Source organism: Botryllus schlosseri, chromosome 12 (assembly GCF_051294905.1).
Source record: "Botryllus schlosseri isolate E-star chromosome 12, Bs_hap1, whole genome shotgun sequence".
NCBI lineage: Eukaryota > Metazoa > Chordata > Ascidiacea > Stolidobranchia > Styelidae > Botryllus > Botryllus schlosseri.
In genome coordinates, this window is record NC_137247.1 from 8,197,153 (window position 1) to 8,341,331 (window position 144,179).

At 41.6% G+C, this 144,179-nt stretch overlaps 9 protein-coding genes and 4 long non-coding RNA genes across 17 annotated transcripts; 8 read left to right on the forward strand and 5 right to left on the reverse strand.

The window, feature by feature from the left end:
* The first annotated feature begins 1,271 nt into the window (after positions 1-1,271).
* LOC145452471 (uncharacterized) lies at positions 1,272-14,969 on the forward strand. Of its 3 annotated transcripts, none has more exons than XM_080330656.1 (7): positions 1,272-1,485; positions 8,250-8,493; positions 8,561-8,599; positions 9,364-9,446; positions 9,511-9,688; positions 14,436-14,566; positions 14,635-14,969. In XM_080330656.1, exons 1-7 carry the CDS (start codon positions 1,428-1,430, stop codon positions 14,850-14,852), a joined length of 951 nt encoding a protein of 316 aa, XP_080186782.1. In that variant the 5' UTR covers positions 1,272-1,427; the 3' UTR covers positions 14,853-14,969. The 3 variants fall into 3 exon arrangements, with proteins under 3 accessions (XP_080186782.1, XP_080186783.1, XP_080186781.1); XM_080330657.1 differs by lacking the exons at positions 8,250-8,493; positions 8,561-8,599; positions 9,364-9,446; ... (1 more) ...; positions 14,436-14,566; positions 14,635-14,969 and adding exons at positions 1,888-2,134; positions 2,202-2,240; positions 2,787-2,869; ... (1 more) ...; positions 6,409-6,539; positions 6,610-7,271 and having other exon boundaries at positions 1,339-1,485; XM_080330655.1 differs by lacking the exon at positions 1,272-1,485 and adding an exon at positions 7,351-7,635.
* Positions 14,970-26,343: 11,374 nt separating this feature from the next.
* On the reverse strand, positions 26,344-27,989 carry LOC145452364 (uncharacterized). The gene is made up of 3 exons (XR_013919316.1): positions 27,578-27,989; positions 27,058-27,188; positions 26,344-26,549 (listed from the first exon to the last, which is right to left on the reverse strand). It is a non-coding gene; the product is annotated as an uncharacterized LOC145452364 (long non-coding RNA).
* Positions 27,990-34,237: 6,248 nt separating this feature from the next.
* LOC145452476 (uncharacterized) lies at positions 34,238-39,201 on the forward strand. Its single transcript, XM_080330660.1, has 5 exons — positions 34,238-34,324; positions 36,098-36,180; positions 36,242-36,422; positions 38,829-38,959; positions 39,030-39,201. Exons 2-5 carry the CDS (start codon positions 36,102-36,104, stop codon positions 39,164-39,166), a joined length of 528 nt encoding a protein of 175 aa, XP_080186786.1. The 5' UTR covers positions 34,238-34,324; positions 36,098-36,101; the 3' UTR covers positions 39,167-39,201.
* Positions 39,202-39,233: 32 nt separating this feature from the next.
* On the forward strand, positions 39,234-45,086 carry LOC145452473 (uncharacterized). The gene is made up of 7 exons (XM_080330659.1): positions 39,234-40,069; positions 40,664-40,907; positions 40,975-41,013; positions 43,686-43,768; positions 43,833-44,010; positions 44,749-44,879; positions 44,949-45,086. The coding sequence occupies exons 1-7, from the start codon at positions 40,012-40,014 to the stop codon at positions 45,065-45,067; spliced, it is 852 nt and encodes a 283-aa protein (XP_080186785.1). The 5' UTR covers positions 39,234-40,011; the 3' UTR covers positions 45,068-45,086.
* A 399-nt stretch (positions 45,087-45,485) lies between these two features.
* Positions 45,486-46,175, reverse strand: LOC145452477 (uncharacterized). The gene is made up of 2 exons (XR_013919386.1): positions 45,919-46,175; positions 45,486-45,638 (listed from the first exon to the last, which is right to left on the reverse strand). It is a non-coding gene; the product is annotated as an uncharacterized LOC145452477 (long non-coding RNA).
* A 6,566-nt stretch (positions 46,176-52,741) lies between these two features.
* LOC145452794 (uncharacterized) lies at positions 52,742-60,481 on the forward strand. Its single transcript, XM_080330937.1, has 6 exons — positions 52,742-52,981; positions 54,203-54,449; positions 55,659-55,780; positions 57,642-57,816; positions 58,913-59,043; positions 59,392-60,481. The coding sequence occupies exons 1-6, from the start codon at positions 52,915-52,917 to the stop codon at positions 59,649-59,651; spliced, it is 1,002 nt and encodes a 333-aa protein (XP_080187063.1). The 5' UTR covers positions 52,742-52,914; the 3' UTR covers positions 59,652-60,481.
* Positions 60,482-66,456: 5,975 nt separating this feature from the next.
* LOC145452509 (uncharacterized) lies at positions 66,457-69,709 on the forward strand. The gene has a single exon (XM_080330689.1). It carries the CDS (start codon positions 66,792-66,794, stop codon positions 67,719-67,721), a length of 930 nt encoding a protein of 309 aa, XP_080186815.1. The 5' UTR covers positions 66,457-66,791; the 3' UTR covers positions 67,722-69,709.
* A 12,794-nt stretch (positions 69,710-82,503) lies between these two features.
* On the reverse strand, positions 82,504-105,257 carry LOC145452848 (uncharacterized). Its single transcript, XM_080330983.1, has 13 exons — positions 104,369-105,257; positions 104,219-104,306; positions 102,829-102,891; positions 95,672-95,786; positions 94,871-94,952; positions 93,840-94,762; positions 92,239-92,402; positions 91,540-91,687; positions 89,229-89,335; positions 87,058-87,180; positions 86,035-86,443; positions 84,825-85,060; positions 82,504-83,106 (listed from the first exon to the last, which is right to left on the reverse strand). The coding sequence occupies exons 1-13, from the start codon at positions 104,569-104,571 to the stop codon at positions 83,032-83,034; spliced, it is 2,736 nt and encodes a 911-aa protein (XP_080187109.1). The 5' UTR covers positions 104,572-105,257; the 3' UTR covers positions 82,504-83,031.
* Positions 105,258-112,638: 7,381 nt separating this feature from the next.
* Positions 112,639-114,321, forward strand: LOC145452365 (developmentally-regulated GTP-binding protein 2-like). The gene has a single exon (XM_080330569.1). It carries the CDS (start codon positions 112,704-112,706, stop codon positions 113,796-113,798), a length of 1,095 nt encoding a protein of 364 aa, XP_080186695.1. The 5' UTR covers positions 112,639-112,703; the 3' UTR covers positions 113,799-114,321.
* An 18-nt stretch (positions 114,322-114,339) lies between these two features.
* LOC145452367 (ubiquitin-like protein 7) lies at positions 114,340-116,026 on the forward strand. Its single transcript, XM_080330570.1, has one exon. It carries the CDS (start codon positions 114,340-114,342, stop codon positions 115,414-115,416), a length of 1,077 nt encoding a protein of 358 aa, XP_080186696.1. The 3' UTR covers positions 115,417-116,026.
* Positions 116,027-127,919: 11,893 nt separating this feature from the next.
* Positions 127,920-129,784, forward strand: LOC145452655 (uncharacterized). The gene is made up of 2 exons (XR_013919467.1): positions 127,920-128,034; positions 129,341-129,784. It is a non-coding gene; the product is annotated as an uncharacterized LOC145452655 (long non-coding RNA).
* Positions 128,465-131,331, reverse strand: LOC145452654 (uncharacterized). Of its 2 annotated transcripts, none has more exons than XR_013919465.1 (3): positions 130,707-131,331; positions 130,474-130,632; positions 128,465-129,307 (listed from the first exon to the last, which is right to left on the reverse strand). It is a non-coding gene; the product is annotated as an uncharacterized LOC145452654 (long non-coding RNA). The 2 variants fall into 2 exon arrangements; XR_013919466.1 differs by lacking the exon at positions 128,465-129,307 and adding an exon at positions 129,641-129,959.
* A 1,792-nt stretch (positions 131,332-133,123) lies between these two features.
* LOC145452517 (tyrosine-protein phosphatase non-receptor type 20-like) lies at positions 133,124-140,541 on the reverse strand. 2 transcript variants are annotated; one of them, XR_013919410.1, is made up of 6 exons: positions 140,211-140,541; positions 139,292-139,443; positions 134,692-134,827; positions 134,556-134,625; positions 134,035-134,088; positions 133,124-133,308 (listed from the first exon to the last, which is right to left on the reverse strand). XR_013919410.1 is itself a non-coding variant. In XM_080330693.1 (5 exons), the coding sequence occupies exons 2-4, from the start codon at positions 139,384-139,386 to the stop codon at positions 134,590-134,592; spliced, it is 267 nt and encodes an 88-aa protein (XP_080186819.1). In that variant the 5' UTR covers positions 139,387-139,443; positions 140,211-140,539; the 3' UTR covers positions 133,124-133,308; positions 134,556-134,589. The 2 variants fall into 2 exon arrangements, 1 of the variants encoding a protein (XP_080186819.1); XM_080330693.1 differs by lacking the exon at positions 134,035-134,088 and having other exon boundaries at positions 140,211-140,539.
* Between the last annotated feature and the right edge of the window lie 3,638 nt (positions 140,542-144,179).

The following is a 144,179-nucleotide window of genomic DNA, read 5'->3' on the forward strand; positions in this document are numbered from 1 at the left end:
GCTATCTTTGTTGGGAAATATTGTGTATTCAAGTAGGGTTACGGTTTTTTGGAAGTCATTGTGTGATAAATATATTGACAGCGACTTTCTGCACTACGTCGCTACGTCGAACTACATCCGAGTGATATATTGCCGCAGGTATTTTCCATTGGATAACATACATGGGCTTAATAATTGTATAAGAGTGATTCTTAACCTTTACGAACTTGTTTGGCCACTTACGCTAATTCGCAAGCCTTCGCTGAACCTAAAATTTTCACTGTGTCATAAAAACATCTAGCACAACACCACTATACGCTCCTAATACATCACAATAGCTTACTGGTGTACGAAATGACCTGCGCATCAACGTAATGTTAAAGGAACAAAACCATCAAAATAGAATTTCCTCATAAACCGAAAATGGATATTTCTTGCTGATCGGTGTGGCTTCTGCTGTACCCTTTCGAATACCAGTTAAGAAATGGGAGGCTTCACCTTGGAAAGCGTGACGTATTGTTTGCTCGAAGCGCAACAGCGTGATACTAATCGCTCCATTACAAATGAGCTCATAAATATTGGAGATACAATTGGCATTTCAGAAGGGAGGGTTAGCGATTGCGAACCTCAACCTCCCCTCGCTACACCACTGCACACGTCGTACCACCACAACAGTCGCAATTCGAATGCAGATCGGGTTCAATTGCTTGCAACCAGTGATGGCCAAAACAGGCGTGTTATTATCATTCATGAGTTGGGCGTGTGTCATGACCTCCTGAGAATCCTTAGTGTTCCATGGAACAAGGTTAAGGGCCACTGTGATAAAAATATCATTCTCGTCTTAGGTTTAATCTTGGGCCCATGTGTACTGCGCGTACTACTCTGCATAGCTAGCTGCCGATTTAATTCGATCACCAATCTATGGAATCCTACATTCGAGGTACAGACTTCAGCACGCTTCGGTGATCGTGATACAAGTCAGAGCCTTACCCATCTACCCGATTTAAATACGCACCCCATTATCGCGTGTTGCAATCCCCCACATATTCTCCACTGATGGCGATGTCGGGTCGGGCGATTTATATTAACTCCTATGATAATGTATATATCATATCGATTCAGCAAATAAACTCTACACAACTTGAGTGGGTCGGTGCACACCAATTATATCCCTACGTAATTTAGTGAGAAAGCATTTTGTATCCAAAACTGATGTTGCATTAATTCGGGGATAAACGAAATGAGATAGTATTTTCAAGGCAGATCGATATACGATGACACCCTATGGTAGAGACGTCCCCGACTTGTCTGCGATAAATAATTATTTTGAAACTGAATACATTTATCGCTGCAGGGTAGATATTTCCGCCAGATCCGTTTTATATCAGAATAGTTCGTATATAGCGACACCAGTGCGTCAGTACAGTTATTCATGAAGAGCAATACTGATGGGTAAAATACTTTTTCGAACGCTACTGTTTACGTCGGCGATTCTACAATCCCAAGGTAGGTTCGTGCTATGTGGCAATGTGTGGATTAGCAGAATCGACAAGCAGTCATAGCTTACATATATAATATGCTATTCATACACAGATTTACTTTTTTCAAAAATTAATGATCATGCATAAAGGCTTGCCTAGAATGCTTAGCTTCAAGATTATATGCGGGAGAAGCGCCAAAAATTATTATTATAATTATTACAAATCACTAGGTTTATTTTGTCAGAATTACATTTCTTCCATGTTGAGTGCAATTTGCAATGTTATAATTACTCAGAAATATCAGTTGAGCACCGTAATGACTGGCCTGTGGGCTTACGCCAATGCACATTATACATTAATGCACCCGCAATGTTGTCGCAATAGTTTCTGAAATGTAATTGTGATCACTCTACATTGATACATTAAGCATGTCATCCTGAGAAAAACGCAGTAGTTGTTGACGACGATGAAAACCAGGACGTGGTTACGACTCCGGTTGACGCAACACGTGTGAGGAGGTCTTTCCACACCGAAACCCTTTTGAGTCTCAAGGATTTCTTCGTATCGTGCATGCGTTCCTTTCGCCGATTCCGATCGATCGACATCCAGACCATAGTCAAATTTACCATCGACGACACGAACTGGTACGAGCGAAGCGACCTGAACTTTTGCACGTAAGAGGCGGAGCTGATGAGTGATTCAGAAACCGGTTTCAACGTGACATGTGGGTCTATTTCGCAGGTCGGACACCGTCAACTGCTGGCAGAACATATTGTACAGGTGTGTGAATTTTGCGAATGGTTGTGAGGACTGCTCCTGTCTTAAAGTGCTGAAGTATTGCGTCACAGTCACTTTGGGAAATTTTTAAACGCGAATTATTACAAAGTTATAGCGATTTTATTCTGTTGCTCGGGAATGATGGGAACTTGTGCTGTCCTTTTTCAGTGTCTCCTAAAATGTCACTGCACCCTGTCAGGTAAACATGACTCCATCAATATCGTTACACTATATTCGACAATGCAAAATGTAATGTGCGAATTTCGGAAACTGTGCAAGCATACGTAAGAAAAGCTATTGTTTGTTCCTGAGAAAGTCGAAGATAATTCGCTACCGACATTGATATTACGTTACGATATTAGATATAATAATTTCGTTCGATTTCGAACTGAATTATCAATATCCATTAAACAGCATCAGTCCCGCAATTCTGGCCTAATTATATCACAATTCCTCAGTCTGTATTTCCTCATATAGGTGGCATGGAGCTTACCAATTTGTTAGATGTTATACCTTGTTCGCAAATTTGTAGCTTGCATCTATACGCAGATACATGAATCGCAATTCAGAACTCTTCGTTCCGGCGCTGATATGCATGCGAAAGTACGGTGATGTCAGAGGACGCCCTTCGGGTAACAATTATCGCGTAAAACAAACGCCATTATGCAGCATGAATTCTGTACCCTCGCATAGATAAACTGCAACCCCTCGAATACTACAGCCCGCTGACAAGGTTTCGCCGACGCAGGCACTCATCGCCCAGCCTTCCAATCAACGCGGCCGCTGCCGCAAATCAACTTCGAAGAAGTGTACCTGGCTTCCAAGGAGACTTTGCCTCTCTCATTCAATTTTTTCAGCAGGATGCTAAATGCAGGTATGTTGTGGTAGTTGGAACGCGGAGAAATGCTGCCGAAGTAGTTATCAAGTCTTGGCTTTTAGTCGCAATCCATTGGTAATTCTTTGGATCTCTACATGATATCCTCATCAAATACAATTTGTACATAATCCTTCATGAGGTTTTTACGTTACTGTGGATCGTTATGCGGATCCACTTAGGCCATGATCTATAGACGATTTTGTTAAATATGCTCAGATGTACACCAATGGTCATCCGTGGGTTGCAACCAAGTCACAATGTCCCATGTCACAAGTCAATCTTACTTTCCTAGTTTTAACTCGAATCAATTCGAGTAATCTTCACCACGGATCCAAGTCCCGAATCCACGTTGGTGTGCAGAGGATCTAGTCCGGGTCATACATGTTGAGACTCGAGTCCGCGTCCAAGTCATTGTGTTCACCGTTCAGTTTCGAGCTCCTGTCCAAGCTATTATCCGCTACATTCCCATCATAAGTAGGCCTGCTATTTCTAATAAAACATTCTTCCAAGTAAATAAATCTTTCAAGAGAACGACTGCCAAACTTATTTATATGCCACATGATAACCGCCTGGGGCAATATTGCGTCTTCAATCATAGTCTAGTTGCCGAAAGCCGAGAGGGGCATAAAGAGCACAGGAACTGCAGCGTTTACAATGTTGTCGTTGTTGTTTCGATTGTGATGGCCGATATTTCTCAACATTATTCGCGAGCTGTCGGATTTTAGCACGGCCTACCTCAACACTGCAAACGGCGAGAAGGAGCCTTAGATATGCCTTCAACATTTAGATCCGAATTCTTAAGTTTAACTCGGTCGGACTAGAACTGGCAAAGAATCGGCGAGAAGGAGCCTGGGTTAGGGGTGGCCAACCTTCGGCCGTAGAATAGGGTTGCCATACGTCCGGAATTTCCCGGACATGTCCGGAATTTCGCTGTTCAAACTAGTGCCCGGGGGGAATTTCTAAAATATGCCAAATGTCCGGAATTTGACTTGGGCTCATAATTTTTTCGTAAATCAGCATGAAAACAATATTTTTTGGGAATATTTATGTTGATGCATGATAATTTTCTTCGCGCTGAGCGCGATTTACTAGCACGTTTATTGATTTTAATATGGAGACAACCGTCCTCGCAAAAATTGCAATGAAATATAAATAAAAACAACCATCATTTACTGGAATAAGCCTAATTGTAATCGCAATCATAGGAGAACGGTATATTCCTAGAGATCGTTAAGGCCGTTTAAATGCTTTATTCAAAGATAGTGGCGATGTGGGGTGTTTTTAAAGCTCCGTGGTGCGCATCGGCATAAGGCTGATGAACAATCTTATCGGCAGTACATGACTTAACGATGTGCAATTACGCTCCCTGTATTTTCGAACTCATCATCCTCCACCAGCTCTGCCGCTAACTCTGATCATGTGGGTTGAGAGTAATATCTATATAGCAATATATGGAGCAACCAATATTATTGACAGAATTCATTCATAATTTAACGACCAGATGCATATAGAAATCAGAGTCATATAACAAGCACCCCCTGCCCAGAATCTGCATCGATTACCCTATAGTGTCGGCTCAAATCCATTGTTTATTTGGGCGGGAATGGGCTGAAAACATGGGCTTTCGGTTCCGGTTACGCAACACACAGCCACATAATCCTGAACCGGATCGTGACCACCTCTGGTCTACGAGCAAAGCTTTGCTAGTGTGACGTCATAGCTAATTTTTGAAATCCACTAATGGGCGCTAAAGAGTGTCCGGAATTTGGGTTGCAGAAATATGGTAACCCTACCGTAGAAGGGAATTTGTGTGGCCGTGGTCTCGTAATTCAATTACTATGTGTTGGCGGCCGTCGACATACAAATTGAATTTACGAATTGACTCTCGAATTCAGGAGAGATTTTAATTAATCCTAAAATTTTCTTCGCCCTGCGCGCGATACAATATGACTTCATTTTTCGATTTGAATATAGTAACGACCTTTGCAACCTGAGACCCACAGTGATATGTGAACAGCAGAGGAAAATGATGCGACCCATACAGCAATATCAACTTGGAATCATGCTCCTCACGAATGAAATTTTCTGGTACGATTGGGCGATTCCAATGTCTTTCCACTATACCGACATTCCTACAGTCCTGATGGGATGTCAACAAATAACAGCATGCAACCAAGTGACTCATAAGAATTGGCCCACCCGATGGTCCAGCATCATTTATAACTTGCCCTAAATTTTCGAAAGTTCCCTGTCATCAACTTTACCGGTGAATCTGATCACATGGGCTGCGAAAGGATAAATGCTTGATAATAATATATGTAAAATATTAACGACGAAATTCATTCATGAATCTGAAAAAATGTTCGCGCTTAGCGCGTCCATAACGCAGCCCAGATATTATTTACATTACCACTAATGATTTCGGTGCGTATAGTAAGCCGGTATCAATCAATAGATTAATCCGGAGTTCGCCGGAAAAGGACATAGACAATTTAACATGGTTATTTGGCGTCCGCTTGGTTCATTGCGACTATACCCTGGAATGCGGCCGTAGGCTATATGAGTAATCGAAATCCGGCCGTGAATAGAAAAAGGTTGGCAACCCCGGGAATAGATCAACATATACAACAAAACAAAAAGAAAAACTTTTCAATGATAAAATAGCTCATTTCAACACAATCTCATATCTGCTTATAACTCCTTCAATTTCACGATTGAGTGAGCAGAAAAATCTTGTTTTTACCATGCGATAACTAGAAAAATACTTGTGTATTTCAATTGATATAAATTGATATTTCCTTAGGCAGCCTTCACTATGTTATAGCCAAATCTGAAATTTGTTAGAGGATAAGTCGGTTTTCGGTTGATTAGACATGAAAATACAACATAATATAGATTTAAAGTAGTCTCATAGTAGCACGTACCCGGAGTTATGCTAACAAAACTAAGATTTGTCGTGTTTTTTGGCATAAGAAAACCTAATACTATAATTATTTCCCGAGGAGAAATAACAATTATTTTTGTTACATAATGTTCTTGCATAATTCTGGGAATCGATAGTAATATCCCTATTTATATCGATATACCAATCAAGATGTGCAGCGTGACCGTTATCCTTGTGTACCACCATGGATCCATTCCCGAAGTCGCCAAACAATAATACTTCACTTCCATGTCTCTGCACATGGTGATATGTCGTAACGAAGTACAATCTTGAATTCTGTATGCCAAGAGAGTGTACGTATACAGAGTGGAAGTAGTAGATCAAATAATTTCTTAACGAATTTTTCACAGCCCAGAGATTTGCGATTGCAGCGGAATCACCCTCCAGCCTGGGGAGATTTGCGGGGATTATTGGTACACCACACTGGGTGCCATGATCCGAATGAGTTCCCCGCTCCGAGATCCGCTTGTCTACGCATTAAGTAAGACAGTATCCTGATTTTTCTGCAGTCGTTTCAGCAGCTCGAAACCTCTGCAATTGACATCATTCAGATGGTATAATACAAGCCGCGGCGAGGGAGCAGAGGGAGCGGGATGGACGCCAGAGACAACAGCGTCAGCAACAGCTGCTAATGCAGTCTGTTCTCTTCAACTGCATGAATGATGATCTTTTAGGCGGGACCGGATGAGTCGGTCAACTTTAGCATTTCTGTAAATCTACTCAGAATATTACCCGTTTATTACATACTTAGTTATAATAATTGCCACGTGAATGAGCCTCTTTTTCGAACTAACAAAATGTGCACGCAGAAATAAATTTAGTCAGTGAATGTCTGTCTACTTAAAAAACTTAATAAGTTAGTTAACTGCGACAGCAGTGTTATGAACATTTGAGAACATTTGGTTCGATTATAAAGTAGTTGGAGTCGGAGTTTTAACAAACTCCTGCTCCACGACTAATACGACTCCCGATCCACACAGCCCTGCATCTAACACTGCTGTTGTCATTAAATTGATTAGGTTAGTAATTTTGTTATCGACTCTCGAATATGTCGGGTGACATATTTGTCGCGCGTGCTCCACACCACAGACCCCATATCTTCGTCGCTGATAACGATGTCTGTTTGGGCGGTGTAGCGGCAATAATACCGATATATTAACTGATATTATAATTTATATGGTATCGATTCAGAAAATAAACTCTACTCACTTGAGCGGGTCTGTGCACGCCACTTATTTATACGTAATTTAGATAGAAAGCATTTAGTATCCAAAGCCGGTGTTGCATTAATTCGGTGACAAATGAAGTGAGGCAGTATGTTTTCAAGGCAGATCACTGTATGATAACACCTTGCATTGGCAGAGATATCCCAAACATTTGTTCGATTAATAATTATTTTGATACTGAATGTATTTATCGCTGCAGGGTAGAAAACTTTCGTGTGATCCGTGCTCTATCAGAATAGTTTATATATATCAACATCAGTAAGTCGCTGTAGCTATTCATGGAGAGGAACTCGATGGGTAAATTACTTTTTCTGACGCTTCTGCTTACGCAGGCGATTTTACAATCTCAAGGTGGGTTCGTGATACGTAGAAATTATGCATTAGCAGAATTAACAAGCAGTAATAGCTTATATGTTATATGCTATTGCTGTTACATAAGCTTACTTCTTCGAAATTATTGTTCCTATAAAGACTTGCATAGAAAGATCAGCTCAGAGATCAAATACGGTTGAAGCGTCAAAATATATTCTTTGGTGACATATTAAACCACCATATTAAAACGATTGACACGTTATCGCAATGATGCCACTACGGTAAAATTGGGAAACATTCAGGCATAAGGTATACCGTGATCACGTCACGGATTCCTCTTGGAACTATCGGTTAAACTGTACGTTCAGAGCATAATACAAATCAGGAACATATAGTTCCGCCATCACCTCAACATGGACATTTCACAATATTAAATATCAGTTTACATTGTCGGAGTTACACTTCCTATGTGGATTGCAATATACTGCAATCTAGTTACGCAGAAGTAGCTACTACAGTCATCGCATCGATTGAACTATATGAGCTTATGTCAATGCATTTTATACAGTTAAACACCCTCAGTGTTGCCGCAGGAATTACTAAAGTGTAATTATCATATCTCAAATTGACGCCTACATTGACAAATAATTTAGCATGCCATCCTGAGAAAACCGCGGTAGTTGACGACGGGGAGAACCAGGACATGGATCCGATCCCGGGTACCGCAACTCGTATGAAGCGGTCTTTCCACGCCGAAACCCTTCTGAGTCTCAAGGATTACTTCGTGTCCTGTATGCGTTCCTTGCGTCGTTTTCAACCTATCGACATCGAGACCATAGTCAGATTTACCATCGACGAGACAATCTGGTACGAGCGAAGCGACCTGAACTTTTGCACGTAAGGCTCGGGGCTATTGGGTGATTTGGAAACAGGTTTAGCAGTGACATGTTGGTCTATTTCGCAGGTATGATACCGTCAACTGCTGGCAAAACATATTATACAGGTTTGTGAAATTTGAGAAGGGTTGTGAGAATTTTTCCGGTCTTAAAACAAATGCGTATTGCGTGGGTCATCGCCACTTTGCGAAAGTAGAGAATGAAGATAATCATAAAATTCTAGCAATTTGAAACTGTAGCTCGGGAATGATGGGAAGCGGTTGTTTATATTTTTTCATGATCTCATAAAAGGGCACTGGTACGTCACGTAAATATGACATTGGCTTGAAGTTGACACAAGGCCATCCATATCGTTAAGGTATTTTCGGTTGACAGAATTTGATATGCAATGTTGTTCTTTCGAAAATAGTGCAAGCAAGCGTAAGAAAACCTATTGGTTGTTGCTGTTTGTGGTATTCGTGGTATTTTAAACTACAATGGTCATTTATAGCAGGACGATACTCTTTACTTTGATTCCGTAGCTGCCGATACTTAGCACGGCCCATTTCTAGGCTTTAAAGACACCAGCACTTGCGAGGATGAGAAACCGTAATGGGTATACCTGGTAAAATCGATAACAAATATAATTCGCTTTTGACATAGGCCTATATATTGCGTTAAGGTTAAGGTATCATATTGAGCAATATCGTCCGATTTCGAATTGAATTATGAATATCGATGAACAGCATTACTTCATCAATTCATGCCTAATCAAATCACAATTACTTTGACGGCATTTCTTCATATCGGTGACATGTATACGATTTTATGGAGCTTAGCTGTTAGTGGAGTTAGCTTTGCTCGCAAGTTATTGTAGCTTGTCTCTACGCAGATACATGAATCGGAACTCAGAACTCTTCGTTCCAGCGCTGATATGCATGCGAAAATATGGTGATTTCAGAGGGCGCCCTTCAGGTAACTATACTATCTCGTCTAAAGCAATGGTCATATGCAGCCTGTTCTCTGGTCCCTCGTACAGATAAGCTGCAACCTCTCAGATACTACGCACAGCGGAGGTTTCGTCGACGCAGGCAAACATCACCCAGCTTTTCAATCGACGCAGGCGCCGCCGTGAATCAACTTCGAAGAGCCTTACCCGGCTTCCAAGGAGACTTCGCATCTCTCATTCAATTTTTTCAGCAGGATGTTATATGCAGGTATGTAGATGGCAGTTGAAATGTGGAAGCATGTCGGCCGTTTTAGTAGAAATCCATACGTAATTATCTATAGATCTCCACATAATATCATGATACCCTTATAAAAGTTAGATTACTTTAGATCATTTTTCGGATTTGATTTGGCCCAGACCCGTTGACGATTTTGAAAAGCATGCTCAGCTGGACAACGAAATCCACTACGGTGCAAGTCCATCAGACCATGCTTGTAAAACATGCGGCCCGCACTGCATTTCTGAGTAAACCAATAATGATAGCCATTGTTCTTTTGGTATTTCGTCGACTATGGTCATTTACACCAGGCCGATATTCCTTATTATGCTTCCTGATCTGCCGACTTGTAGCACGGCGAGGAAGAACCAAGATAAACTCTCCCTCACTCAAGCAGGAATTATGGAGTCGACCTATATGTCAGACTTGCAAGCCATAGGTGTTGCAGGCTGTGGAGCGAACCACTACACCCTCTCGCCACAATGCTATAGTATGTAGTATCATAAATTCGATTTGTAATAGGAATTACTTCCACGTAAATAATCTCTCTCCATAGCAGCTGTCGACGAATGTACCATATTATAGCCACCTGCGGCAGTAGGGCGAAGTGCACAGGAAGCGCACAGTTTATAAGGTTGTTTGTTGTTGCTGTTCATGTTCAATGTTGTTCCAACTGCTTCGGTCATTTTACCCCAGACCGATATTACTCGTTATGTTGTTTTTAGAATTCATGTTGTTTCGACAACTATCGTCATCTCACACCAGGCCGATATTTTCTCATTGTGATATCTTTTCTGCCTATACCTATAGCACGGTTCACTTCTTCTCTAGACTTTTTCAAAGACACATCCTACGCATGGCAACCAGAAACCTAGATCAACCTCCAAAGGGTAGACAGGAATTCTGGAGTCGTCCTCGGTCTTCATTATGATTCCTGAACTACCGACCTTTATCGCGGTGGTTCACTTTCATTCTTGCCTTTTAGTAAGATACCGCTTTCGATAATCGGATAGCGAGGAGGAACCTAAATAAACCTCCAACACTCAGGCACGAAATCTGGTGTCGACCTCGGTCGGACTAAAGACTAAGGAGCCGTTGTTTTAGTGGTTCATAGGTGCATTCAATCGGCCAAACATTGTATTTTCACCAACCTATACTACATGCAAGAGGTAGGCAAACTGCGGCTCTTTAATGATTACACATGCGTTTCGCCAATTCGCTATAGGGAGGTTTAACTCGATTGTAAATTGATGCATTATATCACGTATTATCGATATGCATATTGTTTTCGTGTTGTTCCTTCCTTATAGTTTACGAAACACTTGTAAAATTTAGGGTAAGGTTGCACTACAGGGTCAGAAGTTTGTGATTTAACTCTCGAATCGAGTTCACATAAACGTTTCACCCGCAACAATGGTACATGGTCAATGGTCATCAATCAATGATAAATGATTGTTTTCAACAATGAACTTGATAATAAATCACGGTAGCGTAGCTTTATTTTCGGAAAATAGAGGTGTTACTACACTTGCTTTTATGCTTCTACAATCACATGTGTGTTCTGCAGACAAAAGAACTGAAAGTATAATTAGAACTCAAAGTATGATACTCGGAATTGAAAGTGAAATACAAATATCACTTCAAAAAAGCGTAAAATATATTTCATGTCTTTGTCCATAAAGCTTCAAAGGTGGTCTGCTAAAACAGGTGTAACGTTCAAGATAGCCGGATTTCCCGGATTAGCAGGACACGTCATGGCCTGATAGATTACAATATGATACGTAGTTGCTAGATTGCAAAACGTTAGTTGCAACCGTTATGGTGGGCCATATTTACTGTGTTGAAATATTTGATACGGGCGACAATGCGGTGTGAGCGGAACCAAGCAATCCGGTACCTAAACTATATTCACTGATACGTTCGTGAAAAGATATTTGTCACTCCATAACTGCTGTGCGCGAAACGCAACAAAATTTCTGGGCTTTACTCGACTTTTATGAATATTAAATGTTGGTACTTCGTGAAAACAGCCCCAAAATTGCTCAGGCTATCTTTCGTAGGGATGGTGTGAACGTGAGGTTCACGTTCGCGTTCTGTGTGTGAACCTCGGAAATTTGGAGGTTCACGTTCACAACAGAACCTTGGTAGGTTCTGCACTGTGAACCTTTTTCAGATATTACAATTTTCACTTCATTATTACATCTTTGGTTCGAATTTATAGCATTTCAACTGCGGACCACTCTATGCACGGCGCTGGCAGCTTAAAAATATCAACACTAAACGACCATGCACCTTGACAATCTCAAAAATTTTACTTGCTTTGTTACAAAAGTTTGCTCGAAATATCCAGCTTTCCGGCTGTGAATATTTAGTGACTCTCTGCTGTGGTATTGACCCGCAATCACACAACATCACGAGCGAAATACACTACATGTAGTCAGCGAATGATGCATATCCAGCCAATCAATGAGATTGACATCGTTTTCTGATGTAACAAATATAGCGGGTGTACTGTATCATTAAAACCAAATCCGTGCGATTGAGGTATTGGCTACAGCTGTATAACTTGTGGGGTAATATCAGTAGCAAGTATAGAAACCTTAATATACATTTTAATAATATATTCATATTAAAGCCCGAATCGCCGTAAACTAAATTTGATTGGCACGTTGGTGCACAGAGCCTTGATGATGTGTTCGGAGGAAAAATTAAACGCGGAGCTAGAATATATCCGCAAAATTCTAATCGATAACGGGTACCCCGAACACATCATCAAGAGTTCTGTTGACAGAAAACTCAGGAATTTCAATCCCAACAAGTCACAAAACACGAACACACGATCTGAGGAAAATGTATATATACATTTACCGTGGCTGGGCCCCATCTCTTCCCGGTTTGAAAAGCAATTGATTTCTGCTGTAAATCGTTGTTACGATAACGTAAAAACTAATGTTGTGTTTACCACCAAACAATTGCTTCCTGCAACGCGCAAAGATGTTCTACCTGCTTCTCAACAAAGCAATATAGTCTATGATTTCAAGTGCCACTGTGATTGTCGGTACGTGGGAAGAACAACTCAGCGCTTGCAGGAACGCATCAAACAACATGTTCCGAGCGTTATTAGATCACGCACACTAGACTCTCGCGAAGACGCAGCCGTAACTGATCTGCGATTACTAGAACGTAATCAGGCCATGGCTATGAATTCTGCCATCGGCAAGCATTTGGCTGAGAATGCAACTTGCGCTAAAAACTATTGCGATGAAAGATTTTCTATATTAGGTAGAGGCCGAACTAATTTCCATCTGTCTGCACTGGAATCGACTTATATTAAAATCCACCGACCGCGCTTGTGTCAGCAGAAGGAATTTTTAGTGAATCTGAAAATTGGCCACTAGCTGCGCTCGCGGTTTGCCTGTATTTCATGTTGTTTGTTTCTATGACGTCATAATTGGTTGTATGCAATGTAGCTAGATGCATGTTTTTGAAATTCTCCATTTGCTGACGATTGCCCTTGAAAAGTGTCAGCTCGAAAAGCTTCGGGTTTTAATATGAATATATTATTAAAATGTATATTAAAGTTCTGTACCCCAAAGAGTCTCTTCAAGTATAGAAACCTGTTTTACACTCTGCTCAATATCAACGTAGCAATAATCAGACGCCGAATGCATTGTCAGGTCTGGCCTAGACTTTTAAGACGTAAGTTTATATTCCCTTGCAAGTCCTCGTCGAAATTGTCGGCAAAGCGTCGGAAGATATTGATTTTATGGGATCATTATATCATTTGATTGCCTCAGTTGATACATTTAGCGACGTTTAAAACGCAAATATGTACTTCAGCATTGTGGCATTATGTGGCCCGAGTCATTGCTAGGTATCGTGCACAATAATATAGGCTATCACTTCATTAAAAGATAGGGCAGTAATTAGCAATATGACGTCACGTGACGTCATGAGGTTCACGCTCGCGTTCGCACAGAACCTTTCAAAAAGGTTCGCGTTCACGCGAACCTGAACCTTTCAGAGGTTCACACCATCCCTAATCTTTCGTATTGGGGGATTAAACTACTTCTACTTGACAAACTGAAAATAGCGCAAATTAAGGAAGCAGATCACAAAATGTTACGAAGTAGAAGTAGAAGTAGATAAAATCAGATCTACTTGAGTAAGTACCAGAAGTCGAGGAAAATTACTTGAGTACTTCCAAGAAGTAGAAGTACATCGTTACTGACCACCTCTGAAGAAAATAGAACTTTTATAAAAAAATAATGGGATGATCAGTTTGCATTCAGTGATAATGGAGGTATAAGCAGTTGTCCTTATCCATCACGGTCAAAGCTGGTAAGTTGAAACGTCAGAAACCAAGCACCATACCTTTGCCACGAGTTGCCTAACAAAGACAGATTCACGGAGCAGCATGATCCCAAAGCTGAAACGTTCCTTAAATGATCATCAGAACTTGAAGGAACTGCTCCGCACTACTTTTCCGTCATATCAGCCTGATTTCAAGTACCTTGCAGCGACCAGGTGGAGACGCACCGTATCAACATACAATATTAAACTTCATTCGATAGCCTACATTTCATTGTGACGGAATAAATTCGTATTTTTGTATTGTGTCTCTTTTAAAACTAAGATTTTAGATATGCGGCTCGCGCATGAAGCAGGTCTTTCCACCCTGCTATATACTCAAGGACGTAGAGATAGTGCAAATACCACATGTCTTCTTTTTAAACAGCCCTGGGATATGCGATTGCCGAGGAATCGTCCTCCAGCCTGGGGAGGTGTGCGGTGAGAATTGGTACACCAAACTTGGTGCCATGATCAGGACGAGTTCCCCGTTGCGACTTCCGCTCGTCTACACCTTGAGTAAGTCAATATTGCGAACAATCAAATTCACTTCAGAAGCTAGAAACCGTTGCCATTTACGCGTTTAGATGGTATCACGCAAGCCGCGGCGATGGAGCAACAGGCGCGTGATAGGCGCCAGAGGCAACAGCGTCAACAACAGCTTTTACTTCAGACTGTTCTGGTCAACAGCCTTGCGAATAGAAATACAACGCCTCTGCCCACGACGGTTCCGACAACCACGACAATTACAACAACAACCACGACAATTACAACAACAACCACGACCACCACCCCGGGTCCTTAATAGAGTTACGAATATTCGGAATCGATTCTGATGACGTCTGACGAAGAAATATCTGCATTTTGTCTGAATGTATTCCCAAAATTTATATCAATCGAATTGATATCTTTTCCGTCAGTGGTTCCCAACCTTTTCCCATCCACGCACCATTTCGAGGTTTTATGCAGTGCTCGCGTACCACCTACATGAGTTACGCACGCAGGCGGTCAAAAATGTTTCCGTCATTTATGGCGTCATAATCACGTATTTGACCAAAGCGAGGTGTAATAACAAATTCCATTAAAGTAGGCATTATCAGCCAGGGTTGGTGGGATGCATGGAATTGTTTTTTCACCACCAGTTACAAGAAGATACGTCGTGAAAAATAGATAAGAAATGTTATGTGATTAAAACTCTCATACTTGTGCGACTGTAGGCTATATACCCCGTTCAATCTTCAGAAAGCAGCCGGTCCAAGTTCATAGAAAGCAAACACCGAATATACACCGTAAGCAAACGGAAGGTAACTTTTATGCGTTAGAAATTTAGAAACATTTCCTGATCCGACACTCCTGCAAAAATGTTAATTCTGATGTTGTATAACCCTATTATCTGTCTGCCGGTACAACGATCTTGTAGATAAGATTCGAAAATGACATATTCTCTCTCGGGTAATTTATGCAATGAAATTTGTTGGATTTGATGAATGGTCCCTCAGTCACAACGATGAGAAATATGGATATTTCAATACAGGGTATTTTTCATCCAATTGATTACACGACTTCGGTGTAAAGCATCTCGACACCCTGACAGTATAGCAAAGCCTACTCTCAAAGACACCTATCACGACAACACTGATCTGGACCAGTGCGTTTCAACCGGGTGCATTGTACACTTCAAGGCTTACTATAATTTTCAAAGGAGATTCATTCTATAATGGGGTGGGATGTATCAGATATCGCCTGACTATAGCTTAGGGTTGACATACATCCAGAATATCACTGTTTAAACTGCGTCCGGGAGGAGATGCTGAAATGTGGCAAAATTTCCGGAATTTTGAAATCTTGATGGGAGCTGAAAGTTTTTTCATAAATCAACATAAACAATATCTTATTTTTGGGAAGATTTATGCTACTTGAAATTATTCTTCGCGCTACGCGTGATTTAGTGTGACATATAATAATATTAGGATGGGTGCCCCTGTCCACGCTAAAACCACAATAAGAAATGAATAAAATGCCTATCATTTACTGTAATAAGATTAATCGTAGTCGCAATTTTAAAAGAACGTATCTTCCTAGTGTCGGTAAGACCGCTTAGTCAAAGATAGTGGTTTTCATGCTTGGGGTCGTTTGCCCTTTTCTGGGGATCGCGAAGATGTTGCACTTAATCTGATCTAACAGACCATGAGTAAGTCTGGGTAGAGGTGTTGACCATTTTTTAGTAACCAGCTGACCAAATTTTCAGGTGGGCCACGGAACATTTTCAGTTTGGAAATGGAGTCGAGACCATAGAAGTTTGGATACCACCGGATGTGCGAACTGCTGGTGCGAACCGGTATTTCGGCCTAATAATAGTTTTATCCGTGTGACATGAACATGACTTAACGTTGCACAATTACGTTCCCTGCATTTTCAAAGTCATTATCTCCACCAGCTTTACCGCTAACTTTGATCACGTGGGCTGGGAGGGGATAAAAGTTATAACGATATGCTATATGTAAGAACCAATGTTAGACACAATTCATTCACAAAACTTAACAACCAGAGGGACATAGAAACCAGATGCATACTAAGCCCACCAGACGCTGCATCGATTACCCAATGGTGGGGCCAGACCAGTGTTTTGGGGCGGTAGTTGGTGTAAAAGTGTTGCTTCGGTCCTGGTTACAACACACAGCCACGTATGAACCGATCTAACAGTATATCAGTGATGTCAAACACACGGCCGGCGCGCAAGACAATTTCACCCGGCCCTTGAAGAAGTCTGTTGAAGATCATATGAGAATACCAACCCTATAGCAATGACCAGAGCTCAAATTAGTAATGGTCCAATAGTCTAGGTCAGGGGGGCCTGGCCAACCTGCGGCCGTAGAAGGGAATTTGTGCGGCCGTCGACAGGTAATTCAATGAGTACGTGTTAGCAGCCATCGGCATACATTATGAATTTACGAATTGACTCCCGAATTCTTGAGATTTTATTTAATATTGAAATTTTCGTAGCGCTGCGCTCGTTTCAATGTGACTTCATTTTTCGATTTTAATATAGTAGCGGCCTGTGGAATCTAAGCCCCACAGTACCAATACGAACAGCGGAGGAAATTGATGCGCCCTATATAAAAATACCAACTCGCAATTGTGTGCCCCTCACAATACCGACAATTCTGATGGGACGTCAAGAAATAACATCACGCAAAAAAGTGAAAAACAACAATTGGCCCACTAGAAAATTCATCATCATTTATATACCAGTCGTTACCAACGTGGGCGTTATCGTCCGCCAGTGGGTGGTTTTGACAATCAAGGGAGCGGAAACACCGAAGAAGCGACTGGGGTGAGATAATGTTAGAACGTCCTGTGAGATATATTTAATTACCGCGGGGAAAAATGCGCGTGAAGACGGCTTATAATGCATATGTCACGAAGTTTACTAAAACTAAAGGTCAACTCAACGGAAAGTAGACGCGGAAGCCGGTTTTCCGAGAACCTACTCGGAAAAATGTCTCTTTTAGACAATTCATCAGCGATCAGAGTTAAGCGAATACATTCCCCGTAAACATGACCTCTTTCTCGGATCCGTAACTATTGTGGGAGGCGGAAATTTATGTCGAGCTTGATTAACGGGCGATGAGTCGAAAAAGGTTGGTAACCACTGATTTGGGCCCTAGCCCCTAACTTGCCACAGATTGTCGAAAACACCCCTTCATCAACTCTATACCGGTGAATCTGATCACATGGGCTGAGAAAGGATAAATGTTCGACTGTAATATGTAAGCCTACTAATATTATTGACGAAATTCATTAGTGAATCTGTAAAAAATCTCGCGATTTGCGCGACGATGGCCAATCCCAGAACATGACCAATCGGGATTTTGGAGCGTAGGCCTATATAGTAAACGGACATAATTAAATAGATTATTCCGGAGTACATCGGAAATGGAGATGGACAGTTTAACATGGTTTTCTGGCGTCCAGCTAGTCCAGCATCATGACTACGCTCTGGAATGCGGCCGTATAGGCTATACACGAGTAGTTGAAATGCGGCCGTGGGTACCAAAAAGGTTGGCTCCCCGGGTCTATAGGTAGTTCACTACCTATGTTTAAAAAATTCACTCTTGTATACAATCGACAGGCAAAGCATTGTCAGTGTGACGTCATATACGTTCATCCCTCATTTTATAACCCGTTAGGGTGCGCTAAAGGGTGCCCGGAATTTGAGTCACGAAAATATGGTAACTCTACTATAGCTAACACCAAAAATAGGCAAGTTTATGCTTCTGACCAGGTTAACTGAGTGTGCAAGACATCACACAACATGTGTACGAAGCCTGTAAGCTATTACATTCTAATGCGATGTCATAATAATTTGAAATTCAATCACTGATAATGGTTCCTGCAGCAGTAGAGCACGGCGGGATCACCATTGTGTTTTGTTGGTAATCTCTATCTTTATTGATTCCCGAGGAATAACGGGATGGCCCTGCAGGCCTGCATACCAGTCGAGAAAACTAAAAGAAAAACACATAAGAAACTATCGATGGTAGCTGTTGAAATTCTGCTCCTAATTATTTGTGATAACTTGATTGTAATAAATCAGTATGTGTTTTTTTATTCCATATGGTATGTTTAGTAGCATTTAAGTCCTGGCGCGTCCACCGATGTTAATAAAATGTGTCGCCAGTGATAGAAGGTGGATGCCGAGCATTGATCTAGTTCAACCAGGCAGGTAAGCTGCTAAAGACCGGAATCGATCTCTATCCGGAGGGCAGACCGACATAACCACGTTGTATCTCCCTCCATCAAATTTAGGCCTACCTCTGATAAAAACAAAAAATGAGGCAAGGGTATCGCAACAGACGCCGAGTGCTAAATAGTCTTGCGTTGAATCTGTGCCAGTGTCTGCACGTGACACTATCGGTAAACAACACATTCTTGCATGTAACGTCAGGACAGTCATCGTATTCCATTATTGCCAGTTATCGCGCATTCTATTGTTCGCGTCGTACGAGGAGAAGCGCTAGTGGTCATTTTCAGCATGGGCCAATAGTTATCCTCATTTTATGTTTCGTGAAATGCCGAGTCAGAACACTGCATACTTTCGTTATAGGTATTTGTATAAGACACCGCTTACGTGGTTCGGGTGGCGTTGAGGATTCGGCAGATAAACCTCCAACATTTCGGTAGGGAGTCTGAAACCAGCACATCTCAGAGGTGAATTTATTACACTTAAGCAGCGTTTTAGACAATGTGAGCGATGGTACCAATGCTTAACCAATTTTTCTTGAGATTCTGTAAGAGAATCATGATTAAGCGTAGTTACCACATATCAAACAGATCTCTCCTCGGATTGCGCTTGGAACAATTGTTTTCACGCATAAATCGTTAAAATAGCGCGGTGAGCACACTCTTGGCACGTTGCGCATCTCCTGCGGCTATTCCTCGCATCGGTTTCTGGTTTCATGTAATGGACACTGTCCAACCACAGGCGGCGGTTGGTACATATTAAATCCCTTGCGGTATAGGATACATACTTACCAACGGAATCGAAAGTGAAACAGACAGTTTAATCTTAGATTACTCGGTACTGTTATCACACTCTATTTGTAAAATATATTATAAAAAAAATTAAATCATTCCATCGCGTATGCGTTGTGGGTATATAGAATGATGTTACGCAGAAGCTTTATTACAGCATACAATAGGTCGAACACTAGGTGGTTTTGCGGCGATTATCAATTTTAGCGATGCGATCACTCATACGTTGACACGCATATTATTATCGGTATCTCTGTTGCAGGTTCTGGGGTAACCGCCGTTACGTAATTGCAGGGATATAGAATGCCGTTGGGGTAGTGAAACGTATATCGGGTGATCCATCCGCAGTCGATAAAATAATGAAAATACAGAATGAGCTTATGCATGTGATATTATTCTGGACATTTTTGTATACGCTGATCTCTGGTAAGTTTACTATGTCGATGTCGGTAGCTACTGTACTAAACTCTACGTTTGCAGTTATTGCTAGCATTATCCATCTTACAAATGTAGGTGTAGGCCGTATGCACAATTGTCTGGTCGCAGTCGAACGTGACCTGCGCTATCGTGATTAATTATATAATTATCAAGTTCACTGTTGATTTTGCATCATGTTAGCGCAAGAAACGATATAATGGATTGTTTTATAATCAAATTAAATCACTCGGAAAATGGGGAAATGCATGTGCAATTGTGCATTATGAAATCATGCAAGAGCCACAATCAGAGACTGAATGAGCCACTTGAGGCTCAGGAGCCACATCCTTGTAATGACCAAACGAATTTATAAGGGGTTATGAGCCAGAAGTTGTATAGCAGTGCAACGACAGGGCATTATACTCTTTGACTACTATGTAACTTTCACACAAAAGTTTAGCATTGGCGTGTTCGTCTCTGTGAATCGTCCTGAAACCTCTGAGCTGCGTGCGATGCACTCTTTCACCTTCTCGGAATTTGTTGTCGACGTCATAGACCCGTTATCGTTGGTTATCGATGGTTATCAGTGGTTCCTAACCATGTCGCCAGCGACCCCACACATGGGGTCATTTTGGATTTCAAAAGGAGGCGGAAACACTTAAGGAGCTATATTGGGACGCAGGGGCGTTATGGGGGCACCGGAGAAAAAGGGCGTGACAGTACAGATGGTGTAGTAGTTGTCATAGGGATACAAAGTTCCATAGTTTTACATGCCCTTGAGACCTCATATCAAAATTCATTCATCCATTCATTCCTAACAAAATTCATCAAGTATCCAAAATTTTTGTTGCGCCTTGGGCGAAATTTAATGACGATGTATTTAGTGTTTCCGCGATTGTGATGAATACTATATTTCATCTAAAATGCGCTTTTTACGCTTCATACGCGCACTTTTAGATAGCAAAATCTCCCGTAACACAGTTCGATCACACTAGATTGGGGTTTTCCCGACAAAATGTTTTGAACTGAGCATTATCTGGAAGCGTGGTTCTATACCACTTTTCAGAGTGAGAGCCATTTGTATAGTAGACATGATTTGAAGCTTTCTGACCAGAAGGATTAACCAAATATCCTTGTTTTCGAGAGCTACGAAATACAACGTCACCGAATCGAGGTGTGTACATTGGGGTCAAACCAGATGGGTACGACCCCGTACCCAACAGTTGTTATAAGAAACTTGATTCGATCACGAAAATAGTGCATACAATTATTATATGGTTAATTAGTACAGTGGACATCGAGCGGGATTCAAAAAGAAGTATTGGCAATAGTCAAGTCCAAACCCGAAAATGGACCGGATGTGGACCTCTACCCCATCGTCTTTAATACAGTCCTTAAGATATGGGAGGGCGCCAAATCATGAAAATTTCCGAAAGGGGCGCTGGGAGAAAAAAGGTTAAGAACCACTGCTACATAGTAAACTACAACATTGCTGGTTATAATGCGGCAAATGGACAATGAACAAGTGAACATGTTCTATATTTGCTGTCTTGGGGGATTATTTATAATATATTTCTTGTTTTAGATCTGAACTTCCGATAGAGATGTGCCGGAAAATTTAGGCATAAATATGACACCGAGAAATTAAAATTTTATTTTAACTGACTTTACCGGGTACCCAATTCAGTATTCGTGTACTATACACTATACGTATTACATACAGGTACACAGGGAATCATATGATATTACTATCTGCCGGTTTTGAAATGTCCATTGATGTCGTCACACCATGAATACTGAAATATACAGGGACTGTAAGCGGGAGGAATGTTTTGGTTTTGAAATTTTTGCAATAAACGAACGGAAGATTACCTTTTTAAATGAATATTTAGTGTAATATTGTTCTAATTCAAAATCGGACCTTGTGGTAAAATGTGAGTCCTCGCGTGATACCGTCGTGACAGACGTTTTCGAATCCGACCTTATGATGTAACGCACATCAACCGTGTCCCGGCTGCCACTCCATAGAGGTAACGAGAACACCGACCACAACGACAAGTCTGAAAATCAAGACGTCCCAGAAAACGTCGAGTTTTCAAGACGCAAACGGCAGATTTCCTACTCACATATCGACATACAGCAATTTTTCGAGCAATATATCCGAAACTCGTGATGATCGAGAACGCTAGACATCGGGACCATCATCGCCTTTACGATAGACCACACAAGCTGGTACTCGCGAACCGCGGGGATTTTTTGCAGGTACGCACAGGTTAGAATGTTGAATTCAGCTGTTGGCGAGTCACATTTTAACATAGACGACCAAAGTACCCATCGTTGGTTCTCAAATACAAGTAGACGTATTGATTTCAAGAATGTGATAGTATTGCAGGCCTACAGCTTTGCCTAAAATGCGAAGTAAAGTGGAAGTATAGTCTAAAATCGTAACCAATTGAGTATTTCGGTGCGCAAATGCGCAGTACTGACACGGTCTCTGCGCACAGAAAATGTAAGTTGCGCGCAAAAAATCCGAAGTGATGACCTTTTTTTGATCGTTACGCACTGTTGTCGAAGGGCCTGCGCAGTGACGTGGTGAATGTGCGCAGATTCGCCAAAAATAGAGGGAACATTTTATCACGTATAGATATTTTCATTACTATATTATGTTTCATCAATATATTTTCATTTCATTATCATATATATATATATATGTATGTATGTTTGCGAGTAAAGGCATTTGCCACGTTTTGAGGACAGTATGATATCTTTGTTGGGGAATATTATGTATTCAATTAGGGTTACGGTTATTAGGAAGTCATTTGTGATAAATACATTGACAGCAACTTTCTGCACTACGTCGCTACGTCTAACTCTATCCCAATGATATATGACCGCACCTATTTTCCATTGGCTAACATTCATGCGCGTAATAATGGTATAAGAGTGCTTCTTAAGCTTTACGAACTTGTTGGGCCACGTACGCTAATTTACAAGCCTTCGCTGAACCTCAAATTTTCACTGTGCCATAAAAACATCTAGCGCAATGCAACTACGCTCCTAATACATTACAATAGATTGCTACTTCACAAGATGAACTGTGCATGAACATGAACATAGTGTTAAAAGAACAAAACCATTAAAATATAATTTCCTCATAAACCGAAAACACTATAATGGATATTTATTGCAAACCAGTGTAGCTTCTGCTCTTTCCTTTCTGATACCAGTTCAGAAATTCGAGGCCTCAACTTGGAAAGTGTCATCTTATTGGTTGGTCGAAACGCAACAGCGTGATACCAATTACTTAATTACCAATGAGCTCATAAATATTGGAGACAGAATTGGCATTTCAGAAGTTAGTGTTTTCGTTTGCGAGCCCCAACCTTCCCCGTCTACCCGATTTAAATGCGCAGCCCCATATCGCATGTTGCAATTCCCACACCACAGACCCCACATCTTCCTCACTGATAACGATGTCGCTTCAGACGATGTATATTAACTCGCATTATGACGTATATAGGCTACTATTGATTCAGAAAATAAACTATACGCACTTGAGTGGGTCAGAGCACGCCAATTATATTTATACGTAGTTTAGCGAGAAAGCATTTTGTATCCGAAACCGGTGTTGCATAATGTGTGCAAATTTCTCCGGGGATATGCGTCATATGGGATTGAAGTCGACCAAACTTTCCGGGCAGCGAAGGGCTAAATTTAAAAAAATCATGAAGAACAATAAACCTCAGATTACTCCAATTTGAAAGTCATTCCTTGACACAGGTTATATTTTGAAAATTTTCGAATACTTTTCATGAATAAATTTGAATTTTTATCACTGAGCAGACGAACGTATCGGGCCCGCTGGACACCTTGCACCACTTGGATATCGCTGAAAATTGGGGTGCTGCTGATCTTAACTGTAGGCTATACGTATTTGAAAGCCATACCTTGACACAGGTTATATTTTGAAAATTTTCGAATACTTTTCGTGAATAAATTTGAATTTTTATCACTGAGCAGACGAACGTATCGGGCCCGCTGGACACCTTGCGCCACTTGGATATCGCTGAAAATTGGGGTGCTGCTGATCTTAACTGTAGGCTATACGTATTTGAAAGCCATACCTTGACACAGGTTATATTTTGAAAATTTTCGAATACTTTTCGTGAATAAATTTGAATTTTTATCACTGAGCAGACGAACGTATCGGGCCCGTTGGACACCTTGCGCCACTTGGATATCGCTGAAAATCGGTGTGCTGTTACGTTTAACTACAGGCTATAGATATTTGAAAACCATTCCTTGACACAGGGTATAGTTTGGCAAATTTCGAATATTTTTCGTGAATAAATTTGAATTTTCATGACTGCTGTGCAGTCCAGCGTATCGGGTCCGTTGGACACCTTGCGCCACTTGGAGATCGCTGAAAATTGGTGTGCTGCTAGGCGTAACTGTAATCTATAGGTATTTGAGAACCATTCCTTGACACAGGGTATAGTTTGAAAAATTTCGAATATTTTTCGTGAATAAATTTGTATTTTTATGACTGTGCAGGTGCAGTCCAGCGTATCGGGCCCGTTGGACACCTTGCGCCACTTGGATATCGCTGAAAATCGGTGTGCTGTTACGTTTAACTACAGGCTATAGATATTTGAAAACCATTCCTTGACACAGGGTATAGTTTGGCAAATTTCGAATATTCTTCGTGCATAAATTTGAATTTTCATGACTGCTGTGCAGTCCAGCGTATCGGGTCCGTTGGACACCTTGCGCCACTTGGAGATCGCTGAAAATTGGTGTGCTGTTAGGCGTAACTGTAATCTATAGGTATTTGAGAACCATTCCTTGACACAGGGTATAGTTTGAAAAATTTCGAATATTTTTCGTGAATAAATTTGTATTTTTATGACTGTGCATTCGAGCGTATCGGGTCCGTTGGACACCTTGCGCCACTTGGATATCGCTGGAAATCGGTGTGCTGTTACGTTTAACTACAGGCTATAGGTATATGAAAACTATTCCTTGACACAAGGTATAGTTTGAAAAATTTCGAATATTTTTCGTGCATAAATTTGAATTTTCATGACTGCTGTGCAGTCCAGCGTATCGGGTCCGTTGGACACCTTGCGCCACTTGGAGATCGCTGAAAATTGGTGTGCTGCTAGGCGTAACTGTAATCTATAGGTATTTGAGAACCATTCCTTGACACAGGGTATAGTTTGAAAAATTTCGAATATTTTTCGTGAATAAATTTGTATTTTTATGACTGTGCATGTGCAGTCCAGCGTATCGGGTCCGTTGGACACCTTGCGCCACTTGGATATCGCTGAAAATTGGTGTCGAATATATTTCGTGATAAATTTGAATGCGCCATTTGGAGATAGTTGACAATTTGTGTGGTGTCAGATTTGCCTGCAAACTATACATATGTGAACGCCATTCATGGCCACAGTCTCTAGTTTGGAGAAGATGGATTCGATTCTAAGTTTAGTGACTGTTTAGTTGAGCGTATCATATAGTTTAGAGACATTTGAGGTACGGCGTTTAGCGTGTCGGAGCAATATTTGTTTTGTCAAATCCAGATTTTGTGTGCTAAAACTACATTTTGCGAAATTTCGTTTGCAGCAGAGCGATACCTTGCAGCTGTGAAAATTTCATGATGGAGATAGTCATTCGCGAGATAGCTGTGTTGAGTTAACAGTGTTGAGGTGCTAGTCGAGCTTATATTCTTTATTAGTTGTTTCACAAATGACGTGATGCGATAAAATCAGTCGAGTATTTATACGCTTTATTGATTTGAAGGCAATTTAATGAGTATTTCACCGTAACCTACGTCGAAACATCGTATGTGGCCGATGGCTGCCCCGCGGCATGGCCGGAAACTTGATCCTGGTGATACATCCGATACCTGCGGTATTCTACACAGTAGTTCTGATATTTATTTTTGATGGCTAGAATTTGATGGCTAACTTCGTCCCGGTGTGTTGCATCACACAAAAAAAATTTACCTCGATTTACCGCGAAATGTCTGGAAGCAGGGTGGCCAGCCACTTGGCAGTAATATAACATTACCGTCACTCAATGTAAATTCAACTTACACCCGTCCGGTAATCTAGCTTTACACGCCAGACTGTAATGTTACAGTCACCTCTGGTATATTCAATCTACATTCTCTCCTGTACATTTACGAGGAGACTGTCATTTTACCTCCTACCTAGTACCTACAACCCTACATGCTGTCCTTTGTAAATCAGATTACATGCCAGCTTCTAAATTCACGTACATCCATACCTATCCCAAAGCAACGCGATGCCAAAATACAGCAAGTTTCTTCACGCTCTAAAAACGACATTGGGACAACTGTATATTCATTCATGATTCACGATGAAAAAGTATTGCTGCTGGAGGTCTAATTCTTCTGTAGGAGGAATGCAAATATAGCACAAGTGGTCCCAAGAAAAGGTGAATTAATTCCACCGCCGGATAAACTTCCAATTGTTTCTTTTTCTCGTCTTCATTCCTTCTGTGTGACTAGTATCTTGCAGTTCCACTAAAAAGAACTCATGCGTAAGACGCTATATTAAGCAAAGTTCCTAATCAAGACATGACATTACAATAACTACTAAGACAAATAGGCTAACAAAAATATAACAATTTTTGAAGTACCGGTACTGGTACATTTTGTGACGACGGCTCCGCCTTTTACATGATATAGCAGAGATTCCACACTTACTTTATCTAATGCAGCGGTTCTCAACCTTTTTGGACATGCGCCACCTTCGGCGATGGCTAAAAAGTTTACGCCCCCCTGCACTTATCGTCACGTCAAAAAGAGCACATCATCTAATACAGAGATAGGCAACCTTTTTTCTAATCACGGTCACATTTCAATTACTTAGGTAGCCTAAGGCCGCATTCCAGGGCATAGCCGCCGCATAGCAACCTATATTGCATCTAAGTCTGTCTTAAGTAGTGCAGTTCGCCAGCTATTACCAACAGCTACCCAGCGCACTGAGCTGTAGGCTACTGCCAAATCTATGAAGTAATGAATGACTTACACGTGGGAATTGCTCTAAATCTTCAAAGAATATCAAAAATCTGCTCAAATGAAGTTGAATGCGACTGCTGGAGTTTGAATTTGGCGAGCTTTCTTGAATACGAAATAAGTTTCTTCTTCAACAATCGTCTTCTGAAAAGTGAAAATGGTTGTGAAACACATGTTTAGTCAGAATTCAGACAGACTTAGTCAATTTCTCGCGCCCCGCAGGTTGAGAACCACTGATCTAATGTATTGAAGCAAAAGGTTCCTCATTTGAGGTGGCATGTGTGCCAAACAAATCCAGCAGTGGATGGAAACATCTCTATGCTATGGCCCGAAAATTACATGAACAAACCAACAGTTTCAACTCCTCTGTGGCGGAGTATGTGGTATCACAGGTCACTATGTAAGTCGACTAATATCCCAAAATAGAACAGAGAATGCGGCGAATGAAATATTTCAATAATGAAATCAAAGTCATCCCGATGGTGTGCACAGTCGTAGATATTCACGGTAACAAATACTATGTAGTACTGTACCTTTTACGATGCGTATCCCATTCAGCATTCCTAGGAATCTTCAAGGATCCACTTTCTTCAAGCACAACAAGCTTCGCTCCACCCGGGTTGGAATCCCGGTACGTTTAGCGAGACACCGATGACCGATGCCATATTGGCGCTCCACCCTTTGCTCAAATCTCAATAATGGCCAGACGACGATACGACACTCGAACGATTTCAAATCGAGTGGTATTCATCCGCTGACATGCCACCAATAATATTTACCGGCCACGTTATAATGTTTGATTTAGGTCGTATTTTTTCATACAGAAACAATTATCATTACATATAGTCCCTTTCTTTTCCATCTAATCTCGTATAAATTGATTATATATTCCACGTGATGTTCACTACTTACTATACATATACTTACCCAGACGCTGCTTGTGATGTCACAGTTGTGCGTTGGTTGTTTACCAGAGATGAGCGGATTTGAAATTTCTATGTCCTAATCCAATCCAAATCCGAACCTTCAAATCCAAATCCAAATCCTAATCCATAACTTTTTCATATTCAAGTGCATGTCCAATCCTAATCCGATTCCAACTATATATATATATCGGCTTTCAATTAAATAAAAGGGCAAAAGAAAACAGGAAACAAATGAACATCAAGATAATGAGTTTTGGGCCCTTATTAAGCGCCTCCATCGTGGGCGGTCGTGGGCGTCTTCGAGCGATAGCCCGCGTTGCGCTAGCTCGGTCTCTATTGTTGAGCGCCATGTGGTTCTATTCCAGCCACCTCTGCGCCATGGCTCCGTCGGAATGTGGTTGATGATGGCGGCGGCTGGTTGATCGTCTTGATGCCGCACTAGATGACCGATTAAGCGTAAGCGTCGTTCAGCAGCCAGCAAACGGCATGGGACTGTTTTTGTGAGTTTGCGCAGAGCATTGGTGGATATGTGCTCCGGGTGGTGGATGCCGAGTGCGTAGCGGAGGAGTGCATCGTAGTTGGCGTTGAGTGTCTTAGCCAGCTTTTCTGTCAGCGTGAGTGCTTCTATTCCGTAGAGAAGAACCTGCTCGACAGTGGCACGGAAGATGCGGGTCTTGAGCTGGGTTGAGGCACTTGAATGGAAGAGGCTATGTAGCCGTCTTGCCGCGCCCCAGGCCTTTGCTCGCCTCGCCTTGAGCGCTTTTCCAGAGTCAGCGACGTCAATACCGAGGTATACAAAACTCGTTACATACTTGAGATCGATATCTCCCAGTTGAATTGGTGTCGCGTTCGCCGGTAGAGCTGGTATGGCCAGAACCTCAGTCTTCTTAGCGTTGATCTGGAGGCCAACAATAGCGGCGGCGGCCTCTAGCTGGTTAATGAGACGCTGTGCCGATGCGGTGTTCGGGGCAAGCAGGGCTAGGTCATCTGCGTAGGCAAGAATACCTACGTGGATTGCCTCGCGAGTCGTACGCGTGCGCGTTCCTTGCCGTGGCCGCCATTCGAAGAAGTTCGTAGTATCCGGGAAGGCCGTTCGTAGCACGAAGTCAGGGATGACCACAAACAAGAATGGTGCCAGGGTGTCACCTTGAAGCACACCAGCCGAAGTGTTGAAATCTCCGCTTGGGCCGTCATCTGTTCGGACTCGCGCTCGTGTGTCAGTGTAGAGGGCCATAATGGCGTACGTTATCACCTCAGGAATTCCATAGAATCTGAGGATCTCCGCCATGGCTGGGCGCGAGACCGAGTCGAAGGCTTTCGCGAAATCAACGAAGACGGCCACAACATTCTTTTTGTGTGAGCGGCAGATTCCAACTGGAAATTCAGAAAAAATACTAATTTATGCAATGGAGGGATTCGAAAATTTTCTTTCACAACCAACGATTCACTTGATTCAAGATAACTTAGTAACCATAAGTACATTAATAACTGATCTGAATAAAGTTTGTCGCCATTCGCCGCACGACATTTCAATCTCCCAGAAAATAGGTAAATCCAATCCAAATCCTAATCCGTTCCGAAAAAAATGTCTAATCCAAATCCAATCCAAATCCGACAAAATTTCACAAATCCTGTTTTTTCAAAACCTAATCCTAATCCATGCTCATTAGGGCTGTTCAAAAATAACTTTTTTTTCCCGATTCAAGCCGGTCACCTCTTAAATCATCAGGTTGCAGTAGAAAACCTTGCTCACCAAATTTCACTCGATTCCAACCAGTCAAGGCCTCCGCAGATCCAATTAAAATTTTTAATTTATTATGGAAAATTGAAAAAAAAAATTCCAAATTTTTCTGCCAACCCCATGAAATTGTTGAGCTGTCTTCAAAGACGTTGCAGAACAAATTTGAGTCAATTCCGACCAGTGGAGGCGGAGTTATGTGAGTTTTTCGGTGATAAATAGCGGATTATCCACCGATCAAGGATTATCCGAGGATTTTCATCGAAAAACTCACATAACTCCGCTTCTACTGGTCGGAATTGACTCAAATTTGTTTTGCAACGTCTTTGACGACAGCTCAACAATTTTATGGGGTTGGCAGAAAAATTTGGAAATTTTTTTTTTCAATTTTCCATAATAAATTAAAAATTTTAATTGGATCTGCGGAGGCCTTGACTGGTTGGAATCGAGTGAAATTTGGTGAGCAAGGTTTTCTACTGCAACCTGACGATTTAAGAGGTGACCGGCTTAAATCGCGAAAAAAAAAGTTATTTTTGAACAGCCCTAATGCTCATCTCTGTTGTTTACTACGAAACTCAGAAAAAGCAGTAACGCGTAACCCTAACCTACTGTAACCTATGACAGATCGCCATGTCCGCCATTAACAAATGGTCAACTTAGCATGCGGTGCTGATATTTCCAGTTTCCCGAACAATATTATACATCCTAAACTGATATTTTAACTTATCAGTCCTATCCCTGGTAACCAACGAAACCGGCCGTATAGCCATAGCCTTATAATATAATATAGTGGCTATGGTGTACCACATTAGCTACGATTGTCAGTTGTTTCTTTTACCCCAGTATGTACTTTACTGAAATTGGTACTAGGGCCAACAATTTCCGTATGATAGACCCCAGTCTCGCGAACGTGGTTGAATCAGGTCAAATCACCACAAAAAATGATATCAGTAACATTCAGTTCCACGTATAACATTGGCCGCAGCGATTTTCAAGCTAATCAATTTTGCCAATAGCCTGATATACTGCAGGAACGATTAACTGCCAGTAATTTTGCGAATAAATTCTGGTAACTTGACTTTACAGCTAAATTAAGGTAATATTACACATCAAAATGTAAATTTACAAGCTACTCACAGCTATTGGCTGCGACTAGTAATTCGTTGCAAAATTTACAGAGATTTCCCAGTAAATCTACCAGATTTTTTTGTGTGATTAATTCGGGGACAAATGCAATGATACAGTATTTTCAAGGCATATTGCTATACGATAACACCTATGGCAGAGACGTCCCCAACCGGTCTTCGATAAATAATTATTTCGAAACTGAATACGTCAGATCCGTTTTATATCAGAATAGTTCGTATATATCGACACCACTAAGTCAGTGTAGTTATTCATGAAAAGGAATACTGATGGGTAAAGTACTTTTTTCTTACGCTACTGTTTACGTCGGCGATTCTACAATCCCGAGGTAAGTTTTTGCTATGTGAAAATTTATGGATTAGCAGAATCAGCCAGCGGTCATAGCGTATACATAACATGCTATTGATGCACAGATCTACTTTTTCCACAATAATGTTCCACTATAAAGGCTTCAAGGCCGGAAACGGCGACAGGCACCACTTAAAACTCACGATTGATGATAATAATAATAACATATTTATAAAGGCTTGCTGAGAAAGCTTAGCTTAAAGATTAGATGCGGATGAAGCGCCAAGATTTTGTCTTTGATTTGGTTACGTGGTATAATATTTCGACGATGAATACTACTTCCATATCATGCCACTACCGTGAACATGAACATAAATATTCAGGCATAAGGTATAACGTCATCATGTCTACAGCGATTCCTCATGGAATTGTCGGCTAGACCGCGCAATAGAGCACAATACAAATCGCGAGGTTTATGTTGTCAGAATTACACTTCTTCCTGGTCGAGTGCAATTTGCAATATTCTAATTTCTCAGAAATATCAATTGATAACACTGGTCTACAAATTTCGAAAAAAAATTTGCGTCAAAAATTTTAATGATTGATTCAGGCTAATTTAAGGTTGCTGAATCCGATTCTGTGCTCAGAATTTCTTCATCATGTCAGATTTTTTCCGTATGAATTTTTCTCATTTTCATAAATTAATCAAATTTCGGCTTTCGTTAGTGACATCACGGTAAGCATATAACAGCAACAGATCAAATATCGTTATTGAAATCATCTATAATGATGAAACCTGGGTTGTTGTAGAACAGAATAACTGAGTTTTTGGTGAACTTGATTCCAGTGGTTCTCTATCTTCTTTCGATCAGACCCTCATTTCGACCCATAAATTTATATGTGGATGCAACTATTTTTAGTCGGTAGCAGTCCATCATATGTTGGTTTTAATATGGGGGCCACGCACCGCCCTCGCAAAAAATGCCATCAAAAGTAAATAAAAATAACTATCATTTACTCAAATAAGTCAAATAATCGCAATTATTCTGGGGATCGCGAAGATGCTGGAGTTAACTTCCAAAATAGGCCGAGAAAATCTGGGCAAGCTGACATTTTTTAGCAATCAGCGTATCAGTTTTTGCGCTGGACCCCAGAACGACTGTAAAAGGTTGGAAGGGGGCTCGAAATGTTGTTTCGGAACTGGCTACAACACACAACCGGCGGGCCGGATAACTTCCGCCAGACGCTTTCATCCGGCCCGCGAAGAAATATGTTACATACCCAAGCAATCACCAGAGCTCACACTAGAGATAGCCCAATTCAGAACCTAAGTTCCACTCCACTCCTGTATACTGTCGATAGGCGAAGATTGGCTCGTGTGACGTCATATTGACCGACAAAGTGTTCATGCCACATTGTAAAACCCGCTAGTGGGCGCTAAAGAGTGTCCGAGATTCAAGCCACAAAAATATGGTAACCCCGCTTCAAGCTTGTTTTGAAACATTAAAAGAGACAGGATGTCTGCTTTTCCAAAGAAAAAAGTGCTTATCATGATAACTTGAAATAATTTATCATCATTAATCTCCACCTGTACTTATCGTACTAATTCTTTTTCTCCAGCTTCCATATATTGTCACATTTTGTCGGAATCGAGGAAAGCAGTTTCTGAACTGTTTTTCTTTTGTTTGTTTTTTGCCAAAGGGCTTCTTTTGCATTGTCTATTATGGACAACCAGATGAATGGAGACTGCTTACTAACAGCTCAACACGAAACCTGAAGTGCGTGTTACTTCACAAAAGAAAGAAATATACATCGGTTCTAGGACAATCGATCCCTCTCGACATAGGACATTCTGTGGCCTACACCGAATACCACGTATTCTATGCTGGAACAGAGCCAGAGATTAACATTGGTTAATTTCGAGACTTTTTGTTAGTGTTTTGCATGATTAAATGCCAGTTCTAAATACAAAAAGCTTTACATTTTTGGTGTTTTCTGATTTGCCGTAATATTTTACTATGAACTAGAGTCGGTCGAAGTGATCAGCGTTGCTACTCAAGTCGCACAAGTAACGCCTTACATTTCTACTCAATTACGAGTAGAAGCAGTCATTTCTAAGACATGTCAAAACTATACTTCAAGTGGAAGACAAAATGAAAGGTCTGAGAAATACTAAAAGTCAGTAAATATCTAAATATATTTGGTCGGGGGAGGGTGGTCGCATACTTGCAACAGTTAGCCGGAGATGGCTACACACGAAATCAAAAGATATATCGCCGCCAATAACGCAAAATGACCATAATGACACCAAGGACACCACCCATGGCTAGAATATTCGAAAAAATATATTCAGGTACCTTGATTCAGAGGCTATTTTACTCGTTTCTTATGACAATTTAACTCATGATAGTGGTGCAATCGTATCCCTGAACTACTTTCTACTTTACAAAAAAAAATTGCAAAAGAAATTAGTTCATCCAGAATACTGGTCAGGTAGATGTTGAAGTAGTTGTGAAACATTACTACTTCAATAAGTACTGCAAGTAGCCGAAATCTACTTGAGTATCTCGAAAAAGTAGAAATATTCAACATATATAATATCTCGAAAACGTGACGTGATGGAGCGAAAATAACGTCAGATTCGCATTCAGCGCCCCAAAATTAGGTATAATTGACTCAAAGAAGTCCTGGCCTAAAAATCGTGTGGACCAGTGTAATCGCAGCGAATGGCTATGGGCCAATGCATATTATACATTTATGCAACCGCAGCGTTGCCACAATAGTTTCTAAAGTGTAATTGTGATCACTCAAATACATTCCCAAATTTAGCATGCCATCCTGAGAAAAGCGCGGTAGTTGTTGACGGCGATGAAAACCGGGACATGGTTGCGACTCCAGTTAACACAGCACGTATGAAGGGGTCTTTCCACACCGAAACCCTTCTGAGTCTCAGGGATTTCTTCGTATCGTGCATGCGTTCCTTTCGCCGATTCCGACCGATCGGCATGCAGACCCTAGTCAGATTTACCATCGACGACACGAATAGGTACGAGCGCAGCGACCTGAACTTTTGCACGTAAGACGCGGGGCTGATGGGTGATTCAGAAACAGGTTCCATCGTGACATGTTGGTCTGTTTCGCAAGTCGGACACCGTCAACTGCTGGCAAAACATACTGTACATGTGTGTGAATTTTGCGAAGGGTTGTGATGATTGCTACGGTCGTGAAGTATTAAAGTATTGCGCAACACACAGTCACTTTGACAAAATTATAAATGCGAAATATCACAAAGTTACAGGAATTTGAATTTGTAGTTCGGGAATGATGGGGAAATTGTGCTATCCTTTTACATTGTCTCCTAAAAGGGCACTGGCACTAGCCTGTCAGGTAAATATGACGTTGGCTTAAAGCAGGGGTGGGAAAACTACGGCCCGCGGGACGCATGCGGCCCTCTACACCGTTCTGTGCGGCCCGCGAGAGTCTAAAGAAACTTAATAAAAATATTGATAAAATGCGCACTAAAAAATCGAATTAATACAAGGACTTGATTTAAACTTATCTTAGTACATTTTACCATGATAATTCTAATGCAGCGGTTCTCAAACTGGGGGTGCACCCCCCTTAGGGGCGTGAAAGGATATGAAGGGAGGCGCGACGCTGAGCTCAACTGAAAATTTTTTTCGCGCGCTGTGCGATTTAAATCCGATTCATAATTATTGTTATGTATTCAGTCTGAATTTCATATTTAAAAATCACTCATCCACAGTCGCAACCTTTCATACTATCAAACTATCCGTTAGGTTTGCTGGCATCCTGGTTGCGTTTTGTGATCTGTCGATAAGGATGGGATGGGGGGGTTTGTTACCATCATAAGGGGGGGCGTATCTTAAAAAGTTTGAGAACTACTATGTTCTAGGGTAAATGGTAAATACGTCCTATATCATTTTTTATGTTTAATTTCTGGCGTGACAGTCCGATCTCAAGGTCCGCGCAGTCTGAAAGGTTTCAACTGTTAAACATCACAGAAATCCTAAACGAGATTGACATAATTCGGATCACGAGTGTGATTTCAGATTTGCAACTCCAATTTTAATTATTTTAGTGATGTGCCTTTAAAAAAACGATTCACGCGTGTCTTAGGTAGATTCGTTCTCTGTATGCGTGGAGTTAGGCTATTTATATTTTATCTACACATAGTAGAATCGTGTTTGAAGCTAACATAGGACATGGGTATGATGCTGTCAGCATTGCGCATCCTGGAACTGAACCAAAAGTGGAATTAGTAAATCTATGAACAGATCGCTGCTCACAGATTTAAATTTCAATCATGTTCCAAAAATCGGGACAACCGACCTATATCTCTATAGTTTTGACAAATTGGTTATTGAGGTCCACCAGCCTATGAAATCTCGCCACTGTTTCTGATGAGTGTTTGGATTGTTTTAAATAAGCACAAGCATATATATTATCTCCATGTCCTCACTATATAATCAAATACCAATATTGCGTTTGGGTTTATGATCCCAATTTTATATAGTGCGGCCCGCGAATGGATTCAGATGTTGAATGCGACCCGCCAGTTCAAAAGTTTGCTAACCCCTGGCTTAAAGAGAACACCTGTCCATCCATATCGTTACACTATTTCCGGTATGAAAGAATGCGAAATGTAATGTGCGAATTTCGGAAATCGTGCCGGCAGACATAAAAAAAGCTTTTGTTTGTACCTGAGAAAGTCGAAGATAATTCGCTTCCGACATGGATAATGATCCGTTACGGTGTATCAGGTATATTAATGTCGTTCGTTCAAACTGATTTATGAACATCGATTAAACAGCATCAGTCCAGTATTTCTAGCCTATAATCATATCACTATTTCCTCATATCGGTGATATGGAGCTTACCGATTTGTTTGATTTTACCTTGTTCGCATATTTGTAGCTTGCATCTATACGCAGATACATGAATCGCAATTCAGAACTCTTCGTTCCGGCGCTGATATGCATGCGAAAGTACGGTGATTTCAGAGGACGCCCTTCGGGTAACTATTCTCGTGTAAAACAACCGCCAATATGCCGCATGAATTCTGGACCCTCGCATAGATAAACTGCAAGCTCTCGAATACTACGGCCCGCTGACAAGGTTTCGCCATCGCAGGCACTCATCGCCCATCCTTCCAATCAACGCGGCCGCTGCCGCAAATCAACTTCGAAGAAGTGTACCTGGCTTCCAAGGAGACTTTGCCTCTCTCATTCAATTTTTTCAGCAGGATGCTAAATGCAGGTATGTAGTGGCAGTTGGAACGCGGAGAAATACTGGCGAAGTAGTTATCAAGTCTCGGCTTTTAGTCGACATACATTCGTTATTCTTTGGATATCTACATGATATCCTCATCATATACAATGCACTTGTACCTAATCCTTCATGAGGTTTTCATAATAATTACGTTACTGTGGATCGTTATGCGTACCCACTTGGGCCATGAACTATAGACGATTTTGTAAAGTATGCTCAGTTGTACACCAATGGTCAATCATGGGTTGTAACCAAGTCACATTGACCCGAGTCACAAGTCAATCTTACTTTTCTAGTTTTAACTCGAATCCATTCGAGTAATTTTCCATTCACCACCGAGCCAAGTCCCAAATCCACGTTGGTGTGCAGAGGATCGAGTCCGGGTCATACATGTTAAGACTCGATTCCGCGATTAAGTCATTGTGTTCACCGTTCAGTTTCGAGCTCTTGTCAATGCTATTATCCGCTACATTCCCATCATAAGTAGGCCTACTATTTTTAATAAAACATTCTTCCAAGTAAATAAATCTTGCAAGAGAACGACTGCCAAACTTATGTGTATGCCACATTATAACCGCCTGGGACAATATTGCGTCTTCAATCATAGTCTAGTTGCCGAAAGCCGAGAGGGGCATAAAGTGCACTGGAAGTGCAGCGTTTACAAGGTTGCCGTTGCGATGGCCGATATTTCTCAACATTATTCGTGAACTGTCGGATTTTAGCACGGCCTACCTCAACACTGCAAACGGCGAGAAGGAGCCTTACATATACCTTCAACATTTAGATCCGAATTCTTAGGTTTAACTCGGTCGGACTAGAACTGGCAAAGAATCGGCGATAAGGAACCTGGATCAGGGGTGGCCAACCTGCGGCCGTAGAAGAGAATTTGTGTGGACGTGGTCTCGTAATTCAATTACTATGTGTTGGCGGCCGTCGACATGCAAATTAAATTAACGAATTGACTCCCGAATTTTGGAGAGATTTTAATTAATCCTAAAATTTTCATCGCGCTGCGCGCGATACAATACGACGTCATTTTCGATTTTAATATAGTAACGACCTTTGCAGCCTCAGCCCCACAGATATGTGAACAGCAGAGGAAAATGATGCACCCATATAGAAATATCAACTTGGAATCATGTGCTCCTCATGAAAGATTTTTTTCTGGTACGATTGGGCGATTCCAATGTACCGACATTCCAGCAGTATACTGATGGGATGTCAACAAATAACAGCATGCAACCAAGTGACTGATAAGAATTGGCCCACCCGATGGTCCAGCATCATTTATAACTTGTCCTAAATTTTCGAAAGCACCCCTTCCATCAACTTTACCGGTGAATCTGATCACATGGGCTGCGAAAGGATGAATTCTTGACAGTTATATGTGAAACCACTAATATTAGTGACAAAATTCATTCATGAATCTGAAAAAAATTTCGCGCTTGGCGCGTCCTTAACGCAGCCCAGATACTATTTACGTTACCACTGGTGATTTCGGTGCGTATATTATACTATAGTAAGCCGGTATCAATCAATAGATTAATCCGGAGTTCACCGGAAAAGGACATACAGATAGACAATTTAGCATGGTTATTTGGCGTCCACTTAGTCCATTACGACTATATCTCCTGGAATGCGGCCGTAGGCTATATGAGTAATCGAAATGCGGCCGTGAATAGCAAAAAGGTTGGCCACCCCTGGAATAGATCAACAATCAACATATACAACAAAACAAAAAGAAAAACTTTTCAATGATAAAATAGCTCATTTCAACACAATCTCAAATCTGCTTATAACTCCTTCAATTTCACGACTCAGTGAGAGGAAAAACCTTGTTGTTATCATGCGATAACTAGAAAAATACTTGTGTAATTCAATTGAAATAAATTGATATTTCATTAGGCAGCCTTCACTATGTTAAAGCCAAATCTGAAATTTGATAGAAGACAAGTCGGTTTTCGGTTGGCTAGACATGAAAATACAATATAATATGAATTTAAAGTAGTCTTAGTAGCACGTACCCGGAGTTATGCTAACAAAACTAAGATTTGTCATGTTTTTTGGCATAAGAAAACCTAATACTACAATTATTTCCCGAGGAAAAAAACAATTATTTTTGTTACATAATGTTCTTACATAATTCTGGGCATCGATAGTAATAGCCGTTTTTATATCGATTGACCAATCAAGATGTGCAGCGTGACTGTTATCCTTGTGTACCACCATGCACCCATTCCCGAAGTCGCCAAACAATAATACTTCACTATCATGTCTCTGCACATGGTGATATGTCGTAACGAAGTACAATCTTGAATTCTGTATGCCAAGAGAGTGTACGTATACAGAGTGGAAGTAGTCGATCAAATAATTTCTTAACGAATTTTTCAACAGCCCAGAGATTTGCGATTGCAGAGGAATCACCCTCCAGCCTGGGGAGATTTGCGGGGATTATTGGTACACCACACTGGGTGCCATGATCCGAATGAGTTCCCCGCTCCGAGATCCGCTTGTCTACGCATTAAGTAAGACAGTATCCTGATTTTTCTGCAGTCGTTTCAGCAGCTCGAAACCTCTGCAATTGACATCATTCAGATGGTATAATACAAGCCGCGGCGAGGGAGCAGAGGGAGCGGGATGGACGCCAGAGACAACAGCGTCAGCAACAGCTGCTAATGCAGTCTGTTCTCTTCAACTGCATGAATTATGGTCTTTTAGGCGGGACCGGATGAGTCGGTCAACTTTAGCATTTCTGTAAATCTACTCAGAATATTACCCGTATATTACATAAGCTACTTAGTTATAATTATTGCCAAGTGAATGAGCCTCTTTTTCGAACTAACAAAATGTGCACGCAGAAATAAATTTAGTCAGTGAATGTCTCTCTACTTGAAAAAATTAATAACTTATGTAACTGCAACAGCAGTGTTATGAACATTTGAAAACATTTGGTTCGATTTTAAAGTAGTTGTAGACGGAGTTGGAGCATTTTAACAAAATCCGACTTCACGACTAATACGACTCCCGATCCGCACAGACCGGCATCTAACGCTGCTCTTGTCATTAAATTGATTAGGTTATTAATTTTTTTTTATCGACCTTCATAGATGTCGGGTGACGCATTTGTCGCGCGTGCTCCACACCACAGACCCCATATCTTCGTCGCTGATAACGATGTCTGTTTGGGCGATGTAGCGGCAATAATACCGATATATTAACTGATATTATAATTTATATGATATCGATTCAGGAAATAAACTCCACTCACTTGAGCGAGTCAGTGGACGCGACTTATTTTTACTTGATTTAGAGACAAAGCATTTAGCATCCAAAACTGCTGTTGTATTTATTCGGTGACAAATGAAGTGAGGCAGTATCTTCAAGGCAGATCGCTATATGATAACACCTTGCATTGGCGGAGACATCCCAAACTTGTCTTCGATAAATATTTATTTTGACACTGACAGTATTCATCGCTGCAGGGTAGACAACTTTCGTGCAATCCGTGTTCTATCAGAATAGTGTATATATCAACATCAGTAAGTCGCTGTAGCTATATTCTTGGAGAGGAAATCTTATGGGTAAAATACTTTTTCTCACGCTACTACTAACGTCAGCGATTCTACAATCCCAAGGTGGGTTCGTGGTACGTGGAAATTATGCATTAACGGAATTAGCAAGATAGCTTATATGTTATATCCTATTGTTACACAAGCTAACTTCTGCGAAATTAATGGTTCTATAAAGACTTGCATATATAAAACTTATAGCTTAGAGAGTAAATGCGGTTTAAGCGTCAAAATATATATTTTGGGGGACATGGCACCATATTAAAACGATGGACACGTTATCGCAATGATGACACTACGATAAAACTGGAAAACATTCAGACATAAGGTATACCGAGATCACGTCTATGCGGATTCATCATTGAACTATAGGCTAAGCCGTATATTCATAGCATAATACAAATCAGGAACATAGTTCCACCATCAACTTAACATGGACATTGGACAGTATTAAATACCAGTTGTCTATTGTCAGAATTACACTTCTTATGTGGATTGGAATATACAATATTATGATTACGCAGAAGAAGCAACTATGTTATCGCTGCGATTGAACTAAGTGATCTTACGTCCATGCATATTATACAGTTATGCACCTGCAGTGTTGCCGCAGGAATTACTAAGTGTACTTATGATCACTCAAATTGACGAATAATTTAGCATGTCATCCTGAGAAAACTGCAGTAATTGGCGACGGTGACAATCAGGACATGGATCCGATCCCGGGTACCGCAAATCGTACGAAGCGGTCTTTCCACACCGAAACCCTTCTGAGTCTCAAAGATTATTTCGTATCGTGCATGCATTCCTTTCACCGATTCCGACCGATCGGTATCCAGACTATAGTCAGATTTACCATCGACGAGACAATCTGGTACGAGCGAAGCGACCTGAACTTTTGCACGTAAGGCTCGGGGCTATTGGGTGATTTGGAAACAGGTGTCGCCGTGAAATGTTGATCTATTTCGCAGGTCTGATACCGTCAACTGCTGGCAAAACATACTAAACAGGTGCGTGAATTTTGCGACGGGTTGTGAGAATTTTTCCGGTCTGAAAGTAAATGCGTATTGCGTGGGACATCACCACTTGCGGAAGTGGAGAATGAAAATAATCATAAAGTTCTAGCAATTTGAAACTGTGGTTCTGGAATGATGATGAAGCGGTTGTTTCTATCTTTTCATGATCTCATAAAAGCGCACTGATTAGGGTTGCATTTAAAACAAACGGTGTTTTAAAACACTTTGCTAAAAACAAATGCCTTTTTAATAAACGCAAAATTGTGTCCTTTTTAAGTTGTAAAATTATGCCATAATTGTGTAAATACTTTCCAAACAACATGTTGTATGAGCCATCGGACAATTTCCCCCCAATTTAGCCGACGTATATCGATATGGGATGGTTGGAACCCTCAAAATAGCCAGTGCAACAATTATAGTACAGATATTTCGTCAAAGGAGCTATATTTACCCTATATTTTCAATTGTCAATGGCAATTCATGATGACGTTACAATTAAATATTCATGACGTCGTGACTTGAAAAAAAACATGTTTTAAATTAAGGCCTTGTTTTAAATATGTTTGTTTTTAATTGATTTTTGTTTTAAATGCTACCCTAGCACTAATACTATACGCAGTCAGGTATATGAAATTGGCTTAAAGTTGGTAAAAGGTCATCCATATCGTTACATTATTTTCGGTATAATGGAATTTGATATGCAATGTTTATTCTTTCGAAAATCGTGCAAGCAAGCGTAAGAAAACCTATTGGTTGTTGTTGTTGTTGTTGTTGTATTCATGGTATTTTTAAACTACAATGGTCATTTATAGCACGCCGATATTTTTGAGTTTGTTTCCGTAGCTGCCGACTCTTGGTACGCCCCACTTACATGCTTTGAAGACACTATGTACTTACGCGAATGAGAAACCATATTGGGTATACCTGGGAAAGTCGAAGACAATTATAATTCGCTTACATATATAGGCGTTACATTACGTTAAGGTTTAGGTAAAGGTATAATATACGGTACGGTAAAATACAACGGTAGCTACAGTCATCGGACTGTTGCAATGCGGTATCTGATACACCCCATAAGAATGGATCTCCTTTAAAAATTATAGTAAGTCTTGGAGTGTACGATGCACCCAGTTGAAACGCACTACGTGCACACCACGTTTTCTATGAGCTTGGACCCCACTGGTTTCTGCAGATTGAGCGTGTATATATATTTACACAAGTACAAGAGTATAAACCACGTAACACGTAACACGTAACACGTTAAGGTTTCGGTAAAGGTATAATATTGAATAATATCATCCGATTTCGAATTGCATTATGAATATCGATTAACAGCATTACAGCATCAATTTATGCCTAATCAAATCACAATTACTTTGACTGCATTTCTTCAGATCGGTGACATGTATACGATTTTATGGAGCTTAGCTGTTAGTGGAGTTAGCTTAGCTCACAAGGTATTGTAGCTTGTCTCTACGCCAGTGGTTCCCAAACGGTGGGGAATTCCCCACTGGTGGGGAATAGACGCATTTGTTCAAAATTATATACAGAACAGTCTACATATTCACGCAGACACATGCGCAATTACCATCACCAGTTAACTGCTCTGGAATGTATGTATCGAAAATTATATTGGATGTTGTTCACAAAACCTCATTTATAACTCTGGATGGTCAATGATGACGTCACAAACGCATTCAGCACGACTAGTTTGACGTTAAATAACGCCTTCGCGAAATTTTGACCGTCACTGGTATCGGTTCATAATACATTTTATGTTGCAGTTATAGGCGATTGTCTTGCGTACTGGTGTGGTTGGGTGTCTTGTGTAGTCAAACCAGCAAATAGCTGCTCTGTGATGAAAAAAGTGTTGGGTAGTGGGGAACAGGACCGTAACTGCCGCACCCCAAACCCCCAATCGGGAGGGCGAGCTCGAAGGGCCCAAAATTATTTCGTGAATTAACATAAATTATAGAGTATTTTTTTGGAAATTTATGCCACTTTTTCAAAAAATTTTTGCGCTGCGGCGCGATTCAATATTGCCGAATAAATTGATTATTGGGTACCCTTCCCCACGTAAATACATAGATTTTATAGAAATGGAGACTTCGGCGTCAGTCATTACTGCGCAAAGTGTGCATCGACGCACCAAGACATATCACGTTATAAGCCATGTAACACGCGAGTCCGAGAAGTGTACCAGAACGATCAGCAGCGAGAAGAGCTTGGCTGAGAAGGAATGCCCTTGTGCTGACCAAAAACTTCGATATATATACAATATACATATATGTTTAATTGTCCATAGGCGGCTAAATGGCTGGCGCCGAATGTTCCTGTCCTGGCGATCTGAACCCCACAGGACATATGCAATTCCGATCATATTGACCGATTCAAACATGAATTATATAAATTTTTCGCGCTTGGCGCGTTTAGTCGAAATAAGGCGACGCACTAAACAGTAGACCCAATGTAGCTGATAAGTAACGGGGAAAGCGTGCTGGCTCAGGGGGGCTGATGGTGTTTTCACCCTGTGGGGGCCCAAGACCAACGTTTTCTCGCGGGGGGCTGACGAAGTGCTGTTACGGTCTTGGTGGGGAATGAAGGCTCGGAATAAATCTGAAGTGGGGAATGAAGACAAAAAGGTTGGGAACCACTGCTCTACGCAGATACATGAATCGGAACTCGGGACTCTTCGTTCCAGCGCTGATATGCATGCGAAAATATGGTGATTTTAGAGGGCCCCCTTCAGGTGACTATACTATCTCGTCTAAAGCAATCGTCATGTGCAGCATGTCCTCTGGTCCCTCGTGCAGATACGCTGCTGCCTCTCAAATACAACGCACAGCTAAGGTTTCGTCGACGCAGACAAATATCATCCAGCTTTCCAATCGACGCAGGCGCTGCCGCAAATCAACTTCGAAGAGCCTTACCCGGCTTCCAAGGAGACTTCTCATCTCTCATTCGATTTTTTCAGAGGGATGCTATATGCAGGTATGCAGGTGGCAGTTGAAACGTAAAGCATTATTGCCGTTTTGGTGGAAATCCATTCGTAATTCTCTCGATCCGCACATAATATCATGATGCCTTTATAATAATTAGATCGCTTTGAATCATTTTTCGGACATGATTTAGCCCAGACCATTGACAATTTTGAAAAGCATGCTCAGTTGGACAGCGAAATCAACCGCGGTCCAGCGCCATAGACCAGGCTTGTAAAACATGCGGCCGCACTAAAATTCTGAGTAAACGTATAATGATAGCTGTTGTTCTTTTGGAATCTCCACTACTATAGTCATTTACACCCGGCCGATATTCCATATTATGCTTCGTGATTTGCCGACTTGTAGCACGGCGAGGCGGAACCAAGATAAATCCCCCACACCCAGACAAGAATTATGGAGTCGACCTAGGTCGGATTCGCAAGCCATTGGTGTTGCAGGCGGTGGGGTAAACCACTACAATATCTCGCAACAATCCTAGTAGGTAGCATCATAAATACCATTTGTCATAAGAAATACTTCCACTCTTATGTACCCCCCAGTCCCACACCCGTTTCAGAAGTCGGTAAACAACTCCAACTCCTTGCCATGTCTTTAGCTCTACCTGGGAGATTCGGGGTCATATTGCAGACTTGTGCTTTCGTACCTCTACACGACCGAACTATACTATACTCAAGGGCGTAGAGATAGTGCAAATACCACATGTCTCGCTAACGTATCTTTCAAACAGCCCCGGGATGTGCGATTGCACAGGAATGGCTCTACAGCCTGGGGAAGTGTGCGGTGAGAATTGGTACACCAAACTTGGTGCCATGATCAGGACGAGTTCCCCGTTGCGAGTTCCGCTCGTCTATACCTTGAGTAAGTCAATATCGTGAACAAACATATTCGATTCAGAAGCTAGAAACAGTTGCTATTTTACGCGTTTAGATGGAATCAGGCAAGCCGCGGCGCTGGGGCATCGGACCCGGGATAGGAGCCAGAGGCAACAGCGTCAACAGCAGCTTCTACGACGGTTCCGACAACTGCGACAACAACAACAACAATGACTACGACCATCATCTTGTTTCTTTTTCCTTTTCCTTCGACGCCGCGTATCCCCATATGTTCGCTGCCGATTGTCTTCAAAACGCCGCGTATCCCCATATGTTCGCTAAATCGAGAGAGCGTATTTTTGTCTCGAAAATCTGACATGCCGTTTTGCGTTCATGCCAGTCGGGGCATTGTGCGGTAATGAATTCGAAATTCCAGACTTGCTACTGAGAGGCAATTTCGCTCGATTACCTGTACGGAATAGTAACTTTATTTGTTTTATATTTCAACGACGGTGATGATTTTCAACAGATGCCAATACCTAAAGACATTTTACATCATTATCCCCAATCTTTAGCGACACATCGCGCGTTAAGTTAATATACGGATCTACTGAAGCCACCATGACAGTACATGTACTGCGACAACACAGACTTCACACCAATATATACGTATTTATTCAAGTTTTACAAACGTAAAATTGCATCGGGAGATGACGAGGACTCAACGGTGACAAATAATGATGTTTTTGTGCAGATCGATGCTTGTAATCGTACACAAATGAGCTCCGTCGGTATGTTACTGCGCCTGAAAAACAAACTTGAGTACTGGTACTAGCAGAAGTCAAAATTTCGAGGCATTATTGCTGATTTGACGTCACAATGATAACCTTGAAGCATCGACGGCCGAAGATCATGTCGGCAGCAGTATTTCACGAAGGTTCTAAATCTCCGCATTGTCATCGAAAAGGAATTAACGATTTAAGGATAATATATTATCAATATATAATATAATGAGAATATTCTGTGAAATTTACAACGTCACAGCTAATCTATAAGTACCATAGGAACACCAACAAAATCCATACCTTAGCAGCAGCGCGCCTGAAATCAGCAAAACTTCAGTTCGTACCGAAGCCTGTCCTAGCAACACGACAGCATCAATCAAGGTACGTTACGCATCATTAGATAGATATCGTTTGCGGCTACAATACGGACGTAGGTACGTCTCGGTAGCTAAGGTAGCGACGAAGTTACGATCGGTTGAAATTGGGGTTATTTGATGAAAATCGCGGCGTTTTGAAGACAATCGTCAAATTTAGCTCGGCGTCGAAAGAGTTAATAGGTTACGAATATTGGGAATCGATAAGGATGACGTCTGTGGAAGAAGTAACTGCATTTTGTATTCCCAACATTTATATCGAACGGAATTAAAATATTATCCGGTAAGTCGTACGTCGTGTAAAATAGACAAGAGGTGTTACGTGGTTTATACTCTCGTACTTATCCGAATATATATACACGTTCAATCTGCAGAAACCAGTGGGGTCCAAGCTCACAGAAAACGCGGTGTGCACGTAGTGCGTTTCAACTGGGTGCGTCGTACACTCCAAGACTTACTATATTTTTTAAAGGAGATCCAATCTTATGGGGTGTATCAGATACCGCATTGCAACAGTCCGATGACTGTAGCTTAGGGTTGTCATAAGTCCGCAATTTCACTGTTTAAACTGCCTCCGAGAAGAAATGCTAAAATATGCTTAAATGTCCGGAATTTTGGAAGCTTGAAGGGAGCTGAAAGTTTTTTCGTAAATCAACATAAACAATATCTTATTTTGGGGAAGATTGATGCTACTTGAAATTATTCTTCGTGCTGACCGTGATTTAGTGTCACATATCCTAATATTAATATTGGTACCCCTGTCCTCGCAAAAAAAACTACAATTGTAACCGCAATTTTCAAAGAACCATATATTCCTAGTGTTGGTAAGGCCGTTTAGTCAATTATAGTGGTTCGCAAGCTTGGGGTCGTTTGCCCTTTTCTGGGGATCGCGAAGATGTTGAACTTAATCTGCTTTTAGCATGGGGCGTGAGTAAGTCTGGGTGAAGGTGTTGACCATGTTTCAGTAACTAGCTTACCAAATTTTGACGTTGGCCACGGAACATTTTCAAATTGGAAATGGAGTCGAAACCATATAAGTATGGAAACCATCGGAAATGCAAACTGCTGGTGCGGACCGGTATTTCGGCCAATTAATTGTCTTATCCGTGTGACATGGACATGACTTGACGATGTACAATAACGTTCCCTGCATTTTCAAAGTCATTATCTCCACCAGCTCTGACGCTAACTTTGATCACGTGGGCTGGGAGAGCATAAAAAATTTATAACGATATGCTGTATGGAAGAACCAATGTTCTAGACACAATTCATTCACAAAATTTAACAACCAGATGCACATAGAAACCAGATGCATAGTAAGCCCACCAGACGCCGCATCCATCACCCTATGGTGGGCCCAGACCTGTGTTGTTTCGGAGTAGGTTTAATAGTGTTGCTTCGGTCCTGGCTACAACACACAGTCACATATCTGAGCCGATCTAACAGTATAGCAGGGCTGTCAAACATACGGCCGGCGGGCAAGACAATTTCACCCGGCCCGTGAAGAAGTCTGTTGCAGATCAAATGAGAATACCGACCCTATAGCAATGACCAGAGCTGAAATTAGTGATGGCCCAATAGTCTATAGGTCAGGGTGGCCTGGCCAACCTGCGGCCGTAGAAGAAAATTTGTGCGGCCGTCGGCATAGATAATTAAATTAGTATGTGTTGGCGGCCGTCGACATGCATTATGAATTTACGAATTGACTCCCGAATTCTTGAGAGATTTTTATTAATCTTGAGTTTTTCATCGCGCGGCGCGCGATTCATTGTGACTTCATTTTTCGATTTTAAGATAGTAGCGCCCTTTGGAATTTAAGCACCACAGTGCAGATATGAACAGCAGACGATATTGATGCGCCCTATCTAAAAATACCAACTCGCAATCGTTTGTCCCTCACTGTACCGACAATCCTGATGGGAGGTCAAGAAATAACAGCATGCAAAAAAGTGACTAATAACAATTGGCCCACCGGAAGATTCATCTTCATTTATAAGAAATGGTTCTCAACGTAGGCTATATAGTCCCCCAGTTGGCGATTTTGAGAATCAAGGGGGCTAAAGTACCAAAGGAGGCGACTGGGGGGCGAGATATATTTAATTACCACGGCCCAAAATGTACTTGAAGACGGCTTACACTGCATATGACAGGAATGTTGACTAAAAATGAAAGTCAACTCAATGGAAAGTTGACGGGGAAGCCGGTTTTCCGAGCAACTACTCGGGAAAATATCCCTTTTAGCCAATTTACCAGCGATCAGAGTTAAGTGAATAAAATTCCAGTAAACATGACCTCTTTTTCGGATCAGTAACTATTGTGGAGGGGGGATTTGTGTCGAGCTTGATAAAGGTGCGATCAGTCGAACAATGTTGGTAGCCACTGATTTATAACTTGCCCCAGATTTTCAAAAACACCCCTTCATCAACTCTACCGGTGAATCTGATCACATTGGCTGAGAAAGGATAAATGTTTAATAGTTATATGTTGTTTGCGGTTACGCATTTCATTTGTTAATCTTGATTTTAGTAATCATTTGTATAATCAAGTCTTCTCAGATAGGCAGTTAATTAATTGCAAATCTTACTCTGACTGACGTTCGTTCCTTTCTTTCGCCCTACGTTATTACGTTCGTTCGGTTTTATGTTGCGGTTGCTGTACTAAATGCGTGCTATCTTCATCTAGTGCAGTGGTTCTCAATCGGGGGTCCGCGGAGCATTTTCAGGGGGTCCACGAGACCGCGAAATTTGCAAAATGGTGGAAACATATTTTTTTATAATTTTGGAAAACACGAGGCAGTGTCACTTTATTACTTTTAAAACTTCATGACTCACATAACTAGAATGGCCGTCTGAGATCAAATAACCTACAGTTCAAACTTAATTTAATTGCCAATAGCCTACTAATACAAACATATTGCTGTTTAGAGATGTTTTGTGGGGGTTTGTCGAAAAAATAGGAAGTTGGAGTATAGTAAGGTTCATCAAGGTGACTTCGAATTATTTGCAACCATTCACATTCTTCAGTGACAGTGGTTCTCAAACTAGGATGAGGTGAAAGCATCTGAAGGAGGGCGCAAAGCCGCAGTCAACGGAAAAAATTTTTTGCGCTTCGCGCGGTTTACATACCATCAGTAGGTATTGCTTTGTGTACGACTTCGAATTTAATATTTGACGATTCTCTCTTCGCCAGCCCTTACCTTCCATGCCATCAAATTATCCGTTGGGATAGCATACTGACAGGGATATCTAGAACTATCCCTGCATACTGATTGCTTTATCGCTAGCATAAGGTCGATATTTGCACAAGTCAGATAACGGTTAGTCGATAATTGAGATAAATTTGATCTAAAACTTGGTGGTCCGCGGAGACAAAAAGGTTGAGAACCACTGATCTAGTGGTAATGTTGTTGCTGTTGCTGCACTACGTGCCTGCTATCTTCATCAAAGTTGTATGTTGCTGTTGCTACACTATTTGTCAGCTATAACCTCTTTCGAATATCCGACTTGAGCGTGCTATATGTTATTAAAGTCATGGAATACGTGTATGAAATACAACGATTGGCATCCGTAGATAACCTCATAGACAGGCTTCTGCGCCTATAATCGGCAGCGCAGGATTCAGACTGCCGCGCAGAAACATATGTAAATCTACTAACCTTATTGACGAAATTCATTAGTGAATCCAGTCAATCCCAGAACATGACCACTCGCGATTTCGGAGCGTATAGTAAACGGATATGATTAAATAGATTATTCCGGAGTTCACCGGAAATGGAGATAGACAGTTTAACATGGTTTTCTGGCGTCCTGCTAGCTCATCACAACTGCGCTCTGGAATGCGGCCGTACAGGCTACATGAGTAGTTGAAATACTGCCGTGGATAGCAAAAAGGTTGGTCCCCCCTGGTCTAGGTAATTCCCTACCTACGGTAAAAAAATCCACTCCTGTATACAATCGATAGGCAAAGCATTGCCAGTGTGACGTCATATAGGTCCATGCCTCATTTTATAACCCGTTAGGGTGCGCTAAATAGTGTTCGTAATTTGAGCCACGAAAATATGGTAACTCTACTATAGCTATCATCAAAAATTGGCAAGCTTATGCTTCTGACCAGGTTAACTGGGTGTGGAATACATGACACAACATGCGTACGAAGCATGCAAGCTATTACATTCTAATGTGATCACTATTGTGTTTAGTTGGTCATCTCTATTTTTAATGATTCCCGAGTAAGGAACGGGATGGCCCTGCATGCCTGCATAGCAGTCGAGAAAACTAAAATAAAAACACATAAGCAACTATCGATGGTAGCTGTTGAAATTCTGCTCCAAATTATATGTTGCTCACTCGAGCACTGAGTCTAACGTGCAGCGGTTATGCACATTATAACAAGCACATTGTAATAAATCAGTATGTGCTTTTCTATTCCATATTATATGTTTAGTAGCATTCAAGTCCTAGCGCGTCCGCCGATGTTAATAAAATGTGACGCGAGTGATAGATGGTGGATGCGGAGCATTAATCTAGTTTAACCAGGCATGAGCTAAGCTGCTAAAGACCGGAATCGATCTCTATCCGGGGGGCAAAGCAACATAAACACACTGTATCTCTCTCAATCGATTACCTCTGACAAAAGCAGAACCGGAGGCAAGGGTATCGCAACAGAAGCCGAGTGCTAAATAGTCTTGCGGTGAATCTATATATGTGCCAGTGTCTGCACGTGACACTATCGGTAGATAACACATTGTTGCATGTATCGTCAGGGCTGTCATCGTCATTCCATTATTGGCAGTTATCGCGAACTATGTTGTCCGTCCCGTACCAGGGGACGAGCGTTAGTATAGTCATTTTGCAACATAGGCCGACAGTTATTCTCATTTTAAGTTTCTTGAAATGCCGAGTCAGAGCACGGTATGCTTTCGTTTTAGGTATTTGTAAGACACTGCTTACGTGGATCGAATGGCGTTGCGAGGTCGCCAGATACACCTCCAACATTTAGGTAGGGAATCTGAAGTCGACGTCGGTCAGAGGTGAACCCACAACCCATTTCTCTTGAGCAACGTTTTAGGCAATGTGAGCGAGGTTAGGGTACCAATGCTTAACCAATTTTCCTTGAGGTTCTGTAACAGAATCACCATTAAGCGTAGTTACCACATATCAAACTGATCTCTGCTCGGATTGCGCCCGGAACAATTGTTTTCACGCATAAATCATTATAATAGCGCGGTTAGCACACTCTTGACACATCGCGCGTCTCCTGCGGCTATTCCTCGCAATGGTTTCTGGTTTCATGAAATGGACACTGTCCAACCACAGGCGGTGGGTGGTACGCATTAAATCCCTTTCGGTAGGATACTGCTTGCCAGCGAAAATCGAAAGTGAAACAGACAGTTTATTCTTAGATGATTCGGTACTGTTATCATTATCCAGAGGTGGTCAAAGTAGTCAAGAAAGCTACTCAAGTAGAAGTAGAAGTAGCGACGCGAAGATCTGCTCAAGTACGAGTAGAAGTAGTAATTTTAAAAGCAACCTCAAACTACTTCAAGTAGAAGAAGAATTGACTGATTTTAAATCTACTTAAGTAAGTAAGCAGTTTTGAAAACAGTCTTTATTCGTTCGCATAGACTATCAAAAGCTGCAAATTGAGCTATGTGGAAGGTGCAGAGAGCTTGATTCGTATTGATGCATCCCAGAAGGTATCAACTTTCGACAGAATAACCATTCGTTCGCATCGTAGGATGCAAATTATAGTATTGATATGAAAATGCGATACTAACCCTTTGTTTACTCGAAGGTCCCGTTTTAGAAAATATCACGACATGGTTCCCTAGCCCATATTATAAGGCCCCTAGTTTAGGCGAAGAACAATACGGATAAATTGTATCGGATACAGTTTCAACACTTTGCGCGATTAGTATACGTTAATCACAAATATGGTGGATCGTAAAATTGCGATTTAGTGTAGCTTTATTTTCGGAAAATAGAGGTATTACTACAATTGCTTTTATACTTCAACACGTATGTTCTGCAGACAAAAGAACTGAAAGTAATTAGAACTCAAAGTATATATGATACTCGGAATTGAAGTGAAATACAAATATCACTTCTAGAAAGCGTAAAATATATTTCATGTATTTAGTCCAGAAATCTTCAAATATGGTTCGAAAAAGCCGGAGTCCACTTTTCCGGATTAGCAGGACACGTCATTGTCTGCTAGATTACGATATGATAGGTGATTTCCAGATTGCAAAATGGTAGTTTCAAACGCTATGGTGAGCCATATTTATTGTGATTAAACATTTGATGCGCGACAATGCGATGTGAGTGGAACCACGCAATCCGGTACCTAAATTATATTCACTAATACTTTCGTGACAACATATTTGTCACTCCATTACTACTGTGCGCGAAGCACAAAAAAGGTTTTGGGCTTTACTTGACTTTTATGAATATAAAATGTTGGCACTCCGTGAAAACAGCCCCGAAATTCTTCAGGCTATCTTTCTTATTGGCGGATTAAGCTACTTCTTCTTGACAAACTGAAGTAGAGGAAAGAAGTAGAGGTAAACTACTTGAGTACTTCGAAAAAGTAGAAGTACTTCGTTACTGACCTCCTCTGTCATTATCACTCTATTTATAAACGATATCATAATAATTTTAGAGCATTCTATCTCGTATGGATCATGGTTATCTAGAATGATGTTACGCAGAACCTTTATCGCAACATATAATATGCCGAACATTAGGTGAATTTGCAGCGATTTTCAATTTTATCGATGCAATCACTCATACGTTGACATACGTATATATTATTGGTATATCTATCGCAGGCTCTGGGGTATCGTTATATGTAATTGCAGGGATATAGAATGCTGTTGAGGTATTGAAACGTATTGGATGATCGATCCGCAGTCGATAACAAAATGAAAATACGGAATGAGCTTATGCTTGCGATATTGTTCTGGACATTTTTGGATACGCTGACCTCTGGTAAGTTTACTATATGTCTTGTTCCCAAGTCGATAGTTTCTGTTATAAACCCTACATTTGCAGTTATTGCTAGCATTGCCTACAATACAAATGTAGGTGTATGTCGTATGCGCAATTGTCCACCCGGAGTTGAACCTGACCTGCGCTACCGTGATTAATTATATAATTATCATGTTCGCTGTGAATTACTATGCGTCATTGTCGCGCATGAAACGATAGAATGGATTTTTTTTATAATCAAATAAAATTACTAGGCAAGGTGGGGAAATGCATGTGCATTGTGCAATCATTCAAGATCCACAATCAGAGACTGAGAGGGTCACATGGGACTTGGGAGCCGCAGTCTGAACATCCCTGTAAAAGGCCAAATGCATTGATAAGGGCTTTTGAGTAAGAAGTTATATGGCAGTGCGACAAAAGTGCATTCTATTTTTGACTACTATATGTAACTTATGTAGAACGGGTTAGAATTGGCGTTTACGTCTCTGTGAATTCCTTTCGGTCCATTTTTCTGAAACCTTTGAACTGCGTGCGATGATCCCTTTTACCTTCTCGGAATTCGCAGTCGACATCACGGACTCATTATCGGTGACTAGAGCAAACTGAAACATTGCCGGTATTAATACGGCATATGAACAATGATCATGTTCTATATTTGCTGTCTTGAGGGACTTTTTGCAGTATTTCTTGTATATCTCGACTTTCGTCAGAATTGAGGTGGATAAAGCATTTTTTTTCATTTACTCAACATTCCTTCGCGGGCCAGTTGAAATCTTCCGGAAGGCCATGTGTGTGCTTGACAACCCTGACCTATATGTACTGTATATGACACTATCACAGACAAATTGAGATTTCGTTTTGGATGACTTTTCGGGTATACCCTAATCAGCATTCGTATACACTATACTATACGTAGTACTTACAGGTTTACGGGGAATCATGTAATATTATTATCGGCCCGGTTTTGAATGTCAAATTGTCCATTGATGCCCACACCGCATGAATACTGAAGTATACATGTAGGTAGGGGTATGAATGTTTTTATTTTGGAATTGTCGCAAAAAGTGAACGGAAGATCACCATTCTAAATGAATATTTAGTGTAATATTGTCCTAATCTAAAATTGGAACTTGTAGTCAAATGTGAGTCCTCGCGTGATACCGTCGTGACAGACGTTTTCGAATCCGACCTTATGATGAAACGCACCTCAACTGTGTCCAGGCTGTCACCCCAGAGGCAACGAGAACAGCGGTCACAACGACAACTCTGAAAATCAAGACGTCCCAGAAAACGTCGAGTTTACAAGACGCAAACGGCAAATTTCCTACTCGGACGTCGACCTACAGCAATTTTTCGCAGGATGTATCGGAAACTCGCGAAGATCAAGAACGCTAGATATCGGGACCGTCGTCGCCTTTACGATAGACCACACAAGCTGGTACTCGCGAACCGCGGGGATATTTTGCAGGTACGCACAGGTTGGAAGGTTGAATTCAGCTGTTGGCGAGTCACATTTTAACATAGAATACCAGAGTAGACATCGGTGGTTCTCAAATACAAGTAGACGTATTGAATTCAAGAATGTGAAAGTATTGCAGGCCTACAGCTTTGCCTAAAAGACCCAAACTGCTAAGTAAAGCGGAAGTATAGTCTAACATCGTAACAAATTGAGTATTTCGAAACAAGTATGAGGGCTAGCTAGTCACTGACCATATCAGCTGTGACCACGACTTCACATACATGAGATTTCCAGTAACGTGAGTAGCATTGAATGATGCGGAAAGTTCAAATACGTGCCCTTTATGCGACCCAGCGCAGTTGTTCACCATATTTAAGACAATTCGCTAATTTTTAATATTCGTCGTTGTTACTCAAGTAGGCGTGCAAGTAACGACGGAAATTTCCACTCAAGTAGAAGTAGAAGTAAAAACTGAAAACTGCGTGATAGAAATGAAAATGTTTTACAACCACAACCGCTTGAGTACAATGTGCAAGTATTATATATAATTCCTGCAAAAGTATACTTCGAACAGTAGGTTACTGACCACCTCCCCATGGATTTGATTGTCGGACAATTCCGAAATCACGGGTTACGTTTGTATCGATTCGAGTATATAATACCTAGACTTGGGTTTCGTTGTTTTTGTTGACTTATTATTTGAAACTTGAAATAATAGATTCGCTTTTAGGAATATATGACTGCTTAGATTGTGGCTATAAGCAGTATTGATTTGACCTCGTATTTCAAGGAAATGTGAACAAATAAATTTCTGTATAGAAAATACATTTAAGTTACGTCGTGCCGAATACACTTATCACCAGGCTATATGTGATATAATAAGTATGCCAATTTCAAACGTATAAGCCCCGTGTTTTCATATAACGTTATACGCAATGAACTCCGCGCTTGAGAGAGCACAGTACATCAATTTTCCATGCACCTTGCACGTGGTGCACCAGACCGTTCACGGTGATAAGCGCCCCTTGATTTTTTTAATATCTATAATAATAATAATCTATTTTCCAATGCAATAGATTTTCAAGGGGCTGTACGATTTGAATCTACATAACCCCACAATTAAACGGGCGATTTGTAGATATTGATTCATAAATAACGACAGATGCATTCGACGTTGCTAGCAAACTGATTCAAAAATATACATGTAATTATTTTTAGGACTGACACCGTCAGCTGTTGGCAAAATATGCTGTTCGAGTTCATGACGACAGAGTCTGAATTTTTCATTCCGGTTTTCAACTGTATATCAAGTTACGGAACCTATAGTCTGCGAGCTCCAGGTAGGAACCAACTCGGAATTATATGTATAAACTAAACATTACAAAATTTTCAAACTATAGGTGTACGTCATGCAATCTGTCCGACTTGTTCAATTAAATGTTTCTGTCGTTGCGTATACTCCGGCCACTTAATGTCGTCGCGTTAGATCGGAGACGACTATGAATTTGAGATGAAACACCATTACACCATATTGAGAAGGGGTTTCGGTATGTAATTTCCACATCTGCAGTGTAGCGAAATTATGGACAAATGGAAAAAGCGCCTCTGAAATGGAATGGGATCGCGGCCTTCAAATCCAACTCACGTCTCTACGCATACGCACACACACTCACACATACTAACTCCTTATTATTGCTACCTTCTGCTTTCCACTATTTGGATGTGTTTAAAAATTATGAAGATTATGCACGACATATAGCGTTAAGCGATTGGTGCGTGAGTTCCATTCATATCACTACAGTAGTGATTTCTATAGTGAAACGCGATATGCCCACGAGAAATCCTAATAATTTCACTCTTGCCGTGTAAAACCGAGGACAGTGAGGCAATGTCTATTCCGTTCCGATATGTCAATATGATCAACAATATTGGCCAGAGTGGTGTGTATGAGTGACCCCACTGACTGAAATCCCATTACACTTGAAGGCTCATTTGATAAGCTGTGAGTCCACTACGCGGCATCATTTATTCTCACATTGAATTCGGAAGATCTTGTTGGTAGAACCTGTAGTGCAGGGGCGGGCAACTTCTCCAGTCGGCGGGCTGGATATAGGAAACTTAAGTACTTGGCGGGCCGGATTGCTGAATCGATACATTATTCGCCCATTTATCCACATATACAAGGAATAAATCGTATTTAATGAATGTATTTTACCGACAGCAATGTCACTTCAAAGCCATTTCTCGCCGATAATGACGAAGACAATGCGTATTTCAGAACAGCATTGTCTTACAGGCGCCTCTGCTTCTCTCTGACCAACCAACACGCGGTGCAATCCTTAATTAAGATTTCAAGGCGTTCGATAAGCCCGGTAGCCGATACCCCAAATTTATCAAGATATCAACTCATTAGGATTGAGTAGGTGACGAAATAGTGTCGTTGTTCAACTGTGTGGCCTAATTAATCTCGATATTGAATTCATGCGGCCCACGTCCTCTACGAAATTTGAACAGTGGTCCGCGACCCGTTTTAAGTTGGCGACCTGGCATAAGCGGTGCCTTACAAAGGCTTAGAAGTGTGCCGTGCTACAAGTCGGCGGTTACGGAATCAAAAATAAGATGTATCAGCCTAGTGTAGATGACCATTGTAGTCGACAAACACCATGATTACCACAAACGACATCAGGGCTGAGTACATCGTAAATGCCGATAATGCAAGTCTTCTCGCTTCGACGAACTTACGCGTAAGCTCCACTCTCGCACGCCGCGCATACACGTATTTCATAACATACAGTCACTAAAATTTGACGTAGTAAGCAAGTAGTGGGGAATCTCAGCAGACTGGCCGCGGGTCACATTATTTTGTGAGACGGAAAGTGTCCGCGGGCCAGTCAAAACACTTCGCGGGCCGTATGTTGCCCACCCCTGCTGTAATGTATTGTCGATATCTCGCTGATAATTATGGTCTTGGACGTCAGCTTATTAATGAAATCAGGACTTAATGTGGCAATGCATTCAGTATATACCGCAGTGGATTCAGGTGATTACGCTAAAAGTTTGTAATTCTTGCGATGATTAATTGAGATCATATTGTGATATGGATAAGAAATAACGGTACTTTGTTATTGTAGATCATTTTATTTCATCTCACATCGTACAATGACCATGACATTGGCAGAATATTTCCGATATTCATTTCAGAGTCCGTTCCGCCATTTCGCTACGTACCGAGAGAAGGCGGCTCCATCCCGCGTTCGTCCAACAGCATCAACGTGAACGAGGAAGCCGTTGCTAATATGTTGCAAAGACAGTTTCCGAACACAAGAACCGATTTTCCGTCGCTTATCGAATTTTTCAAAGAAGACACCATCTGCAGGTTCGCAAACCATGTAAAATTGTACACAACAGTGCTTTATAATTGCAAATAGTAACGGTCGGCTGAAACGATTGCTGTTGTTGTTAGTGGCATTCATGGTGGTTTTCGTCAACAGTGGTCATTTACACCACACCGATAATCTTTATTTTCATTCCGTAGCTGCCGACTTGTAGCACGGCCCACCTGTAGGCTTTTTTGAGACATCACTTGCGCGGCTCAGATGCGAGAAGCGTAGCTAAACCTCCAGCACTTAGGTAGGAATTCTGGAGTCGACTTGGGTCCTAATCGAACCCGCAACTCATTGGTGTTGACGCTGAAGCTGTGAATCATACTATACTACCCTATCTCGCCACTTAAACGTTTGTTAGTATCAGATTTGATTCAGTCGGGCAACGGACGAAGGTGGTTGAAATATGTAGCCTATATGGCTACTGTACAATGTACAATGTACATAATACACGCTGGTACTATTCATGAATAGAAACAGAACTGACGATACCAATATCAAATGAAATCTTAAAAGTAAAAGTAATGGTTTCGAAACTATCGCCTGCAGGGAACTGTACTCAAGGCCAAAAGTGACTGCTGGTTGTTACCGCCAAGATACGTTGTAACTCACACAAAATTCGGGAAGACGTTCTCAACGCAACCATATTAGTATTCGTAAAATATGTCATATGTATGTCCATCTAGCCAGAAGGATAACACCGCTAGGTGTGATTTCAAACGTATTTTCTTACGCATTCCCGCATGATCATTATAGAAACCCTTCGATTAGAACTTGGAAAGCATAATGCAAAACAAAATCCAATGAGTAAATATCGCAAGTGAAGGCAGTCCACCTGAATACTTATATTTATAGTTATCATAATTTGCCTACATGTCGTCTCCGGCTATCAATAATCTTGAGGTATATGCCGTTGCTATTATAGCCTTGTCTGAAATAGTTTAAACTAATCAATTAATTATTCACCTGATTATCTAATTGTTTTCACGCGCAATTCCGGCATGCGTCCTGTGCGGGACTAGAGTAGATGCAATATTTCTGAAAACGGAGTTAGGAAAGTGCTTAACTGCATAAAATATCTATTTTCAGTCCTTACGTCTGCGGCTGTTACGGAGTCAATGTTCCGCCCGGAGAGTATTGCGGGCAAAGCTGGTACACTCGTCTTGGAGGATTAACCCGATTAACATCACCGATTCGAACCCCGCTCGTGTCGATCACAAGTAAGCTTCTATATTCGTGACCGGCGATATGCATGTTAGAAATAAAGGCCTACTCCTACACGTTCTGCCTAGTCAACTTGACATAAGCCTTTGCACGATGAATAGGGCATAGCTTGGATACATCCACGAAATCGAAATACTATCTTTCTAGCTATACTGTATTAACTCATCCTCGTCGAAATGCTGCATAAAATATCGAATGTCGCATGAACAACTGTCATTAATTGTTATTGTGTCGAATGCTCGCATTTCGAGAACCGATTCGAACATAAATTGTATTTATAATTTATAATTTGTAGTACTTCAACCGACTCATTCTCAAAATGAGATTTTCAATATTTCCTCCAGACGCCGCCGTTACATCTGCTGCAGTTCAGCAGCAAAGAGTGCAACGTACAAGGTCAAGATCAAGAGTTTCACGCACCATACAAAGATTGATACAATATCAAGTCATACAGACTATCATTACAAGACCAACAGTTACCTCATCGACGTTGATAACGCAAACCGTTTCAGCTTTTCCCTCAGCTGCCACGACCACCATCACTACCACGACAATAACGACAACTACTTGCGTTGAAATACCAGACTTCGTAGACTGCCCATAGTCAACTTATTAAATTTTTACACCATATCGATGGTTTGTCAAAATAGCCATCCAAAGACTTCACGGATCACGCATTATATCAATGGGTGCCAGCAGTGTCGGATTCGGCCGTTTCGCGCTAGTTTTAACCCAGACTGTCTAACGAAATTTTAGCTTTTATTTTATTAGCGAACCAGTTAGCATTAGTGGTTACTATCAATGACTTGTAATAGAACCGTCTAAAATGACGTTTGTTATAGAATTAACTGACAAAAAATTTGAATCCTACCACGTCTGACTGATTAACTTTCTCTTGGTCCCATTCTACAACTCAGTTGACTCGGCATCGTGACGACAAACGACCGGGGGTCCCACAGTCATGAGTCAACACTCCCATAATTGCTCTGCACGTTATTCCGGAGAGCTGCGCGACTGGTGCGGAAGTCATGGACACCAGTTTTAGGTGTCAAGTCTTTGGTCTGACCCAGCGCGGGAATGAATAATCCACACGATCAATACATCGGCCGCTCTACCATTTCGCTGTCTCGTCGGCAATTAAAATAAGTTTGGACAGTAGGACATTTATCTCTAATGGCGATTCGATATACTGATATAGGTCCTGAATTCGAGCAATCATGAAAGCAGGAAAGCAAAACTGCGTCATATGATCTACCATAAGTGCTTCCCGACTATAGTGGGTCGCGAATTTACTTCGGGTGGGTCGCGAAGCATTTCGAAATGTTACAGTTTTCTATTCAGTCATGTCATAGGGCTGGTTTTGGTAGTTATGGTAGTAGTTTTATGGGCATAAATAATAAAAATAAAAAATAAAATCTTGAAATAGGCCAACTGACGATCTTACATGAAGCGGTTAGTCTACCTTAGGCCTACCCTTAATATTTAAGTACTTCTGGATATTTTCCGAGTACTAAACTCAAGCCAATCAAGTCTAAACTTGATCTGATAATATCTGCAAGCAAGCTCAACTTTCGCATTAGTAGCATGAGTATGAGTAGCCTTTTCTCGTGAATTTGTTTTTAAATTGTTTGGTCATTTTTGATAGTGGGTCGCAAATAAAACTTGCATTAAAAGTGGGTAGCGAACTGAAGAAGGCTGAGAAGAATGTTGGAAATTATGTTTCAAATTTAGAGGTTTTGCCGATTCCCTGAAAATGTCTCGCTGGCCCACGTTTGAGAATCAATGCCCTAGAAATGTTTACTTATTCACGTAGCATTTTGTGGCGAGATAGCGTGGTGGTATAATCCACACTGTGGATTCCACAGCTATAACCAGGGATTTGGAGCCGGAGCCGGAGCTCTACATAAAATTTAGCCGGAGCTGGAGCCAGTTATTTTAGGAGTAGCTCCGGCTCCGACGTAGTTCATAAGATGCTATTATGCAACAACCATATATGCTGATTTCACATAATTCAACATCAGACCTTCGCGAAATTAAGAATCTTCGCCTCTTTGGCGCTACCTTTTCCGACTTACCATGCTCCTGGGGATTTAACAGCAGAGCAGTCATATGTTCAATGTTCAATTTCCATACATGAGCGTCGAGCCTCAGTATGCCGGATATGCCTGGGAATATTGTGGGTATTCGGCATACCCGCAATTTCATCATCAGCATAACCTTGTTGGCCAATTGTACGGTTCGCAAACAATGATCACGAAGTATTACGCGAAATTGACTTCAGCTGTATGGCTCAATCTTAACGAGTACAGTGCCAGTGTTAAAACGCCGCATCAGAATTTTAATGCTGTACGCAGCAAAGGCGTGGAGTAAAGTGCGTTCTACTGCAACTATGATGTTGAACAATAATCGCACATTCAAAGATTGAATTCAGCATTAATGTTAGCGAGTACAGTGCCAGTGTTAAAACGCCGCATCAGAATTTTAATGCTGTACAGTGTACAGCGTACACAACACAGCAATGGCATGGAGTAAAGTGCATGCATTCTAGTGCAACTATGATGTTATCGACAATTAACAAGTATTTTCTATGACGTCACAAACCGGCAAGGCGGCACCTATGTCTTCGTTGCTGCATCCGATATCACTGACGGCTAACAGACTCTTACAGATAACTAACCTACGGGTAGAATAGTAATCTTTATAGATCAGGGGTGGCCAACCTTTTCGCCTAAAGGGCCACATGCAATTGACGAACTAGTGCGCTGTCCACTAGCCGTGCCAAGCGCGTAAAATTTTCAAAGTTTATACATTAACTCGGTCAATAATATTATTACTTGAGTATATTGCGGGTCTACTGTATACCGCCCGATGGGCTCAGTTTGCAGGGACGGGACTATTCGGCATCTGGACGTATCAATATCGAAGGTTTCCGCTAATATGTGACAATCATTTTGTGCCTACATTTCATCGTCGGCGATCTTTCTGCGAGCGCAAACGCGAAAAGACTTTCTCTCGTAGTTGCGAATATAGTTAGACTCAATCGGCTAAATCAGTGGTTCTTACCCTTGCCTCCAGCGCCCCCCAAGGGGCGATTAGGAGTTTAAAGGGGCGGAAACGCTCAGGGGGCGAAATGGGGGCGCTGGGCGTAGGGGGCGGTATGGGGGGGCGCTGAAGAAAAATGACTTCGCAGTAGATGGTGTAGTAGTAGAACATATCATTAATGAGTTTTCGGTGCAAATTTACATTCGACAAAATATGTCAAATCTCAAAATTTTTGGTCCCGCACAGCCATGATGTTTGCTACATATGTTTTCATAAATGTAGGGGCTTATTATAATCCCTGTAAAATGAATTGCGAGTACTTTTTGATCGCCAATTCCAGCTAGGGTTATTTTCAACAAAATCTTTCGATGTTGGTATTGTATCCTGCAGCTCGCGGCGTGTGGAAATCGAAGAAAGAGGTATTGTATATCACTTTTGAGAGCGAGAGCCTCTTGTACATTAAATATGCCTTAAAGCTTTCTGGACGATATGATTAACTAAATATACTTGTATTTGAGAACTACAAAATCGTCAGAGTATTTCTTCATCGTATCATAAAGGATGATACTATTTTAGTGGTGTGGTCTACAACCTCAAAGAAACGTTATATAATATGAGTTGCTGTGTTTGGAATACATTATTGTTAAAATTAATAACTGGGTGCAGTATTAATTTCTTTGCGAGCAATTATCACCATCACATTCTCAGTTGATTTACTAGTCACAAAAAGTACTAAAACAAAAACCAATGCAATCAATTTCTCCATATTACCAATCGCAGATGTGAATTCGGGATGCGTACAGCTGGATCGAACCACATGGTATGAGCCCGTAGTCGATGGTTGTTATGACAACCTTGATTTGACCCGGAATATACCACATGCAATAAATATATCGTTTATTAGTCGAGTGGTCCTCGGGCGCGATTGAAGCGCTACATACTTCCAATAGTAAAGTCTCAGCCCGAAAAGACGGGAGATCGAATAAGGGGGCCAAAAATTGTCCATGTAAATGACAATAAATATACATCATTATTTGGCAATTTAGGCAACTTTTTTCGATTTCACGTTGCCGAGTTGTTGATTATTGGGTACCCTTCCCCCACGATAAATTACATATAATTTATGGAAAATAGAATTAGGCATTTCGGCGTCGGCCATTACCATGCCATGATGAACGAAGACATATTTAGTTTGGGCCAATATGGGACTCTGAGAAGTGTGCAAAAAAGATCGTCTGCGATAAAACTTTAGGATTGCACTCATGTTGAGCGTAAACTTCGATATAAATGTGTCTGGTTGTTCATAGGTGCTCAAATGACTCGCGCCGAATTATCCTTTCTGGGCAATCTGAACCCCACAGGACAAATAACATCCCTCAGAGAAAAATAATTTGGCAGTGAAGAAACACCAATTTTGAATCGTGCGCTTCTTTTAGTTTGTACGTTTATGCGATTGCAATATCTTTTGAATATATAGCGGACATGGGGTCACAAAATAACAACGTATAAAAAAGTCATTGTACCAACGGGCCCGCCCGAATACGTTGAATTATGTAGGGCACGTAATAATTATTAATTACGTGCCCTACATTTTCCAAGAGAACACTTCACTCAGCGCTATATACTAGTGAATCTGATAACTTGGGCTGAGATGATGGAAAATTTCCAAATACCAGTTACCAATATTCCTGACCGTTTCATTCATGCATTATAGAAGATTTCTTAGCGCGACTATGAGGCCACGTAAACTTTGCTGACCATTGAAATCTCGCGAAGGGGGTCTTTGGGGCGAAGCCATCATTCATCACCCTATGGGTGGCTTTAGGACCATCGTGTTTTGTTTTGTGGAGCTGACGAAGTGTTGTTACGGCCGTGCCTCTTGCCATTGTTTTTATTACAGTCCTTAAACCATGGGGTGGGGCGCTGGAGCACGGCAATTTTTGAAAGGGGGCGCTGGAGAAAAAAAGGTTAAGAACCACTGGGCTTAATTATAGGCGTTTTTTCATTTTCAGGAGGGGTAGGCTACTAACTACCAAGTAAGAAATCGTGCGACAATTAAACACGCGAAGCGTGAAGAAAAATTTTACTACTATTTTAGTTTATTGTAAAGTACGACGATTTACTAAAAATATGACTGGACCCAGGATATGCCAATGCGACGGAACTGATATTTTAGTCATCAACATCCCACGTGTCGCGGCCAGACTAACCATATTTTCGGCTGGGGTTGCAATTTCACAATCGGAGCAATTTATTTTCGATAACATAACAGGATTTCGATAATATAATATGAAAATTACCTCTCGGGCCACTCAAAACCTTCTCGCAGGCCACATATGGCCCGCGAACCGCGGGTGGGCCACCCTTTTTTCTTCAATGGATTAGGATTGGATTTACCGATTTTCAAGGGTATTGATGTATTGTGGCTAACGGCGATAAAGTTTTACGTCCTACCATAGATATTTCATGTACTTTGGCACTCATTTAGCGTTTTGTTTCTGTTTACAGAATGATTGACATAAGACGTAGTGGAGTTCTAATTGTGTATATTGAAGTTCTGTACCTCCCTCCAAGAAGCTCTTTAAATTCTAAGTTTGAATCGGATTAGGATTGAAATATACAAAATTTATGGATTAGGTTTTGAAGCTTCGGATTTGGATTGGATTCGGACAAGGAAATTTCAAATCTGGTTACCTCTGATGAATGCGAATATGGAATGGCATTGACCGATTTTGCAGCTTCGTTCCGCTTCGCTGAGGCTCGATTTAGAATTGTTTTTGCGTAAGCAAATGTAGGATTTCTGGCAATCCAAAAGTTATCTTCCATAGCGCAGAATTTACTGGTACTGGTCTTGATCGAAAGTTACTGTTGCACTGATTCCAAAAAGATATAAAATTTTTAAAAAACGTAGAACTTTTTAGGTGTATGACCTTGTGCGGATATCTCTTCGTTTTAGTATAACTCGGTAGGTGGGGATGTTGGTATCTGTGAAGAATAATGGCTCAGAGTTATGCTAGCCATAGTAGTAGCCCCTGCCAAGTAGACAGAACGCGGGAAGGGTTAATTAATGGCCGTTTTGTAGACTTTGTAGCGTTGACAACAACTATTTAGCTCTTTATAAAAGTGTTAGCTGAGTACCAACTCTGCACCAGTTCAGCTTTTCACGGTTTCCGACGCTGTCGTCTAGAGACGCGTTGTCAACATGCAATAAAATAACAGAAACATTGAATTGTTGCAATATCACAACCTCGATTAGATCATATGTGTCAGCTTTGAAATATTGTGTATTCTTAGTGGTCAGACAATAAGAATGCACCTGTAACCCTGATACACATGTGCCACTGCGCTGCCATATGTTTATGTCGGACAGCAGACATTCAAAAAAGCTAAAATATCTAAATAATTTCCCAGAAGACCTTGGCATAGTCAGCGATGGGCAAGGAGTAAGTAAGCCAACACAACAGAGTAGATTGGAGCTTACATATGTTAACTGACTATTGCTTGTGTATCAAACGAGACAACCTACAGAATTATGAGTTATTAGCGTAAATTCGGACCCTGAAACTAACACTTTTATTTGTCCGGCAGATGCAATATCCGTTCAAACCGCCAAATAAAGCAGTACAAAGGCTTATTTGGAGTCTATTGATTTACTTTCGACTGCTTGTGGTTTTTGAAACGCTTTATAAAATAAAGGCAGTATATTGAAAGTAGTACCGTAGTAGCCTACTTTTATGTGGGTTATGAGACAATGTGGTGGGTGCCTAACCCGTAAACTTCATGTGCTGGAGAAAAAGGAAGTCATTTTTGAATTCAACAAAAATTGGGTACGTGCTCTCCACATTGTAATAGTGTTCGCTTCGAGGCAATCCCAATTTTCCTCTTCCGAGAAACTACAGTCTTGAATTCAATGTTGTAGCGTGTTGGTATGGTATAGGTAATAAGTACTAAAAACACATACCAACATGCTGGAACTTAAAGGAGACTGCATATCTATTGCGTTGAAAGGTTGAAAGCATTCAAAATGATAAAAAATAAGTGGTTCTTCTTTGCCTGTTCCCTATATTTTTCTGAGTATACGGTGAATAAGGTAGGTCATATTGATCGATTCAAGCTATATACCAGAGATGAGCGGATTTGAAATTTCTATGTCCTAATCCAATCCAAATCCGAACCTTCAAATCCAAATCCAAAACCTAATCCATAACTTTTTCATATTCAAGTCCATGTCCAATCCTAATCCGATTCCAACTGGCAATTCAGAAAAAAAACTAATTCATGCAATGGAATGATTCGAAAATTTTCTTTGACAACCAACCATTCACTTGATTCAAGATAACTTAGTAACCATAAGTACATTAATACTGATCTGAATTAAGTTTGTCGCCATTCGCCACACGACATTTCAATCTCCCAGAAAATAGGTTAATCCAATCCAAATCCTAATCCGTTCTGAAAAAAATGTCTAATCCAAATCCGACAAAATTTCACAAATCCTGTTTTTTCAAAACCTAATCCTAATCCGTGCTCATCTCTGCTATATACCAATCTATTTTACTGGCTTTTGGCTTTATAACGAATGTAACACTGTAACTGAATATCTTTAGCCTATATCACAGTTGCGAATATCTCTCACTGTCTCGTATTTTGTCACGTCTTCCCTAGATACACTACCGCGTAACATCCACTACCCGTTCAAATAATGGGGTTTTCTTCGAAATTAACCGAAGAAGAGGAGTTTTTGAAGAAAAAATACGTTCTGCTACGAAAAAAGAAGAAACACCTACAGCAGTTGCGGGCGAAACGTAAACTAGAAGAAGCGGAAGCCGCCGAAACTGGTCCTTCCAAGGCAAAAAAGAAAAAGGGAATTACCAGATCGATTTCCGAGTCTGTAAAACCTAATGCTGCCGATAAAAGCCAAGCTATCGCACGCATACGAAATATCTCCTCGTTCGAGGCAGCAGCTAACACAGCCGCAGCCAAAGAATTGATCAAATCCGGCGCGATCAAATTAAAAGCCGAAACAAAAACGACATTCAAACGGTCTCTAGCTAAGAAAAAACGCGATGACACCGGAAAAAAGCCGGTTTTTCAACCATTCAGCCCCGGAAATGCCAGCTCGTCCGATCAAAACGAGGAATCGTCCCCGAAAAAGACCGTCGAACCCAAGAAAAGCGACGCCAACGCGAACAATAAAAACTCGGGTAAAAACAGGAAAGACGGTTTCAACCGTTTTTCGAAAGAGAACCGGAAATTCGACCGAGCCACTCCGAAGAGAGGCAACACGATTTACATCCACGGTTACGAGCTGTCCGAGCCTCTTCTGGAGGATAACTTTTCTAAATTCGGGAAGATAATCAAAGTCGACATTGAGCAAAACTGCAAGAGCGGGTTCATCACTTACAACTCTTTCGAAGCGGCCGAAAAGTCGATCGACGCTATGAATGACGCGATGGTGGCCGGGACTAGGCTTAAGGTTTCGTTGGCGCGTCGACAGAAAATGCTCGAGTCTGCAGTGTCGTCATCGGTGTGGGCACCTCTCGCGGTGTCGCACTCGGACAAGGGCCCGACAAACGTGAAGGAAAAGAGAGCGTTAGTCGTTTACGACGAAGATTTCTTTTCAGACGACTGAGGGTCTTAAGTACGGCGCAGAAGCGCAATTCCTTCACGTCGCTGTACGACTTACACGCGATCAGTCCCGTGTATCAGAAATCAACGTTTTCTGACGTGTTCGGAATTATGTCAGCTGTGACGTCTCGACCCAATTCAGGCGTTAGATATGGAACCTGACAACCTGGGCACCCGACGTTTGGGCGTGCGAGTTTATGACCACAAATCATCTCTAGTAACGCTAAAACCAGATGTGGTGAAGCTAGTTAACGTTGCTACTACAGTAGTAGCCGAAGTAACACCGCGAATTTCTAGTCCATTACGGGTAAAAGTTTCAAATACAATCATGTCAAAACGGTTTTCAGTGAATTTGGCACCTAATCCTAATGATAACCTACAATTAGCTTAAGTGCGTAACCCACCAGAATGCATTATTACTAGGCTGGGCACAATGATTCGAAAGCTCGAATCTGAACAGAGTGTTAATCTTAATGATTCAAGTCGAGTAGGAAAAAACGATTTTTTCGATTACTGAAATTATACACTCCTCGCCACTGAAAGTTAAATTACTAACGAGAATTATAATTCGATAATATTTTCCACTGAGGAGGCCTTGAAACCTTGGTTGGCCGTGTCGCAGCATACGAGACATAGTACAAAGCTGCGAACGTTACTGGAAATAACACATTTCCGAAGTCATGATCATCCCACAACATTGTCAAGAAGTGCAATGAAATCGGCATCGTCGAAAAAATACCAAAGTATCTCTAATGTGACGGATAACTGGCATTAAATTCTTTGTGGTGACATACAAGGTACATACGTGAACTTTGACATAGTACATTCTGTTGTGACGTCATAATGAGTGATACTCGGTTCGAAGCGTAATTCGTGATTCAGAATCGAATCACTCAGGTACTCGATTTTGCCAGCCCTAATTATTACATAGGCCTATGTGCCGAGTTCCGAATTCACCAAGTGTCACACATGGACATGGACATTCAGTGTTACATTCATTATCGAATACATTCATGCTATATAAATCCATCGCTTTCGCATGTAATTATAATACCAAAATCACCAAATGCTGAATTCACTGGTAACCATCAATACTTCCTCAATCCCGGATGTACAAGATGCAAGGTATTGAAAGTCGATTTTGCCGGGGTTGGCGTGCTTTTAGCAGTTCATCGGAGGCGACTACTTTCCAAAAGCGAAAGATGTATATCTTTGCGGCTAGTGATGCGGGGGCTTGTGATAATTTCACTCAATAAAAGTGGTGAAAACTTATCACAAAACTACTTTCTACTTTTCAAATTCCCAAGTGTAAAAGTTTAGTAGTTTTTTATAAAAAACTATTTAAGTAGGACTGTAAGTAGGCACTTACTTGAGTACTTTGAAAAAGTAAAGGTACTTTGCTACCTGACCAGTGTCCTCATCTACCTAACCCTAACTTGAACACGCATGCTCATTGCTCAAGTGTTCCATGCTCGTATGTTTACGGACCGGTCAACCGATGATGCCAAGTGACCAACTGCATATCATGTATTAGTTCAAGGATGTTGTAAACCAAAACTGGGGCCGCTAGGGTCTGGAAAGTATCTTCTGCCCCGCCTGGGTTTGTGCTTGGTGTCAATGCCTGGAATCGTGTCTCTATTACATTGAACATGTATTGAGCACTATCTAACTAACTGAAATCTGCATTGGAATATAGCAGTCTGATATTCTACTGCACGTAACCACTTATCAGCCTAGGGTAACACTGCTGTGAATCAGAATCATTGGCTAGGTCCGACTTTCCATCGAGCCAATGTAGTTAGTCAATTAATCTGTGCGATGATTTGTGGTACATAATGTCGATGAATTCTAGTCAGCTTCAATATTTTTGTGATATTGCTCATTGCACAGTTTTCTATACATTTTGCTATCAATGTTTTCGTTTCAGTCGTTTGATACCTTTTCAAATTCTATACGAATTAAACTGCAGTCGAAGATCGAATCATATTTCGGTTCAGTTGTGGGTGGTTTATTGAAACAATTGGATATCCTAGGTCAGAGGTCTCAAACTCAAATGCGCTCGCGGGCCAATTTCCCAGTTTTCGATGACGCCGCGGGCCGCAGCATCGATAATAGAGATATTTAATGTATAAGTTCCAAGTAGGCCTTGCTTGACGGGACCTTGCAGACAGGCATTCCACAAACATCGTGGAAATGTAGTTTACTATTGTAATAATCACGCTTGTCAAGGAAAAAATCACATTTTCAAATATTTGAATAAAATTGTTTTTGTGCCGGGCATAATTTTTTCAATTATTGAGTTATAGATATCATACCAGAGGATGCATCATGACATCGTAAAACTGTCGGGTTATAACGTTGCCGCTAGTGAACCTTTGACGTTCCACAATTCCGTGTAGAATATTTTCGATTATTATTATTGGAACATATCAATAACAACTTAAATATAATAATTGTTGAGCCATAGTATTTACATTGCGTTTTAACTTTTTTAGCGATAGTACCCCTTGTGTTTCCAATGAGATTTCTCGTAGTCCCTGTCCGTTTTCAACACAATTTCTGATGGTAGCTATATTAAAATCGGAAAGCCCATTCACATAAAATCGCGCCCTGGTTAAGAACCCCTGGAATAAAAATGTCCAATCGACGAAGAATTCATTGGTGTTACAGCTGTAGAGCGTACTACTACCTTACTCAACACCGATAATAACATGGATATAGAGAACAAACAACATGCAGGATGTAACCAACTATACGTCACGGGGGTCACAGAAAGCCAATTATTGCCATACTGACCTGATTAGATAATATACCCTACGCAACGCAAACTACGACCTTTTGATATATTACTATTCCCCATGCCAGTTTCATTGATTCTTGCGTTTGTAGGATTACCAAGTCACCGTTCCGAGTCGCAAGTCCTTCTCTGATTTTAACGTTGGGCCCGACTCATTTTTATTTAATCACCCAGTTATTCCGGAATCGAGTAGTTTTACAAAAAGGTCGCACCAAATCATGTCACAATTTACAGTCACGAATCATCACCGTGTCGTGTTTTATCATCATGAACCAGAAAGGAGACGTACTAGCTGATCTTCTACCGCATGGTAGCTTTTAAAAGTGATGTGATAGTGGAGTTTGTTTAGATTTCAGTGATTTTCATAATAGTTTTAGTGTGAACTTTAAGTTCTTATATCTAAAAAAGATATATGGCACATGAATATTGTTGAGTACTTTGAAATTCAAAAATGCCTTGGGGGACCGCGTGTTTGAGACCTCTGTCCTAGGTTATGGTTAGTAATCCAAATTCACGGAAAGCATGTGACAGCACCTGGAGTAGGGTAGCCAGAATACTTTAGATGAGGACCGAATGAATAATTAAAATCAGAAAACTTGTGACCGGAGCTGATATATTGGCATATGACCATTTTATGTAACCTTTTATCACCTATAATGTCATTCAATGTTAGTGTTTTTGTTGGCACAATGTGAAATAATGAACAGATACTAAAGATGCCAAAACGACCAAGCGCAGTGCAAAGAGCGTCATTCACAGGTTCTTGAAGTGAGTAGGGCCCTCTTTCGGGATGTGATAATATACAAGGGGGAGCAAAGCCTTCTGAAAGTGAGGATGAATCCTTGAACTCGAAATGCGTTGCAGCTTACATACGTGCTTAGTTTCTAAGAATGCGTATCGCTAGGTGGCATAGATGAGTGAAATATGACTGCTCGGTCATTCGTTCTTCGATTAAAATCTACGCAATCTCAGCTCCTATCACTGGAGGCAGGGTTGCCAGATTGGCCCTTTTGGGGCCAAATTCCACAAATTTGGCCCTTTTTAGAGGCAGTTGGCCCCAAAAAAATTAATTTGGCCCCTTGGCCCTTTATTTTCAATATTTGGCCCTTTTTGGAAGCAGTTGGGATATACCATCAAACTAGCTATTCAAATAAATGTATCTCGCAAATTGAGCTGACAATGTTTATGCCGGTGTCAAAGATTCGAGTGAAAACACTGTAGAAGAGTGGTTCCCAACGTGGGCGATTTTAGGAAACAAGGGGAGTAAAATATCACAGGGGGCGAAAATGTTAGAACGTGGATGGGAGATATATTTCATTAACACAGTCAAAAGACACACGAGAATACGGCTTATTTTGCATATATTACGCGAAAAAAGGTCAACCCAATGGAAAATAGACGTGGAAAACGGTTTTCAGAGCACCTAACACTTCGGAAAATGGCTTTTTTTCCAATAAATTCCCCAGCGATCAGAATTAGGTCAATAACTTTCCCAGATATCTTATTTTTCGGATCCATAAATAAGGGGGCAAAATGTGTGTGGAGATTGATAAGGGGGCGATGAGCCGAAAAAGGTTGGGATCCAGTAGAAGATTAAGATTTGGATCTGTTTTTGTAGAGTGTAGTTTGTGTTGGAATTATAATACAGATTTGTGAACAGATGGACGAAAAGGCATCGAATATGGCTGGAAGCTAAAGTAGCAGAAAAAGTCAGAAAATGAGTACCCTTAGTAGTTAATGATGGATATAAATTTCAAGGAAAAAAACTTCAACATATCCGGAGAGTTTTTTGGTGAAAAACCTGAAAATTAGGTATATAACATGGATAAGTTTCAAAAGTAAAACTATTCTCTCAATTTTTAAGTAAAATTCATAGCATTTATTTATTCTCATATTATAGCACAAAAAGTTTTTATTTTACGATTTTATATTCAGTTGGAAAAGGCTTGAAATAATAGCAGTTATTTTAGTTGGATCCAGTGTAGTTGTAGGAAGTGGATTTGGTTTCCTACAACAGTATCAACAATATAAAACTGGAATTCCAGGAAATTGACAAAAGGTCTGTGAATAATGTTGCAACGTTCTTAACGTCATTGAACAATTTGACCCTTCTTGGCCCCTTTTCCAGCGCTGTTTGGCCCTTTTTCTCAAAAGATGTCTGGCAACCCTGACTGGAGGACAAGAGGAGCTAACAATTCCTCGACTAGTTACCATAAAAGCTGTTAACGCAAGTATCTAAATGATCTTGCATTCCACTTCACCAAAAGAGACGCAAATTTTGACCGTGTGTCTTCTTTGTCGTTCGACTTTACCCCAGCAGGGGTTGCCAAATCCGATCAGTATATCCTTTATTACCATTTTATCAATTCAAGAATTGCAATACAGGCAGAAGAAGTGAAGGATTCGAAACGGCTTGGTAAAGACAATCAACCAAACTACCCAACTTGGAGAACACAAATAGTAAATGGCAGAACGTGTTGAAAAGAGCACAGAACAATTGCAGTGTTCACTCAATGAGAAATAGCCGACCGAATTATCAAAAAAGGCAGGCGATGGTAAGGGATGTTACACTTACAGGTTACAGTATGGGATGCAGGTGAGATGGGTACTTCAAAAATTGATCCTGGACATCTCAACATGTCTACCCCTGTCTACGACTGTGCGTGATAAATGAGGGCTGGGCACAATAAATTGAGTAATTATTTTGATGATTCGAGCCGGGTAGCAGACGATTTTTTCGAGTACTGAAATCATACGCTCCTCGCCACTGAAAGTTATTTTATCAACGAGAATTATGGTTTCGATACTATTTTCCACTGAGGAAGCCTTGAAACCTTGATTGGCCGTATCGCAGCATACGAAACATAGTACAAAGCTACGACTGTTACTGGAAATAGCACATTTCCGAAGTCATGACTCCCATAACATTGTCACGAAGTGAAATGAAATCGGTAGGGTCGAAATATCACCAAAGTATAAGTAATGTGATGAATAATAGGCATTATATTCCTTGTGGTGGCACAAAGGGTACATATTTGAACCTTGACATCTTATATACATTTACTACGTCATAATCAGTGATATTAGACTCGACTCGAAGCATATTACGTACACACAAAAAATCTGGTAGATTTACAAAGAAATTTCTGTAAATTTTACAACGAAATATCGGTCGCAGCCAATAGCAGCGTGTAGCTTGTCATTTTACATTTTGATATGTAATATTAAATTCATTTAGCTGCTAAGTCAAGTTACCAGAATTTCTTCGCAAGGTTACTGACAGTTACTCGCTACGGCATTTTACCAAGCTAATGGCGAAATTGATTAGCTTCCAAACCCCAGCAGCCAATGTATACGTGGAAGTGCATGTCACTATGTGATGTCATTGTCGTTGCGATTTAACCTGATTCAACCTCTTTCGCGAGACAGGGTTAGGTCACACGGAAATGGTTGACCCTAGTGCCAATTTCGGTATAGTGCATAGTTCGGTGCAAGAAACAGCTGACAATGTGGTTACACCATAGTGTCCTATATGGTGTCGACACAAGCAAATCGCACGGTTCAATGAAATTGTATCACGTCACAGTTTCCATTTGGCTACAGGCAATTTGACGGTGATTTTTGACCGGCTTGCCGAGCATTAAATTTGATGAATCGGATATCAATCGAAAGCTGACTCTGCACTGATTACGAAAATATAAATTTTATTCCGCTCGCGGCCCTGGAACCCCCACAATCAGCCCCCAATTATTCATTGTCGAGTAGATTGGCAGTGTGACGCAACAATGCTGTCTGGCGAAACGAGAGACTAGCTCAAGAGCAAGGATGCGGCCGAGCGGCGAGAGTGGGATCAGCTGATGTCGCGGCAATAGCTATGTGCAACCGCGCCACAGAGAAACGCTGCGCTGTTGATACTTCTTCTATGCGTTTCGGTACAAGCGAGCACACACCAGCCTTTCCTTGACTTGTAAGGGTAGAACTGGGTCCACAGAATGTATTAGGGCCCTACCAATTTTCGCGCAATATCCTTCAGCTGATAAAGATATGTAGGCTACGTCTAAGTAGTCTACATTGGATATGTCAGATTATTATGATATCGATTGCCTTAGCCCGCTTGTTGCGTAGGGCTCCAGAGACACGTCGCGCTGTTGATGGCGGGTGTCGATACTTTCGATAGTCGCTTTTATGGTTAAGTGTGAGCAAGGAGCATTGAGCATGAGCATACATTACAAGCTTTTATTTGATCCGTATGGGTAGGACTTGGTCCGCGAATGCAGCAGGTAAAATGTTGATTGTTGAATAAAGTTTAACAGCAGGAGTGTCGAATTAAACTGGTATCGCTGTCCGGATTCAATCCATTACTAGAAAGCTTGCGGGCCATACCTGCCAAATGATTCCAAAATGTTACCACCAAATTCATACCTTTGTTTTTCACTGGAATATATCTGATATCACTATAAACGTTGACGTTGGAATTTGGTTTAGCATTTTTCAATCACCAAATAGTTTTTTGAATGCCGGGGACCTTTTGCGTCAAAAGTAATACAGTGGTATCACAGATATTTGAATTATATTCATTCTGTAGCCTGTATATATATTCCTAATGTAACTTACGTAAAACGGATTTGCAGTATTTTTTTCGCATCTGTGAATAACTGAATGTCCATTGTCCATACGGCCCAACAGAGTTTGCACTTTTTCGCCTTCTCGGAATTTGGCAAGGTCACCGACGTGGTGCTTATGGGGACTAGAGTGAAAACTCAACACTGTAGTTGTATTACTACAATATGATATATTTACATTATCTAAATTTGCTGTCTTGAGTGAATCTTATTACTTGAAAGTATATTTTTCTTACTAGAAATATCTCTAACAGCTGAAGGATTGCGCGAAAATTGGTAGGGACCAAATACATTGTGGACCCAGTTCTACCATTACAAGTCAAGGAAAGGCTGGTGTGTGCTCGCTTTTAGCGAAGCGCATAGAAAAAGTATCAACAGCGCCACGCATCTCTGGAGCCCTACGCAACAAGCGGGCTAAGGCAATCGATATCATAATAATCTGACATATCCAATGTAGACTACTTAGACGTAGCCTACATATCTCTATCAGCTGAAGGATATTGCGCGAAAATTGGTAGGGCCCTAATACATTCCGTGGACCCAGTTCTACCCTTACAAGTCAAGGAAAGGCTGGTGTGTGCTCGCTTGTACCGAAACACATAGAAAAAGTATCAACAGCGCAGCGTTTCTCTGTGGCGCGGTTGCACATTGCTATTGCCGCGACGTCAGCTGATCCCACTCTCGCCGCTCGGCCGCATCCTTGCTCTTGAGCTAGTCTCTCGTCTCGCCAGACATCATTGTTGCGTCACACTGCCAATCTACTCGACAATGAATAATTGGGGGCAGATTGTGGGGGTTCCAGGGCTATGAGTGGAATAAAATTTATATTTTCGCAAGCAGTACAGCGTCAGCTTTCGATTGATACCCGATTCATCAAATTTAATGCTCGGCAAGTCGGTCAAAAATCACCGTCAAATTGCCTGTAGCCAAATGGAAACTGTGACGTGATACAATTTCATTGAACCGTGCGATTTGCTTGTGTCGACACCATATAGGACACTATGGTTACACCATAAGACATTATATTATAAGGCTATGGCTACACGGTCGGTCTCGGCGGTTAGATTTGTTGTCACTGATAGGGCTGATGAGTTACAAAAATCAGTTTAGAATATATCATCATTTCCTGAAACTAGAAATATCAGCACAGCAGGCTCAGTTTCTTAATGGCGGACACGGCGACCTATAATAAGTTACCTTAGGTTACGCGTTGCAGGTTTTTCTGAGATTCGTTATAAGTAGGGCAATTTTTTTTTGACCTAAAAAACGGAAGATTTTGACCTAAAAAATCTGAATTTTGACCTTTTTTGACCTAAAAAAACTGAAATTTGACCAAATTTTGACCTCACGTATGCAAATTAGGTGTTTTCGTATATAATGTTAAAATTGTACTACTTATCTTCATTTCTGGTTGGAACTGTCTGTCCTTACAAAGTAGATTGGCCTGAAAAAACGGTTTTGGCTCAAAAACTGACAGATTTTTACATGAAAAACTAGTATTTTAACGAAATCTGGCCCTATGAAGAATTTCAGAAGTTACATTACTTATCCTGGTGGAAATAATTGAAATTTGTTGTAGTACAACGAAAGATCCTTTCCTACATTCTCGGGTAGAAGGTGTCTGTCCTTACTACTGTGACGGTGTAGCTGTGTCGTGCCTGGAGCAGTAGATAGCTGACTGGCGACCGGCTGGCTGTCTTTAGGTTGGCGACTTCTTAACTCACAGTTTCACTCGGTACGGATGTATTGCAGCAGAGATACGTTAGGCGCTGAGGTGAATCTCAGATCTCAAGGGCCGTCACAGAGAAACGTGGGTTTATATACCCGAAAATGCGTAACAATGAATGCGATTGTAATGCGTTAGCCAATGAGAACGGGTTGGTAAAGTCCTAGTGACAGGAAAAAGGCAGTACTCTAGCTAGGACTAAGTTTGGCGTAACAATGCTTACAAAGCTTGCGCAACACTAGCAGAGATAGTAGAGTTCTACAAGTTGTCATGATATACTAAAATCCTAATACAAGCAAAGTATAATTCCTTCATAACGGATGCCTGACGTTAGCTAGGGACATTGGGTTAAAAGGACCAGCGGTTCGCTACACTACGTAGCTTGCCAAGAACGGAGAGAGAACGTTCAACAGCAGCATTTGTTGGCTGACAACACTCAAGTTGTGTGCACACTGCTGGTGACAAACCGTGTTGCTTCATTCTGACAATGCTGTCTATATCACAATTTTTCAGCTTGCGCTTCTTGATATAAGAACCATGCAATGTCCAAGCAGTCTTGCTTCAGCTAGGATATTGCGGTACGCTGACCATAAAACCATGTCACTATTTGTTTCATTTGACCATTTATGATTCACAATGAGCAGACGATGGTCCGTTTACAACGGTAGGCATATAAAGTAGGCTACAAGCTGTAAAATATCAAATGATAAGTTCACCGACAGCGCAAAATCTACGATACAAACGAAATGCAGAGGTCAAAAAATGTTTTACTTTGTAAACAATTTTGACAAATTTTGACCTAACGCTACAATTTTGACCTAATTTTGACTTTTTTTGACATGTCAAAAAAAAATTGCCCTAGTTATAAGCAACCAACGTGCAACTGTGACATCACAAGCAGCGTCCGGTTAGGTACAAGTAAGTAGGGAACCACATATCGTGGAATAAATATCAATATATACGAAATTAGATGCGAAAGAAAGGGACTATATGTGTTGATAGATGTTTCTGTATGAAAAACCAACCTAGATTAAACATTATAACGTGGACAGTAAATATTATTGGTGACATATGTGAGCGGATGAATATCACTTATTTCAAAGTCGTCTGCGTGTCGAGCCGTCTGGTCGGTCATTAATATTGAGCTTTGAGCATGCAAAGGCTGACGGTGCGAAGCTTGTGACCTGTGATTGAAGAAAGTAGAGACTTTTGTTGAAGATTCCCAGGACTGATGAATGGGATGCGCATCGTAAAAGGTACAGTACTGTATAGTATTAGTTACCGTGAATATCTACGACTTTGCACACCACCTGGATGACTTTGGTTTCATGATTTAAATATTTCAGTCGCCCCATTCTCTGTTCTATTTTGGGATATTAGTCGACTTGTATAATGACCTGCGACACCACATGCTCTGCCGCGGAGTAGTTGAAACTGTTAGCTTGTAATTGACATTTATCCGGCCATAGCTTAGATGTGTTTTCATCCACTGCTCGAATATGTTTGGCTCACATGCCGCATCAAATGAGGCACCTTTTCTTTCTATACATTGATCATTTAAGTCATGAATCTCTGCCATATCATGTCAAATGAGGAGTCGTCAACTCACAATGTACCAGTACCGGTACTTCAAAACTTGTTCTATTTTGTTAGCCTATTTGTCTTAGTCTTTATAAGTCATGTCTAGGTTAGCAACTTAAGCTTAGTATAGCGACTTACGCATGAATTATTTTTAGTGGAACTGCAAGATACTAGTCACACAGAAGGAATGAAGACGAGAAAAAGAAGCAATTGGAAGTTTATCCGGCGGTGGAATTAATTCACCTTTTCTTGAGACCACTCGTGCTATATTTGCATGCCTCCTAAACAAGAATTAGACCTCCAGCAGCAATACTTTTTCATCGTGAATCATGAATGAATATACAGCTGTCCCAATGTCGTCGTGAGAGCGTGAGGAAACTTTTGCGGTATTTTGGCATCGCATTGCTTTGGATAGGTATGGATGTAGGCTACGAGAATTTACAAGCTGGCATGTAATCTGATTTACAAGGACAGCATGTAGGGTTGTAGGTAGGTAAGGCGGTAATGTACAGAAGAGAATGTAGATTGAATATACCAGAGGTGACTGTAACATTACAGTCTGGCGTGTAAAGTTAGATTACTGGACGAGCGTAAGTTAAATTTACATTGAGTGATGGTAATGTTAGATTACTGCCAAGTGGCTGGCCACCCTGCTTCCAGACATATCGAGGTAAATTTTTTTTTCAGTGTAGGGTTACCATACTATTTACGAGGATTTGTCCTCTTTTTTGACTATTTTGAAAGTGTCCTCGGATGACGTCCAAACGTCCTCTATTTTGAGAATTTTGGTAAAATTTATGGCCAAATTCGACTGAAGTAACGCCCCAGCTGGTATTTCGGGAACTGAGCCGGAAAGTTGACTTTTTTTTTAGTCAACCAACATCGAATATGGAAGAAAAAGTGTAATCCGGGAGTTGAGCTGCAAAGTAGACCTTTTTTAAGTCAAAACTGTATTTTGGGCGCTGATCGAGATAGCTGACCTTATTTTGGTCAACCGATCACGAAGTGGGAAAAAATGATTTCCAAAATATGGTAACCCTAAATTACGTGATTTAGAATCGAATCACTCAGGTACTCGATTTTGCCCAGCCCCTACTAATAAGTTGGGCCCGGCCTAGAATCCAGTGGTCGGGAACCTTTTTCGTCCGAAGAGCCATATTGACCCTATATTTTCCATTTTACTTCCCAAAGAGCCATACATGTCAATCCACTACTACGTCACAAATGGAAAATTGTGACGTCATAGTAGCGCAAATTCGACAAAAACTCGTACTAATCATGCTGGTTGTCTTATTTCAATTATGAGTATGCAAAACTTGAGCTATATAGATTTTTTCCAAGTAATATATATTTTAATTGTTTTGCACTGAGAGCAGTGGTGGGCCTGCGATTGGGGGGGGGGTGCAAGACTTCCGGAGGGGGGCTATGAGTTTGTAGTCGCAGTTTATTTCTCGCCGGAGATCAGAAAGACAATGTATATTTGAACAATGCATTGTGATACAGGCGCTGCCATGTCTCCTATGTAGTCTCTTTGATCAATGAATGCATCGTGCAATTCAAGATTTCGTACCGGCTACATCGAATTTGCGAGTGATATTGGTCGCCGGCGAGACAGCAACTTAAATTTGAGGATTTTGAAAAGGGGTCCGAGCCCCGAACCCTCAATACGTCACCTTATTAACCCATCAATAACATGTTTATAATCCACAAGAATAATTATACTTCTCGTGCTGAAGATTTAATAACAACTTGCTGCAATATTAATAAATTAGGCACAAAAATTAAAATTTCGCAAAGATCCATATCTTGTGCCCAAAAGAGCCATATATGGCTCGCGAGCCATAGGTTCCCGACCACTGCTATAATCGGATCGCCGATAATATCGAATCCCTATCGCGCTTTGAAAGAAATATCGGTATCGGCCATTACAGGTAGAAAATATCAGCAATTTTCGAGACGTTGTAGCATGGCAGTAGGGGGTCCGAGAACTATTGTCTGCGACTGCTATGTGAGTATTGATATATTTCTTACAGCTAACCTCATAGGTGTCTTCATGCAGCATTTCTAGTTGTTTTTTTTATCTCTGAGCGAAGCAATGCATGGCTGCAAAGCTGATCAAATTAATGCTTTGAAGTTTTGGAAGCGCCTCTTAAACCAGACGCCGTATTTTTTAAATATCGGCTGAATATATCGGGGTTATCAGTGAAGGTGCTAGTTATCGGTTCAAAAATCTGATGTCGATTCATGAACCCTATGGTGATCAGCGGACTCGTTTCAACGAAATAGAATCTGCAATAGAATCCAAACCCGATCTGACTGTCTCAAAATTGTGCAAAATTCGGTCCCACTCCCATCCGAAGCGCATCACTGCTCAAAATCGCCAAGTCAGCATCGTTACGTACATCGACAGCGCAGAGACACAATGACCAGGTGAGGCACACATGGATTCGCCTCACCTACAGTCAACTAACAATCCGACAATACCAGCGAAGTCATACAATGCGGTACCCAGTACCCACTGCGCAGACCGACGGTGTAATATGAATCGTATAGTTGCGACGGCGTACACGTTGGCTAGTGAAGAGAATATACATGCCCTCACTTATATATCTGTTATGCATTTTCCTTCCAGACCGGGATATGTACAGTAGGGTTGTTCAGAATTGATCGACTTTCAAAATGTCGTGGTTTTCAGTCCGATTCCCATGCCTTATACCATAAAAACATATTATAGGTACTTTTTTTCGTAATTCATCCCTTGCATCCGTGTGCACATTGAGCTGGAAGAATATCGGCTAAAAATAGGGGATTCCCCAAAAATTTGAGTGTCGCTATTCGGACTAGGCTAGTAAAACGTCATATATAAGCTGGTTTTATGTAGCTATTGCGGTTGAAGTGCTACATAACCTCACTATAGAAAGTATTGTCAGATCAGGACACCATTTTCATGTCCCACACTGCCTTAGAACTCCTCAAAACTGCCTAAGACTGATAGTCATTTTGTTGGATCACCTATCCTACACTCCTCAACCCTACCCGAGATTGTTCATCAATTGCCGGGATCACCACGTGCAAGAATACAACTGTAAATGTATCATTCACTCACAGCTACATTACAAACATCACATTGTTCAAAGGAAACGAAACATCTGCTATTTTGGGCATAAATCTGTCAGTGCCTCACCACCGATGAACCTCATCGCACGTCCCTGATCCACCAGCCCTTCACTTTTATTCTACATCGCCTGGTGAATCTGGAGTGTCCACTGTCCAGTTTCCACGTTACTGCTGTGAATCTAAGCAAACAAGCACCACGTTAAGCTATCCCATCATCCCTGAACCCCGTCCGCAACACACGCACACCGGTACAAGTGTTTTCAAGTCTATATTATTACACACTGCGGCCAACGGAGCGGAGTTATGGCATGGATATGAATAACTGACTGGTGCGAGAGGAAATAGTACTAACGAGAAACAACGAAAGGGTTTTAAAAAAATTGATCATCGAAAATTAAAACGTGAAAAGAGCGGAAAGGGAACATGAACACGCGAAACAAAGCAGAGGTTAATGAAACCGCGCAAAATACCGGATGAGCTCGTCGAAAGGCGTGCGCTGAGTCCGAAATGAGTCTCAAATTTAGCGAGGGCTGGGTTTCTTTTTTGTGGTTTTCAGGGTTGCGCATCCGCAGATGGCATCTTTGTACCCAGGGGTTACAAGTTAAAACAATCAAAGTGTAGAAGACTGAACGTGGCTCTTTCGAATTTTTGTGTTCTACAGTGCTTTACCGACGTATTTACGTCCCACGAGAACGACTAATATACACACCCGGCTTCGGACTAAAACGTCAATACAATACGACAATCCCACAAACCCCTTTCGCCATGTAAAAAATATCGAAATCTCCAGCGCAAGACCCCGCGAGTCGCCAATCCGCGTGCAAGTCACACCGAAAAGTAAAATCACAACAACGAAAAGCACTCGAAAAGTAACTCAATCCGCGAGGTAGGCCGTAGAACAATCACCGGAATAAAACGGGACGAAATACAAAGAATATTCTGAAAATTAAAAAGAAAGGGTACGCTTCCGGGGAGTAAGGGGGCCGTTAAATAGGAACATGATTTTTTTTGGAAAATTCGGGCAAAGAAACCCACTGATAAATACTCGGGCTGTGACATCAGCAACAGGCTGTAATAAATCTAAAATGGCTGCGTTTCGAACGCCCGAGGTACCCGCGGGGGGTTGGGCCCCAGTTCGAAGGCTGAAACGGACAAACGAAAGAAAGGAAGGCTACGCTGATATACAAGGCGATCCGAAACTCATACTACGATGATCACGAAAAGAATTACGAACGTTAAAATCCCCGACACAAAATCGTAGTATAGAACAGAGCAGTGATATCGTCTCCACGTAATTACGATAGCAACAATTATTTCGTTAAAACTGAACTCGAAAAAGAACAACGATAATAAGACGAGACCGAGGCAAAATTTCCCTGGGCTTGTGATCGACAGAACCGGTCGCGGCCGGTTGAAGCCGGCTTCGTCACGCTCGCTTCAGTACGAGGCTAGCTGGCTCGACCATCGTGCTTCACACGGTGACGGTTTCTGGCGATTCGTGACCGACTTCCTTTATGTCGTAGTCTTTGATGTCGTCGAACGGAACCTATTAAAAGAGAAACAGCCGCGTGAATTTACGATTTCGACCGAATTACGACGGCAAAGTCGTTTCCACGTAAAATCTGCGAAGATTCGCGTCCGCGACGCGATGGCCTCGTTGCGGACGACGTTAGAAATCAAACTGTATGACGTCACAGAGCTCCCAGATTAGGAGAGACGAATGCCGGTGAAGACATGGAATACATGGATTTCAGACCACATTCGCGTATCTCATTTTCCGACACAGCGCGTTCCCCAGCCACGGTAACAACGTACGTTATTTTACATTCCAATCTTCATCCGCCATTTATTGTACTTCCAAACCTAATAGCTTGATCGAGTCTAGTAGTGACAGATTTTTCAAGAGATCATTTATTACCGTGCACTACAGTTTTGACACTATTTCTCAAGGTAGAAGCCTTTAAACCTTAATAGCTCGGATCACAGCATACCATGCGCGTAGTGCAAAGTCGTGGCCTCGGTGGAAATGACATTTCTGCTAAGTCGGAGTACCTCTACTTTTTCGATGTACCTAATATGTTTCGACTGCTTTCACTGATACCTAAGTTTTCAGCTATTTTAGCAATGCTGGTTTAAGATCACTAACTTTTTATTACTTGGAAATCGCGATCTATACTTGTACTGGATTAAAACGAGGGATACTAGAATAGTCGAACGAACGCCTCATGCGAATCGGAATAGGAGTACTCTAGTCGTAACCAATTCGAAAATATTTGGATTCGAATTAGGTCGAAAGTTCGAAAGCGCGGCGATCAAACCTCCGAAAACCGCGATCGCGTCACTCGCGGCGTCGCCGATCGCCGCGCGCGCCCGCGATTTTCCGTAATTGGCCCGCAATCAAACACGGCCGGCCCGACGCCGACGCAGCGACACGACAGGCGCAGGAAACGCGTCGCAAACTACACAGCGACGGGATGTTTTGTGGCCGGCGGCGCGGTTTCCTACGAATCGCGGGCGAATTACAAGGCCGTAGAGTCGGCGGGGCGTGACGCGAAACTGGTGTCGGGTGACGCAGACAAATTCACAGGCAATCAGAGTGGAGTCGATACGGGATTGTGTCGCGACGCTAAAAATAGCTCGCGGCCAGAAATAGTATCCGAGACAAACTTTTACTTTGTCGGACTGCTCAAGATTTTAACTGCTCGCACTACATCTGTGATTACCGCTCCTATTTCTACTTTTACTCAACAAAGCTAGCCGCTTTTTACACCTTGTATTTTGAACAGCATTTTCATTGAAACCAACCCGAATATTTTCGGCATCCCGGTGACGTCAGATTTTGTGATACCATTGTTGATATATAATTTCCAATTCTCGACTAGTTTCAGACGATTAGCCCTGACGAGTGTCAGCCGAGAATATTCGGGTTCATTTCAATGTCAGTATACTATTCAATTGCATATTGAAGTTCAGTACCTCCAAGAACCTTGCATTTTGTAAAGAAGAAAGTGATTTTGTGCTATGTTCGCGTCTCTTTACGAGTGAAAATGCGATAACCACCGGGCGAAAGGGCCTCCGTATTGCCGTAACTGGATACGTTTTCGATGGTTCCACCTAATCGTTGTGTGTTGCGTTATTGGTCATTTCGCGGTAGTCGCAAAGATACGTCAATTCTACATTTACCCGAGTAACAACGACAATTACTTTGATCTACTCCGGTCGAAGAAACACTAAAGTAAACGCGGCCAAAACACATCTACACACCTCGATTTTGCCACCATCCACGCTGCTAGCAGTAGACGCGTCCAGTATATCACTCCCCTGCGAGAGAGGGTAGGCCGCCGCCCGTGCCTTGACGTTGTCTTTCGCGGTCTCCGCGACCTCGTCCGACGCCTTGGCGGTAACGCGACGGTTCTGGCGCCGCCGGCGCTGCATTTCCATCTTCTTGAGGAGGTCCTTCATTTTGTTTTTCGTGTTGGCGTTCTCGTGGTCGCGTTTGTCTGCAGGAGACACGGTAGGGTTGAGAATAATGCCAACGGGGAACGACGACTTTTGCGGCGATCGATGACGTTACGTCGCTGCTCGATCCTAGTAGGCGCTAATTACCGGCCGGCAACGAACAATCGTAATTGCGACTCGGGGACGCATAATTGAACAACGCTCGACATAAAATCGATTCGACATCGGACACAAGGAGCCGGCGGGTTCATAAACTGCATATTTCCAAATCCAAACCGCCAACAAAGTCGTGAAATTCGATTTTATCAACAATCTAACCTTAAGCTGTTTTCCGTTGTATACCTATCCGCGCTGAATTCAAAACAGATGTGAAATCGCAAGTTGACCGCGGCGCGACAAAACAACGCTTTCCAGCGTACAATTCAACACGTACTTGTCATCTCCGCACTGCGTACCGCAGAGCGACAGAACCGAGCGATCTGCATGCGTTTGGAGTTGGATTTTAAGATTTCACGCAATTTACAATAGAATCGGATTTTCGGTTGACTTGGATTTATACTTGGACATCAAAATTCCAGTAAACCAGCGGTTTCGCGAGCATTTTCATATATTTTCGGATCAATTTGAAGATTTTCTGCAATTTAGGCTCGGATTTACGCTATTCGGTTGATTTAGATTTGAACTTGGACATCAAATTTCTATTCCAGCTATTACCAGATTACTACTCAGGTCTGGGTTTCGATTCAAAGATTTCACGTAATCTAGGACGGGATCAGATCCGGCTTTACGATTTCAAGTGTATTTGTATTCGTACTCATGCATCAAATTACTGATCAATCGCAATTTTCATACATTGGGAAAGAATTCCTGTCAGCACCGGATATCGACGCGATTTCCGATTTGAAATCCGGAATAGGATTAGGAATGATCAATTGCGGAGCACACGCATCGCATCACGACGCCTTCAATCAACACAGTCGCCCTATACCAGGAACAAGAGAGAACGCAAACTCACTGTTCAACGCGTGCGCGGACGCCTGCAGCTTGCTCATTCTCCTGCAGTTAGCCGACGAACAGCACCTCTCCGTCGCGTGATGCCGGAGATACTGCGGGTGCCGGCAGTGATGGTGTCTGTGCCTGGCTCCGTCGTGATTGCCCGCGCTTCTCCGCGCAGGGCGCGCGGATCCGTGCTTCGGCGAGTACGCGATCGGCAGGTTACCGATGGGTATCGTGGACACGGAAGAGAGATACTGCGCCGGGGGCGGGAGCTTCCTGTGTTTGTTATCGGTGTGCTTCGATGCGCCGGGGGTGTTGTTATCATTAAGCGCTGCCAACGCCGGAGTGTATTCGCCGCGCTGTTGATGTAAAGCCGCGGTGCGCGCGGCTTCTTCCTGGTGCGGTTTCGCGCCGCGCGTTTTGGAATCCTGAACGGAAAGAGGCGACGTTTTAATGCCATGCTGTGCCTTCACAATCGGAGATTGGCGACATTAATGCAGACAATTCGTGTCGTGTATTTCGTATGGTATTTCGGCATGCGACATAAAGCAGAGTCAATTAAAGCAGCCATCTCATTAAACTCATTACTTGAGCAAGTAGTGTAAATAGGTAAAAACTGCTCGAGCACTTCAAAAATGTAGAACTACTTCCTTACCGACAGCCTCTTCTCTCGAGCAAGCGACTTTACATCCCCCAAACTAACCCAAGCCTCCAATTAATCCTTACCCTAACCCTAAATCCAACCGAACCCTTGCTTTCCTTCAAATGTCACATGTCTCACGGACCCTTTCGCACGCCATACCGAATCAATCGAAGCAAAGTTCACGTCGATTGACATTCGACTCTGATCGACAGCTAATAGAATTATTCGACTTGCGACCGAGTCAATCGCGCTCGTAAAAGATACCTTGAAACTCGCAGCGAAACTTATATAATGTGCAATGTACATTTACTGATTTTTAACTAGTTTCAGAAACAACAAAAGTATCATATTTCAGTTTCGTATATAAAATATTGTGAACTCGGAAATCTAAGCACTTACATGGCCCAGCGCGGCGCTGCTCTTCAGCTGTCCCTTCCCGTCCGCCGCCTTCAAGCCTCCGGCCTCGTTCTTGAAATGCTCCTTGAAAATTTGCGGCAGGAACCCCACATTACCGAGCTGGCCCTGTGCGAAACGCCCAAGAGTTTAGTTAACGCCGAGACGCAAATTGCATGAGAGCTCTATCGTCTCGAGAGCGCCCGGGTGTAATTAACGCTGCGCGCGCAATCATTAAAACGGCGAAACGCTTTTTAGCCTGTTTCGTCACAAGGCTTCCTCGCGGCGGTGCGCGATATCGCGAGGTCGGGCGCGTCGAAAGTCTAGTCGTAGCGTAGCGGCAACCCGCCAATGTACTAGATTGTTGTCGGTAAGCGCGCGCCTCCGGGCGTATTTCGCGGGCTGTGACACAGAGCGAAAAATCATCTCGGCTTCAACCATGCAATAACAGTCCTGATTTGTTTTGTGCGATACAGTCAGTATCAGGCTGGGCAATATCAAGTGCCAGAATGAGTGCTAGGCTTCAAGTATCACATATTGTCACACCGTTACAGTAGTAAGTGGCGTCTTACAGAAGCCTACAACTAAATTGAGACTTGCTATAAGTCAGCATATCGGAAATCGCGTAAAAATACCATTGATGTCGAAACATCGCAAATACAGGAACAGCATCGACTGCAGTATTCACCTTGGCGTTCTAAAACGTATCACAAGGAATATAACGCCAGTTACGCGTCGTCGAAAATAATTCTGTATGATTCACAGGCACAGCACAGCAACCAAGTTTTTTAAACAAGTGGATTTGGTGTAGCAGCACAACTTGCTCGAGTGGATATTCCACCATCACTTATAAGCTTTCAGTATTCTGACAAAACTGCATACTTTATAATTCTAAGAAATCTCTACTTTACTTGCACTGGAGCAGAAATTTACGTTCCCTAATTCTACTCGAAAACAAACAATGGCGACTTTGAACATCTATGGAACACTGTGTCGGAACTACAATTTACCGATGATAAAATATAGATCTCTTTTGGTATTAAAGAGTGTATTTTCGTTACTCGAAAAGTGGAATCATAACGATCGATACGCTGCTCGGATTCGAGCGACCGAACCGTTGTGCCCAACCCTAACAGTCACACGCACGGTGACGCTTTGTGCAATGCGCACGGCGGATCAATACAGAAGAAATGACAGAACACAAAACACATATAGCCACAAAAAGCACCAGTATTGATCGCCATACTGCGCGATTCATGTAGTTTCAGCGCTTAAAGCACGCGTAAGGTCGCGAACCAATGGCCGTTCTAAGCGGAATCGTTTTCGACGCTCGCCAACGGCCGGATATGTCCAGCGTTTAGCGCGTTCAAAAAAGGCGAGGGGTTGACAGCGCGGAATTCACAGCGTTACACGCGTAGAGTTGCCAAACGTACGCGCAGCCTGTCTGTGCGTTTTTGTCACCGACGGCGCATCCTGTGCGACAACCTGTGCGGTACGCGGCGTCATAAATGTGCGGGTGTATCATCGCAAAATCACTTCCCGAAGAACAACGAACGCGTAAACGGCGCATCTTTTATCGCGGTAGTTCTCAACCTTTTTTTAAAAATAATAATCAAAATTTATTCAAAATCTAATTAGGTCTAAAACAAATGTTGGAAGATTTCATTGAAAGAGATATTCGATGCTGCCTTTCTGATATGATGCATGGCATACGTGGAGTTATTGAAATTAGCGCTAGGCGAATTCATGATACAAATCACCAACATAATATAGATACTCTGGTTTCTTTTCAAAGAGCTTCGAATTGAATGTATGCGAGCCTCCATAATACAGCCGAATGTCGCTAAATTGTACTGTCCAAATGTAACGGGCTTTGTTTTAAAAGTCTTCAACGGCCACGCAATGTAAGCCGCATTCAAAAAGTTTGGTAAAATAATGACCGCGTTGTGAGATGTGAGGTAAGCAAAGTTCAAGGTAGGCCACGAACTGCTGCGTCACCATGCAGAGAAGTATTTCCAAATCAATGAAAAATTTGATGGTTCATTTCTCTTATTCACGGACAAGCGTCTGAATTCTTGCATTATACAATTGAGATATAAATTTGTAGCATATTCGGAGGAATAGCGGTAGACAACCACTGTTCCATCGCGCAAGCAGATGGGAGATGGGATGTTTACCTGGTACTGTTGCGTGGCCGTGAGTAAATCGGTCAGTATCTGCAGTATCGTCTTCGGGTCGCGTTTCGGTTTCCCGTCCGGGTCTTGAATGCTCGGATGCAGAGAGCCTGCGCGGTAGAAAGACAAACATCACACATCGTGACATCACAGCGTCGAATATCGCGGTAAATATTTTTGTATAGGCTCAAGAAAACAGCCGGCACCAGCACAGATAAGCGAGAAGATTACAATCCTTCCGCGGGGGTATACGCGCTGAAACAATACGTGGCCACGAAAGCGGACACCGGCAGCCTGCATAACATCCGCACCGAAACGCATTAGCCGTGGAAAGTACACTACACAGTGAATAGATGAGCCACTGTATCATCCACCGTGATCACTGTATTGAAAAGAGGTCGTTCTATGAACCGCCGCAGTATGACAAGCACTCAAAAATAAAGAGGCCAGCACGCATCAAAACACGGTGTCATGCCACAAAGAGCTGACACCATCGAATAAAGCGCGCGCGGGTAAGGAAGCGCTTTATGACGTCACGCGACGGGAGCGCACGAACCGTGACGCGATGGCGAGAAGTGAAACCGGTCCGTGCGCTGCGGCACATCGAGAAAAGCTCTGTCATGTTAGTTCGGGGCAGTTTCGTGACGGCTGCCTCGTGATATAGCAAAGCGTGGTAGGTATTCCGGACTGGTAGAGCCAAATCCGTGAAGTATACGCGCAACCGAACACGCGTGTATAAAAATGGCACGCGAATGATATGTGACTGAGGGTTTAAAAGAGACTTGGACAACTAGACAATTCCAGCTGTCTAATTACTCTCTAGCGATGCCGATAATCTAATGCTAGTGAAATGTTTCTATGTTCCAATTTGAATGATAAACCAACTCCTGGTCTCCTGAAAATGCTACAGAACTGTATAGCGCGAAACGAGCCAAGCTTGGTGTGCATACATTAGCTGAACCCTGATTTGACACGAAATGAATTCGATTTTTGTTTTATATCTGACGATTACCCCTGGCGAGTGTCAGCCTAAAATATTCGGGTTCATTTCGATGTGAATATACCATTCAATTGTATATTGAAGTTCTGTACCTCCAAGACGCTGGCTGTTTGATATCTTTCTAGCCAGGAATTTAGTTCCATTTGAAAGTTTTCGCGAATACCGTAATTCTAATCGAGCTACAATTCTATTTCTAACCTAATTTTGAAGCTGAAAATTTTCTAGCCGCCTAACTCTAGTTTCGAAGTAGGTCTCATTGTGCTTATCGGATTTCTTACGATATCCAGCAATTTCGCAACCGTTATGACGAATTTCGGTCTACCTATAGGAATATGGGCCGGTTTCTTATAATGTTACAATAACAAGGCGTCGGGTAGTCACTAGTTTGCCGAAACGGCCTCGTTTTCTATTGAAACAACGCCGCTTAGACGCGCTTGCGTGGAAACATCAGCGGCGCTGTAGCCAGAGGGGATACAACAAGCCTCACTGCGCTTATTGTTAACGGCGAGAATCGCCGCGCCTGTTATGTAGGCTGCCGAGGATCGGGTTGCATCCGCCTCGCGTTGTAAAGAGGTGGACTGCCTGGTAAGCTAGACGGGGCGGTTGCGAATTCGAGCAGCGCGACCTTAATTTCACTTTCCTGGTGATATTATTACGCGTTCGAGAGGAAAGTCATTAGAGCCTGCCTTTATCGGAACGCTGCCGATTCGAAACGAGGCTTACATCGAAAATGACCGGGTGGAATCGATACTGGCGTCGATCTACGCTCGTTTGCCGGGAGAGTGGCACCAGGGGCCGATTCATCAAGTTGAATAATTAAAATTGAAAATCGAATATCTTACGCTTAACGCGCGCACTAGGGTGCCGGATAGTCCAGCGAAATCAGAGGAAACTAGCCGTCAAAAAGATATTCTACATAACCGCATAGTACGCGTTCTACAGGGCACACAAAGAAACGAAGTCGCCACATCCGTTCAGCACTTCGACTTTTGACCACAGTACCGTGCGTTTGCGAGTTGTGACATCATCAAACAAATAACATATTACGTCATTTCACAGTCCAAATGTTCGTTAGTTTAACGCGAATTTCACATCGAAAAGCTTACAGCCGAAAAGTCTTCAAAATTATCTCATACAAAAACACGAAAAAAAGTCGCTACATCCTTTCATCACTTCGACTTTTGACCGCAATACCGTCCGTTCGTGAGTTGTGACATCATCAAACAAATATTTACGTCATTTCACAGTCGAAAAATTCGTTATTTCATCGCGAATTTCACTTCAAAATTATTTCATACAGTACACGAACCGTACCTGAAAACGTCCCGGAAAATATCCCGGGCCCGTGCGTGGTGAAACTGTCTATGCAGGCGCCCGAAGCTTGCACCCCGCTCTTGCGTTGCGCGCTGTGCGACGAACTGGACCCGGAAGGCCGGTCCCGGCCGTGACACTCTTTGCAAGCCTGCAAGTAAAGCACATGGTATTGTATGCTCCAACACAGACCGTACGGCATAAGAGCAGTGGTGGTCAGTAACTACGTCCGTCTACTCTTCGGAGTACACGAGTAGGGTGCAATTTTTTGCTGGGAAATCACGATCATGAATAAAATTGACGATAGTTATGCTTCTCTTTATAATCGTTAGGCGTGAACAATCCGGATTTCGGAACTGGATATCACGTCCACGGGGCTTCCTATACCTACAAAAGTCAGCGCCATCCAGCCGTATAAAAAAAAACGAACAAAATGGCTCGAATCGCCTCTAAAAAACAGCTGAGCGAATCCTTGCGCATGACTCACGCCTTGGAATGTCTCTCCGGCGTTCGCCTGCGAGGCATTTCATGCTTATCGCAATGGATGCGGTCTGAGCAGCGTCATGGCCAGTAAATCACGGCAAACCCGACAACAAAGCCCATCCAAGCCAGTGTCTCATTACGGCTAAAATTAGCGACACAGAATATGGTCCGAACTCTGACGACAATCATTAGGCGGTATTGTTACGCGTAATTCGTTACCTTGTGCGCTTTCCTGTGAGATCCGTCGGACCGGGAGTGGTGCTTCGCCATATGGACGATGGACGATATCTCCGATGCCAGCTCGCGGCTGCTGTAAGCCACGCACTGCTGGTGAGAGCCGCACAGACGCCGTAGTCTTTGCATCTGTCGCGCGACGCGGTTGCCTGTGTAAACGTACGCGCGTTGATTCGAGGCGGCGAGCGTTCAAGTTGCGCAAAGTTTCGCTACGGAAATTTGTGTCACACACAAACTTCGTAGAGTTGGTCCTACTCAATCTGTACAGACGCGTTCGTCTAACGAGGTGCGTGTCAGGTAAATTTCCGCGATTCAAAGGCCGCGATTAACCTAATTTACTTCGTTTCATGACGGAGGAAGCAATAAATTCAAATCGGTACGCGTCAGCTATCAACGCTCGGCTTAATCCAAGAACTGAAAACGGACGCCGAACGGACAAGCGCGCCTGCTCAAAGGCTACCGACAAACATCATTTGCTTAGAACCAAGTGAAGCAGTCGTTATAGTTTTATTCTCAATTGCAAAATGCAATATGTTAAAGGCTTGTTTATTTATTTGGGAAATACAACACCAAATTGTACACTTGATTTAGAAATTCGGAACGTACTTTAGAACACTTTCTGACATGATACAGACTTCGTGGTTTACTTTAGACTTATCTTAGTTCATGGTGCTGCTAAATTAGCAGTTTAAAAACAGCCTGCAACTAGTTTAAGACCAGTAATATGTGATTGCTAAGGAGACTTTTTAAACAAACTTCCACGAAATTCGACCGTACAATTTAGCGACATTCCACGATATGCTAGAATTCTTTTAAAAGACAGTTGAAGTCGAGTTGCCGAGTTCTAACGGGAACGGCCTCGCAGAAACTTCGGTAGAACCACACGTAACGGGGTGTAATACCAGAAGCACAGCGGTAATTTTCTCATCAAATAAAAGTTCCGATTCGTCGTTTCGAGTCGCGTAATTACATGCTGGTTTCATATATATACGTTAACAGGGACCGCGAAGTTCGCTTCGAAATATTACTGGTCCGCAAGCCGAAAACGTTCAGACTTTGGAACCAACGAAATGATGTGGTTACCCGACATTTGAGCATGAGGCACTATACAGCTTGTGACTTTACAGTTTACAACCCCAAAACTGTTCCTAATCCAATTCCAAACTACAAAAATAATCCTTACCCTGACCCCGATTCAAACCTATATTTACCGTAACTAAAACCAGAGGTATTCAGTAACAAAGAACTCCCACTTTTTCAGAGTACACAAGTAGGTTTCGTATACTTGCACTGCTACTCAAGTGGATATCATTTTACACAACTTCTACATAACAGCTTTCATATATTTAGGCTAAATCAAGCCAAGAATACGTACTTTTGATTTACTCGGAAGTCTTCATTTCTATTTGTGCTTGTGCAGAAATTTACAAGCCTAATTCTACTTGAGCACCTCTGAATTCAACCCACATGCCCAACTGTACCATACTCCCACGGACCAAAACACACACTATTCCCGATCCAAACACCATAAACCCGCACCAGAAGCGCGAGGCAACACTACACCGTCTACACGCGGCGTCACCAACCTGACAAACCGGACGCGTGATGCGACAGAGTCCCGGACGTGAGCCGCGCGCTCGTGTACGACTTCCGATGGTGTCTTTCCGTCCGCGTAGCGTTATGGTGCTTCGTGATCGCCTGCATCACAGATGACGCGTGCGACGCCGGCGGAGCGGAGCGTAGCGCATCGCTCGCGACAGGACGCGTCAATTTCACATCGGAAGCGCGCGTCGACGATGTAGAAGGCTGATTCGGATCAGAACGGGCTGCCTGGTACTTAGCGTACGCTGATGATATCATGGACAGGGGCGGGAAAGCGTTTAACGGGTGGTGTAACAAAGCGTTGTGAATAAAAGCCGCGGTACTAGGCACGTCCTGGTTTGCTACCGATTCTTGATAAGTGCTTTTCGCGGGCGAACGCTGGCGTGAAACGCTAGCGTCGCTAGGCGTTGTCATCAGGGTAGACGGACGCTTCCGAGAAGACCGACGATTCGCGTGCATAGTCCGTGGTATCTTAATAGGGTCCGCGCTGGCGGCAGGAGGAATCGCCACGACTTGTTCCAAAGAAGAGCAAGCAGTGACTAATCTGTGGAGGTGATTAGGCGCGGACTGCGGGTAATGGTGTAGATGCGACGCCAGCTGATTGTAATTGTGTTGCAGTGTGCCGTACCGCGGGTCGAATATGGTGTACGGCAGCTCTTCCGGGGATGACGGCGCGGAATGGTGTTGAAACCTCGACTTATGCCTGTCGCTGTCTATGTAGTCTCTGTCGGGGAGTGCTGGGTCTGGTTTGGATGCCAGTTTGGGTACTTTCGACGCGGGACCGGTCGTGACCGGTTCGGCCGTTAGCGGGCCAGCGTGCGGCCGCGGAGACTTTTTCCCGCGCAGTTCCTCGCACGTGACCGCGTCGATTTCGGGCGGCGATGATGTGGACATGTCAGCGATGACTCTGTATGGGATAAAAATCGATCAAAAACCTAGAATTTCAACATTAAAAACATACATTTTCAACTTCAAAAACCGAGATTTTTAACATCAAAAATCTCGGTGTACGTACCTGGGCGACATGCTACGTTGTGAGGATTGTGTTAAGCGCCGGATGTGAGACGAGGCAGAATGCGCTCGCGGCGACCGCGTGTCTAAATAGAAGATATCGCGCGTTAAATTTTTATTCCAAAATCGGATTTCCGCCGCGATTAACGTGACTTTCGCTGAAATACGGTACGAGGTAAGAGGATCGCTTAAAATCGACTTTACTGTTGATCACATCAAGTTTTCGAGCTAAATTTACGAATCGTTACCAATACGTGACGTCATAATGTAGACTTTTATCGGTCTCTAAATCCGCCGAGATTAACGTGACTTTCGCTGAAATACGGTACGAGGTAAGAGGATCGCTTAAAATCGACTTTACTGTTGATCACATCAAGTTTTCGAGCTAAATTTACGAATCGTTACCAATACGTGACGTCATAATGTAGACTTTTATCGGTCTCTAAATCCGCCGCGATTAACGTGACTTTCGCTGAAATACGGTACGAGGTAAGAGGATCGCTTAAAATCGACTTTACTGTTGATCACATCAAGTTTTCGAGCTAAATTTACGAATCGTTACCAATACGTGACGTCATAATGTAGACTTTTATCGGTCTCTAAATCCGCCGAGATTACATACGGATTCGCGATGTGTCTATTTCTGGGAAGTTGTTGAGGAAAGGCGAAAATGGCTGCAGCAGCTGTGTTTAGGGAAACTTAACATGAATCGCGGCGTTGTGGACGCTTCCAGTGTTCTTTCCGCGTTGGGCGTCGCAGGAAGCGTGCTTGGGCGAGGTGCGCGCCACGCGCGAATATAACTCACCTCGGCTTTGCGCGTTGGCTTGCGACTGCTCGAGCTGTAGCTGTACGAACATCATGTGATCCCCGACGCGCAGAGCCAGCGTCAGAGGCAGCCGGCCAGACAGAAAGTCATCGATCTGAAAATCAATTAAATCGAACGTGAGCGCGTCTGCCTAGGCCTGGCGAAGAAGCAACCCGGCGAGCTTCTAAGTTTGAAAAATCGACCGCGAAAAGAAAGGCACAAGACACGTTCGTAGAACTTTTCGACAAGGGCGCATACCGCGACGCGTCCGATATATCCGCGAGGCTTGAAGCACACAATAATGACATGCCTTTCTGGTCTAAATTCGGCGCGTTTTCGAGTGGCCCGAAACGAGCCCTTTGCAGTGCGAAAAAAAAGGTTTAGGATCAAGATATCCACGCCACACCGCCTATAGAGACGGCGTGCTGAGTGAAAGCGCGCATAGCCCTAGAGCAAACTATATCTGATGACAGCTCCTCTGGAACAGTTCAATATCTACAGTGAATTTAGTGGCGCCACGCTGGGTGGATGAGTAATATATACATTAGTTATTTCGGAGCTGAATATCAATTGCGAAAGAGATTTGAAGATAACTTGATCACTGCGATGATACACGGTATACAGACGAACATGGTCTCGATACAACGAGTAGATGTATGAGTTTGACTTTGCGACATACCGTACTATAACTACACTTAACGATTGGGAATGTTTGCTAACCATACCCGAAAATCAAACTGGACTCACTATCGCGTTAGAGGTGGTCTCTGATAAAATATCGCGGGTACACACAATCATTTTGATATATAGAGCGATTGAAGGGTGAATATTCCGCTGTACGTATTTCTAACAATTTTCCCAGGCCGGACGGCTGAGAAAGCTGTTCATTATTCATAGTGAAACAGTACGCCTGGCAGGTCAGCGCGATGTTGTTCAGGAGAATAAAAGAGCCAAACGAAAGCTGTTCAGTGTTCAAGGATGGTAATCGATGCCCTTTCGCGTGCACCGCAGCAATATCCAAGTCCTACACGGAATTTCGGGATATACCCGCGTTTAGACTTCCTTGACGTGATATTTTTCAGTATCAAATTTAGCAAACTTAACCTTACCCGGTAATTTTAAACTCCGACGTAAAATACGAGAAGAAAGCGGAAATGGAGCGTGAATTAAAGCTAACAATTGAAGCGTTTACTGACAAAAAAAACAATAGCAACCTTGGCATTTGAATTTGACTCTAGAATTTCCAAATGTACGCCCTCAAGATTTGATTATAGTAGGTTAACTGGAGTTCATGTCCAAAAACCTGCGGTAACAGTAGTTATGCTAGTGGGGAATTATGTATTACGTAGGCCAATGTGGATTTTCGAAGGTAAACTTGGGTTTGGGTAATGTGTCCACTGTCCAGCTCATCCGTGTGTTATACGATTAGTTGACCGACTCGCGTCGCGTCCCACAGAGCGCTTGGCAACAACAATGCTCCTACACACGCGGCCGTTATAGAGAAAACGGCTTGGCTTTCCGAAGCCAAGCGGCTGCGCTACACACGGACGGCATTTTCGTAAGCACAGGACGACGCTCGTTACCCTCTCGAAGAACGGCCTAGTCAAATAACTGTACAAATCAAGCAACGCCCGAGAAAGCAAGCACCTGCGTTCACAACAATGCGCTCTGTATATAGCGCCGCGAAAGGCGACTTCTTGCTGCGATATGGCGAGTCTCTTGACATAGTTTTAAAACCTATATACTCCCAAGAGAACGATGCGCCAAGTGAGAAGGTAATCACTATCTTGTAAGCGTAGTGGCTCATTAAAAATCGCGGAACAATGGGAATTTATTGTATTCCCACACCCAAAACGACAAATTCGGAGATATCAAAAGCGTTCTAGGAGCTGGATGCGGGAATTTGTATCTAAGCGCTGGCGGGAAGTCTGGAAGCGCTCGAGGACACTAAACACTCAAGAGTCGTGAACAGTGAAACACTGAACAGATTTAGCAACGCTATCACCGCTGGTGCGGAATGTTAGTATAACGATTGCGCGTTTCGTCCAACCAAATACACGGCAATCCATAAATATTGTTGCGACACGCAGGACCTCGGGGCCGTTAGTTCCGACAACCGGTGGGAAAACGGAGTTTAGGGGCGTCTAACCGCCTCTATTACGTCAGTTAGGGGTGAAAAAACGACCTCGTATCGTGTAACACATTAGTAAAACAAAAGCGTAGTTGTGTGGTGTTCCTAAAAGGATTCCTTTCAACGCGGCATCTACAAAAAACACGGTACACAGCGCAAGAGCTCGCTGAATACAACGTGAAGGAATTCGCTTTGTTTTAATCCCAGCTGCGCTATCGCATGTAACGCTGCCATACTCGCCCTGGCCTCGGGCTTGAGATAAGCCGCCGTCATCAACACACTGGCTATCTAGATTCTACATACGCGCGCGCTATCTGCGAAAGCATTCCGCCGCGAAATGTGTTTTCTACGATCGTATCTGAATGCCAGCGACGCTTTTCCCAATAAATAACGACACCAGGATAAGCCATGAGAGGCCCAATTATCTGCAGATCGCTGGCGACTGCGTATAGGGAGTGTGCGAAGAATAATATTGATGACAGAGGCTAATGCACGGTCCGTAAACGGGCGCGAAGCGAGACGGCTCGCACGGTTTCCGGAGCGAGAGGGAAGCGCTTCAACCACTCGGGTAGCGTGACGATGGGTATATGATTAACCAAGCGATAACGGCGGCGATATGGTCGTACAGCGGCGATGGCTGGACCATTTATTCAGACTATAGCATTCGCCATTCATCTTTTTCGTAAGAGAGTTGACAAAAGGAGAAAGACAATAAACGCTCCTCTCGCAAAATACAGGGATGTCGTCGGGTGCTTACGGAGCGATAAAGAAAACTACCTTTACACACACACATGATTCACGAGCCCTTTACAGAGAGCAGTTTGAGAAATTTCGCTGACGGCCCGTTTGCTCGGCACTATTACAAAGCAATTGGCCGGTGACTCAACGCGCTCGCATTGGCGACATGCCGTATTAAATTTGAGGGCCTACAAACCTAATATCTGGAACATTAACCAGCGTGATATCCGGGCATCGCCCGACCGGACAATCAAATCGCGGGAACACGTCTAATCGCGGGAGCGGCGAGTGAAAATTTACAGCGTTAGAAAATGCTGCGCCAATAGCAAATCGGGCATATGTTTCGCATTTACTTCCAAAACAACATCCATTGAAATATTAAATTTGAATTAATTATACTCTGATACTCTTCGGGTGACTCTTATCAAGCATTATCGGCACACTGAACGGATTCGAACACAACAACGGATGTGGTGATGAAATCAATCTTCAAGTTCCGTGCCGCGAAGCAGCTTATTTTACCATTTCAGTACACATACACAGTACACACAGTGATGCATTCATAGTGAAATAATGCCGAATATTTTCGGTAGGCAGTAGACACCAACCGTCAGCAACTGGTAGAGAATTGAAAAGAACAATGTATATCATCAATCTTGACGTATTGAGGTCTATGTCATGAATATATGAATATATTATTCAATTGTATATTTAAGTTCTGTACCTCCAAGAACCTCTTCAAATTCTAGACTTGTCGTCGACAATGAACCCTGACGAGTGTCAGCCGAAAATGTTGGCGTTTATTTCAATATTAATATGAATAATGAATATATTATTTAATTGCATACTGAAGTTCAGTACCTCCAGAGACCGTAAACGGAACAAGCTTAATCACAGTATCCGATACCGACAACGCGCGATGTACGCTACAGTATCTGGTCGCATACCATATTTCAAAAGGCGCCTTGTTGACGGATGTTTGACCAGAGAAAAATCTTGGCGATGCGGCGTTACACAAAGGGGTGGATACAGATAGACCTGCACTGCATCCACACTTAAGCACACACCAAATGGAGGATTTCTGATGTATCCTGGCGCGCATGCGCGGTCGTGCTAACAGAAGAGGCCGCTATATGCATTTCTAATCGATGTTTAATCTGCGATCGCGCAAGGAATTCGCACGGTGTTTGCGCAAGGCGTCGCACAGGCTGATTCCGGCGGGGAACGTCTTGAGATTTGTCAGCGGATAACCGTCCGCAATAGTCCGGGCTAATTCTCGGATCAGTCAGCAAAATACCGCGCGTCCCATTCACCGGAGTCGACTTTCCGATCGGCTGCTTTAGGCGTGGCGGCGCGGTCGACAGCGCTAACTTGTGTAAGCCGCCGCAAAATTTACAGTCAACAGCAGCGACTTTGACAGCGATTTCGGGTTGATACAATAGCAAATTGAAAAATGACGGCGCCAGCGAATTTGCATCGCTATATTCACGAGTGCTATCGAAATCGTCTGGCGATGCGCAGCGTGCGCGGCTGCTACCACAGCCATCCAATGATTTTGTGGCGATAGCAGCAGAGCTGGTTGGAGACGAAGTACATCTACTTTTGTTCGAATAGTATACTGATACTCATATTGAAATGAACCCGAATATTTTCGGCTGACATTCGACAGGGGTAATCGGCAGCAACTAGCAGAGAATTGGAAAGAACATCGTATATCAACAATCGTATCACAAAATACGACGAATTTTGAATAACGCACCACATTCTTACCGAAATAAGCCTGAATATTTTCGGGTGATACAGCAACCAGTAGAGAATTCAATTGAATATATTCGGGTATATTTCAATATGAATATATTATTCAACTGTATACTGTAGTTCTGCACGCCAAAGAGTCTCTTTAAATACCTTTAATTTATGGGAGTACCTAAATAGGTTTTCCTGATTGCTCCTTGCTCAACAAGCATTGATTTTGGGCCATTTACACTTCATCTCGATCGGTTTCAGTTTTTTAGGCAAAACTTTGCCTAGAAATTTAGAACACATCACTTGGACATCGCTAATTCTGCTTGTACTTAGTTTACGTTACTTATACGTATATTCGAGTAATATGACTATAATAATCAACTTAGGGGACGAACCGAGACTCAAAATTCGGAATCGGTTTTGGAGAACAGGCTGATTGAAATATGAAATGGTACGCCAGCCGCTGAACACGGCGCGGCCAACACCGCTTCAAAGAGTACGCGACGGTTAATATGTCAGCGATACGCGGTCGTAACGGGTTGTATTGCGACCTATTCGCCAATAAAACTATCAGGGCCGTTGCAGGAGCAAGATCACCACGACACAACGTGTCTCACGGCATCGCGATGATACGGTACTGCCTGGGAAACCACTAGGAAATCAATGCGCGTTTGTCAGCACGGCGAGCACTATAGGAAATGATCATTGCTCTGTCTGATCGCTATACCTAGCGCTGTGACGCAAAGCAAAGTATTGATACGTGAAACAAGTCAATTCGGCGGGCGGTAAGGTCATGGAATTGCTGGCAGTCCGAAATCTGCGTTTCACGATGTAAAGCGCAGAGGTCGCTTATGTACCTTGCTTCCTCACGAGACCTCGCTTAGTGGAAAAGTTGCCCGACATGAATCACCGATGCTGGAGACCTGAGGGGATTTCGAGATCTTATTGGCCGATTCAAGCATAGGATGACCAATAGGAAACCGGTAAAACCCGTGAACGATGACCCACACCGCGGACGTTTGAAGGGAGTTCAGATAAATAGATAGAAAGGCGCGTACCGTTTAGTATTTCGCCTAGTTGCGCAATTATATATGACTACGGCTTCGATAACGGGCTTGTTTGAGAAAGACACCATCACAAGAATAACGCCGCTGCGTGTATTTTATTCCCGTTCGTCAGATCCAGCCAATAAATCTATAACTCGGGGGGAAAATCGCGCGTGCCTGGCCTGCGTTCATGTTCAATAAAATAGATCAATTGGATCGCGTCACGTTGGCTTTAACCGGCCTGCTGCGGCCGCTACGACAGCAGAACAGGCGGCAGCTATGGGAAATGTGTGCCGTAACGAAGATGCAAACGCGGCGATCACAAAAACAAACCAACGGCCGCGGTGGAATCGATATCGCGCGAGCGAGTCCAAGCATATCGACCCGTTCCCACGAGATTGTGAGCAGGATGAAGCAGCTACAATAAAGAACAGAGTACGCGTCTCGCCAGCCGTTTCTAATGACTAAACCATCGCGCGGCGACCAACTGTAATAGATACGGCAGCGCACAGAAAAGAAACCCAACGGTTTCACGGTACACGCATACTCGAAATAACGGGCCAGCGACCATACATACTTCCACAACTACAAAATTGCACCTTTTCCCAATTAGATTGTAATTAAAATTATAGCTAATCAGTTTTATCATGAAATTGGAGTAGGACTAGAATTTTGGTTAGTTCTTATCAAAATTTGATTAGAATTACTGAATTCGCGAAAACTTGGACATCGAATAAGCTCAGTTCACACCAAATCACAGGCCAGATTCATAAGCATGAAAATAGCAAACGTCTGTACCACAGCAAGCTTGGCTCGTTATGCACCAAACAATTATCCTATAGCATTTCGGGAAAACCAGATATTTGATTAGAATTAAACTATCAAATAGAAACATTTCACTAATTAGATTACAATTACAATTGGAGAAAAGAAATATTTCAAAATTTAAATTAGAATTAAAATTACCGCAATTTCGCTTCAATTAGTCGAATTTAAGAACTAGAATTATCTAGTCGCCCGAGTCTGCCGGCGACCATCCTGAACGATGCGCGAAAACAAATTATTCACAAATCTCAGTGACGTCATACGGACGGTTTCGTCCCACTAAACGCAGCGATAATAAATCCACCGGCTGCGTCACCATGACAAACTTAACGGTCGGCGGCTTTCGGGGCATTTGCGGAGAGGATGCTAGCCACGAATCGCATAAAGAGCTGCTTGAAGACACAGAACTTCCATATATCATTGAATAATATATTCGCATCTGCAACTAGTAGAGAATTGGAAGGAACATTGTATATCAACAATCGGTACCAGGCATGTTTGAAACTGCTAACTCGCGATAAAAGCAAATCGTATTTCGTAAGGAATTCCGCAGATATCAGCGCTGGGAAAAGATATCAGCAATAATGTACAAGGCTTGATATTGAGAGTCGAAATCGCACGACCGGCAACGTCCGTTTGGAATGTAGGTAAACGCAGAAGGCTCCTCTTACCTGCGGATCGGATAGGCTCTCGATTGCTTGAATTATTGATTGTTGCGTGCCTTGCACTGTCGACTGTAAAATGTAAAAATGAGATTATTGCGGAGTGCGGGGCACGGCCTAACCCGACCCGCGCGCAATAGGACGCATCTTAATGTGGCATTGAAAATTTGCGAAAATTACAGGAAATGTGGGTAATGAGAGTAATTTAACTAATAATATCCGACCGCGCACTCCAATTATCGCCGCGACCGACCTCGCGCCATCAATCAAAAAACGCGTTCAGAATTAGGTCTCAACACGACCTTGTTAACCATATTTCTATGCGATTAACTTGACACCGTTTGCTTCTACTTAGCTGGCCGCATAGAGGTGTATTCAGAATTAGAGTGTGGGCAAATTGCGAATTCATAAACCAAGGCTAGGAAATGCGTTAATTGGTCGACCTACATCGGGCGCGTGCGTCAAATTGCGACTTAACAGCGCAAGATGAATGATGCGCGCGGTCGTTAGAACATATACGCGACCTCGTCGGTTGGCGGAGGCAGCGCGCGCTGTGTTATATTTACACGGTTAAAACATGCACATTATATCACCACGCTGCGCTGCTGGCAAATTGCCCTCGACACATTGCCCGCGATTAGAAGCGCACCGCACACGCAGTAAATCAGCCGCCAAACGAACCGACTTGCCTACGCAAGGAATTCGACTTCTGCACGGATTATTGCGACATAAGCGATGTGTGACTCGACAGAATCAGTGTTGAGTTAGTTGGTGGTCTTGCGCTGAGTGTACTCAACACTTGGCATCGATGAACACCATGCACGACTCGCTATTGCACGCGATGATTCAACCTTCCGCGTGACTCTGCACATCAGCACGCAGTCTTCAAGGACACAACGCGTAACAGACGCAAGTCCAAGGAACCATCCCGTTCAACTAAACATGGCCTAGCCTTAGAATGGATGTATGCCAGACTCGCAGAGAGCACAATGAATGCTTTCTGGTCTGTGCGCGAAACAAATCAAACAACCATGTCCGCTCGACTTTGTTCAAGTGATGAGAAAGGGGAGTTAATGGGGTCGAGCTTCATAGGTCAACACGGCCGCCAACGCACGATCAGCGAAAACAAGGTATATACGGTCAGCGCAAATACGTCCCAACTCATACAGAAAGTGTATATAATCACGCGAATTTCTTCGAATCTTATCCATGACCAGGCCGAATATGAAAGGGAAGAATATCGAAAATATCTGACTACGCCGCCCGCGGCCATGGACGCAGCGAAATCATCGGTTTACGGGCTAGTGAGAAAATGATAATTTTCAAGGAATGTGAAGTCTTATTCACGTATCGCAAGCTTGAAAACACGCTGGAAGGTGGGAAAAACAATTCAACTCACAGAAAATCCGCTTTCAACAGATGGTAGAAGAGTTACTTTACTCCCGTCCGAGATCTTATAGTCTTTCAGCGGTTTGGTCTCGAGAACCCTGCCAAACAGCTAGTTATGGTACCGTTCAACATGAAAACACGGTAGAAAATGGATACGTACTGTTCTTTGAATAAAACTTTAAGTCTCTCTTTGGGTGTTTGCAATCTGCGGGATATCCGACGCCTCAGCTCTTCGGCTGTGTCGTTGGACGAAATATTAATGGAAAATTGTCCACCCGTTGTGGGGTGAACGTGTATCGTAATCTCGTCGGCATTATGGTCGGTTTGCTCCAATATATCGTCACAATATTGGCTAGCATCCATGCTGGGATAACGCTTATCTGACTGAGATTGGTTGTTTCTTGTGCCTTGGCTTCGTGCGTTGGCGATTTAGAAATAGCGTTGAAGTACTTCCACGTATCTTGAAGCAGCGAGTCGAACGGTCAACAAAACCGAATATAGGTTTGTCTCATGAAGGAAGCTTCCTTCTTTGTCTGGATATCGAACGCTTGCGAGGGAAACGCAACACCGTTCCGCTAGTAAAACGAGGTAGCTGGATGCCAGGAATAGGCCGACCGTTGCGATACGGTGGCTTTGAGTCAACACAGCAAGCTGGAAAGGTTATAATCCCAAATTCGGAACAACACGGGGGGTGGTACGGCGCTTCGAAACGGCGGAAATTTGCTATTGAATTTTTAAAAATAAAAATAAAACGGGCCTAAACGTCTAAATCGAATTCAAACATATTATACACAACCAAAGACACACTACATACACAGAGACGAGGCAAATTCCAAGATATTTTGCTGATCTAATCGACATTCTTGAAAAGCAATGATATATACGACCTATATAACTTTCCACGACCCTTCCAACGCGATTATCTCAATCGGCATCCTAACCTTGACTCTCTGAACGGGCAAGAAGGTCTTACTGGCCATTCAGCATACTGAATCGAACCGAGCGAGTCTACAACAGCTGAGAGAGCGCGAGCCTCCACGAACAAAGCCGTAACGGCAGCTCCTTGGGTCGAATGAATTGATGTCAAGCCCGCCTGAGCGCTTTTTGTCGATACCGTGGGAAGAGAAGCCTTGCGTTAGTTTCCTTATAGTGAGCGCTCTCACGTTTCTTGCGCGTATCCGTGCTCTGCTCTCTCTAGCGTGCGTTGTTCAATGGTCCAAACTCGAATCGGCGATACGGCCGATAAGAATGAAAACACGGTTGGCATCGTTTGACAAGATAAGAGACCCCGAGGCGGGTTAGCGATTCCCTATATTTTTGTTCTGTAGGTTCGCGTTTACGTTCAGAGAAATTGTATATGTGTTGTACGAAATTCAGCAGAGTTGAAAACGAAAGCTTATTGATTCTTGGGCAGCGGCAGCACGCCTGCCGGGCGAATCGGTCAGTAATGCTGTATCGATGGTCATGGTCAGGTTTCACCTTCCGAGAATGCACTTAGGGGCAGATCCTTTACTCGTGTCAGCACTGCATTCACACGTAAAAGCTTTGCATTTATGCATTATGCAGCCATGTGTGAAACGGAAAATAGGAAACTCGCCTAATGACTTCCGAGCGAGTAGCGAAAAAGATTGATGAATTTGCAACGCAAGCGGCGGTTCAAAAGACTGTTCCCATGCCAGCGCGCGGCATTTACGAGTGTAGAGCAATAACCAACGATCTTACGACCTACGACCTTTCGGGGGACTCAACAACCAATAAAATATTCTCAAGTTGATTCTGAACCACAGTCGAAGGGATGCAACAACGAACTATCTTCGCCAGTGGTTCCAAAACTTTTTCGGCTTGTGGCACACTAGTGAAGTTATAAAACTCTCGCGGCACACTTGTTGTTTACCAACTTACCCGCATTTTTTAATGCATATCCCTAGATTTTTGGATATGGCGAACAGAACCACTTGCGTTGCAAGCGCCAGACAAACATAGTGAACAAAAACAACCCATATTTTATCACTAATTCCATCAGTGTCTCTCGTTTACAGCTTTTAATTTCACTCAAAAAAGAAAAGTCATATCCATCTAGCCATGACTATGCAAATTTTAACACTACATTGATTGTTTTTGAACCGATTATGGAATAGGATTTGCTAGAAGACAGCTAAAATTTACCCAATTTCTTAGAGAAATAGCTTCAAATTTTCCTAATGCAATTAAGTGCTCTCCTGCGGAAAGATTGTGCGATTTATTAGGATGCCATACCGGTAACTGATTTCACTGTCACTTGTGCTTATTTATCAGCTGTTGAAGAAGTTAAAGCGTCTGTAAGTCGCGTATACTAGTATTCAGGCCTTATTCTAAATATCTGTTCAGTTATTTTCCAAAACTTCAAAAATTTTCATGGCATACCTGAGAATCTATGGCGGCATACTAATGTAAGTCGCCGAACATTTTCAGTTTGTGTCGTTTGACTTGTGCAGATTAATATGCACTTTAGCTGGACCTCGCTAAACTATTAAGAAAGTGATAACGGCATACACTCAGCATCAGTTTTATTTAATATTATGGGTGTATGATTCAATTGTATGCGACTGTTATCGACTGAAATGTTTCGTGTAGACCCAACCTTTTTTCTGACTCATAGCCCCCTTATCAAGCTCAACATATCTTTATCGCCCCCCTAAAGACTAGAGGTCGTTAGTAACATTATCATTCTACTTTTCCGCACTATTGAAGTAAGTTGCATTTACTTACTCCAGTAGTTTTGCATGTATAGATATACTACTACTCGTCAACAGTGTTAAGGTCGTGTGGGGAAAGGTGAAATCATGTTTAAAGTGTAGAAGAAAATTGATACATGTAGATTCCGTAGAAATGGCCAAGAAAGGACCAACCTTAGTTCCCTGTGAAACAAACTCTTCAATCAACAACCACTCAACTGAACGTTGCATATTTGTGCCTCGGGGGTTTTAAGCACCCTCGTCTCCAGAATACGTGCAGGCCTGTGGTGTGAATCGAATTCAACGATCGACTTCCGAAATAGCGCGCAAAGTACATCGTTACTCCAAAATTATCGCTCGTAAATCCTATGCATGATGTTGAACTGCACAGGCCTCAGCTAGTCACAAACAGATGATACATGAACATTGAACATGAACAAGTACACGTCTTATAATGACAGCCGAAGCCATAGTGACAGCAGTTGGCTGCAGATGGAATTAAACACAACGAAACCGTAAATGAAAATGGAACATAGTAGGCTAAATAGAGGATGATATTTATTACGTGGTCAATTCTAGTTGGGCTGACAGGTACAGAATGCTTTGCGAAGTAGAGTTTTGATGACTTGAAAACTTGCCTTTCCACATTCGCATGCGTCGAGTCCGAGTAAAGTGATGTCATTCTAGGGAAGGGATGTCAAACATACGGTCCGTCAGATGATTTCATCCGGCCCGCGAAGCAATTCTGCGGAGATTAAAAAATGAGTGTGGTATACAGCACATTTCTAACAAATGTTTTTAGAAAGAATTACTCCCATTAAATAATCCCTCAAGACAGGAGAGGTCTAGTATGTTCTGTTCATCATAACCCTCCGACAGCGCTGTTGTGGTTTCTAGTCCCCATTAGGAGCGAGTCGCTGACGTTGACACCCGATTCCGAGAAGGAAAAAAGTGCATATTGACTTCAGAGTTTTATGTAAAAATTGACCAAAACTAATCATAAACAGTAGCGAAAACGCTAATGCGAAACTGTTTAATGCAGGTTGCATTGTGAATATAATAGTTGCACACATATATAATTACGCGAAGCAATAACTTCATATTGTTAATTTTTTCGCTAAAAGCTTTTCGACTGACTCTCATCAGTACCGAACGTCAGTGATAGGGTGAATCAAATTCGAAATGTAGGAACTATTTTGTCTGTATGACGTAATAATAACAAAAACAAACAACTCGTAGATAGGCAAGATACGGTAGTAACGAAAAAACGATACAACTCAAACGTTAACGAGTAGGCTACATATTCGGTTATAAACAACCGAAGACAACAACACAGAACATTAATGAAATATTCCAAGAGTGTAGAGGCTTGCACAAGTATAATTCAAATATCTGTGGTCGCACTGCTACATCGCTTCTGATTCAAAATGTATCCGGCCTCGAGAGAAACCCGAATCGCGATATAATGATATGAAGCAGTTCAAGTTCAAGTTTATTCATAAAACTTCATCATTTTAAAACGTCGTAAGACTGCGATACAATGAAAGATGGAAAGGTGCCGAAACGACTTGGAGTAGTCTTTGAGAGTTGAAATTCCAACGTCAACGTTTACAGGTCAATATTTTGTATTCCTCACAATGCATACCCAGGGTCGACACCAGTATTTACGAGTAATGGGAACATAGAAACATGCCAACTTACATCATTGTTAGAGCCACTGTTTTATCGGTTTATAACTCTATTCTGCCGCCAAATCGTATTATTGCCGATTCAATTACATAGGGAATAAAGGTACAGCTAGAATAGAACCGAACCTATATGATGCGTAACATAATGTAATACACTACGGTGTTTATGTATATAGTAGGGTTACCATTTAGTCAACACAACAAGATTTCCAGTAAATATTTATTTAGGAAAACTAACTTTTATGATTTTTAAAAAGTGTCCTCTTTTCGGATTCCAAAATATGGTAACCCTAGTATATAGGCTTGTTAATAAAGTATTCAAATAAAAAACAAGGGCCCGGATTTTGAGCTATTTAAGAATCATTGGACTGGTACGGCCCGCGAGCGATTTGAAGAGCTCTTTGATTTCGGCCAGCGACTTCAAGTGAGTTGGACACACGATGCACACGATGCTCACCAAATTTGGTTGAATTCCAACCAGCGGAAGCGGAGTTATTGCCGTCGAAAAATTTGGATTTGAATAAAATAGTATTTACGGTGAGCACAACTATAATAAATAAACAAAGAATCGGTCACCGTAAATACTAGCCTATTATATTCAAATCCAAAATTTTCGACGGCAATAACTCCGCTTCCACTGGTTGGTATTGAACCAAATTTGGTGAGCATCGTTTCTATAGACAGCCTAACACTTTCATGGGGTGAACGGAAAATTTTCAAATTTTTTATCATTTACTTTTAGATAATAAATAGAAACTTTCTTTTCCTGTAGCAAAGCGGTTACTGACTGGAATTGATCCAAATTTTGTGTGTAGGCTTAAATTAGGTAACCTAACAATTTTATCAAGTAGCCAATACGATTCGAGAAAAAAAGTCATTTTTGAAGAGCCCTACTGGACAGTTGCACAGGCACAATGAATGAAAAGTAACAGAAGATAAAATACAAACGCACTTCTATAGCATATGTACAAACATTGAATAAAAGATGATGCTGACATGCACGTAAAGGCTGAGTGAAAATATAACCAGGCTGTGTACACTGTCTGGGAGTTGTGTGATGATTTTCCAATGTCCGTGGATGGATGTAGGACTATCAGTGAGATTCACATATTTGGAAGACTGGTAGGCCTAAGCTAGGCTTACCATATTTCGGAAATGAAAAAAGAGGACACTTTTTCAGAAATTTCAGACAAGCAAAACTGGAGAAGAATTCTCAAAAACAGGTAAATTTCACCCGCTTCATGATCGGATGACTAAAAAAAAAAAAAGGTCTTTTTTTCGCTCAGAGCTGAAATCACCCCTTTTCCCTCCGTAATACCCGCCGGAGCTTCACTTCTGCGCTAATTTGCGGCATATCACTCGCGATTTCCTCTAAATATGACCTAAATTTTCAAAAAAGAGGACAAAATCTCAAAAAAGAGGACAAAAGGGCGTCCTCCGAGGACACTTTCAAAAAAGTCAAAAAAGAGGACAAATCCTCTTAAAAGAGGACGTATGGTAAGCCTACCTAAGCACAGAACTGGGCATGCAAACAGGAGTGTTCGAACTACAATGCTAATGATTTTCATGAAGTTTGTTCTTTTAGAATTTATATTGAAAAAGTCAATGGGCCGTAACCAGTACCACACACTGTAGCTTGCGGATACGAACTTGAGATTTGATTTTCATGATTACTGACACTTCAAGTACCGAAAGTGCAGTATGGTCATCATCATCATCATTGGTTTATTAGCAATTTTATCAGTTCAATACACCACAAAAATGCGATACAATGAAAAGACAGGAAGATGTCGAAGCGACAAGGAGTAGTCTATGGAATCTGACACCCACCTTGGCCTAGGCGATGTAAAGATGAGGCATGCACACTGAATGAAAGTAAAGAAGATAGTATAGAAGAAGAATGCGACAAGAAATAGGGCGGCATGTCATGGTCATTAATCAGCCACTGGACAACCAAAAGCGATCAGAAAGTAAGAATATTGTGATCTCATCTTATAGTAAAGTCTCAATCCTCTTCAGTCGCCTTTATTTGCATCGACACCTACCTACGTTACTGACACAAGATGCATTTTACCGCATTTCCGAGTTAGGCAAAATCTTCCGAGACATCCTGATTCCTGGTTTCAGTCCGATGTCTGTCTCTAGAGCCCCATCTCCTGGTAGTGTTTGAAACAAGTTTGCTGCCGGTCTGGTTTTCGCACTATCACATGCGTTTGGCGATGAGATCATGCACCCCAAATTGCATATAGGCAGCTATATGTAATACATCGATGCTCATATCTAACTATAGAGGTGATTCGGATGAAAATGCAACCTTTATCTAATATCCTGTCTGGAGTCGATCAGCCCTCTCCATCTGCTATCAAGACGAGAATAGCTTATTTATTGATTGATCGATCGCAAGCACATCACCAACCAACTAACTGTCTATTATCCACACTACCTGGGAACAGGACTGTAACAACCCTACATTCTACAAACAGGATCTAAAAAGACTGACAACTACGATAAATACTTTCATGTTCATAGTGACGTCACATGGGACCTCTCTGCGTTGAAAAATTCACTACGAAATATTGATAGTGGAATGAGTAGGTATCTAACCAAAATAAGGCCAAACTCATACGGTAAATTAGTGTTCAAATTCAAAGCTATGTTGTTTAACGGTCTGGTTACCGTATATTAAGATCCGAAAAGCAGGTCACTTTTTCAAGTTACAATAAGAGACATATAAATAGGAAATGCTGGCCGCTGGTAGGTTGAATAAAAAAAGGACAACTTACCACGTCGGTACCGTGAATCCGTCCAGCTTCCCTTCGGTTGGCCCTTATTTTTAGTCAACCTCCGCGGCAGTTCCAGAACTTTTTTAGCCGGCACTTCAATCAATCAATCAGTTTTGTTATTATTTTCATCGTTTCAAAACACCATAAAACTTCATACAAAAAGAGAGGACGGATGGCGAAAATGGACGCTCTTGGTAGACAATTTATTCTTATTGAAAATTAGGATAAATCCTCTTAAAAGAGGTATCCCTAGGTGACGGTTCGGTTACATTATAGTTCCATAGCTTAAATTTAGGATGAGCCATGATTTTTTGGAGTTTTTATTTTCCCTGCGAACGTGATCTGTCAACCATATAGCTGTGCTGTTGTTGCACCCCGACTTCTTGAGCACTGTCCTGTCGTGAGTTGATAAGTTTTAATTGTTGGATGTCGACTCGGTTTAGTCGTATTCATCCGAGATGTCAACTGACTACAAGTCATAAGTATTCTGTCATACGCTATGCGGTTCAGTCATATTTATATAAGTTATCATTGTCAACTGCCTATATCACCGGCATGTATTCTACCAACCATATTATGGCATACGTCGTGTTGATGTGTCGGAGTCACGGGGTGTCCCGATTTCCGACTATTTCCATCGTATGTTGCAATGGTTGCATTATAGACCCTGTAGTAAGCAGTGTAGTGCTTTCTCTACATTGGGATGTAACACAACAATCAAAATCAACCTAGCTCATGACAACTTGATAGGCCTTGGAATTGAATACCGAACTGAACTACTATACTAGTCATCTACCTCTATGGAATCGGTGTCCTGTGCTCACACAATTCCTCATTTTTCATTTATTTTATAATAAATTACTTCAACTTGGAGAATCATCACTGATCCATCACCTGTTATATCAGGCAAAACGTTCCGAGATTCCAGTACGGTAGGGGTAATCTCAGTTCCAGTTCGACGTGAAACCAAGTCCTTCCTCCCCATTCCAATATTCTCCGTTATGATACTTTTATAGTGAGGACTTGGCATGCCATTCCCACATGGCATATTTCTAGTATCAGTCGGATTTTATGTATAGGGATCGGGACCACTGCTACCATCGCAACTTGCCCATTATTTAAGAGCACACCATGCAATCGCCATGTAAAATTGATTGTAGAGAGAACAAAGTTTGTTAGTTAGTCTGACGATTCCCGTAACTCATTGTGATACCCTGCCAGATATAGGCTACCGTAAGTAACTTAGTCTTGCGACTATCTGCATTGCTGCTTCAGTTCGAGTGATTTTCGAGGCTGCCTTCAAATACATAATGGGGATTCTGGAAAAAATCGGAGAAATAGAGCGTGAGATCGCCCGCACTCAAAAGAACAAGGCAACGGAGTATCATTTAGGACTTTTGAAGGCGAAACTCGCTAAATACCGCGCTCAATTGCTAGAAGGACCTAAGGGCTCTGGGCAAAAAGGCGAAGGCTTCGATGTAATGAAATCTGGCGACGCCAGAGTAGCTCTGATCGGATTTCCTTCTGTTGGAAAGTCAACGCTACTCTCAACACTGACAAACACGACGAGCGAACAAGCATCCTACGAATTCACGACGTTAACATGCATCCCTGGCGTGATCGAATACAATGGCGCCAACATCCAACTGTTGGATTTACCTGGTATTATCGAGGGTGCGGCGGCCGGTAAAGGCAGAGGCAGACAAGTCATTGCCGTAGGCAGAACTGCCGATGTGGTAGTTATGATGCTCGATGCTGGCAAGGGTGATAAGCAGAAAGAGCTATTGACCATGGAACTGGAAGCAGTCGGGATACGTTTGAACAAGCGAATCCCGAATATATATTTCAAGGAGAAAAAAGGCGGTGGGTTGTCATTCAATTCTACGTGCACGCTGACGAAAATTAATGAGAAACTAGTGCAGCTGATTTTGCACGAGTATAAGATCTTCAATGCGGAAGTACTATTCCGTGACGATTACGGGCCAGATGAATTCATCGATGTTGTTGTCGGAAACCGAAAATACATGCCGTGCTTGTACGTTTACAACAAAATTGATCAAATATCCATCGAAGAGGTCGACAGGATAGCTCGTCAACCGCACAGCGTCGTCATCAGTTGCAATATGAAGTTGAACCTCGATTATTTACTATTTAAGCTCTGGGAATACCTTGCGTTAATAACGGTGTACACGAAAAAACCTGGACGCAAGCCTGATTTTACAGACGGACTTATTTTACGTTCCAATTGTACTGTAGAGCATGCGTGTCATGCCGTGCATAGAAGTTTGGTCTCTGGCTTCAAGTACGCGCTGGTGTGGGGCCGGAGCGCGAAATATAATGCGCAACACGTCGGTTTGAGCCATCAATTATGTCATGAAGATGTTCTGCAAATTGTCAAAAAGTAAAGTTTGGGTGTTGTTGGGTGGGAGATTATTTGTAAGACAAATAGAACACTGAGCACTCCTATTTGGATGCCCCCTGTCTGTAACTTGATTCTATGAAAATGTTTTACGGGTTGCTATTTTGAGAGTGGTGGTTTTTGAGCATCCGTCATAGCTGGATATCCTCGAGCAAAAAACAGGCGTTGCTAATTTGATGATCATGGAAAAGAATCGAGCAGAGAGAAATTCGTTCGAATACCCATTATTGATATTTGCTACAAAAACGCTTCTGTTAAATTGCAACCATGTAATTTCTATCAGTCATGACTATAATATCCTATTCCAAAGACTTTTCAAAGTTCGCATGTGGAATTAATGAAACAGATTATAGTCCCCGGCTCCCAAACCAGCCATAGATACAAATTCAAATATTGTTCATGGCAATGGTAGGCCTCTTCTATGTGTGGTTGTTTTCATGGTTGAGATTATTGCTATTGTCTGTGCATAGCTATCGCTTCTAAATTGTTTCTAATCATGTCGTTTCAGACCATAGGTTTATGACATAATGGAGGACGTTCTGAAATTCAAAGTGTGTTACTTGGACAGAAAGAGCCAGTTGGTCGGACCTCGAGAAATCACTCTGCCAAATCAGGACTCTGGGATTACAGAACTCAAATCGAAAGTGTCCGAAGCGTTTTTGTTATCTCTCGATAAATTTGATATATTTTTCGGCACAAGGTGCTTGGAATGTCCGTCCGAACGAAAACTCAAAGACACCGGATTGGTGTCGGGAATGAAATTATACGCTATACAAAAAAAACAATTGCAGCCCGTTGCGGTGCCTTCTCCGCCGGATTACAAATCTGTGAGAAATGCGATGTACGGAATAAGCACAATGTTTTCGGACAATCGTAGGTCACGGCAAGGTAATAGAACTGCCATCGCTAAATTTATTGCGGACAAAGAAGCCGTTAATGCGATAATTAATTCTGTCAAAGGCTTGAAAGAAGACCGTGTTGCTCTCGATATATTAGAAAGCGCCAAGTTAATTGAAGTGATTTCGGCCCCGAAAAACGTGCGGCAGGTCATAGAGGATCATCCTTGTTTGGCGCACGCATTCGTTGCGATGTGGACTCAGTTAATGAGTTCTAAGAAATATTCGAACTTTGACCCTGCTCCCGGGACTTCGTACGATTCGTCGGAATCTATGGACGTCGACACTTCCCGGCCGCGAGCCGCGGCTGACACACCTCCCCAGTTACGACCCATTACTTCATCGCAGCTAGCGGCAGCACTCTCTGCAGCTACCAGCTCTGTTTCAGATACTGGTGTAGTGTCTGACAGTGCTAGAAACGCAGATACTGCCGCCAGCAGGTCTAATCAGTTAGGCATTACGCCAGACGCCGTGGAGCAAGCGCTTATGGCAACAGGTTATGAGCAAGCTGCTGAAAGGGCTTCGAGCGGTGGTGCACGAGCCTTGAACCCTGCAGTCTCAGAAGATACAATCAAACGCGGGCTGGAACAACTGAAGGCTATGGGGATTACGGACGAACTGGTGTGCAGACAGGCTTTGATTGCGACGCAAGGAAACGTAGAAGCGGCAATCAATATAATATTTGGCGGAGCGGCTGGCCTAGACTGATGCCTACACAGCCAAAACATAAATTTGATAGGGATATTAGACAATTATATAAGGCTTGGCAAGATCGAGCACCCGTTTGGATTTTATGCTTAGACTAGCAGCAATCATTACGACATTACTTTACAGCCCGGGTAATTCGGAAAATGTATTCGTGAATATTTTATGCAACCAAAAAAATGACCCCTGTTATACACCGCATTGAAGTAAATTTGGTACTTCTATGACCATATACCTATTTGTGCTTTGTATGAATGCCGTGGGTCGATAACGACTTCACCGAAAATGTCAGTTCCACTAACGTGCGAGGCCTTGAATGCTGCGCCATCACCAATCGACATTCAAAGCTTCCATGGTGGGAGGAAAGAGACTAAAATTGTATAATTTTGGTGTTTGAAAAAAGCCGTTCCTCAACACTCTACTTGAATCATTACAATTAATGACTCTAATGATCGTCTCATGCCTTATCATTATAGCAGTTCATTGATGTTTACAGATTGACATCCAAGTGTATTCTTCTCTGTTGCAAATTTTGCTGTGACGTCCCTGTGCCTCAAACCCACCTCAGCTACACGAATGCTGTTGTTCTAAGAATATGCGTTTTAACACTGTTGCCGGTTTACAAGTACAAACTTATTCGTCGTTACTTGCCGTATGTGCGACTGCGGGGTGTTGAAGTTGACAGAGTTTGGGTAACCATAGGTGATTGTGAAGAGTATCATGATGATAATACCCTCTATTACAGAGATGTCAAAAGTCAAACCTATTCATCATTTGCGGACAAAAAAAAATCATGTAATTCCAAATTGTTAGGCCTCTAGATTCATACTCACAACCTTTGTAAGTGCGAGGCTTCATTATCAAGCCAAATCCTACTACTTGAAACTTACAATATTACAAAACACACAGGCGCTCTGTTTGAGTAGCCCATTTATTCGCATAATGAAATTTGCAAAAATACAATGATTTACGAATTGCATGCAGTTGTAATTTATAAAACCATATATGTCTACGGCAATCGTTCCAACATTTTTGGCTTGTGGCACACTGACAAGAAAGTCGCTTTTTCAGAAAAAATTAATGTGGTAATGTGACGGCTACGATTATTTATACGAACATATACGACTGAAACAAGGTTACATTACATCGCTGACCACATACCCGCATTTTGTCGAAGCAGTAGCAGTCTCTCGTGCACAGCTTTTGAATTCAGTCAAAACAAAGAAGCTATGTTCACATAGTTATGAATGCATGGATGTATCAATGGAAGTGTCAACAGCTCTTGTACCTATCATGGCCCAGTGTTGGGATGAGTCGAGTCACCTTATTTGTATGACTTGACTTGATTCCAGTCACTTTGCTAAAATGACTTGTCTTGACTTGACTGGGATTATCAGAAATGTGGAGTGACTCGAAGCAAAATTCATGAGTCAATTTCAAGTCATCAAGTAATCAGTGTCGATAAAAATCAATGTATCTTGCATACTGTCGGATCGTTCGCAAAACGGTGGTGTGGCCCGTGAGAGCGACCAATCATTCTATGACTGTGCGTTTAAGTGAGCCTCCATTGGTATCTCAAAAATAAATTGACCTCAAACAAAGTGATCGAAGCTTACACAGCTTACGTTGTCATAAACTAGTAGTAAAGTAATTTGGTAGCAAAATGTCTACTTCTGATCTTACCTTAACCACACCTCTTGTTTTATTGAAATTGAATAGTTTATATAGTCCTCAACCATTGGAGCAGGCTCGAATTGTATCATATCAATTTTTTAAATGAGTATAATGTATTGCATCTTATCAATTTGTTTCTAATCTCTATTCTTGCTGGGAACTATAAACTGGGGATATGCGATTACTTACGTAGTTTAACAGTTTTATGAATCTACGTATATGTGAGCGATACAGCGCCTTAGTCTTGCATGCATACTGTATATTCAACTCTACATTGCTTCATCGGTTCAAAATCAATGACCACTCCATCTGTATTTCAGACAGCTAGCAAAATACATTGACGTAATCATGCCTCATACTTCGAAAAGGCAACTTGACTTGAATCGAGTCACCTCCGAAACTCGAGTGATTTGACTCGACTCGAGTCACCTTCAAAAATTGATTGACTTGACTCGAGTCAAAATCTGCAATGACTCGTAGGTAGTGACTTGATCCCTACACTGTCATGACCTAGGATTTAAATTGCGACGGTCATAACTCATCCTTTTATTAAAATACTGGACATTTCGTGTATCAATGAGCTGTTTTTTCGAGGAAAGATTGCTTGATTCATGCTTCCAAATGGACTAACTATCCATCTCAAATTGTGAACAACTAATCCTAAGAAGTAATATTGCAATGCCAGTCGAACTTCTAGCAGTGTGTTCAGGTTTTGCAGAGTATCTTCAACATATAGCAGCCCAATTATGACGTGATATTACCCTACTCTTCAGCAATGACATTATTGGTTTTATTGTAGGCCCAAATGGTATTTGTTCAACAGCTACGAAGCAGTCAGACCGCTTTCAAGTCGGATGTGCTTGCCCAGCCCACATGCCTTTTTTTAAAAAATTATGAAGTTAATTTCCAAAATTACAAGAATCTCGGCACACCTAGGAATCTGTGGTGGCACACAGCTTGGCCCACGGGGTCAGGACATGTAAATTTCTTTCCACTTTGTTTTAGAAATATAAATTCAAATACAGGCCCTTCGAATTTGGTTCATTCCCCTGTACAGTATTTTTGTTTGGTTCGATTTTTGATGCAACTTTATCTTTTATGGGGCGCATAAAACAAATCTTTTTTTCGTGTCATTAATATTTCTCAATTTATCGCTTCACCTTATTTTTTCTGGAAAGTGCCTTGCTCAAAGGTGTTTGTGTAATTTAATTTAGACCAACTAGGAATCAAATATTTATAATAAGATATGTCAGATGGCTGGCCTTGAGCCGGACTTCATATGATGACACTTCTTATTTTTAGATTAGACAAAATTTCTCTATAATAATTTGAAATTAATATTATGTAAGACTGATCTTGAACACAATTGGTTGTGTGATTAGACACTATAAATCGATCTAGATCAGGGGTTCTCAACCTGGGGGGCGCGCCCCCCTTGGGGGGCGTGAAACATCTGATGGGGGGCGCGAAGAAGCGGTCACCTGAAAAAATATTTCGCGATCCGCGCGATTTACCTCCAATACAAGCGTGTTTCTGTCTTTATAGACCCAATTTCATATTTTTTATTCTCTCATCAACATTCATAACCGACCATACCACCAATTAATTTGTTGGCGTTGCTAGCATCCCGGTTGGATTTTGTGATATGACGACAAGGGGGGGGCGCGAAATTTTTCATTATCAAAAAGGGGTCGTGTCTAAAAAAAGGTTGAGAACCACTGATCTAGATAGTTTAGCTACGCTGTTTTATAGCCGTTATTGTTACATGCAATATCAATGTAGTCGAATTTCATGGCACAAAATGCAACCAGGGGTTCGATTTTGACGAAACTCATTTTGCTGCACATGTGCTAGTTATCAGACCTACTCCTAAATGTAAATCCGAGACCCAGTGAATGACCATCGTGTCGATATGACTTGGAATCACATGAAAATATGCCATCCTCTTATTTACACCGGCGAAGGTCATCAACTAATACTAAATATGATAAATCCAAATGCCTCTCCCAGTATGCAGTTGTTCTTCAAACATCAATAAATTCGTAAAGCGAATAATCTGTGACGTTGCAGATCTTTTTGATGTTGTAAATCACGTATTAAATCATTAAATTTCCCTTAAAATGGAAATGGTGTTCCGAATTTACTTGTTTGCATGCCACATCAGTCTGACATATTGAATATTGATTGCGAGGTTGTTACATCCAGTATTGTTATTGCTACAATGGCAGGGAAAACATGTTCGAGTAACGTTGGCTAACCTTGTTATACCCATCACTGCTACAAACAAGTGCATTGGATGATAGTGAATTGGATAACTCAGCGTTTTTTACGCTTGGCTTTTCAATACGTGGCTATGTTTATCATACAGAAATGGCAATAAACATGACCCCACATGCCGAAACCCCACAACTGACTTTCAATATGATATTGACTGGACTGGAACATGTTATGTCCGGAGTTCAAAAACATTTGGGTAATGTCCAGGCATAGACCTATGCCGGGTTGTAATTTCATACGAAAATCATTGCGCATGACTCGAACCAAGTCATATGATCCAAGACTCAGATGGCCAATTTTGAAGAGTACCGGTAGTGAAGTAACCACACTATTGGGATTCCGCCTATCGGTAATGGTACTTGAAAATACGATCAGAAACTGCTAAAAGTGAGGAAAATTAGTATATTATAAATGCGAACCATTCGATATCACAAGAGTTATAAAAAGTGGATTTAACAACACTCTAACAAGAAACTGAGCAGTCAACACAATAACTTGGACTTGAGTCATAATAACACGACTCAAACTTGACCCTCTGCTCGCTGACTTGGACTCGGTGGTGAATTGAAGATGACTCGAGTCAAAACTGTAAAAGTGAAGATTGACTTGTAACTCGGACCCTTGTGACTTGATTACAACCCTGCCCGTATGCAGTCTATAACCTGTCCACTACTTGGCTTCTTTCGCTATGCTAAACTATCAAAAAAGTGTCCAGTTGCCCACAACCACAACCATAGCAAAAAAATCTGGCGACTTTTGCATCGTATATTACCAAGTTAACTGTTGCATTGAACGGTTGACGAAATAGCTTGCACTCCTTACAGGTAAATTCTTGCGATACTACCCAAAACCCGTATCCTGATGCAGATTACAATGACATAACACCATATTTGAGTATTGAGTTAAGTGAGGTTGGACTTCCTTCAGTTCTTCAAATCTGTATGACCGACTCACAGGTCAATAATGGTGAGTTTATGTAGTGCAGTTTAGCCTTACCACTCCACACCAAGGTTGTAAAGAATAGTATTTACGGTGACTAGATCTATAATAAATCAAGAACTTGCTACCGTAAATACAATTTTTTCAAATCCAAAATTTGATATTCCATTGACTTCGCTTCTACTGGTTGGAATTGAGCCAAATCATTTTTTTAGACAACCCAACAATTACATGGGGTAGTCAGTAAAAAGGAGGCATGTACACTGAATGAAAAGTAAAGAAGATATTATAGAGAAAAGCAAGCGACAAAAATGGGGTAGCATGTCATGGAAGGCGAGATCGATAGGTCAGTCGTCGTCCGGCAATCTTGAGAATGGACTAGTATTGCTCTGTGTAAAGTCCTTATTTCATATTTGACTATTCTCTCATCAACATTCATAACCTTCTATAAAAAAGGGGGGCGTGTCGAAATAAGTTTGAGAAACACTGTCCTATAGGCTGCAGCGTTTTTTTTAGGAAACCTAACAATTTTATCAAGTAAGCGTGAAATTTGACATGAAAATTTCTTTTTGAACAGCCCTAATGCACACAGGGCAACTCTTGGAATGGTTTTCTTTACTTCGCCTAGGCCAAGTTGGATGTCTGATCTCAAAGACTACTCCGAGTCGCTTCGACACCTTCCTATCTTTTCATTGTATCGCAGTTTTGTGGTGCTTTGAAATGATGGAAATATTAATAAAACTAGTGGATTATTACCCCAATACTTTTGGCATATTGCAACAAATCACACGGGAAGATAAGCCGATGATCCTAGTGATCTACTACATTGGTATCAGAGTAGCCTACTTAATTCCAACAGGGCCACACCACAATTCCACCAGAGAGAGACAGGTTGGGCACCCGGGCTGATTATCAGCACATTTCAATATACCCTGATATTTTATGATCTGGCAGTCTATCTTCCTACTAAACATGCCTCTCGCATTATCCCAGGAAAAAGTGGCTGTCCCCCAGGATTAATCTATTGAAATCTACTTTCAATCTGGTCAGGTCACTGAAAAATACTGGAAGATCACCTCAAAAGATGGGCATCGGCATTGTTACAAACATTCGTAGTGATATAATGCATTATTAGCGTCGCACACTGATTGTCTCATAAGAAACGACAACACTACATTTCTAAAGATTTCCTGTGCTAACCAAGCGAAATGTATGGTGTGAACTATTGGAATTTCAATATCAAGGGATATAACATAGGCTACTTCTAATTGATAATGGTCAGTCTTCAGTTTCACAGCAATCTTATACGGTGTCGAACAGAATCAATTCACCAGTCATATTCGGACATTCTCCAATCCAAGACCTGTGTGGGTGTTCACTTCGACAACATGCTCTCAATGGAAAAACTTGTCGAGCATACATCAAAGATATGTTTCATGTACATTGTACATCCACAAGATCAGTCGAATCAATAACTAGTCTACCTATCTGATGATGCATGAAAAGCGGGGCAACTTTGATCGACCACAGATCTGATTGACTTTAGCAGACATTGCAGTATATTACCTTAATAAATTAATTAAATACTGTTTTTGGCCTCTATGCTTCAAATTTAACATTCTTATTACAGGCTATACGATTTTATAGGTGTATTAAATAGTATATAGGTATCAGAGTTAGATCAATTACATTATTTCAGTTCAATTACAATTACTTTAATGCATGTTTCAATTACATTACAATTACTCCATGCTAAAAATATTAATTACAATTACAATTACTCCTTGCATGCTACAATTACATTACAATTACAATTGCTGCTGTTCAACATGTAATTGAATAATCATAGATTCAGCCGTGCTCCTTGACAACCGTAGCGTCGTATTTAACAACAATTCAAGTCTAGTTCAGATTGTGTAGTAATAAATGCGTTTATGTGTGTACACAGTAGGCTATGTAAGAGGTCATTGTGACGTAATATAAGCGTGTTTTGTATACTCGGTAATTATGGCTCACGTAATTGGAAATGTAAAATGTTATTTACCTAATTTCCTATGAGTTAGGATTAAGGATAGGGTGCAGTATGTCGTTGAAAAAGTATTATAATATATGCACGTGTTTGATTTGCGTATATAGTATATAATTAAAGAAATAATATTATTTTTATCGAGGGACGTAGGAATTAGGTTGAGAAGTAAAAACAAAACCGTGCTTTGTCAGATAAGACGTTATATAATATCCAGTGGTCTGGTTAGTTAGCCAGACGAAGTAACGATGCAGCATCGTGATCTGAAATCGTATTGTAGATTGCCAACCCACGGATAGATGCGCAAGATGTGAGTCACGGATGAATGCACCGACAAACGTACTACAGAGCCGGCTAAAAGCAGCAAACTTTGTATTCCTAGAGCTGGCGATCCATGCGTCCAAATTTGATGCATCTGGTCAGTGGTCTCTATTGATGTACTAATTCCGAAAATACAAAATAAAATCTCGTCAGGGCAATGTAACTGCTCCAAAATAGCCGTTTAAGGCCGACTGTTCTGAAAAGTGAGAGCGCTGCAGCAGCATGACCACAACAATTACCAATTACGCCCAGCGATTGTTCAGAACAATGCGGATTCCCAGACTTTCACGACTATTTCGGGATGGTACCATTGCCTGGAAATATACTTTTATTGCGGAATCAGTGCGACACTAGCTTTTGGTTAGGACCATACATATCAAATTTCAACGCTTGGATCGCCAGCTATGGGACTATCAATTCTGCTGCTTTTAGCCGGCTCAGCAGTTCGCTTCTCGGCGTATTCAATCGTGAGTCACGTGTTACGAATCCATCCGTTGGTTAGTAATCTAAAAATTGTATACAATAGCAGCCGAGGCCAGCATAGCGGTATAAATAAATAAAAATCTTCGCCCGCAAGGGCGCAGTCAAGGACTTCCGCGAATGGATCCACCAAATTCCTTGTCGACATTTAAAGAGAATGCATTATAAGTCAATTATTTTATGTTGTCCTTGTCAGGTCTCAATAGCAATTTAATGTAATTGAAATTGTAATTGAGCAAAATTTTTGTCAAATTACAATTACACAAAATAAAAATGCTTCAATTACAATTACATTGAAAAATGTAATTGATTACAATCAATTACAAATTACAATTGATCCAACTCTGATAGGTATAGGTAAATCAGGTACAGTCGGATAAATACTCGATTTAGGAATCCAGCCCGACATGTACTTCATCTTCATTTTCCTATATCCAGCCCGCCGACTGGTGAAGTTGTCCGCCCCTGATATAAAGTCATGGTACTGTCCTTGGTGATATCCCGCAACTATGGAAATGGTCTACTTCTCGGGGTACACCAAAAACACATCAAGAGTTACAGAATATTCAAAACATTACGCCTCCATAGATAACTCAGCCGAAGAAGCGTGATCACGTAACGCCGATTCTTAGAGGCCTGCATTGGCCTCACAATGAAGGCAGGTCTGAATACAAGCTCCTTCTTCAAATGCATGGATAGAAAAGCACCTCGTCACAATCCCAAAAGGAAAATACGTTTCAAGTCTCAGAAACTTTCGTCGTTGCCAAGAGTCAGAACATCGGTCTGCGGCGAGCAAACATTTTTTCTTAAGCGTCCACTTCAGGTTTTTCTCCGAAATATCTCAGTGGGATCCCTCGTCATGGTCCAATGGACAACATGAAGCAAACCAATCATTTGAACATTTACATTCGTCCGCCTAATATACCAGAAGCATCAAGTAAGACCTGAAAATGCCACAACAAAGAAATGTTATTTTTACTGGCTTCATGAGACTTTTAGTTGACACACGAATTAGATCAACAAATAACAACTGGTAAACCAGCAAGAGAAACACAACAGATATGCGTCAACATTTGCAATGCCGGTAATACAAAGTACAGTTAGAGAGAACACAAAACGGAACGAAAGATCACCATACAGGTGGTGTGATTAACAAGGGAAATATTATCATGGAAACGGAAGCTTGCTCGTTATGCAGGCATGTATGCATCGAGGTTGCTCTTCCGAGAAAATCCTTTCTCAGCAGCAGCAGGGATATTCTTGTGAACCCTCAGGTAAGCGTTTCGAGTAAATGATTTCACACAAATATCACATTTATGCACTCTTGACTCCAGCATGCACATGGAGATGCCTGTTCAAGTTAGATTTGTCATTGTATTCTTTCCCACAAACACCACAGCTATGATTTCTGACGCCGGTATGGATATCATGATGATTCCTCAAGTGAGATTTTGCAGTAAATGCTTTTCCACAAATATCACATTTATGGACTCTGACACCAGCATGCATATCAAGATGCCTGATCAAGCGAGATTTTACATTGAATTCTTTCCCGCAAACACCACAATGATTTTTGACATCAGCATGCATTTCCATGTGTTCCCTCAAGTGGGCGTTTTGAGTAAATGCTTTACCACAGATGCCACATATGTGGCTTTTGATACCAGTATGAATCTCAAGATGCAGATTCAATCCGGATTTTCTATAAAATTCTTTTCCACAAACCACACAGCTATGATTCTTGGCACCAGTATGCATATCAAGATGCTGATTCAATCCCGATTTTCTAGAAAATTCTTTCCCACAAATCACACAGCTATGATTCTTGACACCAGCATGCATATCAAGATGCTGATTCAATCCAGATTTTCTAGAAAATACTTTTCCACAAACCACACAGCTATGATTCTTGACACCAGCATGCATACTCATGTGAACCCGTAGGTCGGAGCTTTGAGTGAATGCCATACCGCAAATATCACATTTATGGACTTTGTTAGCAGCATGCCTATCAAAGTGAAGGGCCAAGTAACGTTTTGAACTAAAGTCTTTTCCACAGATGTCACAGTAATGATTCTTGACACCAACATGCATATTCATGTGAGTCTTGAGATAACGTTTCAGAGTAAATTCTTTGCCACAAACACCACATTGATGATTTTTGACACCGGCATGGATAATAAGATGAATGTTCAAGAAAGATTTTGTAGTAAATGATTTCCGACAAATATGACATCTATGGCTTTTAATACCAGCATGTATATCCAGATGTTTTTTCAATTCGGATTTTCTATGAAATTCTTTTCCACATACGCCACAGATATGATTCTTGATACCAATATGCATATTCATGTGTGACTTGAGGTAGCTTTTCCGGGTAAATTCTTTTCCGCAAATATCACATTCATGATTTTTCACATCAGCATGAACATTCATGGGAGTCCTTAGGTTAATCCTGTAATAAGTAAATACCTTTCCACAAAAACACAGCTATGATTAATTAACAGCGACATCGGAGTTGTGCAGAATTGACCAACTTTCAAAAAGTTGTACTTTTCAGTCTGTTTCCGAAAAACCCTATTCCAGAATATTTGTCCTGTAACTCATCCCCTATAACTATCTGCGGAAATATTGGCCGAAGAGGGAATTACACTGTCGATGTATTTTACATACGGTAGCCTAATAAATGTAAAAAAATAATCTGGCTTTATGCTGCTGTTATTGCATGCAGGGACACAAAACTTCACTATATAACATATTCTGATGTCAGGACACAAATTTTATATCGTACCGTACGCTGTCGTTAAGTACCGGCTCGCTGGCAAGGGAAGTCGTTAAATCAGTTCCGTAACTTCGGGGAAGGATTAGGTCGGGCTGCGGGACGAAGTGGGCACTGGCAAGACTGGGAGAACTTCGGCATATCGGAAAGAAGTCTGCCATGCAATTTTTCAACATGATCTCGGAACTGTGTCAGTTTGTTGCTCATAAACTGGCACAGCTCTGGCCAAATATAAGGGCAGCTAGAACACAATCTCAAGGCATGAGACACGGGAAACGAGCAGCAAACCGCGAGTTTCTTAAAGTATGTCAATTCAGAACAACCTTCTAATGTACGGTATATTTATTAATGTGATTCTTCAATTGGTAATTTTGAGTAAATGCTTTCCCCCCAAATATGCATACATCGCTTTTGGAAAAACCATAGCACCTCTTCAGCAACACCTTCCTTCTCTGTCTTCCAGGCAAATGATTATTATCAAGTTTCCTAATAGCTGACCAACAGAAAAGATTGAACCAAACAACCACCAACGTGATTCTATTAGAAAAATTACAAGTCATGGGAAGCACTTGGTAATACCAAGAGAGCATCATATATTTAACATTAGAAAATTTTCTAATATTACAAACAGCCGTTGCCAGGTAATTTTGACCTGCATTTAAGTCGTTTTCAATCGTGGAACACTTTCTCCAGACCAGTAGCGCCAATCCACCAGACGACCATCTATCAGAGGTCTCTGGTTTCTGGATTGTCATCCATTTCCGGACCCTGTCTGTAACTTGCCCAAGTATACCCCCGTGCGAATGTACTTATGTTAAATTTTTATTTTCGTAATCAGTACAGCAGCAGCTTTCCATAGATACTCGTTTTATCGAATTTTAGCGCTCGGCAAGCTGGTCAAAAATGGCCGTAAAGTTGCCTTTGGCCAAATGGAACGCGTGACGTAGACCGATTTCAATGAGCAGTGAGATTTGCTTCTGTCCACACCATAATAGGACACTATGATTATAGTATATTTTACCGCCTTATGCGAACTCATTTGGTCGCTTGCGTCTTGTTTTCTCTGCAATACCTATCATTCAGTGTGCAACTGTGCATTAGGGCTGTTCAAAAATAACCTTTTTTCCTGAATCTTGCTGGTTACTTGATTAAATCGTTAGGTTGCCTTAAAAAACGACGCACACCAAATTTGAATTCATTCCAACCAATATTCGCGGATTTCGTAGAGTTTGAAAATTTTGAATTTGCCTAAAAATGCAAAAAAAAATTTTTTTCAAATTTTCCTTCCAACCTTATGAAATTGTTGCGCTGTCTTCAAAAACGATGGAAAACAAATTTGACTCAATTCCAAGCTGCAGAAGCGGAGTTATTCAAGTTTTTTGATGATAATTCTGGGATGATCCACCAATCAAGGATAATCCCAGAATTATCAAAGAAAAACTGAAATAACTCCACTTCTACGGCTTCGAATTGAGTCAAATTTGTTTTGCATCGTTTTTGAAGACAGCGCAACAATTTCATGGGGTTGGCAACAAAAATTTGAACATTTTTTTTTGCATTTTTAGGCAAATTCAAAATTTTCAAACTCTACGAAATCCGCGAATATTGGTTGGAATGAATTCAAATTTGGTGTGCGTCGTTTTTTAAGGCAACCTAACGATTTAATCAAGTAACCAGCAAGATTTAGGAAAAAAGGTTATTTTTGAACAGCCCTACTGTGCATGCATCTTATTTACTTCGACTAGGCTAAGGTGAATGTCTGATCTTAAAGGCTACTCCAAGTTGTTTCGACACCTTCCTATCTGTTCAAACAAGACGTACCTCCGCGCCTCATCTTCTTCATACCTTCCATATTCACAATCAAATCCAGTATCAGTATCCAGTATCGAATCAATCCCAACAGGAATAGCTACCGCCGGTGTTTACCAGGATTTTTTGCCGTGTCCCTCACATGACGTCATTTCATAGCTGAATGATTTCATATCCATTTTCGGATTTACGATCTATAAATAGACACTTACGTGACCTTTGACACGAACCAATCAGGTTGCAGCAGGATGTAAACAAAGAACAAGCCCGGGCAAGCTTACTATGAGCTCTTATGGAAAAGGGTTGAAAAATATAGGTTTTTAGCAAAATTACATTGTATTGGGAATAGCTGGCTTTGGTGAATGGTAATAACGTAGAGCTAGTATGTATTTGCAGTGTTATAACGTACAATAAGTATGAATGGTGGCAAGCACGCATCAGCATGGCATGTCCAAATGAATGAATTTCTGACAACTTTTCGGATGAAGCAACTATTGCTGTATTATCCTTAGTCGTATACTATAGGATTGTCGTACCGAATAGCATGTATTAGAGGAATCTTGTATAGTACAGTCTACAGTCTGTATCATTATCTAGCAAATTACTGTTACACTGGACACCTGTATGTGTATTCAATGATCATATTAATACGATATATGTTAGGCAACATGATCCGTTCCCAGCTGAAATCTAGCTCGTGTGTTGAATCAGGATAAATGCCGGATAAACACTGTGCTAATAGCCTGTGTAATATGGAGCATTCCAGACCGTTCCTAGTGTGCGCTTTTACCTTTCCCAGAGCCAATAACATGCATGGAAGAATGTAAAATCTGGATAAAGGCATGTGGACTTCCTTGTAGTCATCTGAATTCTCATTTTATTAATAAAATGACATGTCTATTATTGTACCAAAAATTGAATCGTGACATAATCTAGATCAGTGGTTCCCAACGTGGGCGATATCGCCCCCCAGGGGGCGATTTGGCGATCTAGGGGGGCGAAAATGACGAAGGGGGCGATAGGGGGGCGAAAATGGACAAAGGGGGCGAAAATAGCGAAGGGGGCGATAGGGGGGCGATGACGCGTCAAAACGGCTGACCTTTTTTTTTTTTTTTTTTTTTTTTTTTTTAGTCATCCACCTAGCTATTCGGAGAGAAAAAACGTTATTTTCAGTTCTGAGCGGAGAAAGATGACCTTTTTTTTTTTTTTTTTTAGTCAACCCGCCGGTGATATGACAGTTTGTATGCCGAATTTTCGGTGCACAAAATTTGGGGGGCGATGATCGGTGTTGACCTTGAAAAGGGGGCGATGGGTCGAAAAAGGTTGGGAACCACTGATCTAGATGAAACAATTCTGTGTTTCAAAATGAGTCCAATCTGAAATGCAGTCACACTTGATGCCACAATCGACTTGGTGTGTGTCTAGTTTTATTCCACTCCAGTCTTGTTGCTTGATGGTGTGTAATGTATTGAAATTGTTGAGAGCAATATATATTCAATGATGAGATGAATGGTTGAAATTGGTAGCGATGATACGTTGCATGAGTCGGACGAGTACGCCTTGATAGGTGCCTGCACAGCAGTATTGCTCTGTAGAATAAACATATTATATATTTTGTGCAGGCTTGATGGATTTCTTTTATGAAGCTGCAGAAAGAGGAAGTCGATGGATAAAACGCAAGAAAATCAAATTTCTGGAAGAAGTATAGAAGCACAAAACAGGAAACTCGTCCAGGAAAATTACAAATTGACGGACAATTATTGCCAGTGAAGTTCAGTTCTCAGAGGAGCATCATAATGTCAATAGATGCGGAGAAGCTGAAATTTTATGCTAGACTACATTAAATTCTTTCTGAATTGTCCGACTTATCCTACTGACGTCAAATTTATGGTATTGCTGTAAGCATACTATTAAACAATTGGTTCAGCCACATGTAACTGCTTCATTAAATCGCGATTTGGCCATGTAGATATGTGGTTCGTAAAAATGCACCATTTGCATTCATTCATGATTTCTCAAATCTAGAATGATTATTGACTGTCAATAAATCACATACAACTTTGAAAGGATTGATGGATTGTGGTACACTTACTTTTATGCAGGAACTATTCACAGGGAGCATTTCAGATCGAAATATTAGTTAAATATGTGGATTCGACAAGAAATGCAAGAAAATGATGGAGTTCAGCTATGGTGAGCCAGGCAATGCTATCATGGCAGAAAAGGGATTCACCATTGAGTCTGAAATCAAGAAATTGAATCTAGATTTAAATATTCCTGCACATGATTTACACAACGTCAAATGCCTTAGCAAGACTGTTCCACAACAAGAAAGATGGCGAGAGAACGTATTCATATTGAACAGCTGATCGGAAGAATCAAGGAGTATAAAATTTTGTTCGGTGTCATACTATGCAGCATTGTGTATCACAACTAACCAAATACGGACTAATTGCATACTCTAATTCAAGATTGAAAATTAAAAATGAATGACGCAACATATTCGGCAATTGTGCAAATTCAGTTCCATTGTGAATATCGTAATGCCTAATAGCATGCTACGGATCGTATTTGCGCGGTGCCAAGGTCAGTCTGTACCAACAGTGCATGTCTAGATATTCCAGTGGTGTGCATTGAAGCTTATTTAGATGCCCAATTTGTTGAATGAACAATTCTCCAGAAGAAAATGTTCTAGGATTATTTGTGTTTGGTGGAATGTTATAAAACTGAAGACACCAGATACACCAAAATCTACCTTGAGGCAGGAGTTGATCGGTTGCGAGTACGGTGGAGAGATTGCTTGTCAATCACAATGGAGCTCACTGATGCTGATGGAAATCACAATGTAGTCCTTTTAGCTTCAGGTGCTGGATTGTCTTAATCAATGCATATGCATGAGAGCATATATCAGAACCTAATATGAAAATAAATCATGGTTAAAATATCTATTGCGGGAGTCTCTGAAAAAATGTCTTTTTCCTTACTTACCCTGTCTTACAAGTGCAAGACGAATCAATAATGGATTTTCCGAGAACGTGTATTTCCATTGAGTGTGTTATCTCACTTTTCCGCAAGTTGCGATAACATTGGCTGTTCACTAGAATATTGCTTCCAAAAAGAGTGGATTGTCTCCTCAATCTTTATCCCTAAATCGTGTGCGTAGCGCTCCATGAAATACTTCGAAGCTTTCTCCGCGGTGTTAGAAGAAGATGCTGTTCCACTCAAATCCATAAATTCGATAGAATCTCCATAGCTTTCAAGTTTCATAATAAATACACAAAAATTGTGATGTGTGGCAGCAGCTATATTTCATAGTATATATATTTCTGAACATGAGATATGCTTGAAAATTTTGCTCGAGACCTGGAGCCTATGAAATCGTCAAAATATGCATTACCACAATCCTATAGTATAGTATACAACAATCGTCGCTTAATCCGAAAAGTTGTCAAAAACCCGTGTATTTGGACACAGCACGCTGGTGCGTACTTGCCACCATTCATGTTCATCCTAGATTAAAAGCTGCAACTACATACTAGCTCTACGCTACTACTATTCATTAGGGCCAGTCATCCCCAATTCAACGTAATCTTGCTTAAAACCTTCATTTTTTAACCTTTTTCCATAAGAACTCATAGTAAGCTTGCCCGGGCTTGTTCTTTGTTTACATCCTGCTGCAACCTGATTGGTTGGTGTCAAAGGTCACGTAAGTGTCTATTAAATTACTTGAAAACTATTAGGTAATTTCAATTTTCAATATTTTATTCATTTTCCTAACCACATAATGTACGAAATAAGGCAAATTCATTTTGAAGATGCAGCTGACCTTTAATGTCCGACGTAGCATGCAACATGTTAAGACGCTTTATTGGCTTGTTGTTTTCATTCTTTTCCTTATATCAGCCAAGGTTGTAATGACTCGAGTCGAGATTATTGTTGACTCGACTCGAGTCAATTTTTGTATTGACTCGACTTATATTCGAGTCATTGTGCATGACTCGAGACTAGGATGGCTAAGACAGACATTTCATTCTTGTAACTTCGAAGAATAATAAATTTACCACATTTTTGGTATCTTGTCTATCAGTCCTAACCATCAGAAAATTGGCAAGAAACTGTTAAGACTGAGGAAAATTTACAATATTATGAATGCGAGCCATTCAATCACCCGAACAGAGTTGAAAAAAGTGGGTTGAAGAGGATTGAACTGAAAACTGAACTGTGCGCATAATGACTTGGACTCCAGTCAAAACGCTATGACTCGGACTGCCCCTCCACTGGCTGACTTGTGAATTGAAAATGACTCGACTTGCCTCGAGTCAAAGCTATAAAAATGAGATTGACTTGGTTACAACCCAAATATCAGATTTTCAACTGGTTCACCAGTCTATTTTGTTGTTGTTGTGAAGTTTCGTATAAAACAGCAACGTCGATGAAATGGAGACGAGATAAAGCTTCTACATTCGACATTCCATCAATCGAATGGTATAATCGCATTAATTCTGAAAATTCAAATATTAATGATATTCGGGCTCCAGAACCTGGTCTGAAAATGGCCAAGGAATGTGAAAATAAGCGTTGTCACGCAGGAAGTAGCCTAGGCTACAATTACAGCGCGGTGAACAATAGCCTCTACAAGGCAGAGTACAGTGGTTCTCGACCCTTTTGCGTTATGCGGAACCCTATGAAGGGGATAAATTAATTTTAAATAATTAGCAATTAATGAAAAATTGTATGGTCCAGTGATCTAGGCCGAGGACACCAAACTCTGAGTCGCAAACCGACTCCGATCATGTAAAAAAGCTGACATTGGCGAACCAGAAATGAGCGCGTCCTGTGCAGGTTACCCTACAACCGACCTCCAGAATTGATGAAGCTTTCTTTAATGAGATGAGACACTAACATCATCTGAGTCCTCGCGAATGCTTCAAACAAGATTAAAAAGGCAGTGCGACCCCTCTTTAGGACAGCGATCCCGTTATTTGGTACAATGAACGAAACGGCCTTACACAGTCCTAAGTCATCTCAATACGTCACGCCTACATTTAACCTGGGCATTGCTATGCTTTTCGAAATTTGGTCCACACTACAGAAATGTGCACAATGCACAACCCTAACTAAACGAACACTTGACGCAGGTAAACTTCTGTCACTTTCAACTAAGAGAGCAATGTAAATTGTCACACTTGTCTGTGACATTCAGGGGTTCAGCTGTTGTTTAGCCCTCTCTCTCAGTTCTCAAAGCATTTGAAAATGATTTCTTGCTACCCGAATCGCTCTATCAGATTGATTTAGATATGACCTATCCCAATCAAGACTCAATCCAGTAGCTTCCGTTAAGCTTAGAACAAGTTCTACTACACACGTCTGATATCAATCACTATCCAATGAACAGACACCCGGACATCATCAAACTCTGTTTCCTTAGCAAATAACTCTACATGAATATACTGTACAAGTTTACATAGTGACCAAGTCGAAGATATAATAGAATGAAACATCGCCTAAAAGCTACAAAGCTGCAACATGGGGTTCTTTCTTGAAGAGGAGCCATATGATTCGTACTTTCTCTGCCCGAGGACTTGTCAGGCTGGAAACGACAAGTCAACATCACACAGTACAATGTCATTACGCTTCTTGGAAAGAATGCCATCTTGATAACGCTGAGAGCTGCTTTCGACTGTTACGGAATGTGGGCAATCTTCAAATTGATATGATAGAAGTCAGTGTAAATGAAAACTATTGGAATACATACGATATTACATGTGGTGGTTGGTGGAATATAAGTGTACTTCAATTTTAGGTGTTTTTGAATATAATCGGATTAGGAAAATCAAGCTAATCGAACCTAGACTTGATATGATATTATGCGAGCTCGTAGTAATAGTAAATTACTTGTCTACACATTGTTTCTTATCTCATTAATTTCTTTTTCATTAGTTTGTGGGCCGCGCAATGAAACTTGCATTAAAATAATAATGGCTCCAGATTTCACTGAGGTAATGCAGAGAATCCACAGAAAATTCCAAGCTGCCGTATTCTTCCTAATACAAAATTGCTAGTGGCATAAATAAATAGTTCTATGTACACACGGTTATTAATATTGTCGGAAAAGGGAAGTAGAAGTAGTCTACCTAAACCACAACGACTTCAGTAAATAGTGCAAGTGGAAAAATCTGATTGAGTATTCCGAAAAGGTATAAGTAATTCGTTACTGACCACATTTGAGAACAGCCAAGATCAAAACCTGTACAGTGTACATTTATAACATCTTACATACACTAATGAAAAAGAGATCCACTGGATGCCAACTCACTTGAGCAAGTAGAGTTGATATTCGGGCTTTGAGTCAAGTCGAGCGTGCAAGCATCTGTATCATTATGCTGTGGAAAGTTCAAATATGCATCTTTTACGGGACCACAAAGAATATAATGGCAGTTCTACATCATATTCAATGTTATTTGACATTTTTTGCGACCATACCTACTTAATTGCACTTTGTGACAATGCTGTGGTTGATCATAACTTCACAGATTACGCTGCGATACGACCAATCGGGGTTTACGGTATTCCACAGTGGAAAATAGTATCAAAACTAGAATTCTCGTTTGTAAATTACCTTTTAATGGGTAGGTGAGTATAATTTCAGTACTCGATAAAAAATCATCTCGACTACTCGAATCATTGTGTTCGGTCCTAGTTGATATCAAAAAGCTTTTGAAAAATAAAGAAGCACTCTAGTTCCGAATGCCTTTACAATTACACAATATGCATGATTGCATATATACATTAGGTGTCATTTTATGTTTGGGCAACACATGCAGGAAGATAACTCACTTGTCGGTGACCTGATGGATGACTTCGATAACTATTACGCCAAGCACCTATGTAGGAACCAGTATTCCACCTGACCAATAAAAACATTATTTCCGTGCCCTGAACGAACTGGCATACACCCTAAAAGTGCACTTACCACTGTCCGCACCACACACGGCCGATAATTCCTAAATTCCGACACAACGCCACAAGGATAGATACGGTTCTCTTTGGACAAGGCTTTGACGACCATGTCATATGCAATAAAAACGGCAGACCTGCCTGACCCAGAGCTGAAATAGCAAGTAATCTCATGGCAAATATGGATCTTGTCTTTGTTACAGCTGAGGACCACGGCTTTCATCCGCCAATTTAACAGCGACCCTTTAGCCAAAGGCGGTCAAAGAAGTCTGTGGTCAGCACTCAGCATGACGACTCGTGCAGAAATACCGTAAATCAGGGTTGTAATGACTCGAGTCCCGATTTTCTGACGACTAGACTTGACTCGAGTCATTTTCTCAAAATCTCGTAAATGACTCGACTCATAGGAAAAGACTCGCACAAAATCATAAGACTTGATACTCAGACAGTCAAAACCGACATTTCATTATAATTTCAAAGAATAGTGACGTAACCACACTATTGGGATTTCATCTATTGGTGCTGGTACTCGAAAATGCGACCGAAAAGTGTCAAAAGTGAGGATAATTAGTATATTATAAAATCGAACCATTCGATAAAAAGTGGGTTTAACAAGACTTTAACTGGAAACTGAGCAGTCGACACAAGGACTTGAACTCGGACTCAAGTCATAATACCATGACTAGGACTCAACCATCTGTTCACTTATTTGAGCTCGGACTTGACTCTGTGGTGAATTGAAAATGACTCGAGTCAAAACTATAAAAGTGAGATTGCCTTGTGACTTGATTACAACCCTGCCGTTAATGTCTACGGAATTACAAGTAGAAGTAGCCATTCCCGAGATATGTCACACTACGTGAGAAGAAGTAGAAAGTGAGACGTCAGTAAAACGAGTAGTCAATCTAGGGGGGGGGGGGGGGAGGGGGGCGATTTCGAAATTTCTAGGTGCATCGTTGTGGCCAACACCAACTGGTTAATGACACTGCAAATAGTTATGCTTAAAAACTGCCATGTAGAAGTTGACGTAGTTCAAAACCATTAGCCCTTGAGTAAGTACTGCAGGCCGGCAATCTTTCCCAATCCACACAAAATCCAAAGCGAAAAGAGCAAATAATTTTGCCTACAAAACTACCAAATAGAAGTGGAAGTTCAGAGTTGTAAGCGTAACCGAGAAACAATGTTCCTAATCACAAGTCAATCTCACTTCTATAGTTTTGACTCGTGTCAAATCGAGTTATTTTCAATTCAACACCGAGTCAAGTCCAAGTCAGTGAGTGGAGGGTCGACTCCAAGTCATTGCATTCACTGTTCAGTTTTGAGTTCAGCCCACTTTTGATATAGAATGGCTCACATCCATAATATCGTTGATTTCCTTAGTAATAACAGTTTATGGCCCTATTTTCCAAGTATCAGGACTTAGATCAGTGGTTCCCAACCTTTTTGTCTTCATTCCCCACTTCAGATTTCTTCTGAGCCTTCATTCCCCACCAGGACCGTAAACGTAAAAATTCATATAATTCATGTTTGAATCGGTCAATATGATCAGGAATGGCATATATTTTGGTATCATTTTTTATCCCCTCTCTGCTCACGTAATCAGATTTACCGGTAGAGCTGATTGAGGTGTGTTGAAAAAGGTAGGACCCCTAAATATGATTTAAACATCTTCGGGCAGACCCGTTGATATACTGACTTCGTTACATGATGCTATTTCGTGACCTCCTATATCTGCTATGTCAAAAGATATGGAAATCGCCAAAACTAAAAGGCACACAAGATTTCAAATTTGTATTGCTTTACTGGCAAATAATATTTTCCCTGCGGGATGGCATTTGTCTGGTGGGGTTCAGATCGCCAGAACAGGAACATTCGGAGCCAGCCATTTAGCCGACTATGGACAACTAAACATATATGTATATTGTATAAATATACAAAATTTCTGTCACAACAGGGGCATTCCTTCTCGGCGAAAGTCTTTTCGCTGCTGATCGTTCTGGCACACTTCTCGCACTGGCATGTTACATGGCCTATAACTTCATATGCCGTAGTGCAGTGGTTCCCAACCGGGGAGGAATTCCCCCCTTGGGGGGAATTTTGCAATTTTCAGGGAGGAATTCCACTTTAGAATTGTAACGGATTTCCCAAATTGTTCATGTCCGAGCTGTCATGTAGTCAACCAGCTATATCCGAACGTATGCTCCTTATGGCTTTTTTTGCTGAAAGTATGTTCAAATGCTATTTGAAATCTCTTTTTCACATACAAATTCCTCCTTGTTTTTTTAAAAATGAGTTCAGATGTGCTGCAGCTCGCAAGGCAATTTTGTAGGCCAGCGACATCCTCTCAATCAAATATATACTATCCTAAGCGAGCAAATGTCGTGCCGAATCTATCGCAACCAGGCCTCTAGTGAAGGTATTTATCTTATATTTTCAAGTCAACATTTTCAGACAGTGACAAAATATTCCAATTCCAACGTCATCGATTCAAGGTAAACAGGTCGCTAGCCTTGCTCTATTTTTAGTGAACAGCTCCCCGATCGAAAAAAGACATGTTAAACTTGGTGCGACGTTGCCGAAACGTAATGGGTTTCCTAAATTTCAATGAGCTCCTGCAGTAAATCTCATCGCGTGTATGTTATATATCGGGGCTGTAACCTAGTCACGATGCTCCGAGTCACAAGTCAATCTCACTTTCATAGTTTTGACTCGAGAGTCAAGTCGAGTCATTTTCAAGTCAGCATTGAGTCAAGTCTGACTCCGAGTCACCGAGCAGAGGGATCGACTCCGAGTCATTGTAATGGTATTATGACTCGAGTTCGAGTCCAAGTCATTGTGTTGACTGCTCAGTTTCCAGTTGAAGTCTTGTTAAACCCACTTTTTATAACTCTGATTGGTGATATTGAATAATTTGGATTTATATTATACTAATTTTCCTCACTTTGAGCAGTTTCTTGTCACATTTTCAAGTATCAAGACCAGTAGACGAAATTCCAATCGGGTGGTCACTTTACTGTTCTTCGAAATTACAATGAAATGTCGGTTTTGGCCGTCTTGTAGTCTCGAGTCATGCGCAATAACTCGAGTCCAAATCGAGTCAAGATTGTCTTGATTCGAATCGTTTCCGTATTTTTGAGAAAATGACTCGAGTCAGGTCGAGTCATCAGAAAATGGTGGCTCGAGTCTGGTCAACCCTGCTATATATGAAAGTAACAATATTATTGGCCAAATGCATAGGCAAACTTGAGAAAAAAATCGCGAGACCAGTAAATTTATGCATATTGATTTTTCACAGCAGTTGTATTAGCGATTGGTGCATCGTAAGCCGAAAACACAAATGGAAGTGTTGGGGTCTGTTGAGTCAAGCCTCCCAGAAATTGTTTGATTGGGACCGCGACCAATGTTTTTGGAGGTCCACAAAGTGTTGTTACAGCTCTGCTAGAGACAAACACTCGGTACCCGCCCGTCTTATTCTCTTAGTCAAAAGGGGGTTTGCGCAGTAAAAATTACCTTTTTTAATCATCGGGCAGATTTCTCCTAAGGGGGGGAATTTTGGCTCAAATTTCGGCCACGGGAGGCACGAGACAAAAAAGGTTGGGAACCACTGCCGTAGTGCGTCGTGGCGCAGTAATTGCAGACGCCGAAGTCTCCATTTCTATAAATTCTACGTATTTTCGTGGGGGAAGGGTACCCAATAATCAAAATATTAGGCAATACTAAATCGGGCGTCCAGCGCAAAAAAAATGAATAAGTGACATTAATTTCCAAAGAAATACTCTATAATTTATGTTAATTCACGAAATCATTTTAGGCCCCTTCGAGCTCGCAATTGGGGGGGTTGGGGTGCGGCAGTTACGATCCTGTTCCCCACTACCCAACACTTCTGTCATCACAGAGCAGCTATTTGCTGGTTTGACAACACAAGACACACAACCACACCAGTACGCACGCAAGACAATCGCCTATAATTGCAACGTAAAACGTATTGTGAACCAATACCAGTAACGCTCAAAATTTCGCGAAAGCGTTATTTCACGTCAAACTAGTCGTGCTGGATGCGTTTGTGACGCCATCATTGGCCGTCCAGAGTTAAAAATGAGGTTTTGTGAACACCACGCAATATAATTTTCGATAGATGCATTCCAGAGCAGTTAGCTGGTAGCGGTAATTGCGCATGTGTCTCCGTGAATATGAAGACTATCCTGTAGATAATTTTGAACAAACGCGTCTATTTCCCACCAGAAACCATTGAATTCCCCACCAGTGGGGAATTCCCCACCGTTTGGGAACCACTGATTTAGATGAAATACCAATCATGTGGTGACTTTACTATCCTTCGAAGTTATAATAAAATGTCTGTCTTGGCCGTTTTAGTCTTGAATGATATGACTGGGATCGAGTCAATACACAAATTAATTGGAGCCGATTCAGTTTACGCATTTGAAAAAATGACTCGAGTCAAGTCGAGTCCCTAAAAATCCCTGGGAAGTTTCAAAAAAAACATGAGCACTTGAGCAATCCCACAAAGTAGAAGTACTTCGTTACTGACAACCTCTGCTTATGCACGAGGGTCAGTGACAATTGTGAACATTGGTCTCTCACTAACTTCAAATCACCTGCACATGATGACAACAGGCCTTCCCAGCGATGACTTCATACTTCTTCTCGTGGCTTGAAAGAACCTCGCGAACAGCCTCGGGTCATGCAGCATGCCACGAAGTGGCCACTGGGTGAACTGGTACGGGGTGAATTGTCTCCACTGCTCTCTCTGTAAGAAAATAATGGTTGATGAAAATAAACGTTACATAGATGCAGTACAGGTATGAATACCGACACACGTTCTAATCTAATTTGTGAAATGTTTCTACGCTCTACAAAATTCCACATGAGAACTGTATAGTGCGAAACGAGGCAAGCTTTATGTACAGATATCTGCAATTCTCGTGGTTATGAAAATGAAGTGTGATCTGATATGAACCGTATATTTTTCTTGTTTCGTAATTTAATTCAAATTAATTAATTCAAAAATTTTTTAGCTTTGTATCAGATGTGGTCAAAGTTGCAGTAAAATTAACCCCGTAATTTTCTACCCGATTACAAGTAAAAGTAGCAATTTATAAGACACGTCAATACTTCCACAAGCGGAAGAAGGAAGGAATGCCTCAAAACGCCGATACGGTCGAGGGGTTGCGTACTTTTAGCAGTTAATCAGAGGTTCCTACTCTCGAAATTGCAAGATGTAATTTAGCGTATAATGCAAAATGGCACCAATAATGGGACCGTGCAATTTTCGAACACAAATTCAGTTACTGTGATACAAGAGCTATTTCGACAAGTTGTTATGAGAATTTTACACACGAATGTGGCTCCAACAAACCATAACATTACATTTCCCTTTACACAAGTGAAACTGAAGTTTTACTTCAAAAACCGATACGTAAAGTTGAATTAGTCAAAAAACTAGAAAGTAGTAAGTCAAAACCTGCTTGTAAACTGACCAACTGTGATCTCTACACCTAAAACGCAATACTCCACCTTCACTATGATAAAAGTCCGGATGTTCCATTCCGGCTTCTATTCTTCCACCGAGCACTACACTCCCAGGTTGCCGTAGTACAAAGTCTACGACAGGTTGGGTCAGTACTTTGAAATCTTCTCCTGCGAAATAACATTTATCACATTATTCCAGTGTTCCGCAACCTCTTTTTCTACCCTGGACCCCTGACTTTCTTAGATGGGTGCTCGGATCCCCAATCGCGAAATTTGGAAGACTATGACGACAAGAAAAATAATAATCTATTTTGGCCCAATATGTCGGGTTTTTGTCTAACAAGCAACCCGATGACTTAAAAGGGTTATCGTTTTTGCTTGTGGGTGAAGTCGAGGTCAAAATAATTGGCTTTTTATGGACCCTTAAAACTAGTCGGCGGACCTCAAGGGATCCACGATTCCCAGCACTATCCGTGGAAAGGCCAATCTACTCCAGCTAGAAACAGATTAGTACTAAAGTAATCTTCTCGAGTAGCTATTTACAGTGCATCCTGTGCTCCTGACGGGTCATTGTGGCAAAACCCAAAAGCTTAATTATGACGGAAACGTATTATTGCGAATGGACTCTACTAAAAGTACCACGTTGTCACAAGCTTCGTCGTTACCTCATTTCCGCCATGCTCCCCGTTGCATAGCATGATCAGTGTCTGGCATCCGGTCTACCAGATCATCTTCCATAATTCATTTTTGGTGTTAGCCAGGGGTGCCTGGGTCGTGATATACTGCTCTGGAGAGAGTGATGCCTGGAATTTGAATTAGACACGAGTAACAGTCGGAATTTCGAGACAAAGATAACAGCTTACGGTAATTCGTGTGACGCTCTGAAAAAATATTCAATTCATTGAATGAATATCATACAAAATGTTTGCATGCAAAGCAGCGTTGGGATGACTTGAGTCATGAATCGAGTCACCTTTTTCGTATGACTTGACTTGACGTATAAGAAATGTGGCTTGACTCGGCTTCTACGTGTTGGAACTGGGTCAAATATGTTTTGCATCGTCTTCGAAGACAACTCAACAATCTCATGGGGTAGACAGAAAACTGAAAATTTTGATTTTAATTTTTCACCATAAATTAAAAATTTAAATTGGCTCTGCAGTGGCTTATACTGGTTAGAATTGAACCAAATCTGGTGCACATCGTTTTTTAGGGTAACCTGACAATGTCAGTCAGTGAATGACGGGAATCCAGAAAAAATGTTATATTTGAACAACCCTACCGCACACCTTAAAAAATTGGCACTTCTGGCGGACTGCAGGTTGCACAAACTCGCGTTATGGTATCGCATTATTAAAACTTGTATAACCTTACAAATATAGTTTACAATTGAATAGTATATTCAATTGTATATTGAAGTTCTGTACCTCCAAGAAGCTGAAGCACCTTCCTTGTCCAGCAGCATATGCAGCAAGCACATTAGGGCTTCGACTTGAAAACCAAATTCAAAATTTTGTACGTCCTGTCGCGACTAATGATGAACTTTTGTGTCCTGATTTGTAAACTCACAAAAGTTAAGCCTATTTAAACAAAAATCTTCCGCGCAAAAATTTTCCAGTTTCCAATGTATGAAGGATACGCTTCCTTTTGTAGATACATAGGCTACTATATAATATATTTATCGACTAATTTGAATTCAGCTGACACGATTTCAATTGCAATGATTCAAAATTGTATTTTGGTAAAGTGTGATTGCCCAGATTGAATTAATCACATGTTTTGCTTACAGCCAAAAATAAATAATTATTAATTTAATTTAAGATGTGGACCGTATAGATCGTCTAATTTGAATTTGCCCGAAAAAAATTAAACTGGGTACGGTATTCAACAAGGCAAAAGTAGAACAGCACAAGATAATATGTTCAGTCGTCTAGAAAACCTATTAGAGATGAATAAGAGGCATAGGAAAATTCGAAAATGTCATATCATATGTGACACATTTGTTGATACTGGTCGGCTCAATGGCGCCGTTGTGAAATTTCAAAATGCAATGATCAGCAAGGGTTTTGATAAACCACAGTAAATTGGTTGCCAACATCATATTCTCAAGTCTTGAAGCATTTATCGTACGTCTTGAGCAAATCCAACTCTCAGCTACAAATTCATATATGTGGTGAAACACTATCAAAACTTGGTGCAATCCACCAACCCAGAAATCCAGATGAAAATATTTGAAATCCCAGGATGGGGGGATGAATTTACATTTGTCTTTGCACTGTGCAGAGCATGCCGCACTTTCAAAGAAAATAGTAGGTTACCACTAATTAAATCGCATAAACGACCATGTCTACTCAATGCGAGATGGATCTCAAGGGCCAAGATTGTGTACTTCCTAATCTCTAGACAGAGAGTGACTCCAGAGATATCATGCTTATTCATCGTAAATGCGTGTCAGGAGGTCTGGTTTTCTAACCAAAGGTTTAAAGATGGAATACACCGAAGATTATTTGATTCTATCTTTGACCTCGAATGTCCTGTAGCGACAAAGTGCCTTAAAACCCATTGGAATTCAGATAAGTCCATTGTATATGTCCCTGGCATGAACATAATTGCAGACAAGGAAATCAAATTGATGGAAGAACTTTACCAGAAGTGCAAAAGGACAAAAATTTGAAGATTAAATTTGTGGCAAAGAATAGCTTTCAAATTGTAAATTTTTTCACATTTGGACCAATGACGAAAATTGAAGTTAGTCGTATGGGGCATTTCTTGCCATTTTAACAAAATAATTATAATTTTCTTTTATTTATACCAATATGTTCATTGATTCCGGCTACAGGCAGTTTTTTTTTCAAGTCATAACCCTAATGCACATCATGAAGTCATGATATGCATATGCACAGACCGTGTGCATGTCCTATCATGTGTCGGTGTATATGCCCTAAATAACATCGAGGACAAAAATAAACAGTGTCGTCCTATTCGATTACAATTATAGTTTAATCCACTGCAGGGGACTTACGGCCACATAACTCTCCACCTCCATGCACAGATTCGATATCTCCAATTTTCAGCCCATAGATATTGTCTGTTTTACAAACAAACCTGCGTCAAAAAAAAAATAACCATGAGTACAGTGTAAGACTCCAGCACCTTATACAGGGATTTCCCGAAATTATTGAAGCAGCTTTCATAAAATGCTCATGTCTAAATTGGAGTAGTGCAGTGATTCCCAACCTTTTGTCTTCAATCCCCACTTCAGATATATTCCGAGTCTTCATTCCCCACTACCTAAATCTTCTATATACCCTTTAAAATAAGTTTACCATTTTTTGAGATCCTAAAAAGAGGACACTTTTTATTAACTCTGAAAGCTTTAAGAAAACTGATGATTTTGAAACTTTTTCGACCGATAATATTAACTAAAAAAAAGGTCATCACTTTGACTAGGCTCCCGATTTTTTACGAAACTCTGGTTTTCGCCACGTCGGAGTCGCATTTTTTTGTGGCATTCATATCCTTTTAAGAGAAAAAGAGGACAAATACCCCCAAAAGAGGACATTAAGACGTCCTCCGAGGACACTTTCAATTTATAATTTTCGATACATACATTCCAGAGCAGTTAACTGGTAACGGTAATCGCGCACGTGTCTCCGTAAATATGTAGACTATCCTGCATATAATGTTTAAAAAAATTCGTCAATTCCCTGCCAGTTGGGAACCACTGGAGTAGCGTAATCATCACTGTGACCCGATTCGATCCACATCACTTATGTAAAATCAACATCATATCTGTAAAATTGAGAGAGACAAAGTTTTGGCCAAATGCAAATGAAGACATTCAGAGATGGTCAAAGTACACATACCGAAATCGGTATTAGTAGAAGGAAAGCTGTAAATTTCAGTTCATAGCGTCCACTTCAGGGTTTTGTGTGAAATATCTCAGTGGAATCCCTCGCCGAGGTCCAATCGACAACATGAAACAGAGCAATCCTTTGCATACTCAACTCTCAT

Coding starts and splice junctions, on each gene's coding strand:
- LOC145452517 (XM_080330693.1), bottom strand. CDS start 139,386: ATGCTGCATGACCCGAGGCTGTTCGCGAGGTTCTTTCAAGCCACGAGA. Junction 134,828..139,291: donor CCTGTTGTCATCATGTGCAG/GTGATTTGAAGT, acceptor TTGCTATTTCAG/CTCTGGGTCAGGCAGGTCTG. Junction 134,626..134,691: donor CGTGTGTGGTGCGGACAGTG/GTAAGTGCACTT, acceptor TTTATTGGTCAG/GTGGAATACTGGTTCCTACA.
- LOC145452476 (XM_080330660.1), top strand. CDS start 36,102: ATGAATCGCAATTCAGAACTCTTCGTTCCGGCGCTGATATGCATGCGA. Junction 36,181..36,241: donor TTTCAGAGGACGCCCTTCGG/GTAACTATTCTC, acceptor ACCCTCGCATAG/ATAAACTGCAAGCTCTCGAA. Junction 36,423..38,828: donor CAGCAGGATGCTAAATGCAG/GTATGTAGTGGC, acceptor ATTTTTCAACAG/CCCAGAGATTTGCGATTGCA.
- LOC145452473 (XM_080330659.1), top strand. CDS start 40,012: ATGGGTAAAATACTTTTTCTCACGCTACTACTAACGTCAGCGATTCTA. Junction 40,070..40,663: donor AGCGATTCTACAATCCCAAG/GTGGGTTCGTGG, acceptor CGAATAATTTAG/CATGTCATCCTGAGAAAACT. Junction 40,908..40,974: donor AGCGACCTGAACTTTTGCAC/GTAAGGCTCGGG, acceptor TCTATTTCGCAG/GTCTGATACCGTCAACTGCT.
- LOC145452367 (XM_080330570.1), top strand. CDS start 114,340: ATGGAGGACGTTCTGAAATTCAAAGTGTGTTACTTGGACAGAAAGAGC.
- LOC145452365 (XM_080330569.1), top strand. CDS start 112,704: ATGGGGATTCTGGAAAAAATCGGAGAAATAGAGCGTGAGATCGCCCGC.
- LOC145452794 (XM_080330937.1), top strand. CDS start 52,915: ATGAAAATACGGAATGAGCTTATGCTTGCGATATTGTTCTGGACATTT. Junction 54,450..55,658: donor ACCGCGGGGATATTTTGCAG/GTACGCACAGGT, acceptor AATTATTTTTAG/GACTGACACCGTCAGCTGTT. Junction 55,781..57,641: donor CTATAGTCTGCGAGCTCCAG/GTAGGAACCAAC, acceptor TATTCATTTCAG/AGTCCGTTCCGCCATTTCGC.
- LOC145452848 (XM_080330983.1), bottom strand. CDS start 104,571: ATGGATGCTAGCCAATATTGTGACGATATATTGGAGCAAACCGACCAT. Junction 94,953..95,671: donor AGCCAACGCGCAAAGCCGAG/GTGAGTTATATT, acceptor TCTTCTATTTAG/ACACGCGGTCGCCGCGAGCG. Junction 91,688..92,238: donor CTCACAGGAAAGCGCACAAG/GTAACGAATTAC, acceptor CTTTACTTGCAG/GCTTGCAAAGAGTGTCACGG.
- LOC145452471 (XM_080330655.1), top strand. CDS start 7,563: ATGGAGAGGAACTCGATGGGTAAATTACTTTTTCTGACGCTTCTGCTT. Junction 7,636..8,249: donor GGCGATTTTACAATCTCAAG/GTGGGTTCGTGA, acceptor CAAATAATTTAG/CATGCCATCCTGAGAAAACC. Junction 8,494..8,560: donor AGCGACCTGAACTTTTGCAC/GTAAGGCTCGGG, acceptor TCTATTTCGCAG/GTATGATACCGTCAACTGCT.
- LOC145452509 (XM_080330689.1), top strand. CDS start 66,792: ATGGGGTTTTCTTCGAAATTAACCGAAGAAGAGGAGTTTTTGAAGAAA.